This window comes from Paramormyrops kingsleyae, chromosome 14 (assembly GCF_048594095.1).
Source record: "Paramormyrops kingsleyae isolate MSU_618 chromosome 14, PKINGS_0.4, whole genome shotgun sequence".
NCBI classification, from domain to species: Eukaryota; Metazoa; Chordata; class Actinopteri; order Osteoglossiformes; family Mormyridae; genus Paramormyrops; species Paramormyrops kingsleyae.
Window position 1 is genome coordinate 16109316 of NC_132810.1, and position 142118 is coordinate 16251433.

The 142118-nt window shown below is 51.2% G+C and overlaps 6 protein-coding genes across 12 annotated transcripts; 3 read left to right on the forward strand and 3 right to left on the reverse strand.

Moving 5' to 3' along the window:
• Positions 1 to 226: 226 nt before the first annotated feature.
• Positions 227 to 51350, reverse strand: babam2 (BRISC and BRCA1 A complex member 2). The gene is made up of 12 exons (XM_023793070.2): positions 51248 to 51350; positions 50181 to 50334; positions 48982 to 49058; positions 45925 to 46019; positions 31747 to 31941; positions 30708 to 30782; positions 14536 to 14645; positions 6441 to 6540; positions 3952 to 4022; positions 3642 to 3724; positions 2589 to 2742; positions 227 to 1946 (listed from the first exon to the last, which is right to left on the reverse strand). The coding sequence occupies exons 2-12, from the start codon at positions 50315 to 50317 to the stop codon at positions 1883 to 1885; spliced, it is 1161 nt and encodes a 386-aa protein (XP_023648838.1). The 5' UTR covers positions 50318 to 50334; positions 51248 to 51350; the 3' UTR covers positions 227 to 1882.
• Positions 51351 to 51580: 230 nt separating this feature from the next.
• rbks (ribokinase) lies at positions 51581 to 67041 on the forward strand. 3 transcript variants are annotated; one of them, XM_072699420.1, is made up of 9 exons: positions 51581 to 51673; positions 53666 to 53727; positions 57522 to 57654; positions 58454 to 58517; positions 58630 to 58692; positions 59505 to 59669; positions 61831 to 61922; positions 62535 to 62723; positions 66738 to 67041. In XM_072699420.1, the coding sequence occupies exons 2-9, from the start codon at positions 53669 to 53671 to the stop codon at positions 66909 to 66911; spliced, it is 939 nt and encodes a 312-aa protein (XP_072555521.1). In that variant the 5' UTR covers positions 51581 to 51673; positions 53666 to 53668; the 3' UTR covers positions 66912 to 67041. The 3 variants fall into 3 exon arrangements, with proteins under 3 accessions (XP_072555521.1, XP_072555523.1, XP_072555522.1); XM_072699422.1 differs by having other exon boundaries at positions 57522 to 57645; XM_072699421.1 differs by lacking the exon at positions 51581 to 51673 and adding an exon at positions 52526 to 52992.
• A 375-nt stretch (positions 67042 to 67416) lies between these two features.
• mrpl33 (mitochondrial ribosomal protein L33) lies at positions 67417 to 69495 on the reverse strand. The gene is made up of 4 exons (XM_023793426.2): positions 69389 to 69495; positions 68922 to 68940; positions 68466 to 68572; positions 67417 to 67928 (listed from the first exon to the last, which is right to left on the reverse strand). The coding sequence occupies exons 1-4, from the start codon at positions 69408 to 69410 to the stop codon at positions 67879 to 67881; spliced, it is 198 nt and encodes a 65-aa protein (XP_023649194.1). The 5' UTR covers positions 69411 to 69495; the 3' UTR covers positions 67417 to 67878.
• A 12721-nt stretch (positions 69496 to 82216) lies between these two features.
• Positions 82217 to 97681, forward strand: LOC111834283 (uncharacterized). 2 transcript variants are annotated; one of them, XR_002835977.2, is made up of 6 exons: positions 82217 to 82880; positions 90951 to 91032; positions 91214 to 91689; positions 93274 to 93327; positions 93509 to 93633; positions 96560 to 96697. XR_002835977.2 is itself a non-coding variant. In XM_023793396.2 (5 exons), the coding sequence occupies exons 1-5, from the start codon at positions 82812 to 82814 to the stop codon at positions 96683 to 96685; spliced, it is 807 nt and encodes a 268-aa protein (XP_023649164.1). In that variant the 5' UTR covers positions 82217 to 82811; the 3' UTR covers positions 96686 to 97681. The 2 variants fall into 2 exon arrangements, 1 of the variants encoding a protein (XP_023649164.1); XM_023793396.2 differs by lacking the exon at positions 93509 to 93633 and having other exon boundaries at positions 96560 to 97681.
• Positions 97682 to 99907: 2226 nt separating this feature from the next.
• On the reverse strand, positions 99908 to 108817 carry slc4a1ap (solute carrier family 4 member 1 adaptor protein). 3 transcript variants are annotated; one of them, XM_023793085.2, is made up of 14 exons: positions 107958 to 108817; positions 107137 to 107356; positions 106732 to 106860; positions 106562 to 106622; positions 106333 to 106472; positions 105100 to 105260; positions 104930 to 104999; positions 103233 to 103422; positions 102853 to 102961; positions 102541 to 102760; positions 102273 to 102368; positions 101873 to 101943; positions 101657 to 101726; positions 99908 to 100617 (listed from the first exon to the last, which is right to left on the reverse strand). In XM_023793085.2, exons 1-14 carry the CDS (start codon positions 108780 to 108782, stop codon positions 100568 to 100570), a joined length of 2412 nt encoding a protein of 803 aa, XP_023648853.2. In that variant the 5' UTR covers positions 108783 to 108817; the 3' UTR covers positions 99908 to 100567. The 3 variants fall into 3 exon arrangements, with proteins under 3 accessions (XP_023648853.2, XP_023648850.2, XP_023648859.2); XM_023793082.2 differs by having other exon boundaries at positions 102853 to 102973; XM_023793091.2 differs by lacking the exon at positions 107958 to 108817 and adding an exon at positions 107506 to 107907 and having other exon boundaries at positions 102853 to 102973.
• Positions 108818 to 108841: 24 nt separating this feature from the next.
• On the forward strand, positions 108842 to 113050 carry supt7l (SPT7 like, STAGA complex subunit gamma). 2 transcript variants are annotated; one of them, XM_023793104.2, is made up of 5 exons: positions 108842 to 109114; positions 109362 to 109804; positions 109946 to 110270; positions 110901 to 111126; positions 111246 to 113050. In XM_023793104.2, exons 2-5 carry the CDS (start codon positions 109395 to 109397, stop codon positions 111572 to 111574), a joined length of 1290 nt encoding a protein of 429 aa, XP_023648872.1. In that variant the 5' UTR covers positions 108842 to 109114; positions 109362 to 109394; the 3' UTR covers positions 111575 to 113050. The 2 variants fall into 2 exon arrangements, with proteins under 2 accessions (XP_023648872.1, XP_023648882.1); XM_023793114.2 differs by having other exon boundaries at positions 109099 to 109239.
• Positions 113051 to 142118: the final 29068 nt, after the last annotated feature.

The following is a 142118-nucleotide window of genomic DNA, read 5'->3' on the forward strand; positions in this document are numbered from 1 at the left end:
CTTTATGCACATCGTCACATTAAACCATCATTCAGAGGTAAACATCATGTTAAGCCACAAAATACAATGGCGAATTGCATCAGGCACTCAAGGAAACCGTTGACTTGTTCCTCGAAAATGTACGGATATGGCAACTGCGTGTAAACATAACATAACATAGCTGGGCTCAGTATGTTAAACTCAAGAAGCAAAGAAGAGAAAAAGGAGGCTAAAAAGACAAAAAGAGTCGTGCTTTTAATCATTTTATTAAAAGACTTGATGCTTTTAAATGGCCTAAATACATTCGCCCTATAGTTCCCAATTAAACATGACAGCTCCAGCATTACAAACAATAAATATAGCAGAGGACAGGCCCTTGGGCTGTGACAGACCCCTGACAATGACCCTTATGTTTAATAACGAAAACAAGCGTACACACATGCATGCACCCTTTCCCCCTCTGCCCCACACACTCGCGCTTTCTCTCTCTCTCTCTCTCTCTCTCTCCCTCCCTCCCCCGCTCTGCACTACATACACGCTGTCACTGACGAACACGCAATCCGCCTGTAATCTCCATTCGGAGCACACCTGTGGGTGTGTATCTGTATTTATATTTACAAACACACACACATGTATAAATAGAGCGACGCCATCAAGGCCTGACGTAAACAACAATAGCTTCCCTACACATGAAGCCACAGGGCAACGCGTTAATCCTCCCGGCAGCAAAGCCGCCACAGCACGTTCTGACACTCTGACTGTTCCCCTCACGCTGTGACAGGACCGGCTGTGCGGAGGAGTAGCTAAGGTCCCGGGTGTACCCTGCCCCCCCCCTTCCCGCAAGGCCGGTTCTGTCCTGACGGCAGCACTCTGCTCCTAATTCACCTTGAAGTACATCTGGAGGGAAGCAAACAAGCTCATTTTCTAACGGTGAGCCTGACACCCAATGGCTTCACACGGTCCGATTCGAATTTTATGAAGTAACTGCAGAGAAACCCACCCCCCCACCCCGGCTCAGGCCGGGCGATCGGGCAGGTGGGAACTTGAAGGTGCTTTTAAAGCAGAGGGCCGTGGTTCCTTTGTTTTGCTCAGACGAAATGTCGTTTGCTTGCAAGCCGGGTGGGTGGGTGGGGGGCGGCGGCGTGAGTTTGGCTGTGAACGAGGAGAACGGGGAAGCTCCCGGTTTGGCAGGCGCCCCGAAACTGCAAGACCTGGCGGACAGCCTCTGAAGTCACCGCAGACGTCTGGATCTGTGACGGGGACCCAACAGGGATTCACTGTGTTGACCAGTGACTCAGCGATGACACCTAATCTAACTGCGGCATCTCCGAGCGATGACTGGCATCGGGCGCTCAAAGTCCTCCGATTGGTTGGGAGTGCGCCGTAGCCATAGGAACCCCGAGACATCCAGGGGGAGAGTGAGTGAAGATAGCTCAGGGCACCAATGGCGCACGTCCCACGTTCTTCCATAGCGCCGGAGTTTTCCGGAAGCTTCGGGCCCCACGCCACGGTTTGACAATGTTGCAACGAAACCCTCCAGTGAAGCCAATGAAAACATGGCCCGCTGTGGAACCACCCCGTCCTGCCCCACCCCACGACATACTCTGGGGTACAAAGGATCAGACTCTTTTATTGGGAAGGATTGTACAGATTCACTTGGTTGAGATGGTGGCGTGACCATACAGGCCTTTTAGCGATGAGCAGGACGACTTGAGACCATTTACACAAAAAAAGCTGAAGACAAACAAAAGATAACCCTTGAGCTCAACACAGTCGCAATAACCATCAGTGATAAACAGACACTTGCACATGCACACAGACACACGCAGAAAGGGCCTCTCCCTAACGCACTGTCTGGACGGTGTTCATCAAACAGATTCTAGCTCACACTGACTGCTGCATCCTACAGCTTCCCATTGGCAAAGGCGCCCTCCTGGAACTGTGGAATAAAGCTCTTGAAGTAGGCTCTATAGAGAGAGAGAAAGGGAGAGGGAGGGAGCGAGTGAGCGAGATAGAGGGTTCAGTATGTACCCTCCTGTCCTGCACACGAAAAACAAAAAATTATAGTAAGACAACGTAAGATCTTGGGAAACAAAGGGGACCAGGGCGTTTTGCAAACAAGGCTTAGGACTGGCTGTTCTGTTCTTACACCATGGGCAGTCTGACCTGACAACATCTGGGCGGGGCCGTGACCCTTCAGGGCATTTTTATGGGCCAATACCCAGAGCAACACATTGTGGGAAAGGTGCAGAATAGATACGTCCGTTCCATGATGGAGTGTGAACAGAAAAGCAGACATATTTCCTGTTATAGCTAAGAGTTGATGCCAAGGACGTCCCCATCACTGTGTAGCCCATGTAGCAGGAAAGCGATCGAGACTCAAAACTCAGCTTGGTTCTGGAATATGGGCTCTGGAAGGACTGGGATTTGAATGAGGAAGGGCAGTCTAGGCTGGTGATCTGTGAGGAGGTAGCTGGATCTCAGGTCTAGATGGGAGCATACTGGGTAGACTTACTTGGATGAAAATAGGGAGCCTTAGTTGATGGACCAATGATCCTTACGGAAGTCAAGAGTCTCAGGTCTGAGTAGCGGCGATGAGGTGGACTTACTTGGCTCTCTTGGCCATCTCATTGCCATCCCAGCGAGGGCTGTAGGGGTACGACTTCTGCACCTGGGAGTAGAGCTGTCCGCTGCTGGTGAAGTGGTACACCGACTGGAAGGTGAGCGTGGGCTGGTCACATGGGAAGTACAGGGGCAAGTCCACTGCAGGGGCGGGGCCAGGAAGGAGGCAGGACACAGAGAGGGGTCAGCGGTCCCAACACAGCCACACCGCGCTGAAAGAACCCTGGATGGCAGCTGCCATGGTAATAGGACCTGGGTGAGGATGACCCTGGTCCTAAGGTCCTGTGCTGGTTTTCATAAACTCTCACAACTTTACAGAATTCATCATTTGGACAGAGGGTTTCCTCAGCTGGTGATTTAGTTAGTAATCGGGGGTTTATTTAACTGTGCTCCCCCAAAACTTGCGGGAGCAAGGCGGGTCTGGCATGCCCGCTGGACTGCGGGAGCAGCAAACAGCAGCCACCTGCGAGCAGCCTGACTTTCAGCAGCAGCACTGTGCCATCAAGAGAAAGAAAAAAAAAACGGGCATTTGGAGGGCAGACAGCTGTGCCAGGCAAGGGCCCGCTTTACTGCCGCGGACTTGGCCGCCTCACCCTCACCGCTCACCATGGCAACGAGTGAGTCCCAGCGTGGGCCTCGTAAACAGCAATCAGCTTGATGGTGGGATCTGGGGCAAAGGCAAACAGCTGGAGGCTCTGGCATGTTTACCCTGCGGGTTATGGAGTGTGCAAACACACACACACACGCGCACGCGCACACACACACACGCGCGCACGCGCACACACACACACGCGCGCACACACACACACACACCTGCACACACACACACACATACCCGCGCACACACAGACACCCACGCACACACACACACACACAAACACACCCGCACACACACACCCGCTGGGGGATGAGGACTGTAAAAGCGTTCGAGGGAAACAGGAGGGGTCGAGACCCTCGCTGGCTGTTTGCACAGCGTGGGAGGGTGTCTGAGGAATGCGCGGGTGGGACTGCATGTGTGCTTGCTTGCGCTTGCAACTCACCGTGCACCAGGAAGCAGAACTCCTTCCACATCAGCAGGAGCGTGAGTTTGGTGAAGCCCTCAGCATCATACTCTACGACGCCCCTGGAAGCACAAGCATACACACACACACACACACACACACACACACACACACGTAACCGGTGAAGAGTGGAGCACGCTTGGGACACGCGACCTCGCTGAAGCACACCATTATTAACGGTCACCTGACGACCCCCATGGATGTACAGCACGCAAAGCCACGCATTGGGCTGAACCAGTCGTTACCAGCCACTTGACACACACACCCACACATGCTGCGGCGGACTCACATGCCAAAGTGGCTAAGGAATGCAGCTATGTATTCCCTCCTCTTGTGGTAGCCCTGGATAACATACTGCACCTGCAGGGGAGGGGGGGCATCAAAGATCAGGCTCCACCCACAACCTCCCAACGACAGGAGAAGGTGGTCTAACCGAGCACAATTGCCATTCCTGCGATGAGAACATGCAAGGAACAGAGAGGTCTAACATAATACAGCTGTTTGAAAGAATACAGGGACTGTCAGTGATCTAGAGGACATGTGACTCTGGGGGCCCCCACCTACTGACGCTACAGGGGGCAGCCAGACTCATTCAAAGCTCCTCCCAGGGGCAGTAATGGGGCCCTCTGAGGTTGGCGCTGATTCTTACACAAGGTCAAACTGCAGCATTAGGGTCGCTTCTGGTCACCTCTTTGGTGAAAGACAAGAATGCAGTCTGTTTTGTTTATGCGGCTGTTCAGGTCATCGGGCGCGCCCCCCACGGGTAACCTGCTCATAACGCCGCCCCCCAAGAGGCAAGGGGGAGAGACTGAGTGAATGACGAACGGGACATGAGAGTCGTGCCGAGAACCGCTGTGGGAAACCTGACAAAAATAAGCAGAAAGGTGGAGAAGGTGGCGGGGTAAGGTGTGAGAGTCAGCCGCACTCTGCGTGTGTCCTGGCCGGAGCGGAGTGCGGCGGGGCGGGGCGGGGGGGCGGCACTCAGAGCACAAGCTCCCCTCGCAAGCCGGCGGGGTCTCTATCCAGCTGGCTCCTGGGGAATGAGGGCCCCCCCAGAGTGGGACACGGGGCCCGCCGACAGGGCCCCCCCAGAGTGGGACACGGGGCCCGCTGACAGCCGCCCGGGGGGCAGGTTTACCTCCGCCAGCCTCCTCGTTATCCCGCCTGATAGATACCAGGCACTGACATAAAGCAACATCAGCCAGGTCTACAAAGAGTCTGACACTTGTGGGGTCACATGACTACTGATCACATGACCCCTGACCCCATATCACGAGGCAAAATAGGGGAAAGATTGCAGATTCTGTCACATTCAAGGCCTCCGAACCACAGGGCGTGTGACTGACTTGCGGTGCTTTACTCTCGCCTTTATTGACGCGAGTTATCGCGAAACGACACCCCCATCGCCTGGGAGAATCAAATCCATTACTCAGTCGCACTTGTGTTTTTCTGCTGTGGGTAGGAGCGTAATCCCGTATAATTCACACAGGGCAACTAAAGGGTAGGAGTGTAAGCCAGTTACCCAGGGCAACACACAGCTTTATGGGCTGACTGACACTGGAGTCAGCCACATGCGTGCCAGATCAACCAATCCGGTGGCTCTGATTGGTCAGGCCGTTGGCACCCCCCACCCCCATGACTAAGAAGCAAACGGCTGCTTTAATATTTATTTTTCTGAAGGCCTGTGGGTGACTTGCTTATGCTGCCTGGAGATAGGCAGTGGGGGGTGTGACATAGTTACACAGAACTTGGTATTTAGTCACCAAGGGTGGGAGCGGCTAACTGGAAAGCAGCACGCTGGCCAGGAAGGGGGGGGGGTGAAGTAGGGGTGACTGGGCTGGACCGGGAATGCTGGCCCCAGTGGGATTCCTGTGTGAATGCTTTATAGTCCCACTGATGACATCAGGACAGGAGATGCTCCATACTGGTGTTGCTGGGGTTGCGGGAGTGCTGGTGAGGAACGCTAGCAGGGAGGGGTCCAGGAGACTTGCCAGCCCCCCCCCCCCCCCAACACACACACACACACACACACAAAAACAGACACAAACACACACACATATTTTGGCGTACCAATCTAAATGGGGACCTTCCTTCATTTCTATAGGAAAACCCCTAATCCCAGTGATGACATACTTAACCCCACCTAAACCAAAAGTAACCAAACTAAACACAAGGCTTTTGCCAATTTTACTTTTTTGCACTCACAGATTATTATTAAATTGAGCTTATCAGAAGGGGGGGCAAAAATGTCCCCAAAAGTAAGGAAGTTTCAGGTTTTACCACACTTTGGGGACATTTTGGTCCCCAAATATGATTGATGCAAACACACACACACATACACAGGCACAATACAGACATACAAACAAACACACACACTCCTCTTGCAGGTTTTACTGTATGTTATTATAAGGATGTGTGAGTAGTCACAGTCACTAAGACCTGCAGAGGCCCTGGGTCCGTCTCTGACTGACAGGGGTCCTTAATCTGAAGGTTCCCAGTTCAGTCCCCGGAGGAGGTGTGAAACACTGAGCAAAGTACCCAGCCAAGTCTAAATCATCGTGCTGAAAAACAATCATTAAGCGCAGTAATTATAACCATTTGCCAATTAGCCAACAAGCCTGGGATCTCAGCTACTATGGTACCTGCTTCCCTCGAAATTAGTCCAGCTATTAGCATTTGATACTACAGTCATCGGCGACTCATAATCTGTGTCACAAAGTCCATGGGGCGGTGTGACGAACACGCCGTCGGGGGTGCTAATTACACCGTCGACCTTACCTTGCTCGTGAGCAGCTGGCACACTTGTGGTACATAGTCGATGAGGCAGCCGCCGCTGGGGAATGCTGGGATATGTAGTGCGGAGGACCCTCCCAGGGCACTGAAGCAGAAGAGGATAATAAATGATAGGTGATGCAATGTGGGAAAAACTCAAGGCTCAGCTTTTGAATTGTGAAAGAAATAAAAACAAAAAAACTGGATGTCTAATGATCCCCCTACACATTTGCTGCTACAACCATGACAATCCAGTCCCTGTACGTCACCAAGGTGAAATAAATTCTTTGTGCTTTTTTTTTTTCCAACAGGCAGCGACAGAGGCAGCTCAAGGTAGGTGGGGGCGAGAACGAATCTGGCATGCAGTGTCTCAAACACGGCCTGGGGGGCAGAGAGAGGCTATTTGCATGGTGTAGGTGAATGTCTTTGGTGGGGAGGGAGGGAGGGAGGGAGGCAGCCCGGGGGCATGCTGGCAAGAGGGTGGGGGCACTAAGGCAGGGCAGGTCACCTTTGCCCCGGGGGGAGGACGCGGCGAACCAAACCATACTGCTGTCACGCAACATGCAGCACACATGCTCATCAGTCGTGCGCGCGCACACACACACACACACACACACACGCACGCACACACACACACACAAACAAACAAACACACACACACACAGGCATGAAAACACCGGGTACGAGGCTGAAGCCGGCTGCTGTGCTCTGCTACATGCCGTGCGAAAGCCTGGCACACCCCGCTCTGCCCCACCCTGCCCCGAGCACAGCAGTTCCCGCCGGACCCGAGCACCAGTGGGACAGGTGGGGGGTGTCCAGGGAACTGACATTAGGCCAGCTGACATCAGGCTACACACCGCGTGGAAACCTCCAGCGACCGCAAGGTGCGGTTCTCAGGGTGGGGAAGACTTTGATCTTGGCACGGTTCACACACCTCGAGGGAGCTGCAGCCTGCGGGGGCATGTGCACGCACACACACACACACACGCACACACACACACACACACAGAAATACAGAGAGAGAGAGAGACAGACAGACAGACATACACAAACATCAAGAGGCCTAAGGCCAGAGATCAGGAAGACTGGCTCACTAAGATGACACATAAACACACAGACATTAGCAGACAGACACAAAGACACACACTCACAGACAGACAGACAGACACACACTCACAGACAGACACACACACACTCACACTCACAGACAGACAGACACACACACACACACACAGACACACACACTCACAGACAGACAGACACACACTCACAGACAGACAGACACACACACTCACAGACAGACAGACACACACTCACAGACACACACACACTCACAGACAGACACACACTCACAGACAGACACAAAGACACACACTCACAGACAGACAGACAGACACACACACAGGCAAACAAGCTGAGGCATACAGTAGAGCAGATTACAGGGCTGAGGTGTGTAATTAGAATACCTTCACCGCTGCGTCAGGGCACTTGGAGTCCGCCTCACTAAACGGACCCATCGAGAATCCTGTTAACCTCAGAACCTTCCACACAGGCCTTTAAGGGACAGAACAGAAGCATTTGGGACCCTGAAAACACTCTGGTCAATCCGTGGCTGACTTTGGTGCCGGAGGTGAGGCTGGGGGCCTCTGACCGGGAGAACATTCTGGAGCCACGGTGGCAGTGGAAAGGCCCGCCTGTGGCACGGGGGAGCCGGCACAGTGAATCACTCTGCATTCACACAGCTTGTACTTCCGCTCTGAGTGCTATACAGCTTGACGAGAGACAGCCAACCACCAATGTGCCTGCCGTCCTTTTCCCTGAGATCCCAGCAATGCATGAAGTTCAAGCCGCTGTAGAGTAAAATTTGAAAAATAAATCCTGAGATATCCCCTCTTCGGGGTTCCAGCATTTCTCTTGGCTCTGTTGCTGCTCTAACTGGTGCCCTCAAAAGGCTCCCTTCACAGGCACGGCTATGAGGGTAATCAAAGACCTCACATAGACAAGGCCTGCGATCTCAGCCAGCGCAAAAGTGAAAGCGTAATGAAGCAGCAGAGCTGACGCAATGAGCGTGATACGACGGACAGACGGCAGGAAATGAAAGCAGACTGGCACCGGGAAAGCAAACAGCGGGTGTGGGGGGGTGCCGAGGCAGGATTCTTCTGAGCTTTCGGACAGATGCTAGTCAAAGGGTGCTTTATGACACCCCCAGAGGATTGGAACCAAGTCTCAGGGTGTGGCGTGTTCCCGTAAGGTTAGGAGACTGTCCGGGCATGACGGCACATGCCGGAGCCCTCCGTGGGAATTTTCTGGAAGCCCGTGATGTTCTCCTGGGCAGGGGGCTGAGCCCAGTGTCCCTCTGCCAGAGATTCCTTCTTGAGACACCCTTTACCTGCCTTCACCCAGCCTGACGAGCTGCACGCCAAGGCCCATCCATGATTTGAGGGAAAAAAATCCAGAACCAGGATCTAAACGGTGAGGCTCGGAAGTGGCTGGAATGTGACCCAGAAGACGGCTAGTTAACAGCAACTTGTGGGTTATTGTGCTTAATGTACTGGGTATGCTTACATGCCATCTCCGTATATAAACAGCGTGAGCTTCGCCAGGGAAGAGAGGCGGCCCGTGTCCCCAAGTCGGCTAATTATTCCAGGTTTTCCTACAGCCCGTGTCCCCAAGCTGGGAAATTATTCCAGGTTTTCCTACAGCCCGTGTCCCCAAGCTGGGAAATTATTCCGGGTTTTTCCTACGACCTGTGGCCCCAAGCCGGCGAATTATTCCAGGTTTTCCTACGGCCCGTGTCCCCAAGCCGGCTAATTATTCCAGGTTTTCCTACGGCCCGTGTCCCGAAGCCGGGAAATTTTTCCGGGTATTCCTACGGCCTGTGCTCCCAAGCCGCTAATTATTTTGGGTTTTCCTATGGACCGTTGTGTGCCAGAGGCTCTGGTGGGAGTGCGGTCTGGCCCACTAACGGCTGCAGGACAGGAGACTGCGACTGGCTGAGATTCCGGAGGACGCTGGCTGGGGACGGCTGTGCCTCCGCATGGTGGCAACGTGTCGCCTAAACGGGCTTCTCTGGGCTGGGGGCCCCCGAAGACACGGCTAATTGTGGCAGGGCCGCCAGGGGTGTTGCTATGGGGCTTTCATGGCCGCTGAACCGGTTCGCAATTCCCGGGAAGGCAAATCTGGTCTTGCCGGGTTTGGACGCGGCCTCTTTCCACTTCACACAGCCCGGTTTGGCACACTCGCCCCGATTCCTGGTCTAGTCACCCACGGTGATGCGTCCGGATCAGACTCTTTTCCAAGGTACCGAACGGGCCGTGGGCGTGACAGAACCCAACAAGGAAAGGATCGGTCCCGACTGGCTGCGATGGCACCTTCAGGAACAGCCTCCTTCTCACTGACAGTCCTGCTTATAATTGTGCAATCCAATCAGAAGTGTGTAGGAAATATCTGAAACATTTCTGAAGCCTCACAGGCGTTCATTGGTCCGTTGGGCTTGTTGTTATGTCATGTGACAAGATGTCATGGCACTGGGCAGAGCCACATCCCCAGGCCGATGTGTACATACACCCGCGGGAAACAGAAACAAACAAACACACAGCAGCATGTAAGCAGCGACCAGGGAACAGCTCTCTCACCACAGTGGGCAAGCTATGTCGCCATGTGACCCTGATCAGGTGATTCTGTGTGGCCAATCACTACAGCTTTACCATTTTTCAAAGGATGTTTTAACATAATGTCACCCAGATATTTTCCTTTAAAAAAAGTAGCAGAAAGTAGATAAACCAGTCACTGGCTAAACTGGAAAACCTCCCTAATCCCTTCCCTGATCCACATGAAATCCAGCCCACGTCATGGTCTTACTCTGAGAGATTTTCGTCCCTCTGAATGCAGCTGCAGTTTCGTCCTGCACCTTTGAAAAAGCAGAATCCCTCTCGATTTCCTCGGATATCTTGCAGGTGTGGTGGCTCAGGCACAGAGAAAGCTGTGCATTGTGGGTAACCCCCTCCCCAACCCTTGGCTGTGCCAGACATCGCACTGGATTATGGTGCACTTACAGTGATTCCATAAATGAGGACCAATCACAAAAAAAAACATATTTCTTCAGCAAACCCAAGAGTCGTCTCCTTCGTAGTGTTCCGATATTGCCCGACCTGCCGGATCCCTGTGGTGCAGCATTCCAGCCATGCTGCTGAGAACTTTCATAGCCTTAAAGGAACCTTCAAGCGAGGGGACACCAGCTGCCCAACAGCACCCACCCCCCACCCCACAGAATAACAAATTCCACATAGATGGGGGTTCAGTATAAAACAATAACCTGAAAATAACTCTGCCCCCCCACACCACCAAACATGAGGTTCTTTTCTGTATTGCATCCTGAATGGAACAGCTGTTAGACCCTTGAGTGAGGTTCTCTTACAGCTACGGCTCTGGTGAAATCTCAACTGCCCCAGCAGGGGGGGGGGGGGGGGGGGGGGCAGCTTTCCTGTGGGTTGTCAGTCAGCAGAGAAGCAACAGAAGTGAATAGGATGGTGTTGGCTGCCCAATTAGGCTTCCTTGTAATTAAGAACTATTCCCGTCGTTATTAACGGTTCTGCCACTGAAATAAAACCTTTCAAATGAGACATGACCTACTGACGATCGGCATTTCTAATGCCGCAAACGCCCAGGATGAGCAAAGCTGCCCACTCACAAGGACCCCAAGGCTACTAAAGCTGAGCGAAAATCATAAAGAAACACTGCACTCCTGCAAAGCCTCCCCGACTCCGCATTCCCCCGGGCTGAGCGCGAGACGCGGTCCAACCCGACCGGTATAGCAGGTTCCGAGGGGCATTTCTTTCATTATGAATCGGGGGGGGGGAGGGGGGGGTAGAGAGACTGGGACCGGTGACAACAAGTGGGCAGGAGCACGACAGAAAGGTCACTGGGGGCCTGGGCAGACAGCAGCTCATTAGAGCATCGGCGAAAAGGTCGAGGGTGCATTTCGGAGTTAAGGGCGCTGGATGCCGACCCGCCTGGGCACCCCCCGGCCCCCGGGCCCCAGCGGGGCGCCCTTGTGGGGCATGCATTCCTTAGAAAAGGGAATAACGATAAATAGTGGAGGGGTGGCAGACTAAAGAAAACTAGAAAATACGGGGCAAATGAAGGACCGCCGTGCCGGGCCACAGAAACCCCCAGGACTCCTCGAGGGCCTGGAGATGGGGGGGGGGTCTCCTCCCCCTCGTCGGTGGCCCATCTCCAGGGGCATCTTCTGTGCGCCACTGCAGCACAGCAACATAAAAGGACCAAGACCCAAACCGCTTTTTATACTCTCATCTCTCTCTGCCTTGGGGCCTAACTGTGCCCACGCACCTTATATAACCCTCTGTCTCTCTCTCTCTCTCCCTCTCCCTCTCCCTCGCTTCGCGGGCGCAGGAGCGGGGAGCCGGGCCGGGAGCCGCCTGCGACGTAGACGGGCACCCAGCGCGGAAACGTGTGGAAATGGGGGAGAGGGATCTGATGGAGAAGAGGGATAAAGAAAAATGAGGGAGGGGGGGCAGCAGAGGGAGGGGTGGGGGGCTCAGGGAGGTGCTCCAGCGAAGGAATCAGAGAGAGATGTAGCTGCGTAGACAAGAGTCAAAAGTCACTAAAAATGAAGAAGAAAAAATGACAGAGCAGCTGTGAGCAGCTGAGAGAGAGAGAGGTGCACACTTGGGGGGGGGGGGGGGCACCTTTCAATGGGGCCGCTAACGTCTCTCAGAAAGGGACAGCAGGCATGAGCCGCGCCAGTTCACTGCTCAACGGCTCCAATTGCGTTTCCACAAAACAGAAAACCGGCCTGTTTTCTTCACCCCTCTGCGGTGCTTTCCCTATCGATCGCGTGCCTCTCCTGTGTGTGTGTGTGTGTGTGTGTTTGTGTGTGTGTGTAAGTGCGTGCGTTTGTGTGCACGTGTGAGCCAGTTCAACGAGCGACGAGTACAGAAATGAAGACAGAGCACAAATAAAGACACACACACACACACACACACACACACACACACAGTCACGTTTGTTTTCATATCTTTGTATCATATTCCCATTCATTTCGGTGGGCATACTCCTAATCCCAGCAATGACACCCTTAACCCCCACCCAGCCCTAACCTTAACCATAAGCAACCAAACTAAATACAAGATTTTTTGTTTTTTGATTGCAGTCATATATTTTTATAAAAATGGGTTTCCCCTTATGTCCTTACAAGGTAACAAGTTACAGGTTTTCGTCACATTGTGGGAAAATCTGGTCCCCACAATATTATTTCCTGCAAGGTGTGGAATGGAAGAGAGTCGCAAACATGCAGCAGAGCCGATTTCAGACCAGGCTTCCCCCTCAGAGGGCTGAGGTGCTGTCAGCCCCCCCCTCCTCTGTAAGCCTTGCCCGCAGCTGTGTACTGCCCCCCTTTCCTCACCCACACCGCCGTGGGACCTCGAACGACACCAGGGCACCAAGGTCAGGACTGGTCACCATGCTCGGTCATGGGAGTAACGTTCAGCTCAACCTGCTCCACTCCAGCTGTCCTAGCCCCCCCAGCTCCGTCAGCCCCCCGTGCCTCAAACTGTGACATGCAGAATCTGAAGGGGCTGTCATGGGCCAGCGGCTATGCCTCCGCCCCAAAGTCGGGCCATGGAAGAAAAACAATAAACCAAAACAAAGAGCAGAAGGCACACGTGGGTAGACCTGCCTCCACCCCGCCCCCCATCCCCGGACTATCTCCCTCCCCAGGGAGAAAGCGTCAAACGCCGCCTCGGATGCAGCGACGTCAGTCCTATTCAGCGTTGCCCTGCTGCAGCTAACAGCTCAAACAGAAACCCTCAATGCATAAGAGTCAGCTGGTAAGTGGCAGGGGAAGATAAGCCGAGGAGCCCAGTGACGCAAGCGGGGGGACGCTTTACCCCCAGAACAGGGTCAAAATCCACCACAGCATCTCCAACTCACGATGAGCCCAGATTTAATTAAGCCGGCATTTAAGTTCTAAAGCCGCTACATTAACACAGGAAACGTGGTATTTGGGGGGGGGAAAGCAGGTCGCAGGAGACACATGTGTAGCGGTCAGCAACGATTCGGAGAAAGCGGCACTTAACCGCTGTCATATGACAGCCAAAAGCTAAAGGATCCTTCTTCCTACTGGGGTGTGTTGGTCATGTCGTGGTGGTATTTTTAGTTGTGCTTGCGGTGGGGGGTGGGGGAGTGGGTCTCGTAACCTGTCTCTGAAAATCTGACCACATCTGTGCACAGCAGGAGGACCAGGTATAGAGAGGAGTTTCAGCCTCCTAACCTGGCGTGGGGGCCTCGGAAATAAAAATCACCCCGGATCGTTCCGGATCAGGACGGCGGAGACGAGTAAGGGAGTTAGGGATGGTGGCCACACCTTGCTGGCACGACTACCTGTTGGCACAGGTGCCTTTGTGTAACACGCGACACACCTACCGGCGAGGAATCAAGGATTCCCTAAACAAGTGCTTCGGAGAGAACTACGGACACCGTGAACGAATCCCATCGTCAAGATGGAAGGACAAGCCGCTCTCGTGACCCCCATGGCTCCATCGCTGCTCACCATCAGCGCTGCATAGCTAACTAAAAATACCCTCATCAGGCCAATGTACATTGTTAGATTACCAACTGGAAATTGACTGGTGTCCCTTCTGCTGGTGATTAAGTGCCGAGGAACAGCTTCTCATCTATTTTTACCCAAAAAACCTATTCTTTTGTGGCAAGATTTAGCACTTCAGAGTGGCAGACCTTACCCAGACATGCTCTGTGTCATAAACAAAGCTAGTTCTCGGCTTCCTCAGTATTTTAGAGAAGTAGACAGCAGAGAGAGGAAGTCCGCTCTTTCCAAGCCCCTCACAGCTGCCAGGGTGTGCTTGTCCGCTCCAGTCTTTATTTTTAAATGTATTTTTGTAAACCACTCACATCTGGCGCATGCTATAAACAGGTCCCACTGCAATGATTTAGAAAACTGGATTTTTGCAGACTCATTCCGGCAGAGGGAAGAGTCAGTTCCAATCAGGAAAGAGAGGTAGGGTGGAGGGAGCAGTGGTGTGGACCATCAGGGTCGGAGGCCCAGAACGACGGCCCCACTTACTGCTCGATGCTTGGGGACAGGTAGAGCTTTGGGAACACCTGGGTGGCTTCAGCGTCTTCGAAGCTGACGGACAGAAGGGCGACGTCTTCTCCTGGGTCCAAGGCTGTGTCCTGCCGGGGAGAGAGATGAGATGGAGGTGGTCACTAACCACAGAGAGCGACGAACCATGGCCATGATACCTTCCCATGGAAACCGGACCGGCCTGACATACAGTGCATACACCACAGTGAGAACAGGGACCGGGTTAGGATTACTCTCTTGGAGGTGGCCTCCAAAGGTGCCTCAGATGACCCACTTAACGCCCGCACATGTGTAATGCCGACAGCTCACCTTTCGGCTGCTCTGAACGGCCGCCCACTGTGAAGATGTTCCACGAGAACATCACTGGTTCACTCGGATGACTAGCAGAGTACCAGATGTTACAGAGGGCCACTTACTGGCCGAGCTCATCCCGACGAGCCATCAGCCGCTCAACTGGAATGTGCCGTTTCCGTCTCATTCACAGGCACAGAATCCCAGAAGACAAAACGCTCTTCGCCAAGCTGGCCAAAAGTTAGCTCAACCCCAAGATCTGGCCAAACAGCTACAAGTGACACAGCACAACTGAAACGAAATTCCTCATAAATGTACAAAAGCAGACTGGAAAAAAGCACCTAATTAGGCTAAATAATACAGGCAATGGATGGTCACTGTGGCCTACAAATGTGGTGACCTATCACACGTGAACGAAACCAGCAACGACGGAAAGCTTGCACTCCCTGTGGGGTGGGGGGGTCAGCTGGGGGTTCAGCTCGACTGAATCAGTCCACATAAATGTGGTTCCGTCCGCGGTTCTCATGTTCTCAGAGACGTGCGCTTCTCCGTATTTCTGTTTGGACTCGTCGCAGCCCCGGACGCTCCGGTCACCCCTGTCACCCCTGGTTTCGTTTCCCTGGAGCAGCGTTGGGCTAATCTAATGGGTGCCCTGCTCAGGCCAGACGGGAAGCCCTTCCGGCCCAATGACGCGTATGGAACCTTCTGTCCTTCACAAGGCTTCACTTGGAAGTGCCTTTTTAACTGTCCCCATACGGCTGCTGCCATAGGTCCTTCCCCCCAAGGTCACGGAAATAGCAAGATCAGTCTCAATTCAAATAAAAGTAGACTATTAACAAAAAATAAGCACAGTAAGCTATACAGGTCATGTCTCATCCATCTGGTTGATCATTGTGCTGAGTATGTAAGTCCTCTCATTTCAAAACTCTAAGTATTTAATACAGGAATGAAAACCAGAGCCAGCATGACAGCAAAAACAAATATATTCCAGTGTGAGTTTAGGATACAGTGCATGTCTGCGCTGGGAAATCCAGGCCACTAAGACAGACTAAAAAGACAGACTAAAGCCCCACGCTGCCTCCAGTGTGTCCTGTGAAGGTCAAACCCCACAGGCTCCCATTAGAGCGGGATACGGAAGCTGTCCTTTCCAACATGCTTCCAGAAATCTGAGTCATGCCACAGCCTCTCAAATCCCACGGCTGGGTGAACGGGAAGGACTGAGATCCTAAAAGACTGCTGCAGCCCTCTGATAATTATGAGCCGGACTTGGCTGTAAATGGTAGCGTACGCTACAGGATGTTGGACAGGCAAACGACATGGACGGCTAATCGATTGTTCCCTAATGAATTACTGAGAGGTGCAGAGTACAGGTGTAGAGGGCAATCCCTTACGGTAAGTATGACACACTGAGGATAAGTGTAAGAGTAACCCTCAGTGACGCATACAGCACACGGTAACCTTGCACTCGGTAATAAGAACCTATGACGAGTAACTTAACAAGAGCTCTGCAGAATAACTGCCACTTTCCTCAGTGTGTTAGCAAGTTCAGGGCCCAAGGAGACGGCCTCACTGTTCCCGGATCAGTTGGCCATCCAAAGTAATGTGCAACTCAGAAAGCAGTGTCAGCTGGCTCCAGAAGCAGCTGGGGATTAGTTGGGTCTTGCTCAAGAGCCCAGCAGTGAAGTCACTCTGCCGACCCTGGGATTTGATCCTGTGACATTAAGAGGGACCTTCTGATCACTAGTGTAATGCCCCGACTCACTGAGGCACATAATGCCTTGAAAGTTTTAACTAAAAGCAACCTTGATGATTCTCAGCCTAGATGGCTCTCCTTGAGGAACTCAAAACCGCACGCTTTTAAAGCAAAGAAGCGGCATGAATATGTCCCTCCAGACACTCAGAAACTACCCAATGTAAAGCAAATGTAGCATCTCCATGATCCTAGTCCATGGGTGATGGTGAAGGCGGAAGGAGACCAAAGCCATTCTGTAGGCAGAAGAACACCTAAAGGTTGCAGTTGATGTGAGACTGGCTCGAGTATGGTTCATGTCCTCCACGTCCACCATGGCAGTGACAAGACAGCTCGGGGAAGTGACAGGCCCCCCCTGAGCAAGGCCTACTGGACCCGACACACTGACCGCTCAAAACACAAGCCTAGCGCATAGGTCCAGCATGTTGGACTCAGCTCCAAACCCCAGCATTTCTGAACCAGACAGAAGGATCTGCAGCAGTAGGTAGAGGGAAGATGGTCGCTCTTAAAACGTGGCTGTACTAAAACAGTGTCCATCTTATCCCTCAAGTCGCTTGCGATATTACAGACTATAACCTTAACCTGATGCCCTCATCCTTCAACAGCCAAGTGCATGTTTGATACATCGCAGGTGACTGTGTCCCATCAGCCATAGTAACTCAAAGCAAGAGTTAGTGGGCTTGGGTGGGTTATTCCAGCCAGTTCTCTGAGAAGACCACCAGCTCTGGGACCTCTGCCTTGACCAGGGTGGTATGGGGCATACAGAACACTAAGGGTGGGCCCCTGCTCGCACATGGCAAATGGCTGTGCAAACCCCCACCCCCACTACAAATCCGTAGAAGTCAGGGAACTTCTCAGAACGGGTTGCGGAGGAGGCAGCGATGAAGAGGCACCACGCCCTTCCCGCCGCGTAGGAGAACACAGCGCCCGCTGCCCCTCCCCCAGGACCTTGGTGGAACTCCTGGGCCGATTCCAAGAGTACACACCCACAATTTGCGGAGCAGCTGGTGATGCAACTGGCTTCCCAAGGAATATGAATCACCACACCTGGCTTGACATCAGCATGGAAGTTCATCCTGTCCCATCAGGCAAACGGGGCTGAAAAAAGTCCGACTGACATCAGGCCCATAAATCAAGGCCTAACCTGAACAAGCAGCCCGCACCATAACTTTCAAAAGTACATAGTGCAAGTATCCTTCCCTCCATCACGGCGGAGGAGAACCTCACAGGATGGTGGAGATAATAGGGCCTCCCCCTTTATAAGGAAAGACTGTAGGTGCTTCGGAAGCGCCAGGCACATGCCGTACCTTTAGCAGCAAAGCCCCCCAGGCTGGACTTCGGCAGGATGTGAAAATTGCAGCTGCGGAGGTCAACAGGAAATGATTAAATGTGGGACACGGCTTGCCGGGAACGTGGGATAAAGCGCGGCTGGAAATTACTGCCGCTAACATTCTGTAATGGTGGCGTGTGTATGTGTGTGTGTGCTTGGGTGTGCGAACAGAAAAACATCAGAAACAATGGTACAGACGGCTGTATAAGTTTTGTCAACAAAAAGTATTTAAGATAATTTATCTAACAAAAAATATACTAGGACATCTCTGGGCCTAACCAAAAAAAGAAAATTATTATGCTAAAATTAATGAACATACAAAAATTAGCTCGTTCTCCAAATCGCTGTCATCCGCATCGCAGATGGCTTTTGTGCAGGGTGTGGGGGGACTACCCAACCAAAAACACCCTCCGGCTTGTGGTCATCCCTGGCCACGGAGCGCACGGAGACCTTCGTCTGTTCTTCCCACCGGGGGGGACTTGGGGAGGGGGCGGGACTCCGACCCATTATTACTGGAAGCCAGAGGGCTGGCCTGTGAGTCAGCGCTGCACGGTGACGACATGCGTTTGCCGCGAAGGAGTTAACGCGGCCAGTGACACTACTTGGCTGCTGTGCTCACCGCTTCCTGCGTGCCTTGGCTGCTCGCCAAATGCTTGGATATGTTGGCGCCGGAGCACTGGGCCAAATCCCGAGCTGACGAGCCAAAAGGGGTGGGATCCCCCCCCCGGGCATATAGGACCTAACGGGGCCCGGTACACAAAAGGGGCTCCTGCCTACTCATGGTGCTGGCTGAGCTCACACCGCTAAACCCAGGAAAATGTGGCCCATCAGAAAACTCAGGCAGGAAAGGAACAGATACGGATTTCTGAGGAATCCCAGTGGGGGGGTGTGATCCCAGATTTGGCACTGCAGTTGTACCTCGATCGAGCACTTTGCCTGAAGTGCTGACGCGATCCGATCTTATCAACACAAATTGAAAAAAATGAAGCCAGCAAATAAACAAAGTAGGGAAGAGAAAAGGCCTGTTAATTACACAGAGCCTGTGTGTGTAACGGCACGGCGGCCTGCTGACGTGAACCAGCTACTCATACACCCCCCAACTACAGAGATGCCTCACGCGGCTGGTCCTCTGGTATGGAGCAAAATAGCTCTGTGACTCTCATCCAGAAAAGTCACAATGATTCCTGTCCCACCCCCCACATAATTTGCATTTCTCAGTATCTCTGTGCACCCCCGTTACCAAAAGCGAGAGGGGTCACCAACGTCATCCCGATGCCTCGGGCCAGACGCCGTCTGCGGTGGCGAAGGGTGATTACCACTAGGGGGGTAATATGGCCTCCCGGGGGGGTGGGGGGGGGTGCTCATTGGACAGAGGACATCAAAAGAATGTCGCCGGAGGTGATGACTCACAGACAGGAAGTGCATCTCTGAACGACGCTGAAGAAGATCATTGTTTCTGAGACTCAAGCAACGAGCCGCGAAGCTGAATGAAGCTGAATTGGACAGAAAGCACCTTAAACAAAAACATACATTCTTTCACACCCGTGCAGCACAATGGTCGGGCGAAAAAAACGGAGAGATGGGGAGAGAGAGAGAGAGAGAGAGAGAGAGAGAGAGAGCACTTCATGACTCCATCATCTCTGACTGGAAGTTTAAAAAAAAAACCCACGCGTGACTCACGGTCACAGACACATGCCGTCCTGAGCGGGGCACAGCGATGGCAGGTAATAATGACAAAGGGGGTGCTGTTTATTAGCAGGATGCAGGGGTGGGAAGAGAAGCCGTGCTCTGACCACCAGGGCAGGGGGGGCATGCCAAGTTTGACACAGACCAACGTAAAGCGGCCCTCCACTCTGCGAACGGGACACGATGGCAGAGGGGGGCAGGCAGATGCGCACCAAGACTGGGGGCACAATGTGGTGATACTGCCTCTCCCTTCACTTCGCGAGTGGGACGCAGTCTGTATCAGAGAGATGGGGGGGGCATTTCCAACCCTTTCAGCTGGCAAACTGCCAAATCAAGTTTACATTACACGCACGCTGGCACACATGGCCACACGCACACGCGCACACGCACACACGCACACACACACACACGGGCCCTGGTCCTAAGCCTGATCGCTCCCTTGGAAAGGTGAGAAGCCTGTTTGTCTGCAGGCAGCGGTGCTGCACTCCGGTTTCCCAGCATTCCTGTCTTGGTAAAGCCCGCTTAATTACGAGTCAGCGCACCTGAACAACAGCACCCACACCCCACACCCCGCGGGCCGCCGTGGGCCACACATGCCCCGCCCACCCCCCGAAAGCACAGCTACGTACAAACCAGCCAGCTATTGCATTCCGAAAACGCCAATGACCACCAGAGGTATCGTGGTGTTTTGACACCCTCTGTCTCCATGCAGGGGGGAAAAAAGCCCTTATTTGAGGGGGGGTGGGAGGTTCAGGGTGACCCTGTTCAGGGCTTCACCGCCCCTACCAGGAACTCGCTCGATTACCTTCACTACAGTAATAAAGAAACAGAAAAAAACATGAATAATGGCTTTATCACTGTCGGGGGAGATGTTTTTGCCATTTCCTGTGTGGCATGCTGTCACAGAACCCATGCTGGGCTGTCCCTCCTCCAGTTAACGCCGCCATGTCCCCCCCCCCAATGCCTATAAGATCAATCTCTTTGTTTATCAAATGTCCTGCTCTGAACAATATGGAAATTTGACAGCGGCGCCGGGCCCACGGGTGAGAAAGGCCGATCGCGGCCGGCAGGGCTCTGCACGGAGCAACACGGAGGTGTCCGTGAGGGCCAAGCCAAGCGCGTGTGACCGGTATTAACCCAGGAGAAGGAAGAGAGGGAGGGAGGGAGGGACGGAAAGAGAGGGAGGGAGGGGGAGGGTGTGTTCCAACACTTTGCCCACACATGTCCTAGGAGACACGCCCTCATCTCAGCCTTTTCACATCAACACGCGATGTGGCCAAACACACCCTAGTCAACAAACAGGCAGCGGTGCAGATGGATGCTGGAGGTGGGCCGCTAAGGGCCCGGGGCCCCTAAGGGCCCGGGGCCGACCGTAGCCGGCATGAGGAGCCTGCGAGCGCCCAGGGGAAGGCGCCACCCCTCAGATGCACAGCTCTGCCAACACTTGGTTTGGTGGCGGATGGGGGTGCTGGTAGTTCTGCTTGGCTGATCTTTCCATGAAACTATTTGGCGATGTTGAGAGCCCAGTGCCAGATACAGGTCGTGGGGGCCTTTCCGTAGCAAGACGGGGAGATGTCCTGCACAATCAGCTGAAACAAAACTCGCACGGACAGACACATGCGCGTGTGCAAATGCCAGCCCATTCGCTGTTAGGGAAACACGTGTAGGGATGACACAGATCAGACCCCCCCCACCCCAGACACAGCAAACACGTGGTAACGGGGAACACAACCACGGGCAACAGGATGAAAATGAACACAGGCACATGAGCCTCACCATGCCACTGAGACGGGCCTGCCGGTGTCACGCGGCCGCGTCCACGGGGGGCGGGACGTGCTGTCCGTACCGGCACACGGCGCTGACAAACCGCCGCATCCGCGCCCACACTCCAACAGACGGCGGCGGGGGGGGTACAAGATTCGTCGGGCCCATGGCTTGTGGAGAGGAGCGGGGGTGTCGTAACCGCAGCACAGGCCGGAGCCACAAAGGAGGAGGTGAAGCAGGACCTGCTGATTCCTCCACCTCTGCAGGCGGACGGGGGGAATGTGGGGACGGAAGGGCGGCTGTCGCCATGGCACCAGCGGCACTCTGGGAAACGGCGGACGGGGGGAATGTGGGGACGGAAGGGCGGCTGTCGCCATGGCACCAGTGGCACTCTGGGAAACGGCGGACGGGGGGAATGTGGGGACGGAAGGGCGGCTGTCGCCATGGCACCAGCGGCACTCTGGGAAACGGCGGACGGGGGGAATGTGGGGACGGAAGGGCGGCTGTCGCCATGGCACCAGCGGCACTCTGGGAAACGGCGGACGGGGGGAATGTGGGGACGGAAGGGCGGCTGTCGCCATGGCACCAGCGGCACTCTGGGAAACGGCGGACGGGGGGAATGTGGGGACGGAAGGGCGGCTGTCGCCATGGCACCAGCGGCACTCTGGGAAACGGCGGACGGGGGGAATGTGGGGACGGAAGGGCGGCTGTCGCCATGGCACCAGCGGCACTCTGGGAAACGGCGGATGGGGGGAATGTGGGGACGGAAGGGCGGCTGTCGCCATGGCACCAGCGGCACTGCGGGAAACGGCGGATGTGCTGTGAGAGTACTACTGAGAAGGGATGGTCTGGAGAGGGCAAGACACTTCGGGAAAAGAAATGAAAATGAAAGTGTCTGCCACTCTCCTTGATATTTCCGCCGACCGCACAGAGCAGGTGTCTGAAACGTCGGCCCACAGAACAAAAATCTGCGCAAGTAAACTCGGGGGTAATCTTCCCCCCTCCATCTGTGTCAGAGACTGAAATAGACGCGGGACGGATGCGAGGACAGGGGCGCCTGCCAATAATCTGCCAGCCATTATGCAGCGTTATCTCATTAGCATTTCGGGCTGCGATCGGGCCAGAGATGGACGCCACAGAGCGCCGTCTCCAGCAGAATCTGAGTGAGCGCGGCGCTGACGTCTCAAGGATCCGGCGATATCTGATAGAGCGCCGTAAATCGGCAAGGGTGTCGCCATGGCGATCACCACTGGCTCCGTGATCCCAACGAGCCCTTCAGACGCACAGCCGGCTCCCCCCCCCCCCCCCAACATCCGAGACCATGCGCTGGGAGTGAAACTGGGAACATTAGACACCAATTGGGAAGTCCGGTTTGTTTATGGAGCATTTTGTAACGAGACTATTATATGTACAGAGGTGTTCTTCAACCTTGGTAAAGATATTAATAATTACAGAGATTTCCTATGAATCCACATCGTGTGCAAACATGTGAAGTGCCACACTATTGGAGGAACCACTGTCCTGTCAGTGAGCTGAGCTCCCAACTCAAAACACGGCAGAGAAAAACAAACAAAAACCACAGCAATAACACAAACTAGCCCCACCTTGGTACCTAGAGGCTCAGTGACAGGCAGAGATGGCCGTACCCTGAGAAAAACAGGAAGTGACCCAGGAAACACTGAGCGAGAGAGTCAGGGAGCGCTGGCTCTGTAGTCTTAATAGCAGGGAGACCTCACTGAAGGTCAACAGCCTAAATGGCGCTAACCTCCCCGACAGCTCTAGTGGAGCCCCAGGCTGGCTCGAGACCCCCCCTCCCAAAACGGGCCAGGCCATGGGCATCTGCTTTGACCCATCCCACACCAGCTCTGCTGGTTTTTGTTCTGTGTTGGTGGAGGGTTAGTCACCACGCTCGGCACCGTCATTAGAAGCTTCCGGGTCCTGCCGACATGGCCACTTCACGCTGGGAGGTGAGGTCACATGGCCCTGCACGGAACTGTGCGTTTTTTATAGGGCTTTATGTAGCCAAGTTCACATCGCAGACTTTGTTTAACTATTGTGGACCTGACTTCACTTCTCATGCAGCCTGATAAGGCAACTAACGATCATCTGGATAAAGCCCTCGCTAAAATCTGAAAGTGTACCTTACCAGAGCCACTAAAACTTTGCGTGCTGTTTATTTTAATTCTATTGTGACTTTAAAGGAGGTAAGCACCTTCGCAATGAAAACAGCACACGCCCGCGGTCAGGCCTGTCCCGGCCCGGCCCGCCCCCCCCTCCCAGTGGTCGCGCCCTCCTCTGGCCCTCTTGTACACTCCCTGCCTAACTGTCCTGCCCTCGTTCGCTCGCCGCAGAGGCCGTGGTCCATTTACATAAGCCAAAGAAACTCATCTGTCTGACAAAACGCCATCGGCTTTCCTCGAAAAGCCTGTATTACTTCCTGCTTCACCCCCAGCATAGATGACTATTAGAGAGTAACATTTCTCGCTTGCGTTTTTTTTTTTTTAGTTTTAAGTCAGGCATGCATGCGGCCACCCCCGTACGCAGCCGCTACATCTATGCACACATGACTGAAATGGAGAGCCGCGGCTTGGCCTTGACTCTCCTTGACTTGACAGGTAACAGTAACATCTTCAGCAGCCTTTCGCGGGGGCGAGCGTAACCTCAAACGGGAACGGATGCATTCGCGGCCTGGGGTGCCCCATCAACAAGGGGCCATCACCTGATCCGTGGTATGGGATTCATGGGCTGGGGTGCAAGGCGGCATGAGCAGTGTTATGAAAATCTCCGCCCCTCCCCCTGGGGAATGTACTGCGTTCTGAACCACGGGGGGGGCCACCCGCAAAGTGAGACAAGATTAATTAACCATGACTAATTAACCTTAATCTAATTAGTTAACATGTTAGTCACATGGGATCTGAATGGATGTTACAAGCCCTAACGATCCAAACAGCCCTGACATAAAGCCCCCCCCCCCCCCCACCCCATCCGGCTGGGGGTGTGCAGTAATCACCGTTGATAATGGCAGCTTTGAAGGTCAGTCTTCAGCTTCTGCAGCAGAAATGTCAGAAAGGCAGGAAAGCGGCTGGTGGAGGGAGGGAGGGAGGGGGGGGGGGGGTTGCCGCTACCGTCCCCTCAAGCCCCCCCCCTCCCCGAGACACCATCCCACGGCTCTCTTGGACGAAAAACGACGTTATGAAGAAGGTGAGTGAGAAAATGGAGGAGGAAGAGGCTCCGTGGGGATGAGAGGTCCATGGTGAGGGATGATGTACCAGAGGCATGCTGGGAAAGCACCCCCCCCACCCCCACCCACCGTTACTCTCTATTCCTTCCCTAGTAAATCTTGCAGGTGTGTTTCTGCTCTGAGATGGCAGAGCCACCCCAACCCCAGGGGCTCTATGGTGATGGGGGGGGGGGGCTGTCTGCACGCTCCATGGCGTGAGCGGAGCAGGTGAGCTGCCTTTATTGCCAATGCAGTCTACAGGGTTGTTCGTGGCCAACGCCGTTTCCTGCCAACTGTGGCCCCCGAACCCCCCCCAAAAAACCACAATATTTCAGATTGCTCCCACCTGCATCCACCCCCACGGCAGACGGAGCCGCTTGGAGCAGGTGCGTGGGATAATCAGCGGACCGGCCGTGTCTTTTGGGGGGGGCCAGTCTGATGCCTCAGGCTTGGCGCGGGGGGGGGGGGGTCACACCACAGTCGGCATCCCTTTCATGTCCCCTTTGCAGCTGTGTGGTTACGGTTACAGCACCCTCTCTCTGCGATGCAGTCTGACCGCGGTGCCATTCAAAGGCGGACGGGCAAAGCAGCCATTGTCCCGGGGAAGAATGTCGCCTTATTCGACACGTCACCCCTATTGGAGGGTCACGGAGTCAAAGGTGAACGGTTCTTTTTCAGCTTTAGACTCGTGACAGACCAAGTACACTGCAGCCGACACGGAAGCATTTCGGCAGCTGGACCCTCCACACGAGGCCCAATTCCCACCCCCACTGGACCACCAGACCCATATTGGGAAATTGGAGCTCCTCCCTGCCTGTGGCTGGTACCGCGCCATGTGCACCCAGGAAGCAGAGACCGCAGAGGGGCCTCCTCCCCCGGACCCTCCCGGCGTTATGCAACTGCCTCTCGCAACGCATTCCATAGAAGCCATTCCACTGCCGGAGTCGGCAAACCGCCCCCCCCAAAACCCTGAACCTTCCTGTCTGACCGCTGGAGCTGTGGGACCGGGGACAGACGCGTAACCCACGGGGCATCCGAAACGCACCTCCCAGGCTACTCCTTACCGTCGGCTCACGCGACTGAGAAAACGCAGGATGCGGCAGCTATTAACGGTACCACCTGTAGTCTAAGGGAGGCCGCTTTGCAGTAGCTGTACTTGGGTGACAAACTAGGCCAACACAACATCTCCACTTTCGCCGGCATTACCACCTGGACCCCCCCCCCCCCCCAATCTGTTTCCATCCCACGGGGCCATTTTCGCTCAAGCTTGCAAGCTTTTGTTTCTGAACTTTTATTTTGACATTTATCCTGACCTCCATGTCCCACCCAGCCTATAATTTAGCCCCCTCCCGAACGGCAACTTAATTGTTTATCTGCTAGACGGGCACCGCTGATCTTTCCAGGTCCTCATTTGCTCTGCATTAGCGAGCGCTACCCACCAATTATCCGGCATTTCCCCAGCCCAAGCGTTAATAAACACGATGCAGCGCAATGGAACGTCTACCCCCCGACGCAGAGAAGTCACTTCAGAGACAAGAGAAGCCTTTTAAAAACATTTACAGTAAGGGGGTGATTAAAAACCAACCCCCCCCCCCCCCAGACAAAACCCGCTCCTGAAAGTCTTCCAAAAAGGGAGATGAGACGAAGGGGCCGCTTTATGCAAGCTGATATGTTCTCTTAGATCGCCTACCTACCATTACCACCGGGGGAGGCTTCCAGCTGCCACTGGGGGGGGGGGGGACGCAGCCGGGATTAGTTTACACCTTTTTAATGTTGAAGGATTCAGCGGAGCACCGCAGGAGCAAACGCAAACGAAGCCCGACATTAGCAGCGGCGAGAGCAGAGAGGCCAGCTTCCATGGAGAGAAGGACCCGAGAAAGAGTGCTGGGTCACGCGACAGTCACTTCGGGATGGGGGGGGGCACAAACCGGGGGCGTTTTCTGATGGAAGGTCACCCACTGGCGGGAAAAAGGTGTCAACAACACCTCGAAGAGACAGGAGATATGAGGAGGGCCATCGTGGTCTGAGAGTGATGGGAAGAAGGGAAGGGGGATGGAGAACCCCCCCCCCCCCCCATATGCATGATACAGCGAAGGCGGGTACATGCGGAGGAGAGCGTCCAAAGCCGCATGGCTGGCCGCACGCCCGGCTGCGGCGACCGCGGCCTTCACCTGCCCCTCCCCCGTCACTGTCACCCGCTGGGCGGCCAGTGAAAACGCACCCTGCCCGCGCGGAGGACTTCACACATCTGTCCACCCAAACGCTATCGGGGGGGGTGGGCAGAGGGCCGGGCCCAGATCCAGACTCTCCCTGGCAAAGGCCCCTGAAACCAAGCACCCCCACCCTCGCAGAGAAAATGCTGGAGCGCCGCGCTCCCCCTACTTTCGAGGCACTGCCTGACCTTGGCATGACCTTGCACTGCGAGAGGGGGGAGCTCTCCACCTGGCCCCACCCTCCTCCTTACTTTGGGATGCTAACTGGTGTGGCAGAACTTCTTTAAACCCCCCCCCCCCCCGACCACCACCACAGCTCTTCTACAAGCTTCCGCATGAATAGCGAGGCCCTGCCATGACAGCAAGGGTGAACGAGGGCAACGGAAAAGCTGGACGGCCCGAGGAGGAACCTGCAATTACCTTACGGCTCGGAAGGATTCCTGAGCTCTTGCTCAATGTTTACACTGCGAGGGCATGGCCGGCCCGCAGATCAGAGCCACTCGCCCTGCTGCCTTGTCACGCACATGTCCCCCTGCAGGCCAGGCATGGCGTCACCCCACTAACCGCCGGGAAAGGAGAGCGGTGGAGCCGCAGGAAGGTGCGATGCGAAGTCACGCGCGGCCCAGGGAGGCGCACAGAGCAAAGCACCATGGGAAGGAGGAGGGCCATGACACACATGTGATCAACAGCAGCCACAAATACGAACCCGAAGGTCCAAAGCGATGCTCCTCAAAAGACTGCTGGTCCTTCCTGAACAGTCCTTCAGACATGTGACTGCCGCGGAGAGCGGTAATGACACAGGAATGCTTGCGGATGCCATTGGGGTGACTGTGAATGGATGGCACGCGTCGAGCACAGGCTGGCCTCTGTGCCGCAAGCCATCGCGGCGAAGCTGTCGCCCTCGGGTCAGAACAGGCTCTGTGAGCATGCAGTGCTATGGGGGGGGGGGGTGACAGGACGCACAATAAACCAGTGTGTCAAAGTGCGGCAGCCGTGGGGAGACGAGGGGAGGATCTGGGAAGTGTGTGATCGGCGGCCGGAGAGGTTATCTTGTGCTGGTGATGTCACGACCACGCTGCCCCCGTTGGCACCCCCCGCGGGCCGTGTGGCGGGGCCATGCGGGGGGGGGGAGGGCTGTTTGCTTGCGAGGACGTGTGCAGTCATCATGTGACTCAGTGCGCTATCTTTAGCCACTTCCCTAAAGTGTGGCCGTTATCTCAACGGCAACGGGGCGGGGCTTTCAGCGCCAGAGGCCACTGCACTGGGGGGGGGCGGCGAAAGGTGTCAGCGAGTGAGCAAGACGAGGGTGTCGCAGGAGCTCTCGCATGCTGCTCCTCTTGTGAAATGTGTCACATCTTTTCCGCTAACGTCTTTGTGTTTTGGGAGCCGACTTTCTGTTCCGGTGTATTCTGTGCTGGTGTCAGGGTAAAGAGGGAAGGCAGGGAATGAGGAGGCAGAAGCATGGATGGGCAGGAAGACAGACAGTCAGACATGAAGAGACAAGATAACAGACAGAGAGACAGACAGACAGAGATGCTGCTGTGCCAGGTGACCAGAGCCGAAGTGAAGCCGGTATGTCTGCGCCATGACCCTGAAGTTGGGTGAAGCGCGTCCGGTCATGTCAGCCACCCACATAATAACTGGGGCTTTGTCTCGCGGAACCCAGACCCGGTTAGTGAGCAGGGAGGCCAGCTGGGCTCAGCCATCTGACCATCCCGTCGGATGCTGCAGGATCGGCTTCCACAGCACGTCCATCTCGGCTCAACGCCCATGTCAACACCAACCAGCACCCCTCTCCAGCACTGCTGGTATCTCCCCGGGGCCTCACTATCTCAGGGGGTGATATGTACCCAGCATGCACCAGGACAGGGCACATCGCAGCGAGAATGCAGACAGACATGAATGACTCTGATTAGCCGGCGTCCTCACAGAAACTGCTAGCGTGGCAGCAGTACGAATACTTCAGGCTGGGGGCTCCATCTCATCCTCTTCTTTTTATAAATATGTATATAAAAAAACACTGTCCCCCCCCCCCCACCCTTGCAACCCCCCCACCCGGCCCTGGCAGAGCGCCGCTAGCCTTAGCACACACTCTGTGCTACTTAAACTAACCCCAGGGCTCGCTGTGTCTCCAGCTCGTTAAAAACATAAAAACAACTCTGTCAGCCCCCCCTCCCAAGCATAATAAGGACGGAGCCGCCTCACATTCCCCAACAAGGCATGCAGACAGGCTCCTTCTCGGACCTGCGGCCATCCTTCCGGGAGCAGAAGGGGCAAGGGTCCCAACGCGGGGTAAGTACAGAGGAGAGGGAGGACAGAATAAAGATGGAAATGAGTGCATCTCCCGAATAAATGAAGCAGACAAAGGAGGGCAGTCTAGCCAGGGGCCTCAACCCCCCCACGCGCCCGCTGCTGTTCATCCAGCGTTACACTCTGGTGCTGTCACTCATGAAGGGGTGCCAGTGGAACCTCGGCACGCCCCAGCCTGGTCCGACTCACAGAATTGATCAAAAACCAAAATCTGAATTCTCAGATTTATCAGGTGCTCAAAATAAGCTTTTATATCCTCGTGGTTCTAATGAAAGGGACAGTTCACCTCAAAGCTGAAAAAAGATGTTTCAGAAAGTCTTCAGTGCTATCTATCTGTCCATGCTGTTCTGCGGGGAGGTATGTTCTGCCGGTTTGCTCGTGCTTGAATCTTCTGCGCAGTGATATGATTGGTGTGTGGAGTTTGGTAGAAGAAAATAGTTGCTACGTTAAACTGCTCCCTACAAAGTCTGCGGATTATCTCGACTGACCGGGTCATGATTTCATTGCTGCTGAATTTTCGCCACAGAAAGAATGTCATTCAGTCCCATTATATTGAAGAAAAGCCAGATATTTCTATGGCCAAGATCTCCAAAGCAGAGCAACCTAGATGGATAGAAAGAGATAAATCTTTGGGGTTAACTTCCCCTTTAAGGGGGTTGTTTGCTGCTGGCGTGTTGTTCTGGAGCTGCTTGCAGTGCTGCGTGCCGCGTATACACTGTTCATTTTGTTCCGACACAACCATGGTGTTGCGCACATCTTTGTGATGTGTACGCACCGCTGCCTCTCAGCCGGCTGACGGCACGCCTGACGTCAGGACCCAGCCGACCTGGCCGAGACTCTGGGCCTGGGGTTACGGCCGGAAACAGACGGGAGATGCGGCGGCTCGGCGGAATCCGCGGCATCCGAGCACGACGTCAAACGTGGCAACGGCATCGGGGTGAAAAGCGCAGCAGCCAGTAGTGAAGCTTTGAAGTCTGCCTATGGGACAGGAAGTGGGGAAGTGGGGGACTTCCTGTCCCACATCTGACATTAGATGTGGCCGGGAGGCCTGGCTTCCTGGACACACAGTGACAGGGTGCTAACGCTGCCGAAATCTTGCAGACGCCTTCTGGTTGACTTTTCTGCCTGGCATGGCTCTTTGACCCTCTCTGCTCACGTCAGTCACAGTATAACACCGTCACTAGCATAACTCTCTGCCTTTCAAGTGGTCCCTCCTGGGGACCAGATGACATCACGTTTCTCTCGGACGTCTTGTGCATGTATCTCTGTGCCAGAATACCCAGAATTCCTCACAACAAAGGAGGGCATCGTGACTGCTGAGTTCACAGTTACTGCCTTCATCCCTGAACGCGGGCGGGGGTGGGGGGCATGGGGGTCTGTGTAGCCAGGAGACACTGAGCAGAGAGGGCCTGATGTGGAGTGACAGGTCTCTGATTAGGCAGCTCACAGCCCTGTCACCCAGCAGAGAGACACAGGGGCACATCTACATGTGGAGACTGACAAGGAGGCGGGACGAAGGGGACGGTCTCTCTCTCACTCACACACACACACACACACACACACACACACACACCTTGGGAGGCCTACCTTCAGCAGATAGACTGGGATGTTGCTAAAGTCCACCGGCAGTTTGAGCAGGAAGCGAGCAGAGAATTCACCAGTCTGTAATACACAAAGGGGGGGGGGGGCAATTAGTCTGCTTCCATGAGGGGAGGAATCCCAGCGAACATAATATTTTATTGTTTTATTTATTGTACAGCACCAAAAAAATAGTTTGGCAGGTTAATGAAACCAGCAGCAGGAATGCTAAGGAATAAGGCTGAAGTGGCTAGGGATTCTGGGGGCTGACTGACCCCCACCTGCAGCCGGGCCTCCGCCAGCTTCCCTGGATCACCGGGCGGTGCCTGCCATGAGCTCCCGTGTCACCCAGCCCTTACGTAAGCGGGTGTTTGGGCGGGGCGGCACACAAACCTCCCGCCGTAAATCCTCTTTATTAAAAACGCCCAGCAGACAATAGGGTCGCGGACGAGGCGTGTGACGCCGCGCCGTGCTCATTACTGCTGCACCTGCGGCGCGGTTATTACCCTGCCAAACGGCAACGCACGCACATGCACGCAATACCCTGAGCGGCCAGAGAGGCGGCGACGTGGACAACGCTCCCGGGGCAAATGCTGACCCTCACAGACAGCTCCCGAGTTGCAGGAATGACAACTTCCAGGCCTCCGTACTGAGACCTCCGTACCCCCCCTCCACATTCTCCCGACTCCGACACCCCCACGCAGAAGATTCCAGGTTAACGTGGCGCTTCATTCCACTGCAATGCGCCCCACTCACACCTGCGCACCCACCCCCACAATGCGCCTAGAGCTGCAAATCCTCATCTACCCCCCGCCACCCACTTGCTTCACCCACCATGCCCCGGGGGGAGGGTGGTGCCCCACACAGACGGGCCGTTTTAGCCCTACAGAGACACGCTAATCAATATAGCCCCAAGGGATCATGGGAACTTCCAGGGCAATTACAGAGGCAGACTTTATAATGACTGTGTTCATGTGCACGCATTACTGATGACGGACTGTGACGGCACTGGGGCAGAGGCGGCTCAGGCAGGAGGGCAGGGTCGTACCCAGCTGTTCTTGCGGCCGGCATAGATCTCCATGCCGCGCCCATAGCTGGGGTCCTCCAGCAGGCTGTCGTACTCGAAGAGCAGTCGTGAACTCTCACGCAGCCGCTGGCACTGGTACTGGTGGTACTGTTGCACAAGCTCCTTCACCAGCAGCAGCAGGCACTCAGGGTCTCTGGCATCCCAGCTCACCAGGTGCTGTGGGGGGGGAGGGGGGCAGAGGTCAAAGGTCAGAGGCTGCAGAACACACAGAAGCAGCCAGAGCAGTGGGCGGGGCTTATGGTGCCCGCCACCACTCGAGGTGACCAATAATGTGGTTGAAGGGCACAACCAATCAGTGTGTGAGTGAGCAGGCACCCTGAGGTTATTATGTAATTTAAAACACACACTAAAACATACCGGAGAACTTGCAGAACACGGAGAGGCCATGAGGCACAACAAGGGGCAAAGGAAACATAAGCAGGAAGACGACTGCTATGTGGGGCTGGGATGAGCCGGGCTGGGATGAGCCGGGCTGGGCCAGGCCACAGGGGGCCCCGCCACCCCCAGCTCACACGCAGTGGTGCGCCCACTCTGTGCCCATCCAAAGGCACCCCGCTCTTCCGTATAACAAGTCCCCTCCCACCGCCGGTGCCGCTCCAGCAAACCCCCGCCTACCAGCCCAGCTCGTTAACGGCAAAAACAGGCCCTGGAGTCACCTCCAACGGCATAGACGGGACTCAAGCCTCGCCTGGGGAGGTGGCAAGCCGGGGGGGGAGCCAATGGGGTGCGCGGCGGAAGCCCCAAAAGGGAATGCCCCCCCCCCACCACGCTGGGTCACCTGACACTGGGGCTGGGACCGGGAAATGAGAATTAAGGAAAATAAAGCACACATACACACACACACACACACATACAGACACACACACACATACACACACATACAGACAAACATATACACATACAGACACACACACACACATACAGACACACACATACACATACAGACACACACACACACATAGACACACACACACACACATACAGACACACACACACACATACAGACACACATATACACACACAGACACACACACACACACACATACAGACACACACACACACACATACAGACACACACACACACATACAGACACACATATACACACACGAACACAAATACACACGCGCTCGCACGCACACACACACACAAATACACACACACACAAATACACACGCGCACACTCGCACATACACACACACATACATACACACACACACGCGCACACTCGCACATACACACACACATACATACACACACACATACATACACACCTGCACACAGACACACATAAACAGTTCAGAATGAACTAGAAAAGCAGCCTAATGAGTTTATCACACGGACTGAAGTTTAAAATGATTATGCTGTGATTTCTGCAGGCTTTTTACTGCTCTGATGACTCACACACTCTGCTTACACATGGGGGGGGGGGACCGACAGCATTCACAGCTGTTACATAAAACACACCCGTTACAAATAAGACTCCCCACACACTTACAGCAAGCTGCGTGTGCACATCAATCAGCCCAAAGTGTTATGATCATCGGGGGGGGGGGGGGGGGCTCGGGAAAATTCTGGTAAACAAATATATTGCCCCGTGGTGTTTGTGCTGGGAGCTGAAAGCAGCGGAATTTGGGTGCAGGGGCGGGCTGTAGGTTCAGCATGACGGAAACAGAGGCTGCATGATCAAGTTTAGAAATACACTCTACCCATAATGCACTTTGCCGGTACCGGGCCAGTGCCCCCTTCGCTATGGTGTGCCAGGTAGACCGGTGCCTCTTACAACTCGAAATTTCAGGGCTGCAGCAAGTGAATAAGTGCACGTGGGCACACGTGCATGTATATGCACGCGCACACGCGCACACACACGCACACAAGGAGACCCAGAGTGCAGGCTGGGAACAGCCTCTACAGGCCTGGCAGCTGGCAGCTGGCAGCAGCGCGGGCGGGCGGGGCCTCGCCCACTGCCCGAGGTGACTCACTTCCTCCCAGCTCCCGCTGTTCTGATGCTCCATCGCTGCCCACCTTGACGGACGGCAGCTCAGTCAGGTGCGGCCGGTACCACACTGAGCCTTTCCCCGTTCTGTCCATCTATCTTTCGTCAGTCTCCTGTCCATCCTCTTGTCCTTTATCTGTCCTCTTATCTGCTCGCCTGTCTACTTTCCAGTCAGTTCATTTGTCCACCTGTCTGTCCACCTGTCCTCAGGTCTCAGGATGCGTTTGCCTGCCTGACTGTATGCCTGTCTGTGCTCCTGTCAGTCCCTCTGTCCAAGCAGAGCTGAGGTTCGGCGCTGTAGCTGCTGACCTCGTCATCTGTTAGCTGAGCCGTCCTTACTGGCAAGGCCGGGATTCCCAGAACGAAGAGGAAACGTGAAGAACGGGAGCCCTTGTGAGATGGGGGCGGGGAGCGGGACAGTGTCCAGTCCGGGGAGTGACTGGGCTTCAGTGACTGGGCTTCAGTGACTGGGCTTCAGTGACTGGACCGGGGCTGACCCGGGAGACAAATGAAACCAAGCGAAGACACAGACACACGCTCAAACACACACACCTACACACACATACAGACAAACGGTCAACCTTTGGTACCCACATCTCCATGGGGGGTGGACATGTCTGGAATTTATAACACAGAAACACACACCGTTTACATTCCTGGCAGGACTCTTGCTTAAGCTGTTTAGACAACTCAGGGTTCCGATTGGAGATCTTGGCCGGCCTGTACCCCCCAGGACAGTCTCCGGATGCGGCCGCTCCTCCGCTGCACAGAACGCCAAGCCACAGCAGCAGCGCGCCCGCGCAGGGAGACTGCACTGGTCACATGACCCCGGCCGTTGCACCACAGGCCGCCGGTGGCATGCCGCAGAGGTGAATGCGGTGGGGTGTTATGAAATGCCTTCCCTCTCGGGGTGTGGTTGGTGCTGGACGTTATGATGTAACAGCAATTTTAATGAAAACAAAACTGCCTTTGTTCCGGTCCGACTCGCAAGCTCAGGCACGGTATTAGCATGGAGCTAACAGGGTCTTGTAGCAGTACAGCGGACAGTGGGCTGTGCGGGAACGACCCATTGCCTTGCGTTTCGGAATCGTACTCCCCGCTCGCTTCGCACAAACAGATACAGAACAGACGAGAATGTCGACCCAGGACGAGGAAACAGGCCGACGCGTCAATGAACGCCACAATCCGGACCTCCGATTACGCGCCGGACCGGTGACCCGCTTGGAGAGGCCCTGATCAGCAAGCTCTGGCCGTACATCCCCTTCTTTCCTTCATTTACAACTTTAATCGAATGCTCGTTTACCGATGCCATGACAACAGCTGGCATCTGACATTTCAAGATAATTATGTAGGCCAAAAATAAAAATATTTTTGCTGCATTAAACATGATTTTTCTTACAGATGCTGGAGGGGCAATAAATCGCATCCGAGTTGAAAGTCGTGCGTTTAACCTGAGTATTAAACTAATCTGAGCGAGACGGGCACTGAGGAGGGAAGCCAGGCGACATGCCACCCCTACAGCGGGCAGAGCCGCTCCCCGTGAGGTTTATGCTCATTCTGTGTCTTTGCCCCTATTTTAATACTTTATTCTGTTCAAACATGCAAGGATGGAGTGGATTTCGTGCTCCTGAACACGCAGCGTTAGCAGGGAATTCAATATCTCACAAGTATGCTGCTCCTTGAGCATAACATGCATGTTTCTCATGAGTCCAACATCTGGGTGTGTGCATCTCAAGAGTAACATCTGGGTGTGTGCATCTCAAGAGTAACATCTGGGTGTGTGCCTCTGAGCAGTCTCTAACATCTGTGTGCCTGTTCTTCAAGAGTATAACATCTGTATGCATGTTTCTCAAGAGTCTAACATCTGTATGCATGTTTCTCAAGAGTAACATCTGTATGCATGTTTCTCAAGAGTCTAACATCTGTATGCGTGCTTTGTAAGTCAAACATCTGTATGTATGTTTCTCTAGTCTAACATCTGTTTGCATGTATCTCAAGAGTTTAACATCTGGAGGTGTGCTTCCCAAGAGTCAAAAATCTGGCCCATTCCAAAGTAGATCCACCTGAAAGAACAGAGCACGAGCAAAGAGGAATGATCAATACAGGCTACAACTCAAGTTAGGCTGGGTCACCCAAAAGTAAACAAGCTGTCCTCTAGGAACCATTGCTAGAAAGCCTTCCCGGGCCTTCTCCAAGTGCCGGCTTAGCAGTTCTGGCCCACATCCACCTGGGCCTGCTGTCTGATCCCAAGCAAGCTTTGTGATGGGCCGCATGACGCAACGGATCGTACCCTGAGGTCCGTCGGGCCGGGTGAGAAGCCTAGCAGGTCGGGCGCCGGGTGTGGTCAACCCCCCCGTGCATTTGGCAGCTCCGTCAGAGACACGGCGCCAGCCAAACATCAGGGCGCTGTTGTCAGGCGGGAGTCACGGGACACCTTATCAACGTGGGCCTAGGGCCTCATTTGTCAAGAGGCGGGGAGGGGTAGACCGTCAAGGACAAGCGGCTTAAAGAAGGATGATAAGAGACAAACAGGAAGGTGAACCCCCCTCAAAAGCCAATCCCAGGAGAATAAACCTTTCACACACCATCTCCTGACCTCCGTCAAAGGAGCTGCCAGTTTTAACACACAGCAAACAAACGGTTAAATGAGCCTATTTCCGGATTAGTTTGCCAGCACGGGTAAGAGGCGAAGGCCAAGCAGAGAGGAGACTGGCGTCCCAGGAGATGCAAACTGGGTCCAACCGGCCGTGTTCTGTGAAAGACGAGCCGGGCTGAAGGTCAAGGCGGCATCGGTGTTCCCGCCCAGGTCACGCACTCCGCGAGACTCCCCCACCCCCGCGGCCTGCTCCACTCCCCGCCTGCCCCCCGGGGGCCTAGCCCGCACTGCTGTCATGCCGCTGTCATTCCGCAGGGACCACGCCCTGGGGCGGGGGTGCGACACGTCCGGGCGTGGGCTTACGGGGCTCCGCTAGCGATGCTCCAGGGACCCGCGACGACGCTTTACTGAGCGCCCCCCAGAAGTGAAACGGGAGAAGTACAGCGGGATAACACAACTACCAGCAAGACCCACGGCCAGCAGCGCTGCGGTTCTTCTGCCACTCAAACCCGAAATTTGCAAAGCCCCCCCCTGTTGGTCACAACCTGTCACTACACTACAGGGGGACAAGTAATATTTTGAGAGGGGTCCTCAGAAACAACAAGACAGCCCCTGCCTTGTAGGGAGGTGACTAACCAGAATGACTCCAAAATAAGCATCAAAATTAAATGGGGGTAACAGCATCTTGCTCAGACCTCACAGTGCCAGTCCTCTGGCTCAGGATACCCCCCAGCAGAGTCCTCCGGGCACCTTCCCATCAGCCCCTCCCACATCCCACCCATTAGCTGAAGTGTGCCCCCCCCCATCCATTGTATGAAGCCCTTCCTCTTTCCACAAAAGAACACATCAGATACAATACAGGACTCCAACTAGCCACCATATAACACCGCCCCTCGCCCCCCCTACCCTCCCGAAAGGTGTGGGGGTGCTGGAGCTGCCTGGCACCAGTGGCGAGGCCGCACCGGATGCCGAATGCCGGCCGTTAATGACGGGAAGCTGGAGGAACTGCTATGCCGACGGGAACATTTAAAATACCTTTACGGGATTTGCAAAAAAAAAAAAACAAAAAAAAAAGAAGAAAAAAGAAGAAAATAAACAAGGGAACGAAATGTTCTAATAAAAGGAAGGAGAGCCAGTGAGGGTTTTATGCCGTGCCTCACATTACACAAACCAGAGCAAAACTCTCCGAGACGACTAATTAACATTCTGACCTTCAAAGGGCCGTTTTCTGCCAACAAAACAGCGCTAACCATTAACCCATCGTTATAAATCCCACCCCCCCATTTGGAGCCCAGGACCATTCCCACGGAAACGGGAAAGGGAAGGATTTCCATGGATGTGGCACCTGAGGGTGTAGCAGGCGCAGAGAAGGTAGCCTGGTATCTATTCTGTCTTCGGGGGGGCTGTCCGTGACGTGACCTTTTCTGCAAGGAACGGGCTAGATGCCCCCCCCCCCCCAACGAAAGGGCTTTAATGAGAGGTGGCTGAGCCGTGGGGCCTTTATGAACAGGCAGCCCGCTGGACGAACCCACTAATGGGCACCGGGATATGCGGAGGTGGGGGAGATGAACCAAGGCGGGGCTGGTGTCTCAGAGAGCGAGCCTTTCGGGTAGCTGGCGATTCGGGCGAAGCTGCTTGTACCTAAACAGATAAATGAACAAAGCAGCGACAGGACCCCCGACGTCCCAACTGTCCACTGGAAAGATATGTCTAGACGTGTGTCCCCCCCGCACCCCCGCACGCCACATGTAAACACAGCAGCCTTTAGTCACGCTGCCATCTTTCCTGCTTCTATATTTACTTTAATCTACCTCAAGTCGGCAGAACTTTGCATCACATGTTCCACGGTTCCCCCACCCTGCCGCAGTCTGGGAATGTCCCAGCCCCCCCCCCCCCCCCCCACGCTCTCCCACAGTAATTAAACAGCCTTTGTTCAGCTGGAATAAAACGCCTCATTTCAGAAAATAATTATGTCATAGGGTTATGTTGTGGCTATAAGTCAGCCCGCGTAAGTATAAAACAAACAGAGAGCCCTCCCCAGGGCGGCTTTGTCCCCCCACCCACCCATTTACCCATCGGCTCTCCACCATTTGCCACAGCTGTTGCGGCTGGGGGGGGGTTGAATTTCGATTAGTGGCCGGTGGGGTGATACAACAAGCACAGGTGAGGAATGTGAGGATGCTGTGAAACAGACAGAGAGCAGCGTGGATGTAACACAGTGCAGGGCGAGAGTCTCAGGCAGGCAAAGAAAACGTTCAGATTATCTTCCTGCTTGTGTTCTGTCAAAGTGCCATTTCAGAATCTCTGAATCTACTTGCCGATGTCCTTTTTGACTGACCACCACCTCACCTCATTTGGCTAATCAGTACCTCACTGACTTATTCTAATTAAGATAATTAATTGAGCTGGTGCTGAAATGTAACAAATACATGGAATGGCTGAGGTGCCCCAAAGGAGAGGGGTTTGGGAAGCGGTGTCCATCAATGCTTTGAGGACAGGAAAGCATTTTTTTTTTTAATTTTTACTGTGAATTTGAGTAATTCTGTTTTTAGTCTTGAAATATACATATACATATTAAATACACAGCTACTGCCCAAATAAATGGCCTCAAACGTTTTGATTACCTAAGTCTGTGCTGTGCCCACGTGTGACACAGAGAGACAGAGAGAGAAAGCGAAACATAGAGAGACGTAGAGAGAGACACAGAGACAGAGATACAGAGAGAGACAGACAGAGAGACAGAAAGTGAGAGACAGACAGAGACACAGAAAGTGAGACAGAGAGAGAGAGAGAGACAGAAAGTGAGAGACAGAGAGAGAGACAGAAAGTTGAGAGACAGAGAGAGAGAGAGAGAGAGAGAGAGAGAGATAGACAGAAAGTGAGAGACAGAGAGAGAGACAGAGAGAGACAGAGAGAGACAGAGAGAGCCGGGCAGGCAGACGCCAACCTGTTAGCTGCAGACAAAGTGAACAGGCTGGTCTTTTAGAGCGTCTCCCACATCCATACTGCTGGTCCCAACCTGAGGGTGCATCCTCACACACACACACACACACACAAACGCCCTCATACACAAACACACACACACACACGCATGCACGCACGCACACACGCACGCACCACCACCACCCTGCAGGCCCAGATCCAAGCATCCTGCACATCTCTGAGGTTCTGATCCAGTCCAGAACTTTTAGATTATTAAGGTGCATTATTTGTTGCACTCAGATTCGCACAAGAACTGTGGTAATATGCAAATAAAAAATGCGCTTTTGCACATGGCTTTGCGTTCTTCATTCCAAGAACTGAAATACTTATTTTCTGCATTGAAATGAGTGGAGCTGTTGACATGCGGATTTCGACGAACAGCTAGTCCCATCCCAAATGAACCTAGCCTGGAAATAACAATGTAAAAATCACCTCTGCGGGGCCCTATGGTCACGTTTCAGGCCCAAACTTCTCCAAGTCTTAAACTGGGATAAAAAGAGGATGAGGAAGTAGCCCTAAGCCTTTTTCCACTCGGGGAAAACACAGCTCTGCTGATGAGTGTGAAGGGCAGGTGCGGCCCGGCTTCTCATGGGGTCTGCTTTCCAAACGGACGCCACGCCACCACACATCAAGGCCAGGAGCGCTGCGGCCCCCTTCCCGAGTTGCAAGGGACTGGAATAGCCTCCCCCCCACCCCCAGCAAACATCGCTCCCAACCTTAGAGCCACTTGTAGAACTGCATCACAGGAAAAATGGTTTCCATTGTCAAAAAACAATGAGACAAACGCCTGATTTTGCCCAGATGACAAACAAGGTGGGCGAATTTAGCGCCCGGACCAGGAGAGAGCTGGGAGGCGCGGGCAGGACGGTGGCCCGTGGACCCAGAGCACAGCACGGCCCTGACTCACCGCCCAGTCACTCGCATGCATTTCAAATGCTAATTGACTAAGTGTCTGCAACATGACATTTTGGATTTTTCTTTTTTGCCCGTTTTCGTTTGAAGATAAAGGTTACAACGAATTCCGGCAGATGGATCTTCCCCCCGCACTCTTCTGCAAAGTCCCCGTCCACTTTTAGGAGGGGTGGGGGGTCCTGATGTTGCTCCAAATTGCTTGTCTGTTTTTTTTTTTTTTGGGGGGGGGGGGGGGGGGCAGTTATGGATGCAGAATGAGCCATTGTCTGTGTCAACGAGGGCATAACTGAAATAGCTCGGCAGATGCCCGGAGACATGTGACTGAGGGGGTATTTTTAGAAACATCACTCAGTCACCCCCCCCCCCCCCCCCCCCACCATGGTGGTCCTTGTGGTCCATCTGTAAACCGCTGATGAGTGAACTCAGGCCCCTCTCATGTCTGGGATGAATGGTTTTGTCAAAGGTCTGAGGTGATATCAGGTCACGCTGTCCACAGGACTACATCACTCAGCTGGTCATGACCCGCGACCTGACATTTATAGCGAAATGACCGGCGCACTCCCTGGCGCCACCTGCAGGTCAACACCCACAGATTACCAACTGGGCTTTCAGGGCTCCAAACCTTGCACAAACGTTTTTACCCATGAATAAAAAGAAGCCTGACTAATGGCATTACGCAGGACTGAGAGAGTATACTGCGCTCCCCCCCAGCCAAACCAAGGCCAATGAAACGTGCCTAAAGTTTGCTGGAATGTTCCTTCATCACCTTTTCCTGGCCATCTGGTGGGAGGCAGCGGCGGAGCGGAGAGCCAGACAGCGACCCGCCGGGAAGCGGAAAGGGAGGAGCTCTGGCTGGCCGCAAAACAACAGGAATACAGAGCACCCCCTAGAGGGCAGCCCAATGGAGCGGATGCATTTCCAGTGCAGAAAATGGCGGCTCGGTGTGGCCCATCCGGGACGCTTGGGACGCCCCACAACTGAGCACGTGTGAACCTGACACACCCCTGCGGCTCCTTCTGGCTGCTGCAGTCACGTTCTAAATTAAGGCTTATTTGGGCTATTTCCCGTGTTTTGTTTTGTGCATGGCTACACACCAATGAAAGCTGTCGGCTGCGAATCTCTGTCTGAGATCTGGAGCGTGAGGATGAGGGTGGCAGGCGGCGGGGTTCCCAGGGATCAAAGCGGCACTGGACTCCTCAGCCCTCTGTAATTATGGGCACCAGAGAACCTCCACATGCTGTTCCCGTCTCAGAGGACCCCCCCACCAACCCATGTGACTTGCTGCCCCACTGTCTAAGACGGCGGGGTGCTGAGGCTAGTCACCCCCCCCCCCCTAATGCACCCCTCCGACTATGTTCAAAGCCTGCTATTCTGTCAGGTCTATAACACCATCAAATCAACACTGTGCAGGATATGAGATTAGGCACAAAGTGGGGAGTCTTATCCAGTGTATCGACAGAAAGCAGGAGGGGGGGTTACAAACTACAAAACAACCAAGGCTGGGAATGAAAAGAGGTTTGTAAAAAAAATGCAGCCGAGGCCATAAAAAGGCCTGGCTGCTGGCTGAAGGACAGCAGGGGGTTCTGCCCTTCCCTCTGCAAGTGGATGGCACTAACTCACAGACTGACTCTGAGAGGATCGCATTGACTGAAAGACTGAGTGAGTGGCACTAACTCACAGACTGACTCTGAGAGGATCGCATTGACTGAAAGACTGAGTGAGTGGCACTAACTCACAGACTGACTCTGAGAGGATCGCATTGACTGAAAGACTGAGTGAGTGGCACTAACTCACAGACTGACTCTGAGAGGATCGCATTGACTGAAAGACTGAGTGAGTGGCACTGACTCACAGACTGACTCTGAGAGGATCGCATTGACTGAAAGACTGAGTGAGTGGCACTAACTCACAGACTGACTCAGAGGATCGCATTGACTGAAAGACTGAGTGAGTGGCACTAACTCACAGACTGACTCTGAGAGGATCGCATTGACTGAAAGACTGAGTGAGTGGCACTGACTCACAGACTGACTCTGAGAGGATCGCATTGACTGAAAGACTAAGTGAGTGGCACTGACTCACAGACTGACTCTGAGAGGATCGCATTGACTGAAAGACTGAGTGAGTGGCACTGACTCACAGACTGACTCTGAGAGGATCGCATTGACTGAAAGACTGAGTGAGTGGCACTGACTCACAGACTGACTCAGAGGATCGCATTGACTGAAAGACTGAGTGAGTGGCACTGACTCACAGACTGACTCTGAGAGGATCGCATTGACTGAAAGACTGAGTGAGTGGCACTGACTCACAGACTGACTCTGAGAGGATCGCATTGACTGAAAGACTGAGTGAGTGGCACTGACTCACAGACTGACTCTGAGAGGATCGCATTGACTGAAAGACTGAGTGAGTGGCACTGACTCACAGACTGACTCTGAGAGGATCGCATTGACTGAAAGACTGAGTGAGTGGCACTGACTCACAGACTGACTCTGAGAGGATCGCATTGACTGAAAGACTGAGTGAGTGGCACTGACTCACAGACTGACTCTGAGAGGATCGCATTGACTGAAAGACTGAGTGGCACTGACTCACAGACTGACTCTGAGAGGATCGCATTGACTGAAAGACTGAGTGAGTGGCACTGACTCACAGACTGACTCTGAGAGGATCGCATTGACTGAAAGACTGAGTGAGTGGCACTGACTCACAGACTGACTCTGAGAGGATCGCATTGACTGAAAGACTGAGTGAGTGGCACTGACTCACAGACTGACTCTGAGAGGATCGCATTGACTGAAAGACTGAGTGAGTGGCACTGACTCACAGACTGACTCTGAGAGGATCGCATTGACTGAAAGACTGAGTGAGTGGCACTAACTCACAGACTGACTCAGAGGATCGCATTGACTGAAAGACTGAGTGAGTGGCACTGACTCACAGACTGACTCTGAGAGGATCGCATTGACTGAAAGACTGAGTGAGTGGCACTGACTCACAGACTGACTCTGAGAGGATCGCATTGACTGAAAGACTGAGTGAGTGGCACTGACTCACAGACTGACTCTGAGAGGATCGCATTGACTGAAAGACTGAGTGAGTGGCACTGACTCACAGACTGACTCTGAGAGGATCGCATTGACTGAAAGACTGAGTGAGTGGCACTGACTCACAGACTGACTCTGAGAGGATCGCATTGACTGAAAGACTGAGTGAGTGGCACTGACTCACAGACTGACTCTGAGAGGATCGCATTGACTGAAAGACTGAGTGAGTGGCACTGACTCACAGACTGACTCTGAGAGGATCGCATTGACTGAAAGACTGAGTGAGTGGCACTTACTCACAGACTGACTCTGAGAGGATCGCATTGACTGGAAGACGGAGTGAGTGGCACTGACTCACAGACTGACTCTGAGAGGATCGCATTGACTGAAAGACTGAGTGAGTGGCACTGACTCACAGACTGACTCTGAGAGGATCGCATTGACTGAAAGACGGAGTGAGTGGCACTAACTCACAGACTGATTCTGAGAGGATCGCATTGACTGAAAGACTGAGTGAGTGGCACTAACTCACAGACTGACTCTGAGAGAGGATCACACTGGTTTTTAGAGGATGGCACTGATTTACAAACTGACTGCAAGAGGATCGCGCTGACAGAACGACTGAGTGGATGGCAGTGATTCACAGACTGACTCTGAGAGGAGCACACTGACTCGTAGAAGATGGCACTGATTTACAGACTTTGTGAGAGGACTACACTGACTCATAGACTGACTGTGAGAGGATCGCACTGACCTTTAGAGGATGGCACTGATTCACAAGCTCACTGCAAGAGGATCGCACTGACAGAAAGACTATGAGTGGATGGCACTGTTTCACAGACTGACTCTGCGAGAGGAACACACTGACAGAAAGATTGACTGTGATTGGATGGCAGTGAGTCACAGACTGATTCTTTGAAAGGATCACACTGACTCGTAGAGGATGGCACTGATTCACAGAGTGACTGTGTGAGGATGGCACTGACTTGTAGACTGACTCTGAGAGGATCACACGGGCCGCTAGAGGATGGCACTGTTTCACAGACTGACTATGCCAGAGGGTCACTCTGACTCGTAGACTGACTCTGTGAGAGGATCACACTGACTTGCAGACTGACACAGAGGAATTTTTCAGCTCTGCTGCCTTTAAAATAGTCCTGGACACAGCTTTTGGCAAAAATACTAATAAACAACGTGGCAAATAACCAGCTGGCCTGCCTACCCCGGAGAGGTCACTCTGGGGCAGCTCTCTGTGCTCTCCACCAAAGTGCGTTATCCACAAGGGCAGTGACACCGTGGCCCGCAGCTCAAACCATGCCGCTTGTGGTCAAGAGACGCCAGACGGCTCACGTCATTTGAGTTTCTGCGGTGGCTCCTAAGGGCCCTGGGGCCCATCTTTTCTCTGCGTTTTTTTTTGCTGGGCGACCCGTCCCTGTCGCTGCCGAGTGCCCCACAGCCTTGCCGCTGCCGCCACCCGCAACCCACACCCGGCTGCTGACAGAAGTCGCATGCAACTGCCAAGGATTCTGTAACCAAAGGGACAGAGAAACACGTCTGGGAGACATGGGAGGGAAAACAAACTACAGCCCCCCCCCCCCCCACCATCACATCATATCACCCGTTATTTTAGATGTGACATGGGTAACCGTGTACATTTCCAGTCGACAAAGACACACTGAGAAACATCCCAGATGGTATACCCAAAAAATAAAGACACAGTTTTGGGGGGGGGGGCACTTCCCTCCTCCTGAAAGCAGCCCAGTACTGCAAATGCGACATGCCATTGTGGGGGCCATTCACTGGGTGCTCAAATCACCATCCATCTCATGGGCGATAATCTTAACGCCGAATAAATAATCAGTTTTCCCAAGTCCTATCAGGGGAAAAACATGTACGTTTCCGTGAGAGCCTCTTGGAAGTCTGGCATCTGCTCCCACATCCAAGACGTCCAGGCAGGGAGGCAGACGACAAAAAAAAAAAAAAAAAACTCGGGTTATGCAATTGGCCACGTCTGATTAGGGGTGTGACTCACCCCTGCGTTTCAATACCGCTTTATCTCATGCAGCTATCAAGTCAAAGACGAGTCAAAACAACGTGAGGGTCTGTTGGCTTGGGCTGTGGTTAAGGGTAAACAGCCACCAGTGGAAAGGCCCAACCCTACTTGAGAGAGCCGGGCTGGGACTCGGGCCAGGAACAGCTCGAACCCAAGCCCCTACGGTTTAAGCCCTCATCCAGGAACACATCTGCATGCTTACTCATGCAGTCCATCCTACAAGCCCTCACGTCAAGGGTATAGGGTAGGAGAGGCATTGTGCTGAAAGCACTGTGTGATGTCTTAATGACCCGGCTGTGGAAATTAGATATGGCCGCACAGCAGCCAAAGCATACCCTGCACACCGGTCGGGGTCCACCCCCATAACACCTACACCGGGATTTCCATTGCTGGTCACTGCCCCCCACCTGTGGCCGCTATTACCTAGTGACTGCATGGCGTTACCACACGCCTCCACCTTCCAGGATGAAGCCCTCAGCTCCCCATCCAAGGGGGTTTTACACCGGACCGCCTGCAGGTGCCAAACAAAACAGCAGGGGGGGGGCTACTCACTGGCAGCTCGGAAGCTTCAGGGAGGAACTCAACATCCTCCCCAAAAATAAAATCAGGAGGCAGCTCCGGGTCTCTGGCGTTGAAGATGATGTCCCCTGGGGGGTGGGAGGAGAGACGGCGATGGTAAAAGTCACAGATTCAATTTACACTCCAGTCAATCAATCAATTAATCAATCAATCAAGCAAGCAAGCAAGCAAGGAAGTAGTGTTCAGAGGTATTCCAGAAGAGCTTTGGAAGAAAGACGGGGTATTAAACTGAAGGTGAGCAAATGGCTACGGCTCACAAGACAGAGTACAATATAGACTATTCGTGAGAGGCAGTTTCCCAACACATGGTGACGGTGGAGAAGTGAGAGACAGCAGTGTGTGAGGGTTAAAGAGGGCCACACAGAGCTGCGGTAAACGGCCGGTAAACAGGGGGTAAATGGGAAGTAAGCAAGGGATAAAATGGGGGTAAATAGGCAGTAGAGCAAGGGGTAAAAGGGGAATAAATGGGGGCTAAATGGGGGGTAAATGTACTGTAAAAGGGGGGTTAAACGGGCTGAAAGCTAGGCTGGTATGAGGGCGCTACATGGGTGAAATGCTGTGGCGTGAGGGGTATGGCTCTGTGGCGGAGGCCTCCTGCCCGCCATTTCAGGCAGTCCTTCTCTCACTCACCCGCCCGCCATTTCAGGCACTCCTTCACCCACTCGCCCGCCCGCCGTTTTAGACACTCCTTCGCCCACTCACCGTTTCAGACTCTCTTTCGCCGACTCCCCCGCCCGCCGTTTCAGGCACTCCTTCTCTCACTCACCCGCCCGCCATTTCAGGCACTCCTTCGCCCACTCGCCCGCCCGCTGTTTCAGACTCTCTTTCGCCGACTCGCCCGCCCGCCGTTTCAGACTCTCTTTCGCCCACTTGCCGTTTCAGACTCTCTTTCGCCCACTCGCCCGCCCGCCGTTTCAGACTGTCTTTCGCCCACTCGCCCGCCCGCCATTTCAGACACTCCTTTACCCACTCGCCCGCCCGCCATTTCAGACACTCCTTTACCCACTCGCCCGCCCGTCGTTTCAGGCACTCCTTTACCCTCTCGCCCGCCCGCCGTTTCAGGCACTCCTTCTCTCACTCACCCGCCCGCCATTTCAGGCACTCCTTCGCTCACTCGCCCTCCTCCTGCCGTTTCAGGCACTCCTTCGCTCACTCGTCTTCTTGCCATTTCAGGCACCCCTTTGTCCACTCGCCCGCATGTCATTTCAGGCAGTCCTTTGCCCACTCGCCCACCGTTTCAGGCACCGATCAGCCTCTGACGCACTCACACCCCCCACATCCTGCAGGGCAGAGAAGCAAAGGTGGGAGCAGGACTGACCGCCTCTCTGAAAATCCTTTGTCCCACAGCATGCCTCTCTCTGCATCCCCTGGCCTACGCCACGGTGCAGGGGGGGGGGAGGGGGGGGTGATATCAGTGGCCGCACCAAGCCTTCGTCACGGGGGGTGAGGGTAGGGGGTATTAACTCGAGGGCCCTCCACTGTTCTGATCTCGCACTGATCATCTATTTTTGTCATCCCCAGTATGTTTTCTGAGAGGGAATTAAGAGAAGAAAAACGGGGCAGGGGGGGCAGTACTTTTCCACACAGTGAAGGTGGAAACTCTCCAACTCCCACCGAACCATCCCCACCCCCACCCAGCAACCGAAGCACAGTGAGGGACACTATAGGTACCTGGGAGGTGGTCCCACACCAAACATTAACTGGGACCCTCACCCCCTTTGGCTTAACAGTAACAGCGCCTCACTCACCGGTCCCCCGCAGCCCTGAGCATCCGGCAGCAAGCGCTCACCTCGCTGAGTCACGCACATCACAGAAACAGCCAATTAAAAGCAGGCAGGCCCATGCTTTCGGATACTTAAAAACACATTTGCCTTAGCAAAACTTTCCCGCTTTGTGGTATGCGGACGTGCTTCCAGGAAGAGCTTCAAAGGGCTTGCATCATAACGCAATCCTAAGGCGAGCGTAAATTAAATGTGAGCGGTTTGTTTATTGGGAAGCCAGAGTACGCAGCCTTTCCACAGGTCGGGAACCACGAGGGGGGCAGATTATCAGAAACTTCTGCGTGGCCCGTAACAAAAATCCTTGGCACTGAGTGAGGCTCAGAAAGTCCCGCGAGCCACGATGCTGGTAATTTAAACCAGGCCGTACTCCAAGTCCGCCGGCTTCAAACAGCACATAAAAAAAACTCCCAGACCTAAACATGGTTTTGACATAGCAATCACATGACCGCATGCTAAACGGTTAACAAGCACATAATGCAAGCAATACAGACTGTAACATTAATACTGGTGTCCCACCCAGATGTAGGCCTCCAAACCGAGTAAGACTCTATTGTAGATATTTATGCCAGTGTAACACTGGCACATTCGTACGACGGCCGTAAGACGTGCATTTTTGCAAGATCAAGAGCCACACTTGAATGTTTATAGAAAGACAGACGAACAGACAGATATGACAGACACAGTAATAATTATTTAGCAGAGTGACACACAAGGACACCTGTCACCTGCATTTGGTTTTGCACGATTTACACGATTCGGCCTCTCCAAGGTATCACCACAGGCAGCTGACTTGAGTTAATTTAAACCAGCCTGTTGTGCGAGTGTGTCGGCTGACGCAACTACCGCAAACTGTGGGGGTGTGGCTTAAAATTCCAAGCGAAATGTGGTGAAGAAACACGGCGAGCAATGGAAAAAGCCACCTCGTGCTTGAGTCTGGATGACATCAGCCAACATCTGTGACAGGAGCTCAAATGTCCAGTGCGGGGGGCGGGTGGGGGTCATACGAATAAGCAGCTATGTGACCGCATATGGGAATCGGTGAAGGCCATTAAAGAATAATGGAAATGGCGCTTATTAGTCAGAGAAGGTCTGTAAGGTGAGCCTGGCATTTGGGTGGGACCACCCACCCAGAAGGTCATGAAGAACTGACAGCGAGGAACTCCAGGGCAAGGAGACATCCTATGAAAGCTGGGCGAGGACAGACACGGGGACCCAGGGACTAGCAGGAGTCAAACGGCAGGGGGCTTACATTTGAGGGTCTCTCCGGCATAGGGGATATGCAGCTTGAATCGGTCACAGCAAGGGCCCGGGGTCAGCGATGTGCATCTGGGATGGGAGGAGGGGAGAGATGAGAGAGACGTCAAGCGAGGAAGACGAGGCGGGAGACACCGCGGTAACGGTGGGCGTGACAGGGAAGGGCCAGCGGTGTGGCCCCGGGGCGAGTATCTGACTGCGTGCATCGCCGGCCTCTCTCGTCATGTCATTCAACACCTGACGAGAGCATGTGGCGCGGTGTGGCGAGGTGGGGTGCGTTCGTACCACTTCTCAAAAGCAGGCTTGCCAGGCCAGTTGATTGCACAACACTCCTGTACTGTTACCCTGGGCGGGGGGGGACTCACGTGTCCCCGAGGGGCCCAAGGAAAACAGAGTCTGCATGCTGACACCCCCCCCCCCCCCCCCCCATCAAATCAGCCTGGGCTCCTCCTGATTTATTATCTTGTTAGTCATCAGAAAAAATGCATCAGATCACTTGCCAGTCTCGTGAAATCTCTCAAAGCTGGCTCTCTCTGAGCAGATAAGCCACCTGCCGTTAGCAGTATACATACATTTTATTTAGCAGACATACACTTCTGAAAATGCAAGAGCCAAAGGTCTTGCTCAGGGACCCAACATCACCCAGCCGACCATGGGATTTGAACTGGTGACATTCTGATCACAGGCACAGTGTCCAAACCAGCCGAGGCACACATCTCCCCCTGCGTGTAACCATCTCCAGCAGAGTCTGTAAAAACTTTATCTACCCTACCAGTGTTAAACAATTCTGTAAACTTCTGTAGCAGACTGTGTCTTATTAGGTTTAATATTTTGGAATTTTGAGTTAAATCTCAAATTACAAGGCCACCGCTGCAAGCAAAATGATGATGATTCTCCCGATAGTTTCCTTGAATTATGATAACAAGATGCCGTGTTTTTCATCAGCCGGAAACACTGATGCATAGCGTGAGCCAAGACAAAAATTAATCATTAGTTAATCTCTAATCACAGCATTAGCTAAGCAGCTTCGTATGAACTCTGCAATGTGCACAAGGTATAGGTACACAAGTGGCAGGGTGTGCCAGTTTAAAGCTGTTGTTCATGCAACGCCTGCAGGAAAGGGACCTGTGGTTCAGCTTAGGCTTGGAACTGACCTGGGCCCCTGTGGGGGGGCAGGCTGGGGTCTCAACTCACCCTGACTTGAGGTCAGTGATACGCAGGCAGTTGGTGGAGTCCAGGCCCACGCGACCGTTGCGTACCACACTGGACAGCAGGGGGCGTAGCTCTGGGGAGATGCGGTTCAGTGCCACTTCAGGGGACAAGCTGTTCATTTTCCGATTGTGGATCTCTGTCGGCAGCCCCACAAAGATAAAAAGAGAATGATTAGATCTTCAGGAGATCTGCACTGATACCCACTGAGGCTGACTACAGAAAGCCCACGGGGACTTTCTGGGTGCAGGTAACGTCTTTTTACAAGGTCAAAGCATTTCCATCACCCTGAAACTACTGCAGTGAGTCACCGACACCACACATAACACAGGTGTTGTGCATTTGCCAAACACAGATTTTAATTACTAGATGAAAAAGAAAGACAAACAATCTCTCAGACCTGAACACGATTTTGACATAATCACATGACCACATGATGAATACATAACCAGCACGTAATGCGTTACTCTCAGTAATATTAACACTGGTGTCCCAGATATGAACCCACAACAGAAGAGCGCCTCCGAATCAAACGAGACTATATTTTCATATCTAGATGTTTATGTAGCTGTGACACTTCCGCGTTAAATTAATACAATGACTGTAAGGCGAGCACTTCTGCGAGATAAAGAGCCGTACGTGAATGTTGACAGACAGATAGATAGATAGATAGATAGATAGATAGATAGATAGATAATGCTGAGTTTATGACGCATTTGTGTTCTGAATTTGAATTGAAAACGCAAATTCATAATATCAAATATAGCAACACACATGGACACCTGTGACATATATTCCAATGGGGGTGGGCAGGACTGCTTGCAGCTACATGTTTTAGCCAACTTCGAGGTATCATTAGATAAGCTGTCCAGTCATCGATAACAAGAGAAGGTAAACTACCAAGACTTATTTAGCTACTTGCTTTGAATAGGAAAAAGAAACGGTCCCGTGAGTGTTTTTGCGAACACGGTGAACAGAGATATATTAGCCTTCGAGTACATGTGGGAGGGGAAAGACGAACATTTCGTATAAAACGAGACGATTATCAGTACCTGCTTTTCAAACGAAATCCCGACAATATTTACGTGAGATAAAAACACATCCCGCTCCAATCGCTTCCAACTAATCTGGTAAATGTGTTCCGGGGTCCTTCGGCCTCCGAAAAATAGGACTGTCCATATTTTTGCCTGTTTAAAGGAATTTAACAGAATTTTTATAGCAATATATAATATGTATATTTTGGAAAAATAGTAACACTGATAAATAATGTTTCATAATTTCCCCAGTATTCTTAAGTAAATATTTTATTTATATTTTAATTTGCACTTTTATCCGTAAAGGCAAAAACGCGTATTGATTAGAGGTCCTTCGTTGCTGATATGTTACTGTAATACAATGTGAAGGCATTGAAATGCACTTTGGTCAGTGGGAGAATCGTGAGATAACCATACAACAACCAGCCAAAAGTTGGAAAATCGGTAATATTTTAAATATTTAATTTCAGTAACAAGTTCTACAGCATTACATTATTCACTGAAATGAATAATGTTGTTGATGTTATTATTATTTACGCACATCTTCTGCAGTGAAAACTGAAAGCGTGTGTCCAGGTCAGGATGCTTCGCTCTCCGGTGCTCGTCAGGCTCTCAGCTGACTCGTACGAGCAAATACACTCGCCTGAAACTAAAGTTTGTTTCTATTCTCATGTCCATTAAATTGTATTTGCTAGATAAATACAATGATTAATAAATGTGTAGTAAGAGTATTTAGTGAATCAAGATGAAGACTTTCTTGGGGAGGGTCTCCTTGTTAGTTCTTGGCCCATTATTAATAGTATCCACGTTAATTTTAAAACTGCTGTTATGACCTTTGGGAAAACTACACAATGTTAAACTACCGAAATAAATATAAATATATTAATAAAGGCATCTAAATAATGATGTTGTTAAATTGCACTGCAAAAGGGATCATGTATTCTGAAATAAAGTGACATGAAATTGGCACAAGAATTTCTTCAAGCTGGGTAGAATAGTTTACAATATGATCACCCCAATGACCCCTCACATTACATGGGATCAAGTTGGTTACATATCATTAAATAACCTGCATCCATGGAAATGGCGACAATGCTGTCATTGTATGGCACCACAGACAGTCTGTCTCTCCCGAGGCTGTGTGAGAGGTACCACTGCTCCAAACGGAGTCGACGCCTTCTGAAAAGAGGAGTTTCCTCCGCCGTCTGCCGCAGTTATGCAGCCCGTCAGCTTTCGAGTGGAACAATGGAGGGCTGTTGTGAGCAGCGGTGCAACAAAGCAACCGTTTAAAAAAAAACCGCAGCCTTTTGTCTGGCAAACATTTCAGCCACATCCAGAATTAACGAATCACGCGGCAATGATGCCGGTGCGCGCGTGGCTCCTCGCCGCGGACGAGGCGTTCTTGTAACATTACCATGTCCCTCAAATGCCGTGAATGGCAATCCGGTTGGTTAGACCACCCCCTCGGCTTCCTCTCCTTATTGTGAAAAGTACCTGACACCACCTGAGGGCGAATTCGTTTTTTTTCCCCTACTTTCCACCCTACCTGAAGGAGGGCAGCTTCACGGCAGGGTTAAACATGTCAGATCGGTCCCCAATCTTCGGGCCGTAACGTAATGAAATGCGAGCTGGGGATTTAATAACCGCGTGGAGGAGCAGCCTGTGAACGCGGGACCCAGGCTTTGAAACTGAGCTGCCCCTTAGCCAGCGGGGCCGGCCCTCCGAGACGAGATCTGAAGAGATTAGTCGGCTGGCAGTTGTCGGTGAGCGCGCACGGGGAGATCGCATTAAAGACTCGCCGTGCTGCAGCGCTGGGGCTTCTTCAAAACTCAAGTAATGGCCTGGGTATTGCTGGCAAAGGGCCAGCTTTGTGTAACATAAAGCGCTCTATTTTTGTGCTGAGCAGATCCACTTAGCCTAGATGGGTATGGAGTAGGGTGGGGGTGTGTTGCAAGGGACAGAGGACAGTCTGTGGTTAATGATCATGTGTAATCACCAGAAGATCATGGGCTCGCATCCCAGGAAAGGCTGTCATTTTCCTCCTGCCTGATTTCCAAATACACGTTCAGCCTTAATAATATATATGGAAGAGGATGTCATTGAGCAGCACTTGAGATGCTTTTATCCAAAGCAACATGTAGTTGAGAAAGCAGGTCAGACAGTTCCTGCAACAACTGGGGGTCACGGGCCCAATGCTGAAATCACACTGCCAGCCCTGGGATTTGAACCTACAACGGTCACAGGCACAATGTTTTAACACACTGAGCTCCCCAGCACCATGGTGAAGGATGCTGAAGGTGTCCAGTCCAGGCAGGGGGGGGGTCTTGCTATACCCTCATTTAATAAGGAACTTAACCTGAACTGCTCAGGGTCAGGTAGCAAGTAGGGTTAGTGTTAGCTAAGTGCCAAAATTTCTCTCATGTTTTCCTCCTTCAGGTCATGACGGACGGGACCTACGAGGTGGTGGTAGTGGGGTCTTGTATGACGGACCTGGTGAGGTAAGACACCCCACCCCACTTCTGGTCTAGTTTCAGTCCCTCAAGGCGGCGCTGTGAACACATGCTCCTCCTGGGGGTTCCGGGTTTGAGCTAGGGCCGTTCAAGGATCAAGGACATCCTCATATTCCTCATTCCTTCGGAAGCTGACGGGTTTAGCATGGTCAGAATCAGAACCTAAGGATGCTGGAGGAACAGCTAGTCGTGGTGGCGCCGCCCTTGGGTGGGTGCAGATATGTTCATGCGTCGACCTCATCAACATCTGATATCTATAACTAACAATAAAACACGATCGCATGTTGCTTTGTTTACGTGTTTTTGTATCAACATTCTAATACAGATGATGTGTATTTTTGGATGGGGGGTGCATGCCAATCACAGGACCTGTATTATCCGTCACTCACACTGGTCACATTTCTAAAATAACGACAGGGCCTTTCCAGTCTGGAGGAGCGCAGCAGGGGGAACCGGTCCAGTGATCTGCCCAGAATTCGGGGGCGGTGTTGTTACGCTTGTCCGCCCCCGTGGCCGCCTGTAACCCAACACAGTAGGACCCCCCCCCCCTCGCTTTCTCAACACGGTCCAGAACCAAAATAACGGACCTTGGAGCCGTCCGGCAGGAAACCACCGGCAGTGGTGGTAGAGACAGCTTCCTGCTCATCCCACGGCCTCGTCCCCAGCAGCATGGCAGCTGAGCCGACGGGAGAGGGGCGAGGGCACGGCGTGGGGAATCGGAATGTTCCGGAGCCGACTCGGCGGGGAGCGGCAGAAAGCCGTCCCCGCGGCAGGCCAGCGTTCCGAGGCAACGGCGCTCCCGGTCGGCATGCGACATTGAATGCACCATGTGATACAACTCTGAAATGTCGCAATCCCGAAAGCGCCCTCCGGGACTGCAGCACGGTCCTGCCTGCAGGCCTGACGTCGCCCCAGGCCCTTAATGTTCTGTCGTCTTTTTCTAATCCGATTTAATTTATGGCAAACAGCATCATCCTGCCGCCTTTCCAGTTTCCTTCCAGAGCAGCTGTGACTCTCCCTGCGAGTGTGGCTGGCACTCAAACTTATCAGATTTTTCTCCCTCCCTCCCCCAACTTGCTCCCTTTCGGGTGGGCACGCTATCAATTATGGGAAGAGCGAGAAAAGCCGATTGTGTTTTTTTTTCTTTTTTTCAAGAAATGAAAGACTTTTTTTTTTAATCCATCAAAGTGATGTGCTCGACTTTGATGTCTGCAATCCAGTTGTCTCTGCGGCGGATGTTTCTGTGCTTGTGACAGATGGAGTGACAAGTCCCAGCCCCCCCCCCCCCCAGCAGACACCCCCACGCAAACTGTATGCTGCTTGGCCACCTCCTGCCAAAGCCACACAGCGCCACCTGGTGCCCAGAGCCGGCTCTGTGCCACCGTCGCCGCCGACAACACTGATGTGCGGAGCTTCTGTTACCGGCTGACTGCCAGGTGGGGGAGGGGAACTTTCCAGGGAAGTGAGCTACATGTCCCAGCTTACGGTCCCCTCGTCACAGGGGTGTGGGGTCTGGGAGCGTGTGCCCGGGCTGGCCCGGCCTTTCCCGTCTGACACGCCGCACGACACCTGCTTTTGCTAAGAATAGACGAGGGGGGCACAGGATTCTGCAGAGCCAAGATGCTCTTGCCACTCACACCGGTAATTGCCACGGTGGTGGGATTTATGGGGGCAGCAGAGCTCACGGGGTGCCGAAGACACCACTGTCGGGTCGAATTAGGCGGGATTACCTGACATTATTCGCTCCCTTAGCGCTTTTATCCGGAGCAAATTGCATAGCTTACGAGTTACACGTAACCCCCTCTTACTGCCGAACGGTTAATGCTGAACCAGTCGAGTTAAGCCCTGTGCTCCAGGGCACAGAGGGGACTCTCTCCCGGGATGAAGGCATACCTCTATACCTGTTTCATCATTTCCTTAATCCACCTTATGTGTGTTACACATCTGCAACTTGGCTGTGTTCCTGAATAGAGCATGTATACTAACCCCCACGGACTCCCCCCCCCCCCCCCCACATACACGCAAACCTACAAATGGGACCATACAAGAATATTTGAGCGTAAGGGTGTTGTTAATTAGAAAGGGCGTGAACTGAGCTGACACTATATGCAAAGACAGTGAGGAATGTAATCATACACTAAACTGAACATGTTCTGTCTCCTTAAATACCGTTTTCTGACCATGTGCTGCCTTTCAGTGAAAGACCTGTGGGTGTGAGTTCAACGATTTCAAAAAAGTCAAAAGATGACGTTCTCTAGAGACTGAACCACATGCTCTCTCTTTCTCTTTTTCTCTCTCTGTCTCTCCCTCCTTCATTTTCTCTCCTTCTGTGTGAAGGCATCTCTTGACCTTCATCTTTACCATGTCGTGACGCCCCAGTGTACGCACAGGGGCGAGGCCGGGGCGTTTCGTGTGCACAGGAGGGCGGGTGCCCTGGGATGGAGCGAGCTCGGGTGTGTCCTGGGCGATAAGGAAGGGCCACATTCCACGCTCATGGCTTAACAAAGAGGGTTCTGCCCAGCATGGCATTGCCTCTGCTGGCCAGGGGTGGATAGTGAGGCTTTCAGAGCAGCCTGTATGACACCAAACTGTCACTGAATGGCCCTCTTTTGACTCAGTGCTGAGGCATGTTTACCAGGGTCTCACTTGCCACTATCCTCTACATGTTTACCAAATCATAAATAGAAGCAGCTTAGGAACAGTGCCACAGCACAGCTGAAAAGTAATAAAAATATCCCAGATTGTTTATTATTTTCATTTAACGCTCTGAATCCTAAAAAATGTTTTGTGGTTGTGAACTCGCATGGAAAGATTTCGGGAGGTCTCTTTTTTTCAAAGAGCAGATGCGGGATCATGTCAAAAACAAGCTGAAATCCCCTGAATCCATTCTTACCAAATAATGGGGGGGGGGGGGGGTGTTTTTAGCAGACTTACCGTAAAGGCTCCGCCCCCTGCCACATGCATGCCGATCGCACACAGATGCAGATAGCGAGTGGATTAAAACATGTTTATCGCCACCAGCTTCTGAAGAAATCCGCTGACCAGGGAGTTCTGGAGCCGGGCCAAACCAAACTGACTAACAAAAATCTGCGTTTCCTTGTTTCCTTTTGAAGGACGTGATAATGGATGATTTGTCGGATTTGGAGAAAAGCATGAAAAAACCGACAAAGGGCCATTTTCTGTTTAGCTACATGTCAGCCAAGCATTGTGCTACTATGTGTTGAGTTTGAGAAACTTCCTCGACTTCCATGTTGAGTTTGAGAACCTTTCTTGATCTCCTAGTTGAGTTTAAGAACCTTCCAGAGAACCTTTTTCAACCTCAACTTTCACCATCCAGGTGAAGCAATCTCTGACCATCACTAATTGTCAAGAATCCATACATACAGCACACAAAGCGAGTAATTAGCACTGAGGATGTTATCTGGTTTAGGTTCTGTGGTTCTTTGCTCAAGTTTCCCCTGGGATCTGAACCTTTAGGTTATACCTCTAAGTAGCATGCTAGCATGTTTATGTTATGGGAACTTGTGCACTTAACTGCTAGCCTGCCTGAATATGCATAAGGCTCATGTAACATTGCCATTCTAGCCTCAGTCGTGAGGGAGACACAATTCCCTTCGTACTGGTAAAGCTCTAGTCGTTCCGTTTTCATCGTTCCAACCCCGAGACCTTGAATCCAACACTCACAAATGTGTGACATCATCGCCGAGTGGCGGTGGGGGTTTAGGATGTGGGATGTCAGTCTGTGGCCCTCCTCCCCATCCGAGTGACGTGTCTCTCTGCAGCCAGGCCCCCCGTCTGCCCAAAGCCGGAGAGACCATCCACGGTCATGGGTTCTTCATCGGATTTGGTGGGAAGGGTGCCAACCAGTGTGTCCAGGCAGCACGCCTAGGGACCAAGACGGCCATGGTGTGTAAGGTACAGAGCACCGCACAGAACCTCGCACCGGACCTCTGAGTCGTGTTTATTTAGCAAATGTATGCCACATTTCAACCTGTCTGCGCGACTTCAGTATTTACTGCTGTGAAACTCGGAGCTGCAATCAGCACACTGGGGTCCTGAGGCACAGGAAGTGGGGCTGTCCGGTCCTTGCCCGAATTCTCCATGAAACATGCGTCCCACACCCGACCACAAGTACCCCGAACCTCGTGTTGGCTGACAGCGAGTGTCAGCACAGCGCCTTGGCAAGACGTTCGTCCGCTTGGTGGGGAACAATGGAGGGAGATGGGAGAAGATAAAAGCATGGTGCAGGTTCCTGGGAGCGAAGAGAGCGATCGATAAGGGAAGTAGAGACGGCGAGGGCTGCCGGGGAGCCGCCGTGAGGCCGCGCTTCAAAGACGCTAGGCGGGGGGAGGACGGTCCTCTCGCCTGGCCCTCCGGAAAGCCCGGCTTTGGCACGGAGAGCGCATCCTTTGATCACGCGATCCGGGTCCGTGTTGAGAAGCGAGGGATGAAAGCGGACCCCGGGGGCGGAGGACGTCGCAGGGAGGGGGCGGACCGGGAGATGGGGGTCACTGCTTCCTGGAGGCATTGCTCGACTTGTGCCGCACTGGCACGGGAGGGAACGTGACCCCACAGAGTGCCGAGTTGACGGCAGTGCGCTTAGTTCAGCATGACCCCGCTGGAGCTAGCGTTTCGCTGTTTGCGGGGCCCACATGCCCACTTTCCCGCGACCTCTCCCCCTCCCCCAACATTTATTCCTGTTTCACTCTCCCAGGTTGGGAAGGACTTCTTTGGAGATAACTACATCCAGAATTTCAAGAATAACGGCATCTCCACAGGTATGGCCTGACTTATGAGGAGCACACAGATCCCACACCGCTCCAGAACAGTCTGCCCACTCTCGTATCATGACGTCTGACCCCTTTCTCTGCCCCCCCCACCACCCCACAGAATTTGTCAGGCAAACAGAGCAGGCAGCCACAGGTGCTGCCACCATTATTGTGAACGATGAAGGTAAGGCCTCGGCGTTGTCCGAAAGGCAACGTACGCGAATGTGTTCTCCTACGTTTCGGGGACCAGATTTCCCCACTGTGTGATAAAAGCCTGTACCTTTTTACCGTGTGGGGACATCCCCCAAGGATACCCTCAACTTTATAAAAATCTGTGACTGCAATCAAAAAACTAAAAAGTCTTGTATTTTGTTTGGTTATCTTTGGTCTGGGTATTTATGGACTGGGTAGGGGTTAAAGTCATCATGTTGGGATTAGGGTTTGAAATGATTGGAGAGTCCCCACAAAGATATGAATACAATCAGATGTTTGTGTGTGTGTGTGTTCAACCTTGCTTTTCGGTTGTGCCTACTGGCCCGATGACATCACCTCCCCGTGCCTTTTTGGATCAGGCTAATTAAGACACAGCCCACGCCCAGGTTTTCCCACAGTGCCTTTCGGCTGGGCGCCAGTCCAAAAGGAGAAGCCTTTCTGGCTGCCGTTGAATGGGTACCCAATCAGGAAGGGTCCCCCAAAATGGTGGAAGGTTCTGGAGCCCTAAGCAAGAGTACGCTGTGCTCCCCCGCCCCCATTTCCTCTTTGTGAGTGACCTGAGTGGGTGGCAGCGGGTGACGTACGAGCTGCCTGTTAGTGAGAGAATGAGGAAGCAACAGCAGGGACAAGATGTGCGAACATCGAAGCAGGCAGCCAATCAGTGCGGAGATCGATTGGCAAAAGCTGACGCGTGTCCTGAGCTGGTGCTGTGTGTGTGTGTGTGTGTACGCTTGGGCAGTGAGGACTCACCAGTGTGTTTGTGACCACAACCCACGTCTGCAGGTGAGAACGCCATTGTTATCGTCGCTGGGGCCAACCTGCTGCTGGGAGAGGAGGAGCTGCAGTGGGTGGAGCCGGCACTGGGTGGGGCAAAGGTCCTGGTTTGCCAGCTGGAAATCGAGCCGGACGTCACTCTCCTGGCACTCCGCATGGCACGGGACAGGGGGGGTGAGTCTGCTTCTGTTGCCCAGCAATCTCCACCGGGTGACCCACTGCACAGCTGCAGGAGCCTGGCTTAGGTTGCCTCTGATTGGCTGGCTCGGTGCTCAATCACTTGCTGGGTAGGTGTTGCTGAAGCAAGCCCCTCCCTTTCATTCCTCATTCATTATATGAAGCCTGGTTAAATAAATGCACATGCATCAGCAGAGCGAATCCTTAAAGCAGTTTTTGATTAAAATGAATGAATATTAAACAGCACAAACAGATTAGAGAAGATGCCTGTCGACGCGGCGCATGACGCACTAGGGAAGCGGGGGCTGTGCTGGTCGCTCTCCTCCGCGAATCCCTCCGTCACTGTGATCACCGGATCGCCAGTGACGTGGATGGGGGCCGTCCACAGATGGCCCCTTCAGATGGTGTGCATCCCCCCATGCGAGATGGAGGGGCGGGGGGGGGGCACCTGGAGTTACGCATGTGGAGCTTGCTACTCAGTGAGGAAGGGGGGGGCCGGACTAAAGAACCAAAACAGCAGGACAAATGGGGGAGTGACACTTTTACCAGGAATAGAGAACTGGCCTGGTGCCCATTCTGAGGACCCCCCCCGGTTACAGGTTAACCCCCTCCTCCCTACACAGCTCCCTCTCATACCACACATTAGCACCCCCATGGCCCCTCCTTCTGCCGAGCCGGGGGGGGGGGAGGGTGCGGCAGTGACAGCTCTCGTGACTCCCAGCCCTCCGTAGGTGACTCAGCGGTGACAGACTGAGCCAGCAGGCCCATGGCAGGCTCTCATGCACCCCCCCCTGCCCCCCCGGGGTTGGGTTCTGTCTGGGATGTGGAGACGCGACGTCATGCCTGGCCAGACGTGACTCAGCCCTGTACGGAGGCCTCCGGGTTTGAGGTCAGCCAGATGTTTCTGTGGGAACAAAACACCTGGACTAGTAACAGTCACACTCAAGGGTCCAACAGCTATTTCCTCCGGGACTGCTAGCTGAGACTTCGCCGAGATGCACCGGGCCGTGACCTCAGCTGTGTTTTTTGTGAAGTCGCGGCTTTTCGGTCCAGTCAGCAGCACGTCAGACACGTGGCCGAGTACACGCATGTACACACACATCAACATGTGGACTCCCAGGAAAGGTCTTCGAGCACCACGGACGGCTGAGATATGAATCACTCCAGCCCATGTGAATTATAATGTGTGCATATGTGTGTGGCCACAGGGCTGCGTGGGGGGATGGAGCTGGGGGGCCAGGGAACGGCTGCAGGTCCGAGAACTTGGGGTTGGAGCAGGGGGCATGACGAGGTGCTGGCCGCGCTTTAGGGAGGCACCCACAGAGGGCGCTCTCTGTCCTGTTCTAAACTCCTCTGATTGACAGTTTGGTAAGATAAGTAAGGAGTAGGCAGAAGATGAGGAAGACCCAAGGGCCCAGATAGAGAGGGGCTCGATTGGGTTTTTTGCATCTCCCCCGTGAGGGGGTTTGAGCCGTACTCCTCAGCCCACAAAGCGTTATGCGCTCTCTCTGCCCTGACCCCAAGGAGTGACGCAGCCAGTGGGTGTATGTGCTCACACAAATAAACACACTGTAAGAACAGACACACAGCACAGAGGTAAACACACTGTAAGAACAGACACACAGCACAGAGTTAAACACACTGTAAGAACAGACACACAGCACAGAGTTAAACACACTGTAAGAACAGACACACAGCACAGAGTTAAACACACTGTAAGAACAGACACACAGCACAGAAGTAAACACACTGTTTCTGTCCGTGCTGTGTGTCTGTTCTTACAATCTATAAAAAGAGAGATGCTCACACACACACACACACACACACACACACACACACACACGCATATGCTGACAGGCCCTGAAAATCTCTCTCCTACAAGCTGAGGGGAACATAGACACACACACATAGACACAGACTTGCAGAGAGCTGAGTGGGGTCGGCCTCCGGCAGGCCATGCCTTTGGGTGCCGTTTCCTGGTCAGGGGGGAGGCCTTTTTCTGGTCACTTCCTGTCATGCCCTCAGGTAGGATGGTGGGAAATCCAAAGCCTTTCTTCTGGGCCGTAACCCTAACCCTGTGTAAGTCACATAGGTTGTTGGTTCCAGGCCCGATGGTGAAAGGTCACTCCTGGGTGACACTCTGCTCCCTTTCCAACAGTGAAGACCATCTTCAACCCTGCCCCCGCCATCGCCGGCCTGCATGCTGACTTCTACAGGACCTCAGACATCTTCTGCTGCAATGAGTCTGAGGTAGGAGCCACAAGCACGTGATAAGTGTCAGAGGGCTGATTGAACCCTGGCTCCCCTGCGAAGCTGGGCAGTGTCTCTGCCTGTTGGAACGCGATCCCCCCCCCCCCTCTCCATTGGGGGTGCCACTCCTAGGCGAGCGCAGCATGGAGACGACTGCCTGCGGGCTTTCCAACACGTCTGAGCCACTGGGGCTGACAGGCGGCCGTTGTGATTGCCGGGAACCCATCCGTGGTGCAGATGTGCCGGGGCTGACTCAGCTCTGCTGGAGGGCTTGCTCACCCCCCCTAAAAAGCAGCATGCTTTCATGCTCACGTGCCCTATTCCCATATCTGTCATAAGTCTGTCTTTAGGAACGCCTTTGAGGGCTGATGGGCATGCTGGTGGATCATTCTAGAAAGTCTTTCATGTGGGAGCTGTGGACCGGCTTCCCTGCCTGGGGCGTCCGCGGCTCCGGAGTGCAGCGCTGACACTGCCTGGTCACTGAGGTGCTAAAGGGATTGTTTGGGTTCACAGCCCAGGCCTCTGTTACACTGCCCCCCCCCCCCCCGAGTAAAGCGGCCCGCTGGGATTTGAACCCGCGACCACCCTACTCGCTTAACCTTAACCCCACAGGCGGAGCTGTTGACGGGGGTGGTGGTCCGCAGCGTGGAGGATGCCGCCAGGGCGGGGGAGGAGTTTCTGCAGCGGGGGTGTGGCTCCGTGATCGTCACACTGGGTCCCCAGGGCTGCGTGGTGCTGACGGCGCAGGACCCCACCCCCCGGCACATCCCTGCCAAGCCCGTCACGCCGCTGGACACCACGGTACGGTCTGCACACCCTGCCCCCTTGTAGGCGGAGTCTCATTTCTAACCAATCACAAATCGCACTTTAATGAATACACTGAGTTAGCGATATTATTGTTCCAACAGCCCTTGGAGACTCGTAAACTTATTTAAACGGTGAAAATCACCACTCCACCGTTATTTCTCTTCCGTCACTCCGCTTTCTCTCTCGTCGTTTACGGGTTGACTCATCCCGGCCGCTGCTGCATCTTTTGTCCTTGCCGGAGTATGAACGCGTGCATTTCCTGTCCGCGGTCACCGGCCTCCCAGTGCTCCCAGCGCCTCCACTTACCACCAGCAGGACTTCCCTCCAGCCCTTCATCCCTCGCCGCTGACCCACCGCCCCCACGCTTTCGTTTATTTCAGTTTTTTTTTTCCCTCTTTTCAGCGCTGAATATTAATCAGCACGGACGTGTGGCGGCAGAATTGCACTGAATAATTTTACACGGACAGAGATGCGATCGATTGACTTTTGACTGCGACCGAGCTGGACGTCATTTGGAGAGTCTGTCCGTGCCGTGGGCGGGGATTTTCTTAACTCCAAGCCCTCAAGCTTCGGAGACGGGAAACTTAATCTATCTGTATCCGTCCCACTCATTGGGATAGTACCTTTTCCACCCCGCCCCTCTTCAGGCATGCCAGGCTCAGCAGGAACATCACGTCTTGGACCTCCGTGGCCCGCACTTCCCTGATTCATCCTGGTGATGGCGCCCTGAGTCCCGCTTCATAACGGACAGATCTGTCCAGGCCGTGTCAGCTGACCTGTGCTTTAGATGAAAACCAGGTGTTTCTGAGCAGACCTGTATCCTTGTGGGGGGGGCACTGTTTACAGCCCACACTTCCCCCCTACCCACAGGGATTTTAGAAGCAGCTGGAGCGTGTGTGGTGTGGGGGGGGGGGATATGCCCCGGCCTGTGAGTCACCCCACAGCCCCGCACAGTCAGCAGAAAGAGGGCAGCCTGCGGTGGAGCCGCCGTTACCGCTCTCCTGCCCTGCTTTGATGCGAGATACCGCCACTGCCGTAAATCTCGCCTTGTTTAACTTTTCTTTGGATGCCCCGATCCCTCTTCCAGTAATCCCCCTAATTACCCCCTCCCCCCTCTGTTTCCCGGACTTTCTCTCCCCCATTTCTCGTTGGTTCTGTTTGTTTGAAAGACGGTGAAATGTTTACGGCTGTTGTGAGCGGCACGGTCCTGTGGGCAGCCACACGGCGGCAGAAATGCGCATCCTCCCGGCCGCTCCGGCAGTGAGAGGCGGCGTGTGAAAGTGTGAGAGCTTCTTTTTTTTTTTTTGTTTTTTTTTCACGCATCGCAAAGCATTATGGGAGAGGACCGGAGGAGGAGGTCGAGCTGGAGGCCGCGCAGTGACTCACACAGAGAATTAGCGCCGGATTTGCCCGGCTGTGACTCTCATGGTCCCCTCAGGTTCTGTCCAATCCAATCCAGCTCACCACCATTGGGCCTGGGGGGACGGGAGGTTGTAGGCTATACCTCCCGGGTGCACCGGGGGGGGGGGGGGCAGAGAAAATGAATGGGTCCAGCTGTCACTTCTCCACTGGAATATGTGCCTCCCCCCTTTGTTGTGCTTCTAAACAGCATGCACCTCGCTGCATTTTCACTGCGAGCATTTCTCTTCGTCTTCCATCAGCAGGGGGGGGGGGGGCAGGGAGCTGCATTTTTTGGATGATTAAGAAAGCGAATGTGGAAACATCAGAGACAGCTCCTAATGGTGGCCAGCTTTGCCCCCCCCCCCACGCCTTGAGGGGCGGAGGCAGCCAGGGGACCAGCATCCTCCAGACGTCCAGGCCAAGGGCGACACTGGCCCATACGAGCTGTAGGGCTCAATGACGGGGGGGGGGGGGGTTCCAGAAATAGAACCGGAATGACGGAGAGTGACGGAACCAGGAAAACACCAGAGAATCCCAGCGGGGGCTTTTCTGGAAGTGACCGATAAACCTGTTGTGGGGTGAGAGACTACGGGCCTCGGCGTGCCTGCATCACCGGGTGATGTCGGCGGTGGGTGACGGGGCACGGATGGGGGGGGTGGAGGTACCGTCCAGCTTGCGCCTACTTGTGGCACTGGCCCGAAAAGCGAGGTCTCCTAGCAACGCTTCCCACGGCGATCGGTGATGGTCCATCCCTCTCCCTCCCTCCCTCCCTGGCTCTTTCTCCCTCCCCCTCTCTCTCTCTCCAGGCCGCCCTCACCACAGTGTGATTTACCATGCCCGTGTTGTCGCAGCCCAAGCGCTAAGTTGTGTCCACGGTGTTGCTTTGTAAACCAATGCGGTATCCCAGCATGCACAGCTGCACCGGGAAGGCCTGCCCTCGTCAGGTCACCCGGCCGGCACCCTTTCGGAGAAACTCTGACTCATGTGACCTCTGGCCTTCAGGTGGGGGGTCAGGAGTTAGTAATAGCCCCCTGGCAGGAATCAGCAGCATGACCCCCCCAGCACTATGCAGCGTGACACACTGTGGGGGGGTTCATGAGTGCGGGTGATGAGCTTTGATCAGGCCCGGACTGAAGGCAGCCGATTATAGAGATGATCGTAAGCCTACCTGGACCGCTCCACTCACCATCAGCCTGTCCAACAGCATCAGGCGTCCCAAGGTTGATCAGAGTAAGACCCCCACCACCCAGGGTGGGCCGTGATGGGTCGGCTGGCCAATCGGGGTGCAGGGGTGGGTGGTCATCAAGCAGAAGCGGCATCTCCCTCCCGGGGGTCTAGTACATGGGAGTCTCTCTTTACGGGGGGGGGGGGGGGCGACCTCGACTGGCTAGCGCTGTGGGGGGGGGGGGGCGAGAAGGTGTTGGAAGCAGCACAGACGAGCTGTAAAAACAGACCAGTGAGTAATCGGCCAGGCCTGTGTGAGCCGGCATCCTGGCCTCGTGCGGTTAAATCTGAGAGTTTCGCCACATTCCTCTGAGCTTTCCCATCAGTGATCACACCCCCAGCCACCCGCTCCTCAGGGGGAGGCACTGAACCTTTCCTTACGTTTCCTCTCTGCAGCCTGTCCCGCAGCGATTTTACAGATGTCTGAGAGAGAGAGAGATTTAACTCCCAAGGGCTGCTGGGAAATCACAGGCTTCGTGGCTGGGAGTGAGGAATGGCCAGGCCTGTAACACCCATAATGCCGTGCTTTCTCTGTCTCCCCACTCAAAACCAGCACCCACCCAAACACACACACACACACAGACGTGGTGGGGAATTCCGGACGGAAGCGGGACCCAGACACGACTGTGAGAGTTGCGGGTCAATGTTGTCTCACTTGTTACTCACAGTAATTTGATTTCTGGCCTGTAACCATGCAAAAATGGCCGATGTTTGGCGAGCAGCACATTGGCTTGGCTGAAGGTCCAACCTCAGGCTGTGGAGACCCAAAGAGGGGGGGCCCCGCCAGAGAGCAGCGTGACCAAGCCCAGGAAGCAGAGCCGTGTTCCCCCTGCCCAATGTCGACGTATCTGCACTCAGCGCTCTTCACATGGGATCGCTGGCCATGTACAAATCACACAGGGTGACGCATATTACCAGCCAATCTGTGAGCTGCGTTTTTATCCAATCAGTTTCATCTGAAGTGACTCACGGGATTGCCCAGTCGTACGTGTTGCTGGTGTAACCAAGCGGCTCCCATTTAGGGACAGCGTTCAGTCCTCAGTCGCTCCCTGCTGTGCCATCTGTGCCCGGAATGTCACAGTGAACATCGAAACTCAATGCGTCTGACATCAACTTAACATAAATATGGGAGAGTCAGGCAATGGGAGAATGCAGTCCGCGCTCTCAGCATGCTAACAGGAAGGCCGCTCACCTTTTGTTCCCGAGCAGGTTTGTCTGCACGGAAAAACACGTCCAGAAAAATTACTGTGCAATGTAAGAGCGCCCCCTACAGCTGGTTTGTGCAATTTTTAAGAAGTGTTTGCATTCAGTAGACTGATTCTGGAAACTTCTTTTGTCTATCCGGTGTGAGCAACGATGCTGTTCCTCTCTCTTCCCGGACAGGGGGCAGGAGACAGCTTCATCGGGGCTCTGGCTTTCTACACAGCACAATATCCCACAATGCCCCTGGAGGAGATGGCCAGGAGGGCCAATCAGGTGGCGGCCATCAGCGTGCAGGCGGCGGGGACACAGGCGTCCTACCCGTCTCGGGGGGGCCTGCCCCCGCATCTCTTTTAGCCAGGACGTGTCCGCCAGGCCTGGCGTCTGGAGGACTTCCAGCTCGCTAACGAGCCTGCTGCTCCGCTTTCTCTCAGCCTTCGCTGTATAAAATTAGCACAATAAAGGACGCAAGTGTGACGTGGGACAAGGAGTCTGTCCATTCACTGGGCCAGAAGCAATTCAGGTCAAATATGTTCATTTAAATAGTACAACAGCAAAATATTTCCAGCTTCCAAAAGAAAGTAAAACGCCTTTCAGGTTCCACAAGGCTTTTTACACGATGCACTCAGCATCAAAGCCCTGCTGCCCCCCCCAACCCCCAGCACACCTCTGAAAATGCACCAAATGTGGATTTGACATTAAAACAAAGCGGGTCTCTAGGGATGACTGTGATAAACGAGTACAGAAGTCCCTTAAAAGCTACAAAGCTGTCTGCAGTTACCGAGCACCGATTTCACGAGCCTTACATCACCCCGTACAGACACGGATCACTCAGGCAGCTTAAAGAACTCAGCAACATGGGGAGGTGTCACTGCTTTATTGCGTTAAGCATTTCCCATTAAATTATTACATTCCAAAGCCGACTTCTCAGCTAGGGACCGAATAAGGAAAAGATCTGACTGGGGAGGAACCCAGAGGCAGAAATGAGACATTTTTTGCAAACATAAACAGCTGGGTTCTTCTGATTGGGGAAAGTTTCAGAATAAATTCCAGGAGCCTGTTTTCCAACTGGGTTTTCTGTATCCTGCTGCAGTTCATTGTACAGGAAATGATTCGATGAATCAGGGAGGGACGTGGGACAAATACTCCCGGGGGGTGTGACGTGACTCCTCAGAGATGTCAGGCTGCTGGGAGTTTTTTGGACAAACCAGTCCCATAAGCACAGAAGTGTCCATCCCTAACAAGCTCATGATACAGTAGCATCTGGAAGTTTCCCCCAGGGCCGTTCACGCCACTCGCCACCGGAGGGGCGTCCTGTCTTCACTTAGAGGGTGCGGATCTTCCGCTTCTCAAAGAAGAGCACGTGCTGCTTTACTGCAAAGGGGGGAGAAAATGAAGGGATCACCGAGGGCGGGAGCAGCGACACCAACGCCAGCACGATCGCGCCGGGGGCGGTAATGAAGGTCTCTCGCTCTCCCAGCAAGTTGGACTGTAGTTTGTGAGGGGGCCCATGCTGACTGACAAAGATGAGCAGAAAGGATCTGACTGCCGGGCCACACACACAGCAGTTTCACACAGCAGTTTCCAGCGGCAGCAAAAGCATACAGGGAGGGAAGCTGAACTCCTTCTCTTGGGCGTGTGACCTCCGTAGGACAGTGTTACCCAACCTGGTCCTCGGGGACCCACAGACTCCGTGTTTTTGCTCCCTCCCGGCTCCTGTCTGCGGGACCCTGAGGACTGGATTGGGAAACACTGCCACAAGACATCACTAATCAATCACACACATCAAGCAAGACATCACTAATCAATCACACACATCAAGCACACAGTCAGACACTGCCAGCCTATCAGTCGATGTGGCTCCATGCAGCAAGTGGAAGTGTGAAGAGGCAGTTAGAGCCCAGTCCTCACCCAGGGGGTCCAGCTTGCGCATCACCAGCTTCTCCTTCAGGCGGTTCCGCTTGGCGGTGAAGGTGTAGCCTGTCCCAGCGGCGCTCACCATTTCCACCAGGATCCTCCTGTGGGACACGTGGCCGTGAAGGTGCGCATGCCACAGCCTCTCACATACACACGTCCCTGCTTACCCCATGTGTAAGGCTCTTCAAAGGCTCAGGCCCAAATTAACACACTAGTGATTTTTGCTGGAACATCAAGCCCTAGTGATATGGCGAGAGGTCAAGTTCCACCTCATTCAAGCGGCTCAGAAGCAGACACACAGAAACTTAGCATGAAGTACATTCCAGCTGAGCACTGGGCAGGGAACCAGAGACTGAAAACCAGAATATATGTGCTTCCGTGTGGATAAGAATAATAAAGACATAAGGCTCGGGATGGACGCACTGGACCATATTAAAATCACATACTCACTTGGATTTGGTCCTGGCGACTTTGTCCACGCACATAAAAAGAGAGAACAAGGCATTTTAGGCACATACCGACAAGACAGGCCCTCTTACCGGAACCACACAACTGTACCCAACGCCCCCACCCACCGAATCATTTATATTGCCGTCACAGTTTTAATATATAATATCTGCTGAAAAGGAAATAAGATCTCATACATTAATTAAAATAAGGCTATCAATCACTCTGGTGTTTGCTTTATAGATCACTATTTGTTGCACGTTGTGCATTTTTATTACACAACAAACAAACCTAAGTTTAATATTTGGTTTTGCACCACATTTTGCTTCCCTGGCGAAGCACATATTGCCGAAAATGTCACGCCACTTCGTTTTCATATACATTTGTTATAATTAATCATATGGTTTCTTAAATTAACCTATCCCTAACATGAGACGCTTTTATAAAACAGTTTGCATCCTTTCGCTTACGGTTGACCGCTGTCAGGAACATTTTTCAAAAGACGGTCGATTCACGTTGATAATAGCGAGCACTTCCGAGTGACATAGACAATGTCTTCCGGGTGACAGGGATAATATCCGGGGTATCGAGAGTTGTAGTTCTATTACTGCGCAATAGCGCTCTGATACTTATTGATGATAATAATAATAGTATAAACATATAGAACAATATATACATAATACTAATGAACATCTAGTTAACGTGAATTTATTTTTCATACGTGACATATTTGTATATATACATATAAAGTACATACCTATCAGACAGAACAGCTATATTAAAACAAGAAAACAATTAATATCTTAAAAGCATATTTTTCAGTTTACAGTCTGACTTTGAACTAAATAAGGATATTCCGAACCTGATTGATAACAGAGAGGGTTTAATATAGTTTATTAAATGTTCTCCATCTATGCAAAGCTTATATAATGTAAATTCCTTGATAACACTATCTGAAAAACAATGTGTATGTGACTTTTAAATACCTCCCCAGTCCCCGGGGCCACACCCAATCCATATACTAGGATATTAGATTATTTATACAGGGAACAGACACAATGTATACTGTATGCACTGTAATGACAGTAATTTCATTACTGAATGTCACTTTTAAATACCATATACGCTGTAATGACACACTGTCATTAAATGGCATAAAGGAAACCAAAGCAGGGATTTGTCATGCATAATAGAGCCAGTGTGAAAGGTTATCACTCTAGCTTGTCCTACACAAATCAAGGCTGCGGTTTTCAGTAGTGCGTCATTTTTAACGTAATAGGGGAAGTGAAAGACTGGAGACTTTGTAGAATTAGGTAAATGATCGTTAAGAGTGTGGCTGAAAGAGGAAGAGGAGAGGGAGAGCAGGGAGGAGGCGGCTGGGGAAGCGATACTTAAGAGAGGAAGACGATCTTTGTCCATCCAGGAAATGAGTAGTTGGGCAAACAGTTTGTCATAACCAGCCAGCTGTCAGGAAGTTTGTGGAAAAGCCTGCGTCATGCAGGATAATTTGGTAAATGGCAGGGACCAACACCCCATGCCTGAGCATTAAGCCTCCCTTTGATTAGCATAAAAGGGGCCTATTCTTTAGAATCGCCTGGGAGTGCTGGCTGTTACGCAATTGTGTGGGGGATAAAGGCACAGGACACTTCTTGACAAAGTGTTAATGTATGGCTGAATTGTGATTAAAATAAACCTTTCAGACCACCGACTGAGATCAAAGTATTACGGATGATTGTTCTCTAGATTCGGTCCAAGTCTCCAGATGCGTTTTGCTGTCAGTTGATTGGTTAGACTGGCTTCGAAATAATAATGAAGGAAAATAACAACAGGCAATGGAAAACATCTGCCTCTGAGCACCCTGGGAAATATGTACATCCACCCAATCATGTTCAATTATCCATAAATCCACCCAATCATATTCAATAATCCATAAGTCCACCCAATCATGTTCAATAATCCATAAGTCCACCCAATCATGTTCAATGATCCATGTTTGGTCCATCAGCAGGTACACAGATATGAAGAGAATACAAATAAGTACAGTAAGGAAAATATAAAAATATAGCAAATATATTGCCAGATATAAAAAAATATCTGGCAAGAATGAGACATTTCTCTTTCAAAACTGCAGCAACTGGTCCCCTCAGCTCCCAAACATCTACAGAGTGTCATTAAAAGAAGCGCTGATGCAACACTGAGGTAAACATGCCGCTGTCCCTACTTTTCTGAAACTTGTTGCTGGCAACAAATTCAAATTTAGCATATATTTGTCATAAAACAAGAACATTTCTCAGTCTCAACATTTCATATCTTGTCTTTGTCTTATTTTCCATTGAATATGGGTTTATTTGATTTGCAAATCATCGCATTCTGTCTTTATTCACGTTTCACACAGCATCCCAGAGTTGTACATACATTTACCCACGAGGTAAATTGTACAAATATACTCATCTACTCATTTTAAGTAACCTTTAAATAATCTTCTGCACATGGGCATTGAGCTCCAGCCTTCTGAATCACACACCAGCCCCCATATAATACTAGAGTGTGAGGTGAAATTTAATATCTAGCTCATTAGCATTTCTGCGCTGCCGATTTCTTTGGGCAGTCAAATAACTTGTAGCTGTATGTGGCTACCATCTGTGGTTGAAGGCGCACAGGCCAGGAGAGAAGGCAGAGTGACTGGCCTCAGGTCTGATGCCCACTCCTGTCACGCATTCAAAGTTGCTTGGGGGGGGGGGGGGGGGGATATAGGAGTGACTCACGGTGCCGGGACACACTCAGCACAATGCTGCACCAAGTTCAAAAACGCTACCCAGATAAACTACCCACCCGAACACAGCTAACACTGACCGACAAAAAAAAAGGGTGGTTGTTGGTTCAGATCCCATGGTCAGCAGAACGATTTCACTGCTGGGCCCTTGAGCAAGGGGCTCAACCCCAAGTCGCTCCAGATACCCTGCTTTCTCAAACAATATACATTACCAAGATTTATTTATTTATCGGTGAACATGCTAAGTAAATTAAATGTAAAAGCCACGACCGGCAAGTTCCTGCTGATAGTGGGGCTGCATCACGAGACAGAAATTCCCGGCGATCCAGTAACCTCTTTCTACTTCTGATCAGTGGTCTTTCACATTTATTTCACAAAGGAATGTTTAAAAATATGTATGGGTGCATGTGTCTCCGTATCATGACCCAGGAGGAGGGAAAACAATAGAATTTGGCTGAATCTCGGTGACGTCACACCGTCGTGGAACTGTGCCTGTTATGGTAAAACGGGGTCGGGTCGGGAAGGGAGTCTCTCCCATTGCTTACCTGTGCTGACTCGCTATTTTTTTGTTATTTGATATACCGCCAGCACAGACCTCTTAGATGCTGTCCACTTGTCCCGTCTGTTACCGTGGAGATTTCCAGGGCTAATATGCAATCCCCTTCAGACCTACGTACGGGGCAGGCGGATGATCCTTGGGACAGGGCAAACTCAAAGTCCTAACTAGAGAATCGCACACATGCCATATAAGACGCTGTGAGGCTCAGTGGGTTATGATGCTGTGTCTGTGGTCGGAAGGTTGCTGGTTCAAATCCCGGAGTTGGCAAAGTGATGTCAGCTTTGGGCCCGTGAGTGAGGTTCTCTAGCCCTGCTTCATCCTGCTTTCTCAAAAATATACATTGCTTTGGGTAAAAGTGTCTGCTACATAGACAGCAAAAAATATACACTCATCCATTATTTCTCTTCTGGCTGTTCCTTGTGTTGCTTGTCTATGTCTGTGGAAGCCACTCCTGAGTAGCGTGAATATACCACAGCCACAGGGGCGAGCAGCTATGGTGCGGAGTGTGTGGGCTGGGATCCTGTCAGGAATCTCTCCTAAATCCCACCACTAACTGGAGTGGAATGGAGGAGAGAGCTAGGCCACATACAGACTGATGTTTTCTGTGGCTCTGACCTGAAATAAAAGAGAAGAACAGGTGGCGTGTATCTCAGTGGGTTAGAGGTCTGTGCCAATGTCCGGAAGGTTGTGGGTTTTAATCCAGTGACCAGCAGAGTGATCGCATCACCATTGGGCCCTTGAGCAAGACTCTTAACCCCGGATGCTCCAGGAAGCCTGCGCTTGGACCCCATGTTCTCCTCACTTTGGACAAAGAGTGTCTGCTAAGCAGAGAACCTGAAACAGAACGGGAAACAGAACCTGAAACAGAACCAGCTCAATGTCAGAAAGATGAAGTACAACATGGGCGGCTTTTCTTGCTTATTTCATCCACACAGATCCTGCTGCTACCACTGAATTTTGGAGGGGGGGGGGGTCATCGAGGACCATTAGGGTGATGGGTAGGTCCATGATGATGAACCATAGTCTGTGAGATCAGTGTTTTCATCCACATTCCCCAAGAAGCTCTGGCTCGCTCGCTCGCACACGCTCGCACACGCACACACACACACACACATGCAGGCTCGCACACGCGCTCTGCGCCGCTCCATCTGTGCCTGTGCTCCGTGACGCAGGCAGTGGGTGTGGATCTGCCGTCTGCTCTCTGGTTGCAGAGCAGCCCCGGTGGCCTGCTGAGTGCCCGTATGGGGCTCTGGGGAGGCGTCGCGGGGACAGGAAGCTGCCATGGATGCACGGATGGGCGAGCGAATGGGCACACTCCAGTGACATCGACAGCCAAGTGGGGGGTATAGAGTCTTAAGTAAGCCTCGAAGGGTATCTGAGATGATGGGGCGGGACTGAAGCACAGCGCCCTGCTGACCGACCACCTCCACAACGCCCCCCCCCCCCAAAACGGCTCCTGACACGTTTCTCTCCCTTCCGCCGCTATATTTAGCTGGACCGAGTCGTTTCCTGACATGTTTATGGCTATTTTTACTAAATCCGGCTCTGAGGTAACAAGTGACACCTTCTGTTTCCATGCCGCTCGTTGCCTAGCGACCCACCGATGATGCACAGCACTGGGGGTTACGCAGGAAATCTCACCCCGAAACCCCCTGCCTCCATTGATCCCGGTGAGCATGAGTCAGTGGAGTGTGTCTGATCCTCTGTGCGCCCCCCCCCCACACACACTCACTCAGCATGCTCGCTGTCAGAGAAGAACAGCAGCTACCTATGTACAGTCCTCTCCTGAGGCAAAACCAGCTTCACCACCATATCGGACGTGGCAGCAGCGACAACGGCACCCTCCCCCCTAGGGGGGAGGGGGGCGGTGACGCCGTTGAAGTGATAATGACCGTAATCGTACAGGGAAAGTGTCAATAGCCCACAATCAGCCGTGAAAATGTCAGGATCGCAAGCAGAGGCACGAGATGGCGAGCGCGCGGCGGAGCGCCTTCCCGGACCGTCAAGATGTCAGCTCGCGAATCGCTCCTAATTACCACCAGTCGGTCCTCCTCACGGCGCTCTTAAAAGCTCGCTATCTATGCTTCTTTGCTAATTATTTGCCTATTTATTTATTTGAACGAATTCTTACAAGAGCAAAAAGGAATAGAAAAATAGAATAACACAATTTTGACAATGGGGGCGGGTGATAATATTACGTATAAAAAAGAAAAACATCACATGCATGGTCAAGTGATAAAAGGAAAAAAAATGCTACACAGAAATACTTATCCGTCAGCTGCGGCTGTTGCAATAGACCGATAACTGCCTTTATAATTAAATTATGAACAACGAAGAAATTAGCCAAATGATTTGGATCAATATGAAATGTGCGTCATTTTTTCCCTTTAAATCAAAAAGCCAAAAAAGTTTCCCTCTGTGCTTGATTTTCTTTTCACTCGGTTTTTAATCTTGATTTTTGAACAGTGACAATTAATTTTGACTGCTGCAAAAGCTTGCCGTTGCCGCCAACGTGAAGTGGGATTTGAAAGTGAAACTTTACTGCCACCTGCTGTCCTAAAATAGAATCGCAGGTTTGCGCCACAGGCTTAAACGGTCGTTGTTCCATTTGATTCCTGAGAGCTTTTAAAGGTGCGGATCTCCCATGATCCTCGGGATTTGGTGAAGGCGCACTGGCCCTTGCCAACATACCACTGACTGCTAACTGCACAATGCATGCCAGAGAGACAAGAGGGGCTGAGAATCATCTTGGAACCCAAAGGAACATGTGCATCTTCCAACCTGAAAGCGAGAAGGTTAGAGTGACATCCCGAGTCCTGCTGAGCATGGACTTAACTACTGATGGAGGCCATTCAGGACCTCGGTCAGGAAACTTCTGCAATATGGTGCTGCTACAAGTGACTGCAGATACCTGGACTTGCTCTGGAGGTCTAGTAGATGATGGTTAGAGGGACACTGGCTCCACCTACCGGGAGGACCTTTCCATCCTGTTTACCAGAATGTTCTAACAGCCACATCATCTTGTTTTCTTGTTTATTTGGTTTCTTTCTCCTACGCGGTGCGGGGCTGTTGCCGTGCCAGCCGGCCTGCTCGGCTCACAGCTCCACCATGTAATCTTTGGCATTTCGGGCAAAGACACTTCCCGTCTGTCCCATGGGTGGCAGGCGATGCCAGCTTGTGGTGTCCTGTCACCTATCCGATCTTCCCTATAAAAGCAAACGAGTCAAGTGCCATTCCGGAAGATAAGGTGAATATTTACACACATTTACATCATCCAGACAGCAGACACTGGAAGGGGGGTGGTCAGTTTGAAATCTGAGGAGGGATGCCAGTGTCCCCCTAGGTGACATGTGGTGGCTCACTAAAGGGGCAGCCACAGAGACGGAAAAGGCACAAACCCCACACTTATGACAGAACGCCCTCCAGCACCGCGATCACCAGATTTAGAGGGTCATGCGTCTGGCTCCAGGCTGCTGGACGGATCTTCCCCTTTTCTATTTCGGAGATTGATTTTTATTTTTGGCAAAGCAGGGATAAGGTGATACTGCTGACCGCTTTGGAGGAAATGAGCCACAGCAAACACTCCGTCAGCAACTTGGGGCTGATTGGGGGTGGGATGTTTAATGGGTGAAACGGTCACATGACAGTTCAGCCGCACATGATGAGTGTAACCATACACAGGGTTACGAACCTTTGCAGTATCTGCACATTTACAAAGTGGGTGTAGTGGACCAAAAATAAGTGAACCAGGGTCTCTGTGAGCCTGTGTGTGTCCCTCAGAGTATCTATCATAGTGTCCTCAGAGTGTCCCTCAGAGTATCTATCAGAGTTTCCATCAGAGTATCTATCATAGTGTCCTCAGAGTTTCCATCAGAGTATCTATCATAGTGTCCATCAGTGTCCCTCCTAGTATCTATCATAGTGCCCATCAGAGTGTCCCTCAGAGTGTCTATCATAGTGTCCTCAGAGTGTCTATCATACTGTCCCTCAGAGTATCTATCATAGTGTCCTCAGAGTGTCCCTCATAGTATCTATCATAGTGCCCAACAGAGTGTCCCTCAGAGTGTCTATCATAGTGCCCATCAGAGTGTCTATCATAGTGTCCTCAGAGTGTATATCATACTGTCCCTCAGAGTATCTATCATAGTGCCCATCAGAGTGTCCCTCATAGTATCTATCATAGTGCCCATCAGAGTGTCTATCATACTGTCCTCAGAGTGTCCCTCAGAGTGTCTATCATAGTGCCCATCAGAGTGTCCCTCAGAGTGTCTATCATAGTGCCCATCAGAGTGTCCCTCAGAGTATCTATCATAGTGCCCATCAGAGTGTCCCTCAGAGTATATATCATAGTGCCCATCAGAGTGTCCCTCAGAGTGTCTATCATACTGTCCTCAGAGTGTCCCTCAGAGTGTCTATCATAGTGCCCATCAGAGTGTCCCTCAGAGTGTCAGTCCAGACAAGTGCATGAGTAAAGGTTGCATTTATATCCAAGGGCACAAGGCTGGGTCACTCCCTGGCAGGGATGCCAGTCTATTATAGGTGTCCCACACGCAGCAAGATTAACTGGTGTTTCAAAGTTGAGATGGACTGCGCCAATACACCCTGCAAGCTGTTCTCTGAAGCCTGCTCGACTTGTGAATGAGGGAGGAACCGGATGTTGAACCCTAGGATCACGTCATAAAGGTGAATGTTCTTGGACTTTTCTACCTTAATAATATCTGTATAGTCACTGTGGCTGCAGGAGCTAGGAATGATCCAGCAGAGCATGGTGACGGTGTCCCAGTGCTCTCGAGCCCAGTAGGGCCCCGCTCACAGCCCTCCAGCACGTCAGCGGACAACGTAAACACTTCAGAGGTTCTCTCGAAGGCGGTGTTGCGTAAGCTGGCCTGTTCGCACAGAAAATAGCATCCAACCATTCTAAAAGCAGAATCCCAGGCGGAGCAGGACGCCCACGTCTTCCGCTGCAGGTCAGTGGGAGCTGGGGGGGGCGGGGGAGGGTGACGGCATCAGCTCCCGCATGCGGGGGAGGTGGTGGGCGCGCAGAAAGCCGGAGGCTTCCGGGGCGAGCGGCCCGGGCCGTATGAGGAAGTGCGCACTGTGGGGTGGGTGGGGGGGGGGGGGGGATGGGGGAGTGCTGGCCATGAGATCACTGTCGCTCTTACATCCTCATGCAGGAATAAGGAAAGTCACACCTTCACGAAAGGCTCATGACCAAAAGATGGCTTCATCTGCAAAGCTGCCATACAGGTGGTGGTGGTGGGCGGGGGGGGTCACAATCGCACACCTGTCCTCCATGACTGGGCAGGGTGGGCCTAAACTGGATTAACTGAAAATTTGTGTGTAATGTTAAAAAATGGCCAGCCCGGTTCCCGTCTAACACTAGCAGCCCGGTTCCGTCTAACACCAGCAGCCCGGTTCCCGTCTAACACCAGCAGCTCGGTTCCCGTCTAACACCAGCAGCCCGGTTCCCGTCTAACACCAGCAGCCCGGTTCCCGTCTAACACCAGCAGCTCGGTTCCCGTCTAACACCAGCAGCTCGGTTCCCGTCTAACACCAGCAGCCGTCTAACACCAGCAGCCGTCTAACACCAGCAGCCCGGTTCCCGTCTAACACCAGCAGCCCGGTTCCCGTCTAACACCAGCAGCCCGGTTCCCGTCTAACACCAGCAGCCCGGTTCCCGTCTAACACCAGCAGCCCGGTTCCGTCTAACACCAGCAGCCCGGTTCCCGTCTAACACCAGCAGCTCGGTTCCCGTCTAACACCAGCAGCCCGGTTCCGTCTAACACCAGCAGCCCGGTTCCATCTAACACCAGCAGCCTGTCTGTGCTTCTGAAAGCACCCTTATCTCCTGCGGTTTCCTAAAACAGAGGTCCCGGTTGCCAAACCACCAACTGATCCAGCCCAGTACCCACTGGTTCCTGCTATTCAGTTAAGCGGTCTGCCTAACTATAAAAGGCCTTGACTAGTTTTTTGGCAAGTCCACCAGCGAGGAAACCACATTGGTCACAGTTGCCATGGAGATATGCTCTATCGTGTAGAATAGGAACTGTAGAGAGGGACACTGTTAAGGACATTAGCTCATAACCCCGACATTGCTAGTTCAATGGTCAAGAGGAGTACTTCCATGGCACTCTTAAGTAACTTAACCAGAATCACCCAAAGAGCTATTAATCTTCAAAGTAAAACATATATTTGTAATTTGCTGATGTCCTGCAGTAACACAAATGAACAGCAGGGGGCAAAAGAAACTTTTCATATTTACATACACGATGTATACATTTACTGAAAAACAGAATGTTAAGTTTGGTAAAACTCCCAAACATAGTCGATCCGGTGCATGGGTACATGCTAAAATGCCTTTTAATGGTTGTTTAATTCTATAATTTCTTTTTTAGATGACGATGGCTATTTTTATAATTTCCTTTGGATAGATAGGCCTGTTCTCCCTAATTGTCTAGATTTCTTCTAAACACCGTGCGCAGTATATTCGTCGCCCGATAATGGATTTATCGTGTTCGAAGCAGCACAGGCGTCACTGCCCTTTTGGTTCTGCCGTTTACATTGTTTGGCTTATGCACGATCCCGGCTTCTCCGTGGTGCTGAGAGGGACAGGCAAGCCAGGTTCCGTGGGCTGAAAAGTTAGTGAGTACGCAATATTATATCCTTTCCTTCTTTAAGTCTAAGAACATCCAAAGGACATTAAACAGACTGAAATAAACCAAAGGGGGCAGCTGCTGAGAATGCAGTCAGACATTTACTGCTGTATCCATGAGATGACACCCATGAAATTTTTATCAACCTGTGAAAGTCGCTATGCTTTAGATCAGGGGCGAGGCTACCGGTGGACAAAGTTTACACAACTTTTAGTCAGCGTCTCCCACAGCTCGACCACTGGCCGCCAGAGGACCACCGATAGCATTCTGGTACCTACACTGCTACCAGTTATGACAACCTCATTTGGAACCATTTCTTCGAAAGGAAAAATACTATTTACATCCCTCCCCCACACACCTTAACTCCGGGAGGGTTTCCATGGAAAATACACCCTTATAGCGTGTTACACGTTTTCCACGATTTACCGCAAGGGATCAAACATTAAACAGCACGTATTGTACCAAAAAGGAAGGAAGGCGTTGTGTAACTTTTGGAATAAACAACCCGTATCTTCCAGTGAGGTCACTCAAAAACCCCAACCGGGAAAAACCGCATCTGCCGCACACAGTAAACACAATCGCACTGTTGTAAATCAGACCTCGAAAGCTTCGTCCTCTGGTCCCCTTTTTAAAATGAATAAACTTGCCACCTGAACAGAAATCACAACATAAACCTATTTTTTTTTCAATAATCAAATCGCCTCCCACTTGACCGCGTCTTATGGGAATAAATAAAGTAAGACTGTTGAAAATGTGAGGAAAATCAAAAATCAAATGAACAAATATTTGTTCCTAATGAAACCATGCGCCGTTATAATACGTTAGGTATTATTATAGTCGACTACATTACTTACTGAATCCGGTGATACTGTTATTGGCGGTGTATTATCTCCTCCTAGTGGCCCGTCCGGAAAACGCACTCACCCCGATAAACGCGCACTAACGCAGAAAAAAACTCTTGACTAACTGTTAACTCACTCCGATGACGTTAATTCACAATGAGTGTAGCTGTAAAAAAATTCGAATAGCGTCAAACTTGCAAAAAAAAAAAAATCCCCACCTCGTAAAAATCACTTTATCAGTAATGAGCTGATATTAAAACGTCCAATGTCTGCCATATAAATGAGTGTCTATAAATGTCAATGACTTCCTGTGACATGCCAAATTCACTGACAACACAGCCAAAAACTCAGTGTCTCACAGGGTTCAGCGTGTCACTGACCAGATATTTCTATGTAGTGTCTTCATATCAGCCAGTAACCAACGGGCAGTCTGAGGACTTTGTCACGGTGGGCCAGCCGTTTCATTGCTGCCCCCAGTTGCAGCTGGAATCCCCTGAAAACATGTCACTTATGCATGACTGACAGTGTCCCAGTCCAGTGATTTATGGATAAGGTGAATGGCAGGCATTCCGGAGAAATTCAGCTGCTCGTTCTGTTTAGAAACGGAATTGTGCAATTAAGTGTGAAACAGCGCAGAGTCAGAAGTGTTAACCATGGGGAGGAAGAGAAGGAGGAGGATAAGCATGCCCCCCCCCCGGCGATGTGACATTAACACCCAGAGCCCTTTTCCCCGCAGAGAGAGGAAGAAGAAACAGGAACGGCTTCCAGGTAATGTGCCGAGTTCATCCCCTGCCTCGCCCTTCATCACTCCTAATCCCGCGCACACTCCTCCTCACCGCTTCAAGGTGGACCTTAAATAGGCCACTCGATCCCGATTTGCCGACATCCCAAAGGCCCGACTCGGACCACAACGTCCCAGTGGAACCTGCACGCTGACTTCTGGGTTGGAGACACCAAGAACAATATCTGTAACATAATCGCTGTTATAATACCTGCATTTAAAGTGCAGTGAGTTTGCCCTCATTGTGACTTTCTGTGGCAGGAGCGGTGGAAAAATACCAAAGGTGTGAAATGATTGTTTTCCTAGAAAACGTTATTTAATTGCAGGTGATTAATTATGACTACCTGGATTGTGCCACGCCGCAAATGAGCTGGAAAACTGATCCCTTCATTTATTAGTGGGACAGCTGTATGTTACACCCAGTGATTAGCCCCCAGCGACACGGTAGCGGCGGCGTTACCCCAGACTCCGGGCGTGCTCACCTGCGGCGGCAGGCCTCCGAGAAGCACACAGGCCCAACCCTGGAAATCTGAGCATCTCTCCTAACTTGTCCGCTGACGTCATGGTAATAGGATTGCCGAGCTTGTGCCGATTAACCCTGCTACTCTCTCTCGCCCGCTGAGGCTTTGCTGTTAACCTTTCCGTTTGTCTCCGCTCGCGGTGGGGAAGGTGGAGCTCAGGCTTTTCCCAGCAGGACTTGGGGCTGGCTTCCCACCTGAAACCTGGAAGCACAGGCCACCAGAAGCCGTGCTGCCGTTATAAAAGAGGGGGAGCAGCTGCACCCTTGGGCTCATCGGCTCTTTGGTTGATTAAAAGGCCTGGCTTATTAAGCCCAAAAGAGCCGAACTATAAAGAGCAGTTTGGCTGGCTACTTGGGGATTAGGCAGACAATTATAAGGCCGGCATGAAAGATTAGATGCTTGAGCAGAAGAGCCAAGGAGGACTCAGATTACCAAAACTTACCTGGGGTATTTACACACGCGTGCAGAAGAAAACCATGCACACGCAGAAAGCCCCGCATGGCTGACTGTACATGCACAGGCTCTCCCACGCACGTATGCTGCTGACAGACACACACCCCACACACACACCATCTGTTTTAGCCAGTTTTTAGAACATGTTTCTTCTGCCCCGAAAGCCGGCTTCACACCTGATGCTGTGACAGTGAGGGCCATGTTCCTGTCGGACCTTCACTTCGTTGCATGTGATCTGATAGTCTGAGGCCCCTTTCTGGTGCTGGATGACTGCACTGCCAGAGTTGGGTTTTCCTGCATAACCCCATTCTAAAGAAATATTTTAGTCATGCTAATGCATTAGCTTAGGCCACCCCGAACACACACACACACACACACACACAAGCTTAAAAATTATGCCTTACAATACTTCTTTGGATAGCTGTGTAGAGTTCAAAAATATTTCTGAAATGTTTTCTACCAAATAAAAATCTAATTTTATTTTCTACAATAAATATTATTATATACTAGTTTAAAATACGTGCATAACGGACACACATATACTAACAGAAGACTGTATTATTAACTGTATGATTAAACAATCAGTTAGATGTAAACAGTATATTTACATACGCATAGAAATACCCCCCGGAAATATACCTTTAAGACGATCACCCCGCCCCCTTGAGGGAACGCATGACATCACTCAGCAGATCAGCCAATGAGAGCAGCGGATGGATCAGTATGAGGAATAGTGTGTGTGTTTGTCATGTAAGCGTGCGCGCAGGGCTGCGTGTGAGTGAGTGTGTGTGTGAGTGTGTGCTGTGCTGTGTGCGTGTTTGTGTGCCGACCCAATTCCGACCGAAACGATACGAGCCGCGGGACAGGCAAAGTGAGACCGATCAACTTCGCCCTAGTAATCGCGCATACGTTTGCAGAAGACTCGCCTGGAAAATCATCATCGTCATCATCCTCACAATAATGTTTATTTTTTATCCGGTGCGGATTCTGCTCTCCCTCAACTGAAATATATATATATTTATATATATGTATAATTATATATACAGACATCTATCAAGCTACTTGGCGGAGGAGAGTTGTTGCAGCAGTTTAGTAGTAGTTAGCGAGGGGCCGTTTCGATTCTCCAGCAGAAGTTCATAAGTGTCCTCTTTGTGCGTGCGTCTTTCACCAAGTGTGCAAAACCGAGCAAGCGCACCATCTCAAATGTAACCACTTAAGTACTTATTCATAACCAGTTAGCCGCATTTACGAGATAGCTCGAGAAAAAAGTTAATCAGCTCGGTCCCGCGAGCTAATGAAATATAAATCAAGATGTTGAAGACTTTAACGAAAAAGCTAAGGCGGCAGTCCCTTAATGAGATGCACCCCTTTCAGCTCAAGGTAAGTTCATAAACTGCATTATTTAAAATGAAAAAGGGGAACAGCGTGAATGAAGGATGGAAACGTGATATGCCTGAATGTAAACACTGTGCGAAAGTTTGACTTGGGCTACAAGGGCGCAGCGTAAAAGGCGTAATGCAAAGCAGCCGCCAGCGCAGGATGAAATGCGGATGCTGGTGTAATGTTGCAGGGTTGTCATGACACAATGTGCGCATTGTGAGTTGCTGGTGATGTTTTTTACCTGTCCCCCCCTCCTTCCCTCAGATCCTGTGGGGCTCTCCACCAGGCTGCGGGGGTGGGTTTCACGTTCATGTTTTGGAATGTCATTCAGCCCAGGAGAGGAGAGCTCGCTGCCGTTAACCCCCCTGGCCTCTCGCGGCTCTGGCTCTGCACTTTCTCGCTGCCCCGCTCATGCCTGTGACTTTCTCAGTCGCATACTTTCGGTTTTATGCTGTGGCTGGGCTGGGTGTGAAGTGGGCTCGAGGGTCGGGTCACTGCCTTAGTGGGGTTATTTGGACTGTGCGGGGGCTCCGTCTAAGTCGCACACAGACACACGCACAGGTCCGCTCTATTTCGATAAGTGCACAGGTGGGTCGTTAAACACGAGGTCCTCCTTTCTTAGTAAGACGATGAATTTTCTTAGTTTACTGACAAATCCAGACCCATGTTCCGAAGGATTGGTCTCACTTATTTGGCCGTGCATGGGACCAGGCAGGTAACAGGTAATCCCTAAACTGCTTCTGTAGCCCTAAGCCTCTCACCCAGCTAGGTTTCCTTGCCACATTTGCCCCCTGGGCCCTCGAAGATATCCTTGCTTACCCCCCCAAACTCCCCGAGTCAGTCACAGGCTGTGGTGCCCCTGGGGGATCTCTGGAACCATGGAAGGCCATTGGCCTTAGCTGTCGTCGGTCACAGGACCCCAGAACCTGACGTTTGGCAGTCGTGCTAATTGCAAAGCTTTGAGATGCAAAGGGAGAACGGTGCTGTAATATCTTGGGGGCCAATGGCTTCCCTGATTTTAGGGTTTTCTACACACTGGGTTGCTGATCCATTCTGGGTAAAGTGGAAATGCCGATGGTGAAGGATGGGCGGGAGAAGAACTCTACGTGTGCTGATTGACACTTGAAGAGCCAATCCCTACCGCGGCATATCCGCGGGGCCCCGGTTCGGCCCTACCGCGGCACATCCGTGGGGCCCCGGCTCGGCCCTACCGCGGCACATCCGCGGGTCCCCGGCTCGGCCCTACCGCGGCACATCCGCGGGGCCCCGGCTCGGCCCTACCACGGCACATCCGCGGGGCCCCGGGAGCTTTGGCTGCATCCCCCTCGTTCAGTTTAAATAGTCAGTTCCTCATTTTAAAATCAGACTCAGAGCTGGACTGTCAGAGATCTTGCACCATCGTTGTCCTGGGACTTGCCACATGTGGCCGTAAAAATGATGATGCATGGATTTAGGACGTTAGTCACCTGTTGTTTTGAGCAAAATAAAAATATTTGCAATTAGGACAGCCTGCCTCTTTTACACCGTTCATGAGACACAGAGGGTTTCGTTGACCCTATACTGCCTCCGGCCTCCTCTGTCTACGGAAGATTATTAAACATGGTAAAATTTTACAAGCAGAGCAGTGTGTGAAACAGCTGTAGATTAGTGCTGCTGTAACAGGCAGTGTTTGCAGGTGCAGGTTGTGTTATGCTGACATTTAACACACTGCAAGCAAACAGGGCCGTAGTTATGGCGAGAGCATATGGGTATTAACCAAATAGGTAAATACTTCAGTAACTGTAAAATGATAATACATTACAAAGTATATAAAACAGTTATGAAGATGAATTACTGCATACATTTTAAAATGTAGTTTCATGTGCTCAAACATATTCAAGTAAAGAGCAAAGGAGTTACCAGGGGGTGTCTGTACTGTTTGAAACGGTTGCTATGTCACTTGTAAGTGTGCTAAAGAAATTAGCATGATGTGGATTGAGCCTTACGGATCTGAAAGGTGGTTCGGCAGGGCCCAAGTGGGTCCATTCTGTGTCGATCGCTTGGGGCTGAAGGTTCTCCAGAAGATGCCTGCTTTGATCTGGGTTTAGGGAATCCGGAGGTCCTTAAAGATACTTTACCCAGCTCAGGTCAAGTTGCTAATTTGTTCGCAGGCTACTGGGCTGACAGCGGCGATGCTAACACTGCTACAGATTTCTTACCCAAGGCTGCATGTTATGAAACGGACAAGGCTGGATTCTAAAAGCAGCATTTGGGCAAATCTCCCAGGAGCAGCTGTGGTTTTCCGAGTCGGATTTCGAACTGGAGGCGAGGCAGGACGTTACATTTCCGCCATACCTTGTGCTTGGCGGTAGTGGGCCAGGCCCAGCTGCTGCCAAGTCGTGTAGTTTTTTTTATCATCAAGTTCTATAAGGCTGTAGCAAATCATTTGGAGGATGTGACACATTTGTGGCACCAGCTTTTCGTAGTACATCTCTTTTTAAATCAGCAGAAGTGACGGTTTGGTGATACGGGATTTTATTATGGCTGTGGGAATGTCCAGTCCCTGGATCTTGCGTCAGTGACGTGTTCACGCCTCCTCACACACCGCTGCCATTTCTGAGGGCCTGCGCCTTTCCCGCCTTTCCCGCCTCGCCCATTCTGCCTCTAATCCAGCTCCATGGCTCATGGCCGTAATCCTCTATGTCCTTTGATGTGCAAGTAGTAATTTTCCAGGTCAGGCGTTCACTAGTCCGTCCCCATCGTAGGTCTGTGAGGGGGCCACGTAATGTTTAACACGCCTTGGCCTCTGAGCACAATAGGGCAACTCTAGAGGGAGGAAATTGGTATTATGCTGGATTCGGGCGTGAAAAACAGGTAAACAAGGCAAAGTTTTTGCTCGAAATGTTGAAACACACCTCATGCTGAGGTACGGATAGATGTACAAACATGGCCCACTGGCAGAACAGCAGAACACTGTTTAAAGAAACGGTTCAAATGAGTGTTTTTAGTGTGGTTTGGGAACCTGGTTTCAATATTCATTCTGGCTGTAGACATCCTGTGGTGTTGGTGACATGAAAACCTGGCTGGCCGCCAAGCCGTGGATGGAAACCCCGGCACATGATAGGGGGGGGGCTGCCCCGCTTGCTCTCGTGCACGGCTGGGACCGGTAACACCAACCTGCGGCTGTGCTTCCTTTGCAGAGAGCCCGGTGATCCAAACACGGATGGGGGACCGGGGATGCTCTGCATGATGCTCTGCATGATGTTCTGCAGAGGTGTGACACTTTCTGGCCCAGATTGTAGTAAATGCGTGCTTGATGCTTCTCATCTCCCCGATGAAGCGCGTTCAAATTTCCGTCCTTGCATCTTCAGCTCTGTGCATCCTAGTCTCCACCAGTGACTCTGTTTCACTGTGGTGTGTGCAGCAGGTCAGACAGTCCAAAGAAATGACAATGAAGTCGTGTTTCGATGCTAAAGAGGAAGTGGAGAGAAGGAAACGACTGGCTCGGATGCTTTTTGTTTTCTTTTTTGGTCCTACTACATCGGAGAACTGACAAACTATCTGCTGCTTGCAGTTCTTGAGTTCTTTATGTGCAGTGTTACACGCCGGTCCTGCAAGCAGAACAGTGCAGAAGCTGGCCATACAGACTCACAGTTGACCCCATTTGTCAGCTGCAGAAAGTGCAGATAGTGAAAACCAAGCTCCCCATATGTGGTACTTGCAGGGTGTATGTCAGCGTACGCAATTTGCATGCATGGCTCTGTATGCTCCTGTGGTTTCGTATTGCCATTGCACAGAAGGCTGAAAAGGGACACAGTCGTAAAGGGACACAGTCATTCTGCAGTAAATAAAACAAGCCCTTGCAGTGGAAACAAGTGCAGACCGAGTCTGTGTTGCACCCGTGGATGAGAGTAGGCATGATCCAAATAACATCAACTTGGCAAACTCAGCAGTTTGCCCTCTGAGATTGTCGTAGGATTCCCATGAAAATAAGGGTCACCTGGGCAGATTTCACCTTGAAGGTCTGAGAAGAGTCACGACCAAGACCAGGTTCACACACATCTTTGCTCATTCTGAGTCATACTGCCTGAGCATCGTAAGACACCTGAGCAGGACTGCGACCGCCCCCCCATGCAGAATCCTTGCAGGACTTTGTCCCAGATCTGGTTTTATATCCTGGTCCCCTTTAAAGTGGATCCTGCACACTAGTTGCTGGGCCAGCTGTGAGTTTAGCCTCTACGAGAGAGAGGGGTTCCTGGGTGGATGTGGCATTGGCCTTCGATGGAGGGCGGCAGTGGGCCAGGCCCAGCTCTGGGCCTACTCCATGCTGTTGTGCTCTGCCCCATTTTCACTATTCATCCACAGGTTACACTTATTCTTGGAATTAAGGCGATCTACCAGGAGATTACCAGATGTGATGTCAAAGACGTTTCTTTTGTGCAGCTGGTCCAAGTGTATTTTAGCTTGGAGTATCAGCTGTCGGTTGGTGCCGTCCATGAATGACAGGGCTTTCATCTTTAATTAGCTTTTTGTTCTGGTGTCTGCTCATCCTAATAATACTTGTACTTAAGTTTGAAAATGAGAAATATACAGTAACATGTCATAACACCCGGTGCCGCTTCCCTCAGGGTTCATACGGTCAAGAAAATCCTGGGAAAATCATGGAATTAAGAAACATTTTCCAGGGAAAGTTATAGAAAATAAAAAAAATGAGGTTTTTTTTCCCCATTCACAGTATAACCCGTCTTTCTCTCGAGCAGTACCTTGATTATGCTTTACGCGTTCGAGCAGGTCGTGAGTATGGAAGGTCGTCGGGGCAGAAAACAAGAGAAAATGTCCCGGCACTGCATGTTTCCCCTCTGTATGTGGCTACACTGCACCTCTCTCCCGGAGCACTGGCATTAAAACACACAGTTAAAAACCAGTGGTGACATGCATTTTTATACCGTGTCAACATGATACAAATGTACGTGTTAAAAAGGTGTTTCAGTCTGTATGTAATGCATTATTATTTGTTGCTGTATCGTGTCTCGTGTTGTATTCTTATTACCATATGATATTATTGTGACTTTTAATCATAACCACTAATACTCAAAATTAGTAAAAATTTCAAGGAAGAGATTCGTTGTTTTGTCCCATATGCTAAATAATATGTCTGATTTGGAACAAGTGAAGTAACAGGTAACAATCTGTGTAAAATTTCTCATGAAGTTGTAAAAGTTTGCGCCAAGACTAATTATTTATGCTGACGTGAGATGAGCGATATATGCACTATGAATGTCTCAAAAGAATTAAATAAAATGTTACCTTGAACTGTACCCAGCATATTATAGAATGTGTAAAGTTGAACTGTTAGATGCAATAAACAAAAAAGGTGCGTGTTTGTGTGTGTGTGGTCTTGTGGACAATGCTAAAAGAAATATTTTATACAATAGATATTGTTATCTTGAAGAGTAGAATGTGTAAAGACCATATGAGGTCCAAATATCAGATGGTACTAAAGAAAGACGTGAGCGTGTGTGTGTGTGTGTGTTGGTGTGTGGAGACGCCTCAGTGCACTTCGCGTATAAACACTTAATGTGCTACCTGTGAAAAAGATACAAGCTAGCAGAGAAATTTAGATACAGTGTGTGTAAAGTGCAATTTAGAGTATCAGACAGTGTGAAAATAGAGATGTGTGTGTGTGTGTGAGTGAGTGAGTGTGTGTCTGTGAGCGAGAGACAGTCTATGCCATTCAAGTGCTTACTGGAAGGAACACATTTAACACATAAAGACTTTCACAAAAGCTATAAAGTCATTTCTAGCTTATAATTCCACACAGGTGCTAACAGCTACCACACATAGCTAAGGGCCTTCCTGCAGATTTACATGCATAGTGCACTGTGGCAGTATGCTTATGCTTTATTATTATTATTATTATTATTATTTTATTGTCTGACATTTCAACTTTACACCTATAACATGCTGGGTATACTTCAAGTTCACATTTCATTCTTACATTTGCACCACATACATCTTGCTTATGTCACATTAGTGTAACTATAATGACACAGAAATACAGACGCTCCTCTACTTGCGAATGAGATACGTTCAGAACGACCGTTCGTAACTTGAAATGTTCCCAAGTCGTTATTCAACATCATTTTAAGGGTATACGCAAGTACAAAGCACCTGGATGCTGGGAGTACGCACGCTACGCTGCCGCACGGTCAGAAGTAATATTTTAGTGTTAATATTTTTAAACTAGTAAATACAAACGAAAAAATGTACGCCAAAAAATCTAATTGGGCTGATAGGAACATGCATAACATACTGTTTTTGAGGCATTTTGCAGTTTGAGTATCTTCCATACGAGGATACGCAAGCGGCGGAAGCTTGAAATGCCACACAGTTTTTCTCCCATTGGCAACAGTGTCACTTACACTTCACTGCAATAGTTCCCCTCGTACCACAAGCTGCAGAAAGTGCGCAAAACAACCCAAGCTAGCACCTCCCAACTCACATTCTCACACAATTGCTTTGTTTAGTGGGATTTTCTACTAAACGCTACTCCCACCTCTCAGAACTTTCACAAAGCTTTTACGAAGACTGCAAATATCTGTGCTGCTAGGCTGCTAGCTGCTGTTAAAAGTGTAAAACACTCCCAGACCATCACCCTCTTATCTGATGTTCTTACCCTCCTCCTGCTGCTGCACAGGGTATGCGCCTGACGTCACAGCAGGTGGAAGTCACTGCGCTCACACCCACTGAGTGGCAGCCTTAGCGTTCAGCTTGAAGGCCGCCAAACACGCATCTGAAATGGGAATGAGCTGTCATGTGATTGATTGTACAAATGGATTTGACGCAAAATAAGAGCCATCTTTTTAGAGACTGCCAAAACCTAAAGAAGTAACTAACAAATGTGGCCGACACCATCCATCGAATAGGTCTGGATCAGCACCTATACTGATCTGGATATCAGATCGGTGCATCTCTAATCATAACACCTGGTTCTTCTACACAAAGTACATGTTCGTAATGGTGTCATGCGATGATGATCACGCGACAACCTAGAATGTTTCTTTGAAATTTAGCTTGAAGTCCAGGAAAAGTCATGGAAAAGTCATGGAAATTTGTTGATCAAAAAGTGTACGAACCCTTATATTCTGCTACAAAACTGGGGGGATTGTGTTCAGATACTTCAGCAAATGGGGGGTCCCAGACGCTGTGTTGAAGAGACTTCCCCCGTAGGTCTGCCTAACTCTTGGTCTGTGAGGAGAATATGAACATTTGCTGGTTGTTTGGTTTTGTCGGTCTTTCTTGTTCCTGGGAGGGAGGAAGAGGATACCTGTATGTCTCAGGCTTGAGGCTCACAGACTGACTTATGTTCATCTGACATGGCGAAAACTGAGACTTTTTCCTGCTGTGCAACTCCTCCTATGCTGAGAGGGACACCACAGCCGGCCGGGGAGTCTAACCTCTAGGGTGCTGGCAGTAGGCTCCGCCGTGAGAAGATGGCATGGGCTTCTTGTGGCATTTTGCAGCAACTTTCAGAGCACAGTGGATGTGTGAGAGACAGGCAGGGCATGGTGAGCCCCCTCCCCCAAAGACAGGAAGGGGGTGCTACTTCTGCATTTGCGGGTCAAATGCAGAGCCCGTCGCATGTGGCTGTCCTGTGGAGACGGATGATGGGGCTGCTCTCCCTCGCAGATACCAGCTGTCTGGCTTGCCACACCATGGTAATTACGGCACATTACTTAACTCTTATCGTGGCTGTCAGTTTCGGCCGGCTGCTCTGTTTAAATGGCCGTCACATGCACACCGGATGATGCGACAGGCGACTCCCCTCTCAGGCAGCTCGCATTGTAACTGCAGTGATCTAAAAAAACAAGAATGAAGCTCCAGAGACAGACTGAAGGAGAGAGGATGTTGTCTTGTAAGAGCGGCGCGTGGGTCTCTATCGATTATTGTTGCGTTCCTCCATTTGCAGATATGTATGTAGGGTATATTCAGGAGTGCATCGCCTCTTTAATTGTTACTTTCCATCGTGGGCGGACTCAAGCTCACAAAGGCTTATAGACCTTCAGGCATCCATGATGGTTCCTTTCGCAGATCTCCTACCACGGCAGCGAAGAGGGCTGGGAGAGCGAGGACTCGGAGGGGGAGAACCAGGAGCTGGCCCAGATCGACAGGGGTGCGTCTTCTCCAGCTACAGCACCGAGTGCAGCAGAGAGTGTTTGCGGAGATGTTTACAGAGTATTACAGCGCATAAAAGAGATCTATGAATGATGAATCCTTACGAGAACATTGTGTGCCTCCTGATTCTGGAGAGGAGACTGATGTTTGGACCCCCCTGGTTCTCCTGTCCTCCTCAGAGCGACGGCGAAACTGCGGACTGACCCCGCTGGCCACCAGCCAGCAGCACAATCAGGGGGCGCTCTCCCCTGCCCAGCTACGCAGGCTCCGGTTGCTATTGGACCCCACACTGGACCGGCACAGCTCCGAGGAGGAGCTGGAGCGCATTAGCAGAGACTTCCTGCAAGGTGGTGCCGGCGAGGGTGTGAGATGGGCCCTGCACCCTTGCCACGCCGACCTCAGCAGCAACTCCAGCGACGAGGAGGTGAAGGACCTGTGTGGGCCCATGGAGCCCAGCTCCTGCGTGGCCGCCTCCCCCAGCCCCGTGCTCTTCAGCGCCTCCCCGCCACGCAACCTTCGGCCCCTCAGCCGGGGCCAGGCCCGGCCCATCATCTTGACTCACTTCGAGCAGCCGGCAGCGCCATACCGGCGCCACAGACCAGGCTATGGCGGGGAATCGGGGAGACCAAGCCTGGATCTAGAGAAGATGCAACAGGTTGGCCCCTGGCTGCCATATGCGTCCTCACAGCTTTTTTCTTTTTTACCCTCCCTCCCCCTTCATTTCACCATGACGTCATCCTGTTTCCACGGTGACACTGAAATGTCAAGCCAGCAACCTACATGGTGCTACACCTGTCAGTTGCAGCAGGAAGTCTTTTGCACGGCGGTGTATTTGAAGCTTAAAATGCAGTTGTGGGAAAGGTCTCTGTAACCCCCCCCCCCTCCCCACCTTTTCCACTACCCCCATGCACCTGTGGCGACCACTGCCGATCTGGCTCTCTTGGTCCTACTTCCCCCGCCTGCTCTTATGCATTGTCGGATGAGGTCATGGGACAGCCCATCCGTCCAAACAGAGAGGCCCCACTGACCCTAGGAGGTACAGGATGAGAGCAGGACGAAAGGAGAAAGAGCGCCAGCGATGAGTCAGAGAGAAGCAGGGACTGGCGATCGTTAAACCCGAGAGCCGCCAGGGCCCAGACTGTGGCTGGAGTGGGGGGGGGGGGCTTCCATATGTCTCTGGGAGTTTGTATGGAGGAACAGCAGATGATTAGGTGCAGGGGGCAGGCGGCCGGGGGGGGGGGGATGTGGGTGCACTCAGTTGAGTAGAGCAGGAGGGATCTGACGGGGCATTCTGGGTAGGGAGCATAATAATAGGCCACCGAAAGGGGGCGAATGAGACCCCCTCCCTCCTGTTAAGTGCAAGCTAGGGGCAGGTTCACAGAGATGTCCTTTCATCGGGGAGCACGTCCCGCTTAATCAGTCAGCAGAGCGGGTTAACCATCCCGCCAGCCAGGAAATTAGCTCCGTGTCAGAAGAAAGCCAACTCCTGCCCTACCGTAGCCCTCACTGCTGACTGATCAGTACTCTTTTAGTCCAGCTTCAGAACTTTCTGGCCGCTTCCTCGCTTACCAAGAACCGCAAACGGCGGCTTCTCTGCAGCATATAGCGGCCTATTCAGAGCGTGGTTCACTTATTTGCCATTATTCATCGTTAGCAAGCTTGCCTGGCAGATGTCCTCATCCAGAGCTCCCGGCAAGTCACTCACCCCGATGTGACAAATGGCCTCTTGTTCAGGCCAGGGCCCAGCCGCCTGTCACCCATCATGCTTTGCGGGCACAATAGTTTGCTCTTCAGTTTCTCATTTCCACCACCCTCCCATCGAGAAGCACTTGGTCCATAATAATCTCCAGACAATCCCCCAATTGTGGACAATCCCTCGCACACGAGAAACTTCCCTCAAGTAGCCGCATTGGGGGAGGGGGGCATTTTCTGCAATGTGAAAGCAGATTTGGCCCCAACAATAGGGATATAATAGAGGGTACCGCTCCATTGTCTTCTAGTACTAAACATACACATTTATAGACCAACTTGAACAACATCGGACTCTGTTACACGGTCGCCCTCCCCTAATTCCCTCTCCCACTGATGAGACAGTACCAAGAGAGGAAGAAAATGCACCACTACGCGCACGAAGTAGCTTATGTAGATGCGTGGGTCAGACACAGTGTGTAAAGGCCATGATAAGCCCCCTGTGTGCACCATGATACATAGCTAAAATTAGCCTGCCTCTTTTTTCCAGAAAATGCTCCTAAAGAAGAACTGCGGAGGGAAAGCAAGGACTATAAAGATCCGGGTAAGTTTGCCGAAATGCTGCAGCCTGGTACCATAGGGCAGGGTTTCTCACCCCGGTCCTTAGGGACCGGCAGATAGTCCACGTTTTTGCTCCCTCCCAGACAGTCCACGTTTTTGCTCCCTCCCAGACAGTCCACGTTTTTGCTCCCTCCCAGACAGTCCACGTTTTTGCTCCCTCCCAGTTCCCTACCGGGAGTGTCTGGGGTCCCCGAGGACCGGGTTGAGTTCTGGCCTCCTGTGCCACTGTGCTGTCACTTCCCCTGGTGCATGCTGGGAAGATCCCTGGCACCAGTACCAACGTGGTACGGTAAGGCGACACTCCAGTCTGTCCCGATGGGGAACCTTTCTTTGCTGAAGTTTGAGCTGAAGGACAGAGGATGTATGTGTCATGGAATTGGATTTTCCTAAAGTCAGACGGGGACTCATTGCAAGCTCCGGCCCTGGCACGCTGAAGCCGGCTCGGAGACAGGTACAGGTAGGGTCCCATCTGCCCCGGGTTCATAGCGCCATCTGGAGAGGCGTGAGGCCTCTGCGGCCTCACAGGGAGCAGCTTGAATCCGCTCTGAAAGGCCTGGGATCTTGGCACAGAGAGCGCAGCTCCAGAAGGATTAACAGGATGAGGTGACATGCCGGCGAAACGTTACGTCACCGTCAGCTCAGATTGCTGCTTGGAGTGCCGCAGACTCACAGATGCGCAGAAGCCCTGTCCGGGCAGGTCGGTTCTGCTGCTGACCCGGACCGGTTTACACTCCTGATAGTGTTACTGCCTATCAACTCTCCCCGACGGGGCGGCGAGCTTCAACCTCGCCAACAAAACGGCAAAATCGCAGCAAGTCGAGTTTTCGGAAAGCAGGCTTCTGAGCGACTTTCTAGCCGTATGGATTTAGTGGGGACGCTCTCTTGAAACATACTAGGCACCCAGTCACAGTAAACACCCCCCCCCCCCCCAGTGTGACGCACAGTCACGCTCTGAGTGTGCCGGCCCGCACGTGCCATCCCCATGACAGCAGGCGTACACGTACAAACCCAAATCCACGAATTGGCAAAGTGATTGGCTGCCGCCGCTCACACTGGGAAACCTGAATCCGATGCCTGAACACAACGCATTTCCTGCATGAACATGATGCCCATTCAAACCCCCATGTTTTTAATGCAAAGTGCGACCTGGAACACAGCAGCGCCTGAAGGCTGTTTTCTCCTCCCCCTGCTTGCTCCTGCCTGGTCATGGTTGAAGTCATTTTCCTTATATAGATGCCAGCCAGCTGGTATCTGTGATCTTCCGGCAGGGGAATGAAGGAGGAGGGGGAAAAAAAAGAAAGCGTAGGTAATTATCTGATCCTGTTGTCGTCTTCTGGTCCGCATGGAGTCTTTCCCAGCACGCTGGAGATGCTGGAGGTGGGGGCTGTGGGGGCCTCTCATTTTTTCCTGGCTGGACTCCAGGTGGTTCAGGGTGTGGGATCCCCTAGGGAGGGCAGAGCATTGCTAGGGGAGCTGCAGGATAGATGTGTGGAGAAGCCTGAGCCCAGACAGAAGCTGCCGGAAATACAGCGTAGCCAGATAAGCTGATGGGGAGGAAGGAGGATGCGCTGGTTTTCCCCATGGAACAAATAAATGAAGACTGGTACTGGTAACATTTAGTTACCAGCCAATGGGAGGATCCATTGGATTAAAAGAAAGGCATGACTGACAGGTCTAACCCTTCTTCTTGTGGGTTTGCATTCGGCTTCATCCGAAACAGGATGACCTGATGTAAAGGAAGTGTTACCATGTGCACGGTGGCTGTAGGAGTCCTCGTGCCAAACACATGCCAAAACCCAAAACCCAGCGACCAGTCCGCTGGGCGCAGCCTAGCTCCGGCTCCTGGAGGTCTTGCTTCATGCCACAAAGGCGCGTATCGTGCAGTTACCACGGTGATGTGCACGTGGCGGGGAAGAGCGCGGCAGTCTGGGAATTTGGCGAGCGTCAAATATGGAGGCATTACCATCCCACCGTCCTACTCTGCCTTCAGGTCTGTGGGTCACCGCCGGGTTGAAGCACACCAAGCAGATGTAGGGCTCTGTGGACTGGAGAAAGTGCGGCCTGCCTGCCAATTCACACAATCCCATTTCCTGTTGAGGATTGGGGGGGGGGGGATGACTAGGGCTGACTAATTTTAGAAGCGTTTTGAGACAGGCACCCATAAAAGCTCTGATTCTCCAAGGCTTTCATGCCTAACGCAGCTCCAGCAACGGCCTTCCTGAAGGAGAACTGAAGAGACGTTAATGCACTCAGAAACTCCTTCCCATACACTGAGGAACTCGAGACCCCATTGGCTAAACCATGCAGTTTTAGATTATTTACACCTCCTAAGAGGAAAGAGAGTTTTCCCATGTTCAAGGGCCTGAGATCTTAGGGTTGGCACTGGAAAAGGGGAACAAGCATATTACCAAAATAAGGACTAGTCCTTTAAAACCAGGCCTGAATCTTCGAAGAACATCCTGAACCTGAGAAATTTAGGTTAGCATCTGCCTTGCGGTCACATCAGCCCTGCCGGTCCAAAGAGCAAGAGAGTCAAGGAAGCTAATTAAACAGTAGGCTAATGGATTTAGGGTGTTTTTGCTTGCTAAGCCCATAAACTGGGGCAGCAAGGAGTTACACACCTGTTGATTATTTGGTCTGGACCCTGATGCCCCAACATCTCCCCTAGTGTATTTTCCAAGGAGTCGGAAAGGTCGAGAATAGCGAACGTGGGAACGCATGTCACCAACTTGACAAAACTTGAATGTCAGAGCTAATACTGTTTATAATCAAGAGGCCCCATCTACTAACAAGGACACACACAAGTTAGGAGTTACACAGGAGTTAGCGGAGGCATGTGTGAGAACTGAGTCTGTGCAAGGGGACCTCGGTTAATCGGGGATCTGCATCGCTTATCCTCATCTCCATGGCAGCAGATTCAGCGCGTCTTCTGCCCAGCTTGGTGGCACACGTGCGGCACACAGACACTCCGCAACACTGGTTATGCAGTGCCTGTGGATCTCCAGCTGGTGCAAGTAGAGGTGGAGGAACTGTCGGGTTTTACACTCGATTCCTGGAGTAAGTCTGATGTTCGGTGTGCTGTAGGAAAGGCTGATAGAGTTCACCTCTAAACGAGCAGGGAGGGGAAGAGATTAAAATCAAAGCTAAGGCGGGGGCAGGTTATTTGAAAGACACTTCATAACTGCTGTTAATTCCCGGTTTTTGTGTCTCCACAGAATCTGACTGGCAGCCGGCCACCCCCACGCTTCGCCTATGACCCGTCGGTCTTCGCCTTCCGGTCCCTGAGCACAATCCCGCCCAGGAGCCCCCTAACTCCACCCGAGGAACCGCCCTGTACCTGAGATCCCGTCATCATGCCCCTCAAAACACACTACTCTTGGACTCAGAGAGAGACCGGATAAAATGAAGAACTACACAAATAGATATATATGGAGATACAGTATATACATATATATACCCACATAAGCATATTTTTTTGTAGGAACTTTAAGAATGACATACTGCCATAATAATTCGACAGAATTGCCTGACGAAGCGGATTCACAAAAACACTGTCCCACTGACCTTCGTCAAGATCACTCTCAGGAATCCCAATGGAAACAAAGCATCACAGTACTTACCCCTGAAGACCCAGGAGCCCAGTCAGAAGACTTGAAAGGGGAGAAGCCTGTGTACAGGGAATAGCCAATTGCCCCCCCCAAAGCACACTAAGAAACAGTCCGCTGAGGAAAACAAACAAAGGAACCCCCCTTTGGGGTTATCGGCCAACTCTGTCCAAACACCCAAAGCCCAACTTCATGTTAGGCCTCAAGAAGCGACAGGCTATGTGATACGGTAGAGAGGCTGCACAGGTACACATTCACCCCCTGGAGAATTCTGCAGATCTGATGTAGAATCCTCCCACACAAAATGACGTCCTTGGGGAGCGAGTTCCAAACCCAAGAGCTCACACCCAAATGGCCACGAAGCCGCCACCGACCTACTGTCATCCACCAACAACCTATATACCCTGGAAGCATCTGGAAAGCAAGCAGAGCACCAATCGGGTATGAGTGAGTGGAGTCATATCAAAACAGAGCAGGGCGTGCAATGCCTGCCGTCACCCTGGAGGAAAGACAGCCAGCCCGACACCTTGAATGCCTTCCTCACGCCGCCGAGTCTCCGGCAATGAATGTACAACCATGGGCTCGTCAACAGGTCAATGTGTTAACCAGGACAGATCAGAAAGTTATTTTTTAATGTTACTTTGTTACGATAATAAAGACTTTATTTATGCACACAAATGTACCTATGTACCAGTCAGGCATGTGCACTGAAATAAAATTACCAAAATGCCACTGCAGTAGCTATAGATTTGCAGGAACGACTGTAACCCAGGATTCCCTTTAGCCATCTGTCGCTTGCACGTCGTCAGAATAAATGCCTCGTTGCCTCATGCTCCTCTGGATTCCCGATAAGCTGCATACGTTTGCGTGTTCCAGCATTATGCAACATTGGACCAGCATCCCAGAAAGCACATTCCCCCACTGAAAGGCAAGGCCACCATCGGCTAATGAACAGGAAGTCACCTCTAATTGGTGAGCCTGTGGATGAAGTTGCCATGTGTTGTTTTTTGGCAACGTGGGGGGGTGGGGGTGGGCGACCAGTTTTCTAGCAAATGCCCCAGGGTGATAAGGACAGACAATACATATTTTTATGGGTGGCACTGATTATTCATTTTCCATTCTCAGGGTTAAAGGATGAGTTTTCTAATTACACAGCATCTGCAAATGACTGCAGTCCAGACTTCCCACTATTTCGACAACTGGATTCGTCCCTTGCTGCCGCCCCCCCCCCCCATTTCCCCATACAGTGGTACCTCAGTTCTCGAACTCATCAGAACTCGAATTTCTTAAAAGTTGAACCAACGAGTTCGAAAAAAAAATTACCTAGAGCTCGATCTGAATCTCAGAAGTCAAACTGTGAACGCCGACCTAAGATAACTTGTACGTGAGGGGAAATGAGTCACGCGGCACATCTCTCAGCGGAAACAAAGGGTAAAGCTTCAGTCTCAGCCTCCCATTTGCTGTGAGAGCATCCTGCATGTTTACACTAGCTGAATACATATAATTAGACAGCAAAAATACATTTAGAGAATGATAGACAGTAACAGTAATTATTATATAATAAAATACATTTAAAAATAAAGATTTCTTAATCATTATTTTAATATTAATAAGACATTAATACATTTATTTATAATAATATTGTCGTGCCGAGCGGGGACGGAACGGAGACAAAGGCGCAGACGTCAGGGTATCAGGGAATACGGGGTTTAATTACAGGTAAGACAGGCAAAACGCAGACGGACAATACAGTGACCGGACTGGGGAAAAACTGAAACGCGGATGAAATACAGAGGACTAATGAAAACAACCAGAAACAACTGATTACACGGGGATTGCACATGGGGTTAACAAGGGGGCGTGGCACACAGAAGGAGCGGACGATCGGGGCAGGTCTTTTTTTAAAAAACTTTACGCATTGTTTGGATACATTTATTTTCTTACTTTACAAATTACTGTTTTGATAAATGTGCTTAGTACAGTATATGGTCTTGTTTTATCCAGTTCATTTTGTGTTTAAATGCTAAAAAAAAAAAAAAAAACATATTTAGGTGTAATTTTTTGGGGCCAGGAACAAATTAATTGGTTTTCCATTATTTCTTATGGGGAAAATTCGATCAGAACTTTTTAGGATTCGATCTGAAGTTCTGAACGGATTAAGTTCGAGTTTCGAGGTACCACTGTACTTCATAGATATTGGAGCAGGTCAGAAGTCAGGTCATTATACACCATGAAGTGCATTAACATCTAATATAATTTAATGGTCATTTTAAGTCTAAAGTCTTTACTGCACAGTTAGTGTGTAATGAGGCAAAAAAAGGATCCATGTAGAACCATAGGAACCAGCCGCTTTAGGATGGAGGTGGTACCTGATGGGACTGGGGCTGGACCCAGAAGCAGGATGTCAAAGGGCCTGAGAGTGGTGGACAATGTGAGCTAGCGTGTGTGCATGTGAACACGTGTGTGTGTGTGTGTGTGTGTGTGTGTGTGTGCGAACGCGCGCGCGTGCGTGAACGCATGTGTGTGTGCGTGAACGCATGTGTGTGTGTGTGTGAACGCATGTGTGTGTGTGTGTGAACGCATGTGTGTGTGCGCTCACAAGCGTCTCACAGAAGCACGGCCCTTCTCCGCAGCAGCGAGGGTGATCCTGCCAAGGCTGCAGAACATCACACCCGCGCGCTACTGCGTGGGCTGATTTAACGGGGCCTCGAAGCGCCAGATCCGACACAAGGATGGGGGGGGGGGGGGGGACAACAAGCAGGTGACGTCAGCTGGGCCGGGCAGTGGGCTGAGCAGGGACAGGGAGAGATGCAATTAGGGGGGTGTGAGATCTCTGCGGTTTTGGGAGAGACCAAGCAGTCAGGGATTCTGCCCCCCCCCGCCGCACTCTCCCATTTACACCCCCCTGCCCTTCCTCCAGAACCCTGGCCCAACACTCTTCATGCCATGTTCCACCAATTGGTACACAAAGTCTTGTTTTTATTTTACTTTACAAACATTAACATTAAAAAAATAATAATACACAGATGACTCGGGGGGGGGGGTTCATCCATGCTATAGAAGGGGGCAGGTATTAAAGCCCTACACCAAGCATCCTAATCCTCCCCCAGACAGGCTGCCACCCACGTTGCTCTGCTGAGTCACTGGTAAACGAGCCCCCCCGAGGTGGTGTGGGGGGGCTGTGTATCTCTGTCACTCAGTTCATTATCAGCTCGCTTGCATCCCATGATGTGACATTGGCTGCCAGATGGCCTGCAAAGCCACAGCCACGATGCTTGGAGCCCAGGGCTCAAACACGTGTCTGAGGGACCATGTGATGTTTGAAAGAGATTACAGGAGAGGGGTCAGAAGAAGTGTCCTTACGGGTGACGTCCACCTCCAGGTCTGGGGACCCTGCCCGGGATGGATCCCTTACACGAAGTGCCCTTTTCCCACACACAGGTAGGCCAGGAGTACACAGGATGGGACAAGCAAAGTCCAGAAGTCACACGGCACATGCTGACCTCTGCACAGGGTCCGTTCTGAGGCCAGGGGTGGAGCAAATGAGTTGGGGGTGTGTCCTCTATCTGGCCGGGCTGTAGGTGACAGACGTCTCCTGCTACGCCCAATCCTCCTCGTTCAGTAGCCGTACTTGTCGTTCAGGTGGGTGCGGCCATCTCCAGACTGACCTGTCAGTGTGTGAGGGGGTGGGGCATCGTTACAGGTCATGGATGTGGCCGAAGTGGGCACAGTCCCATTCGCGTCACGGCCCTCCTAACTGGCAAACGGACTCTCGCTCGGTCACTGACACCCGTGGGCCAAAGGTCCAATTGCACCGAAACAAAATGGCTGTAGAGGGTCAGAGTGACGTGTATGCTGTAACCAAGGGCCCGGAAACATCCGGGCCTCGGCTCGCCTCAGGAAAAGGGAACAGCCCCTGACTCACCATACGATCGCACCCTAGGCCCCCAGATTGGTTAATGCACCGCAGATGCAGCACTATGAAATTCATGAGAGGACTATGGCTAAACACCGATTCATACCCTGACAACCCCCCATCAGGACACTAATGTATGAAATTACAGAAAGCACCCCCCCTGAGCAGGGCAAGTCTCCGGCCCTCCAAAATGCTGCTTTATCTTATCACAGCAGGATGACCCCCACTGGCACTCCCCAGGTCTGATTAAGGAATCCTGTCGGGTCCCGGCCTTGATGGACACGGTGACCATGCGGCCCTCTTCCTCCCCACCCCCTACTCACTGCCCCCCCCCCCCCCCCCCACTTTGCTGTGAAGGTCAGACTGTGGTGCTTCTGATCTTCATATTCCACCAGCACATTAAAAGACTTTGATGTGAAATCCCCGCCCCCGCCCCCCCGCGCATGGTCCCCCCCACATAGAGGGTCCCCGCTTGATTTAATCTCTTCAAAACACTTTCTCCCCCAGGAGGTGTAAGTATAGCCTCCCATTCAACAGTAACACACACACACACGCACACACACACACACATTACCATAGTGTCCAAGAGTATCACCAGGCACCAGACCTGGTCACATGACGGCATCTCAACAAATCAGCAGTAACCTGCTCTCTCTCTCACACACGTCACCTCAAGGTCATGTGACTTGCACTAAAAGAAAAAAAAGTGTAGACAGTCCTCGCTGGAAGGCTGCCACGTTGAATATGACAGACACTTTTAGCTTTATACTCTCATGTTTACCATGTCTTACCAGCAGGGGGCATCCACACGCAGTAGTCTGGGTCATCCTTGGGGTACTGGGCAGACAAGGTGACCGAAGACTAGGAAGAAAGTGGTGTACAAACAGGGGGTGTTAAACAGCCCGGCTAGCCCAAACAGCAACCCCCCCCACCCTTTGGCCCAAACACATTTACTTTATCCAGAAGGAGTTCAGGTCCTAGCCCAGGCAGTGTAATCAGGTACTCACCTTACTGGGCCCATACACCTTCCTCTTCCTCTTCACTTCCTCCTTCTTATCAGAGCCACTGTCACCGCACTCTGAGACAGCAGACGGAGTGAGGAGTTCAGTTTGGTGAATCTCTGCCACGACGGCCAGACAGCGCTCACGACACCCCTAACCTCTACCCATCCCTAACCTTAACCATAAGTAACCAACTTATGGCATTTTGGCATTTTACTTTTTTGATTGCATTCACAGATTTTTATAAAACTGGTGATCCAAATGGGGACCTCAAAAGATGTCCCCAAAAATAGGGAAATTTCAGGTTTTATTACACATTGGGGACAATTTGGTCCTCAAATGTGATCTATGCAAACCCCCCCCCACACACACACACGCACACGCACACACACACACACACACACACCTGGTGAACGCGTGTTTGATGGCTGCCCGCCCTCCTCTTCTCCCCGGTCTGGTGTTGGCTCCTCCACCGGTTTTGGCCTCTTGGGACCGCTCTTCCCTAAACACACCAGTTACACTCGCATCACAACAAGGTGGCCATTCCGTTTCTGGATCCTCGGATCCTGCCCAAAGTGATGTGCTTCTGCCATCTACTGGTCCGCAGCGGAACTACACTCACTAAAGGACCTATAAGAGCTACTGAAATATGCCGATATGGCATTGTTGCTCACCTGTGCCAATGTGAGTCTGGGGCTCAGGTGCCACCAATGAGCTGTTCTCTATTTCCGTGTCTGCTCCATGCTGCTGAGTCTCCTGCCCACTGGAAGGGTCTGCCTGCGCTTTCCCCGCTTCCTCCTCTTCTTCCTCCTCTTCCTCCTCCTCTCCACCAGGGGGCAGCTCCTTGGTGACGAAGAGCTCCGCAGGCAGGGTGGGTCGCTTTGGCGGCATTTTCTATGATAAAGGAAAAATGGGGGAGGAATTTTAGCAGCATTTGACTTGGGGGGGGGGGGGGTTTCTATTCCGGAGGCAGGAACAGAACTCACTCCGATGGTGCCCGTCCTCAGCTTGAACTTGCTGCCACCTTTCATGGCACCGAACATGGGCAGGGCAGGTTTCTTGCCCTCTGCCTGCATGGTGCCGTGCCCTCCTAGACTGCAAGAGGAGCTTCAGTAGAAAACGATCACTCACTTCTTAAAGCTCTCAGGACAATTACAAGCTAACGGACAGCCAGCCATCAACTACAGAACATACAAGTAAACAAGTGTTACAAACTGATTTGAACATAACTAACGTTTTTAAATCGTTCATTATAAAAAAAAAACAAGCAGTATTAGCTATGGGGGGAAAAAAATCTGAGTAAGCTAAGAGTGCAGGCAGATCTGAATGACCCCCATCATATCCTGCTCTCAGCACGCTACCCTACCCGGCCTGTAGGGGGGGCAGCTGCGCTGGCCTGGTGAGCTCCTGGAGCCGCCGGAGGCGTTGGGCCTCCCGCCGCAGCTCCGCCACCCGCACGTGCATCTTCCTGCGCTCAATGCTGTCCAGTGGGCTGGGGGCATTCACAGCACTCATGAAGGCGTCCAGGGGGTCCTCAGCCGACCGCTGCGCTCCACCTGCACCGACAGGACGGCGGTCAAACCGGGTCCGAATGTGGAGCCGACCGCGGTTGGAACGCGGGTCAAACCGGGTCTGAATGTGGAGCCGACTGCGGTTGGAACGCGGGTCAAACCGGGTCCGAATGTGGAGCCGACCGCGGTAGGTACGCGGGTCAAACCGGGTCTGAATGTGGAGCCGACCGCGGTTGGAACGCGGGTCAAACCGGGTCTGAATGTGGAGCCGACCGCGGTTGGAACGCGGGTCAAACCGGGTCTGAATGTGGAGCCGACCGCGGTTGGAACGCGGGTCAAACCGGGTCTGAATGTGGAGCCGACCGCGGTTGGAACGCGGGTCAAACCGGGTCTGAATGTGGAGCCGACCGTGGATCAGACACGAGTCAAAGCACGGGTTAGACCAGGGGTGGGCAAACTACGGCCCGCCGGCCACATCTGGCCCGTTAGTGTTTTTAATCCGGCCTGCCGAAGATTGGTACAGAATTGCCCAAATCAAATCATATAATTATGACTGCATTCATTTGACCTTGTTCTGTAATGCCTGGCGTTCCACCAGGTGGCGCATTAGGCACAATGATACATTGACTTGATTCTGCGGAGCCCGGCCTACTCTGTTACTACTCTGCGACTGCTCTGAACCCATCTGCAACGATGAGTGAGCCAAAGAAAAGAAAAGTCGACAGTGAGCGTCGAGTGTTTAATAAGGAATGGACAACTAAACACTTTTCACTGAAGTCCGGTCAGAGGCCGTATGTCTTATTTGCCAAGAAACCGTCACGGTTTCAGAGGAATACAACATCAGCCGTCACTTTCCACCAAGCATGCTAATTACGCTAATGCTAATCACGCTAAGAACCAGTCAATGCAAGAACGGACGGCTACTGGTCAGAGGTCGGCAGCTAGTTTGCAGGCTCAGCAAAACACCTTCATCCGACAAACTGCCATCCAAGAATCAAGTTGTGTGCTGGCATTCAAATTAGCAAAGACCAACAAGCCTTCCTCCGAAGGGGGAGTTTCTCAAAGAGTGCATGGTAGAGACAGCAGGTATCTTGTGTCCTGAGAGCAAGAACAAATTTGAAGAAAAAAAATAGCTTATTACGCAGTGACTCGCCGTGTGGAGCTAACTGACGAAGACTTAGCTAGCAAGCTAAACAAAAAAGCGGAGTCGTTGACATTATATTCCTTGGCACTGGACGATTTTTTTAATTTTTGAGGGATTAATGACAGTTTATTACGTTTCTTGAAGAAATTGACGCTGATCACTATGTGGACAATGCACACCATTAAAAATACCAGATTAAGTATGTTTATATGTATTTATTCAGAACTGTCTTCATTTTTCCTCACCATGACAGTTACATTAAAAGTACACATATGTTGGAAATGAAATGTGTTAGGCTGTCTGTAATGGAAGTGGGCCACCTTATAACTGAAAAATTTTATGTGGCCCTTGGGCCAAAAAGTTTGCACACCCCTGGGTTAGACCCATTGTGAATGACTGAACACTCACCCTTGGCTGAGCTGCTCAGCTTCTTCTCTGTCTCAGCCAGCTCCTTCTCCACCTCGGCCAGCTTCTCCACCTATGGGCAATGGGTTCCGTGAATTAGCTCAATACCAGGAATGCCCCCCCTCTAAGGAAGGGGGCGGGGCTACAAACATGCAGGGAATCCAGGGCCTTACCAGCGAGTCATAGGTGTCGGGCCTCTCCTCGATCTTCCCCGCCTTCTTCATTCGCTCCTTCCTCTTCCTCTCCACCATCCCGGTGCGGTCCAGGAAGGTGTCATCATCACTGTCATAGAAATCCTCCTCCTCCCAGTTCTTCTTCTTGCGTTTGCGGGACACTGAGTGACCGGGACAAAAAGGCATCATAGAGGAATTCCACTTAGGTATTTTTAGCTTAAGTGAAACTAACTTTACTTGGGTCATTCCCAGATGGCATCATGAGGAAAGCACCTTGGATTTAGGTCTGCAAAAACTCAAAGACTACCATTATTTACTATAGACTCGTATTATTAACCAGTCTAAAAGAGGAAAAGTAACTGCGTAATTTTACTAGTTTTCCCCTTAACCCTCTGGAGTCTAGGGGTAGGGAAGACACTTTTTCACTGACTGGGGCATGATCACACATTTCATTCAATATCATAAATTTAATTCATGGCAAACAAGTTATTTCTTACATATTTGTTTTGGCATAAAACTCATCTTAATCTTAGTGTATTTTGTAAATATGTCAGATTTATGTGAAGTTTGGAATTTGACATCAAAGTATAGACATTGCAAAATGCAGTTTGGAACACTTGCAGAAACATTATAAGTACATAGTAAGCAATGGTGCCAGTTTGTTTTGATCCCAGATATCTGATCACCAAAGTCTTGGCTACATGAAGGTAACTAAATGGTGTAGTTACAACGTTCAGTTGGATAAATAAATAAGAAAAACCGAACTCATGTCACTCTTTCTGGCTACTTTCATTGAATATGTAGCAACTGTCATGTGTATGAATGAGCCATTGACACCTGGCCACGTTTCCCCCCCCCTTTTATGGCGCTGACGGGGATGTATCTGGATCGCGTTTCACCGCTGCGTTGTTCATCTGATTACCGTGCGAATGCGATTTGAATACGCGCTAATGCGGCTATTTAGAATGTGAATAGTGATCTTCGGGTGACAGCGGTACTACACGCCCCCGATGCAGGTAAAACAATGTAAGGAAGCATTAATACTTCCTACAATGGGTGTTTTAAAAAGAAGACAGATTACGGATTTAGTCAGTGTTTTTTTCATGTTTCTATAATAAGATTTCAGTGAGTTATGAACTGAAATACACGAGAAAGATGCGCCGGAGGATTAATCTACACTACCACGGTACAAAATAGGTTTCCCTGTTCAGGCCCCTGCACCTCCCTGCGCACCTGCCTCCTGCCTCAGCAGGCCGCGAGCCTCCAGCATGCGGCAGGCCTCCAGAGAGCACTGCACGGCTGCCTCCTTCTTCTTCCCAGAGTGGGTCACCTCAGCCACCAGCTGCCGGCCCAGAGCGTCATCCACAGGCAACCTGGGGGCACCGGGACGCACCGTAAACCCAACACCGGCCAGAAAGGGACGTCGGCCATCAGAACCAACAAGAGTAGGTGCTGGACTCACTTGATCCTGCAGGTCCAGGTTCCGTGGCCCTTGTCTTCATACTCATATTCCAGCTCCTCCCCTGCAATCAGAGGGTGGTTACTGAGCCTGACCGCGATCACTGAGCTGTAAATGATCAGCCGATCTTTGGGAGTACAGGCCTGGCCTCGCGGCAGCAGACCACATTTCACCTTCTCTGTCGAAGAAGCCCTGCAGAGCTTTCTTGGGGTCCTTCAGATACGCTGCTTCCTGGTCCTCCTGAAACTCCATGGCAAAGGGGTTCTCCTCATTCTCATCCTCCTCAGGCAACGCTTCCTCTTCTGGGGATAGAGGAGCAGGGGCAGAGACCAACAGTGAGCACCTGCAACTCCTCACGACAATCCTCATTCTCTGACAGGTCTAGTTCTTTTATATTAGTGTCAAGTAAATGAGATTCATATAAACCAGAAGAGAAATAAACAGAGAAGCCACAACATACTTACAGTGCTTACTGTGGGGTGGGGATAGAAATTATAAGTACAGGACCAACCCACTCCGCTCGCCCAGGGCTACCAACCCCCGCCACTCGCCCAGGGCTAGCAACCCACGCCGCTCACCCATGCCCCAGGAACATCCCGAGTCCTCTTTGGAACTCTTGGTCCTGGTGCTGGATTCTCTCTCCCCTTCCTCCTTCTTCTCCTCCTCCTCCTCCTCCTCGTCATCATCAGAGCCATCTCCCATCATCCTCTTCTCCAGTTCTGCCCTTTGCTTCCGTGCTCGCTCCCTCAGCTCGGTAACTGTCAGCTCAGACTCCGCCTCCTCATCAGAGTCTGGACCCTGCAAGCAGACGATAGTCTGGTCAGCTCCCAAATGTTCATAGTACTCTACATATTTGATTTCATTTTGTGCTGAATCTGGTATCTTCTACTTTTAATCATTGTCTTTGGATCAGTGCAGTTTACAGGTAACTTTCAAAGTCCATCTACCCAGCCTTTCCTCAAGTCATCCATCGCGGAGCCATGGCAGGGTTGAAACTCATCTCAGGCAGCATAAGGCAGGGGTACACCATGCATTGGATGCCAGTCCATCACAGAGTGTGTGTGCACGTGCACACACACACACACACACACACAAAAACACACATACACACACACAAAAACACACATACAACTTGTTCAACACAGATCAACATTCTAATACCACAAAACAGGGACAGGATTCAAACCCCCAACACTGACAGTATCGAGGTGAGACTGCCATCCACTGACCAGGTACACCACTTCAAATAAAATAAACGCACCAAAGAATTATGCTGCCCAGTCGCCACGTTTTTTTTTTTTTTTTTTAAATCCTTAAGCTGCAGCTAAAATCGCAATCTTTTGTATGAGACATACATAAACGCCTTTAGGATTTACGCCACGGAAACAGAATTACTCACCTGCAGGATGAACAGGCGACTGCTCCCCCCGAATTTGAGTACATGTCCGACCCGCAGCCTGATGTAGGTCTTCGGCGGGATCTTGTTCTTGTTGATGAAAGTGCCATGCGTGCTGCCCAGGTCAAAGGCGTAGAAGCCGGCCTCTTCCCCGACAACACCCGGCTCCCCTGGGCGCCCGCGGTACTGAACCACCGCGTGATACCTTGAGATGGAGGGATGCTCCAAAGACACGTCGCAAACGGGCAGGCGCCCGAACACGAAGAAACTCCTCTCGGCGAGCGGGACCGTGTCCAAAATGGTGCCGTTCTTCAGGATCTCGAACGAGTAGGTAGATTCGGCTAAGCCGCCCCAAGGAGGCTCGGTGTACGGCAAAGGGGGAGCGTCATTTAACTTCCCATCCGGCGGAGGTTTAGCGGGAAACCTCGGTTTGATTTTCTGTGGGGCTTTGGTGGGGGTACCATTCTCGTCCGTTTTGGTTACCTTCGACGTGACGCCCAAATTTTGAATCGTCGACGGGGCGCTGCTGCCGGCTTCCTTATTATCCGCCGACTCGCCTTTGAGGTGACATACCTCTTTAGACGCCTCTGTCACTCTGCTGCAGCCCGCTACCGCAGCGACTCCCTTCCGACTGAGAACACTTGGGGCAACGAAAATAGCGGGTTTCTTGAATGTATCGCCTGTTTCTTCTGTAACATCATTCACGACGCATTTCGTCTCACTGTCCCGTTCACTCTCAACAACACCTACCACAACTGGTTCGCTACTGACTTCAGATTTTACGTCTGCTCGTTCTTCCATTTTCAGAACGTGCGTAGAGTCCGCCATGTTGGTTTTGGTACGGTCTCTTTATACTTCCGTTCCGGCTTCATGATAAAGGTTCCGAGTAAGCTAGTCCATTTTAGCAAGACATTTTCAAATAACAACAACAACATTGTTGTTATTGACATAAAATATACTAACATATTTCTGTATCGAAACTATTACGGGATCTTCATTATACAGCTTTATTGAAAATAATTGCGTTTAAATCAGGAACTATTTCAATTAGCATTTGCTTCCACACGAAGCAAAATATGCGCCGGCACGTCGAGTTTTATTCGGAAAGCCTTCAACTACTGTCATTAGTCGTTGCTCCACGTATCGAATCTGCATTTTAAGTGAGTGTCCTTCTATGTAATAATTTAGCTGGTGCAAAAATGACTACAAATAGAAAATTCAATGTAGGAGTAACATGTAATCTACACCGACGGCCTCTTATGATGAGCTATTCGCATCTCCACTGGTAAACTAACGAGTCTTGGTTTGGTGGTTTTGGGAAACTCCCGCATGTCGTGTCCAGTGATGCATCTGAGTGATGTTCCCGTTATTTCTAACTGAGATGTGTGTGTACACGCTGTTTTACAGAGCGCCCTGACCTGATTCAAAGCTACAGGCTGGATGATGCCGTACTGGGGCGAAATCCCGGTCCCGGCGGCGCCGCCCAGCCGCAGCTCCTTCGACCTGCTCCAGCGGGAGTTCCGCTCGGTGGAGATGCAGGATCCGCCCCTGCATCAGCCTTCTGCTCAGCGCCCGCGGCCGACCACTATGCTGGACATCCCGTCCGAGCCCTGCAGTCTAACCATACACACCGTACAGCTATGCCAGCACGCCCGCCGCCTCCGCGCTCTTCTGGCCGCTGCCCAGGGCCAGCCAGTGGCAGAGGGCGCTGCGAAACTCGAAGAAGGGGAAGCACTCCCCCCACGGCCTTTAACGCCGGCTGTCCCTGATGACCTGCTGCCCCTGGACAGCAAGGCGCCCCGGCAGCCCTTCCAATTACGACACAGTGACCCGGAAAGTGACTTTTACAAGTAGGTCCCCCATTGGGTTTTACTTGTCCATCACGTGACTATAGTATTGGCCAGCAGGTGGCTTGTGGTCTTGTGAGCAGCGGGCTTTGGTTAGGGATGCCTGTCACCCACTTGCTGAGGGCACATCTCATCTCTCTCCAGGGGCAAGGGGGAGCCAGTGACGGAGCTGAGCTGGCCATCCTGCCGGCAGCTCCTGTACCAGTCTGTGGCCACGGTGCTGGCCCACGCCGGCTTCGAGTTGGCCCAGGAGAGCGTGCTGGAGACGCTGACGGACCTCGTGCACGAGCACTACTTGCGGCTCAGCCGGCTGCTCCGTGTGGCCGTGGACCGCGAGGCGTGCCTGGGGACCACGCCGTTCCCCGACGTGGTGGAGCAGGTCTTCCACGAGGTGGGCATCGGCAGCGTGCTGGCCCTGCAGAAGTTCTGGCAGGTCCGCATCAAGGATTACCATAGCAACATGCTCCAGGTGAGGCGATGCTCAAGGAAAGCAGTATCTGGGCCGCAGGCTGATCATCCCGCTTTGGGATTAGAGTGCAGCAGTGATAAGTGTAGCTTTTCAGGGTCCAAGTCAGACTGTCACTAAAATGTACTGAAGCCCTTCTATTAACGTTTTTCCACTGCATCGGGTACAGAACTTTTGGTACTAAAAAAGCAGTACTCTTCTGTTGATTTGCAGTGTAGTATCAAAGTGCAAAATGAGCTGCACATCGCCCAATCCTATAATATACTATACTAGCCGAATTCAGTACTGTTGTGATGATGTAATTTTGTGCCTGTATCTGTTTTTCATTCTGGTGGAAAATGAACACGAGGACCATTCATTCTGGTCCTGTTTTGAAGTACCTGTTACTGTGGAAAAGTGTCCTAAGACTTTTATACCTACAGATGTGGCATTGAAGTGCATATGGTCAGATTGGTTTGTGCTCTAGAACGTTCCGTTCAGCTCTGAGTTTGTCCAGGAAAGCTCAGCGTCATGAGATTCCCCGATAAGGGTTCCTTGTGCCTCATGACCTTTAACTGGACAGTGCGTGTTGATTGACAGTTGAGTGACCAGTAGGATGTGCCGCTGATGGTTGTGGCCGGGTCCCCGCCTCAGGTGTGTCGGGAGCTGTCGGAGGAGTATGATCGCCTGGTGAACCCGGACAGGGCGACCGAAGACGCCAAGCCCCTGAAGGTGAAGGATGAACCCCTTAGCGATAATATAGCGTTCCCTGTTAGCGAAGAGCCCGAGGCCGACCTGGCCTCTGGGGACCAAGCCCTGCCCACCCCCAGCGAGCGTGTGACAGGGGGCCTGGAAGGGGACAATTCACCGCACTCCTCAGGTACGTGCCTGGGCAGGCACCTGGCACACAGTGGCCTGTATGCAGCACTTAGGATGAACGCCTTCCTGCTATTGGTAGATGCTGTCTTCTGGTTACTGATCATTGGTTGTGTATTACAGGAGTGACGGGCACAGCAGTGGCAGCCGCGGCAGGAGTAGTAGGAACAGCGGCTGCAGCAGCGGCAGGGAACAGCTCCCCCTTGTGGCACCTGCCGCAGGTGAAAATGGAGCCCCAGGATGCTGAGGAAGGCCAGGTGTCAGGCCACGGGGTCCTGGGAGGCGACGTGTTCGAAGAAGAGCCTATGTCCACCATGAGCGAGACGGGAATCCCGCCCTCCCCAGGAGGCGTGGCCTCTGACGGCAGCTACCCCTCCCATTCGCCCGACTCACTCATGGGCTCCTCCCCCGTCTTCAACCAGCGGCCGCGCAAGCGAGCAAAGAAGATGTGAGGGCACAGTGCCACCACCCTGTCCGCACGGTGCAGGCCTGTCACCCCTTTCTTTGGACAGCTACTCATTTTCTGCCGCAGTTCCCCATGATCCATGTGCTGCGTCGCAGACGTGTTTCCCTGTGGCTTTTTGGACTTTTTATGCGTGCTTTTAAAATGTGTATATTTCCTAAGTAAACCTGCTCCCTCTCTCTCTGTCTCTTCTTCGCCAGACAGATTATGTTTGATACGACAGTAAAGCAGATCTAACTTTTTGGTGGCCATGTGTCTGCTGGTTTCACATTTTACGATCATGTTTGTTTAAACGTCTCCTGCCCAGAGTGATGTATGAATGAGGTAGACTGTGGCATCAGTGGCTGCAGAAATCTTGACGTTATTAAATGGGGAATTAGGGTTATTGTTTCGGGAAACTGGCTGCGTTGAAACAATTTGATGCAGTCACAGTTTATCATTGTTTGTAATGGCAGTTAAATGACATGTATGTTTATTATCCGAAGTCTGTAACATCCCAGAGAACTGCCCTCCCATCTTCAGTCTCCCAACTTTAAATGGATGCTGAAGTTTCCAATGCTAATGAGTGGAGCCTGCAGGCTGAGTTTTGCCTCTTGTTTAGCTTGATGAATCATAGGTGATAACCCACAGCCCCCACCGCCATTTGTGAGACCGTTGGACCGGGGTGGGATTTGCACAGAATAAAAATGAGCTCAGAAGATGGTAAGGTCCGAAGGTCTTCGTTAACCATTCGGTGCCAGTGCTTCCTGCGTGGCACATGAGCTTCACGCCATAGGAGTCTTCATGGGACACCCCTGACCGTCTGCTAATGCCACCCTCATTGTGCCCAGCAATTATTCGGCATGAACGGACGCAATGAAATTAGCATCTGTTTACCTTAATGGAACGGCGCGGAAAATATGACACATGGAGTAATTACACTCAGATGTCTGTGAAGAAAGCGAAAGGACATCGGTCTAGGATAATGGCAAATTAATTACAGCTTGCATAAATCTGCATATTAATTGAGAGAGCTCTGTGATTACCTGTTGTAGCCTTTTTTTATACACTCTTTTGTTTGAGGTAAAATATTAGCTCAAGAAAACAGTTCAGAAAGAGCCTTGGTGCAGGAGTGAAAAATGGGATTTTTGTTCCTGAATCTGCCTCTCAGAGCTGCTTGAAGCTTGTTGCTGTGGTGTTCTGTCACCTGGGTACAGATACCGCATCTTGCAGTGTGACCAGTCAGGTTGTTTGTGCCCGACTTGATTGATAAACTTTGCCGGTATGAAGCACGATCAATTTCAAACTGCTGTGCAGGCAGGGATGTACCGTACTCAGTGTGACAATGCAGGGGCTTTACCTGCAAGGCACTACTGTGCTCAAGCCGTGAGCACATTTATGTTTGTAAATGGGTATGGATGGATGTGTATGGATTCATCATGTAATGAAAGATGAAGCAACTTAATAAATTCTACATTGCAGGGAACTTTTTCCCCTCTGATTTCTGACAGGCAGTACAGGGACAGCCTCTGATTTCTGCCAGGCAGTACAGGGACAGCCTCTGATTTCTGCCAGGCAGTACAGGGACAGCCTCTGATTTCTGCCAGACAGTACAGGCAGTGGTGGAACAACTGCACACTGGGCCCTGGGGCAAAAATATACCATGCCACCCTCCCTTTCCAAATTCACAGCAAGGGCCTGCCCCCCCTTCCAAGTTCACACCTAGGGCCTGCCTATGCTAGTTGTAGCAGTTGCAGATGATGAATTTTAAGTAGCCTCCAAATATCATTACCCATCATGCACTGCAGTAGTCAGCAAATTCCATAAACTTGATTTTTTGTTAAATACACGCCTCAATAACATAGTTTGACTGCAAAACATTACAAACTATTTCAAAATTAAGTATTGTACCAAATTTTGCTATGACTCCCACCATAATGAGATTGTATACACAATCTCACAAGTACATACTATATTTTATGCATGACATCACCATCTTAATCCTCATAAATGTTTTGCATACATTTGTAGTCATAGAAAGGTCCACGCTGTCGCTGGGGGGTGCAGGCTCTGGGGCAGCTACCCTGGCTGCTCAACTACCAGTCCAACCCTGAGCATAAGGATGGCTGCTGATTTCATGCAGGCAACAGAGAGATGGTCTTTGATTTCAAGAGGGTCTCACAGGAGTGGCCTCTGATTTCAGGTGGGCAGCATGAGGACAGCCTCTGAATTCAGGGAGTCAGCCCAGAGATGGCCTTTGATTTCAGGCAGGCAGCACAAGGATGGTCTCTGATTTCAGGGAGACAGCCTAGGGACAGCCTCTGAATTCAGGGAGTCAGCCCAGGGATGGCCTCTGATTTCAGGGAGACAGCCTAGGGACAGCCTCTGAATTCAGGGAGTCAGCCCAGGGATGGCCTCTGATTTCAGGGAGACAGCCTAGGGACAGCCTCTGAATTCAGGGAGTCAGCCCAGGGATGGCCTCTGATTTCAGGGAGACAGCCTAGGGACAGCCTCTGAATTCAGGGAGACAGCCCAGGGATGGCCTCTGATTTCAGGCAGGCAGCACAAGGATGGCCTCAGATTGCACACGGGCAGCACAGAGATGGCCCTTGATTTCAAGTGGGTCTCACAGGGGCAGCTTCTGATTTCAGGTTGGCAGTATAGGGATGGGCTGTGAGTAAATGAGTAACAGTGTTAGTTGAAAAAAACACTATTCAGAGCTGAAAGGTTTCACTTGATAGCTGCATGTTAGATACTGGCTGTTAAAGATAAGTAACAGCAGGGTCTACTGCTTCATTCCTCCTCAAATGGGAAAATTCATTTTCTTGATGTTGTAGGGATAAGACTTTGGGCATTTATCTGTGTGTAATTTGGATTCACGGCCCTTTGGTTCCACGCCACATATCTCAGCTTTCAAATTTACACCTTTCTGGCTGCAAAACACACACCTGCTCCCAGAGCTGATTTGATCAAGATCAAAATGTTGTCTTATTTTCTTCCTAAATTTTCACGGTGCTACGACACATGGATGTTTTCATCAAAACACTGCCAATGCCTGGGGAGATTTTCACAGCAGAAAGAGAGGCCTGCAATGTTACAAACTTCATAAGGAAATTTTAGTATTATGATTATTAATGAAGTTGGAAATTAAATACACTTTTCCAGTGAATTGGTGCTACATGTTTTATGTGTGGTTTGAAACATATTCACAGTAATTTAAAACTTTTCTCTAGTTTTGTTTGGTGGTAAACAAACAAATCAACCAAAATAATAATTAACCACCTTACCCAGAACAAAGAACTTACAGGTTAATTACCTCAATGTGCAGTACTGCATCCTACCAGGGGGTGGTAGTGTTTACACACTCTTCAGCACAGTCTAGTGGGTTCTGAATTCTGTATTCTACTCTGCCTCAATATCGCTAAGCCCTTTGCCTCCTGGACAGGCAGCGATTTTATTTTCGCAGGCAATATAATCCATTGTAAATGTCTCCACTGGCATTTGTGTTTTCCAGACTATTGTATTGCCAAATGAAAACATGCTATGAACTCTGAAATATAATTATCCCCGAAAGCCTCTTTATTTGCGTGGCTATGTATCATTCCTGCGGTTCCAGCACAGAATAACTCCTACTTAAAAGGAAATAACCTGTGTCAGACTGATGATGTAAGGATGGGGAGGGGGGATACGAGTCCAAAGCTTTCCCATGTTTTCTCACGTCAAGTTAAAGCAGATTTCTTGCGCTGACACAGGAAAAATGCCGATATTTACAGCCCTGGTGATAAGGCTTTGGTTCCCCGGTCTCCCCTCTTTAACAGTGTCAGTATTTTACTTACTCAGTCATCCTGTCTGTAGGTGTATTTAACTGTCCCACGATGCACTACGACGCGCCACATGCTACAGCTACCGCTTACCACCTGGAGAATTAGATGCTAACGCAAGCTATTAGGCATAATTACAAATTAAAAGGGGGATTATAGCAGTGGAGCGTTACCCAATGGGAATGTAAATCCAATAGAAGAAAGTTATAGATTAAATGGTTTGTGAATCATTGTACCTGGAAATTCTATTTTGGTAGGGAATGGCGAGGGATTTGTTCGCTTATAAAAGCCCCGTTTTTCCGAGAAATTGAATTGCATCTATATATATATATGCATCTATATAGACGTTATATGAAAACTCAATGGATATGGTGGAAGAATGAGAGATGCACACAATGGGCTACATATTTGGACCTTGCCAGCACGAGATCCCGGAGCTGTCGGCAGTCATAGTTATTAAGCAGCCATGCAGCGGCCACTTCTGATGGGTCTCAGGGCCCCGTACATACTGTCTGATAGGCTGACAGGGCTCGGGAGCGGAGCGAGGCAGATCGCAGCCAGCGAACTAAACTCAACGTGCCCTGTGACACGTGAATGCGTGGCTCTCAGTGTGCTTAACGAGTCAGTAAATGTGAGTTATTCCCTCGGGGTATAGTTAAAACGAAAGCATAAGAATTGCAAGATGTCCAGGCTATTTTGATGCTGCGGGATGATAAATCGGCGAAGAAGTTTTTGAATCAGCTACTGGTTTGCTCGCAGCCGTGAGAATTTAAGGGGTAACATTAAACAGAAACCTGCATCAATTCCTCAGGATGTGAGGCGACAGGAACCTCGAGCAGGTGCTACTGCTGTGTGTGTGCAGGCACTCTGCTTTCAAATCCATCAAATCCTTACCGAAGAGAGAATATATCATAACTGCCTGTTACACAACTCATTCATTCATATTTCATAATAATGATCACTTAAGCACCATTAAAATACATTTAATCTAATATCACAATATTTGATAAGCACCATCATCAACTGAGTATGTTCTGCGCTACTGATGAAAGCGGACTTGCAGTTGTGTTTTTGTTTTCTCCACTAAACATCCAGGAGGCGCTGCTGTGCTCTTGAAGGAGGTGCATTATGCAAATCGTGAGCATGCTTATCTGGCTATACGAATGGCTGCATTTGTAAGATTTATGTTGGTCCTGATGAGCACCTGTCCTCTGAGTGTAATAACGATGTGATTATGTCTAATGTGGGATGCACTCCCCTCATTTAATGCTCCTCATTTATTTACGCATGTGTCTATTTACAGCAGGTGCTCAGGGGAAAACCAGCCACGATTCAGTCTTTTAAACCAGTGTTCCCCAACTCGGTCCTCAGGGATCCCCAGACACTTCACATTTTTGGCCCGTAAGCCTCCCCAGAGGATAATCCAGCCAGTGCCCCCCCCCTCCCCATCTGGTCTACACTACCTGCCCACACTGCTGTCCAATCTGGTTATCAGTCTAGCTGTCCGACTCCCATCTCCAACGCAAGGCCCCACTTTACCGCCCAACAGACTGTCCACCATCTCAACACAGATCTCCACCACTCCACTGGCAAAATTGCCCAAGACTCTTCCTAATTTTGTAGTGTGCCACTGAACTGAATATCTCCATCCTCCGCAGACTTTCAGCTCATGCCTTGCACACGTTGACGGTGAAGCGATATTCTCTGGTGCAGTGCGGTAAGACTGAAAATTGTAATGGAAGCCAGAGCTGAAGGGTGACTCTCCTCTGGACAAGACCATCATAGAAATGGCCAGGTCTAGGTGCGCAGTGTCTGTGCTCTCACACATCGTGGCTCATGAGAAACCCGCCTCTCTCCCGCTCTGCACACTGGGCCGAGCTCTGAAAGGTTAAGCAAACACTTTGCTCTTGATAAACGGACTGACATGGGGCTGTAGTGAGAGGGAGAGGTGGGTCTGCCGGGCCCTTTGATTTGGCTGTGATTTAAGCATTTGATGCAGAGCATATGACCTGGTTGTAATGCTGATCACATGACCTAGATGGGATGCTGATCACATGACCTAGATGGGATGACTTGCTTTTTCTACAGCTGGACCCACAATAATGGTGAGCCATGCACACACACACACATATACACACACTCACACACACACACACACACACACACACACTGTATATACTGTATATATTGCAACTCGTTTAATGAGAATCGGCGGCCGCAGTATGTGCTGCGGAGAGTGAGGGGTCCCGCAGCGTTGTCGAGTATGCGACGGTCGTTAGCATTAGCTAATATTTCACTGGGTACCGGGTTGCTGGCATTGCTATTTCGAAGAAGGTCCACCCAGGACAGGTGTCGTAGCCAAGTTTGTGTTTACGTGGGCAGGACCTGAAGCTTTGCTGTAATCTTCATTGTAACTTAGGATAATTTTACACTATTGTGAGGCTTTTTGACCTTAAAGGGTCAATAGCACATATTAAAAGGAGAGAAGGACTCTTAAAGAGGAGAGAAGTAATGGGTTGTGGGGGATATTTCATCCATTTTCCACTGAGACACACTGATGCCTCCAGGGCTGCAAAGCATCATGGGACACCGTGGGATGCCTGTTTCTGCTCTGACAGTCATGTGGACATCATGCATGGGTTAAAAATATACATTTAGGGCTGTTTAAAAAAACATTGAGATGAGACCTTTTACACACCAAGCAAAGATGAATAAATGGATGAATAAAACTAAAGAATTGTGGGGTGGGGGGTAAAAGAGGCAGAGGAGCCATCCATTACTGTCACTCTCATTCACTTTGGGATCTGGCACTCGGGATGTCACCATGGTGACCTGGAGTGGGAGGCGGAGCCCTGTAGGCCACACCCCCAAATTCATTATCATGTTTTTCCCAGGACACACGCTGGGACTTGAGCCCTGCCAGCTGTGCTCCGCTACCCATGAAGGCAGCTCCTTGTGCTCTAATGAGATCCGTCTGTAGCTTGATTTTAAACCACCCCCCCCTCCCAAAAGTGTTCCCCTTGTCATATTACTGTACCTGGAACAGGTTGTCTGGCCCCTTTGGGGGGACAGAGTTCATTACCTACAGCAGCCACGCACACACCCTCAGCTGTCCATATCGCCTCACGGTCCCCGGCAGGGCCGCCATACACGGCTTTAACCCCACAGTGTTTGCTAAGGATCCACCGCAGACATGCGTCACCTGCAGACCATGGGGAGGGGCAGTGTGCGGCATCTGCAGGTCACCATGGCGACATGCGCTCGCAATGTCCAGCAAGAGACACCGTTCATTTTCAGAATCCTTGATGAAATGGAGAGTTATTGTCGTCATGCCGACTACCCATGATTCCCAGGCCTGGGACAAACTTACTTCACCTGGGCCCCCATGACGTCCTCCTTTGCCTCCCCCAGTTGTTAGCATTATTAAACATTAAAGCATTATATTGTGATGTTGCTGGGTGTCGATGTCGAGTCTCATGCTCGGAACCGGCTATTGGATCACGCAATGAGTTGGCGCTGAGTGGGTCCAGACCAGCCCGCGAGATGAGTGCCGGCGACAGGCCGCCACAGTGGATTAACATCCACCCCTGTGAGGCTCTTTCAGAGATGGACAGATGTTCTTCATCCCCTTTGAGAGGCCTTCACCTTCAGCTGATTAATACGTCACACGGAGGCCTGAGCTCAAGTTCGGGGGGGCGGGGGTTCTGTACCGGCTGTGACCCAATGCCCAGATGTGGGTGCAGGTGCAGCCTGCTGCTCTGTGTTTGTCCTTGTGCCACATGTCTACTTTGAAAGGTTGCGCGTTCGGCTGCCAAGTCATCGCTACTCTGTGGGAGTCTGTGCTGTAAAAATGGTGCCGTGGGGTGAGACATCTTGCCTCTCTGAGGTCATAAAAGATCCCTGGATGTCTTTCGAAGGAATAGGGGTGATACCCTGATATCCTGGGTAAAATTGCCCTCTGTGGCCCTATCAGATCTGGCCTCCTAATCATCCCCTATATCTAACTGGTGAATTCTCTCCTGCCCGTTCACCACCTTAGCTACTGTGTGGTGAGCGTACTGGAGCAGAATGGCTGCCATCATCCAGGTGGGGGCTACACAGTGGTGGTGGTTGAAGTGGCTCCCCATTGGTTCCGTAAAGCGCTTTTGGGTATCTTGAAAAGCGCTATATAAATGTAATGGTCAATCATTATAGTAGACTCCAGTTCCCAGAATCCCTTGTGTCCACTTCCTCTTCTGGGTCACCTGTTTCTGTTACCTTGTTTACCTTGATTGTGCCCAGCTATATCTTGTTATCTTGTTGCTGTGAGATTATCAGTGTTCTGTATTGCATGCGAGCAGATGTTCCAGTCCTGCAGTGCTGTATTCTCACCTCTGCATTGCTCTCGTCTCTCACTCTGCCTAGGCTGATTGCTGCGCCCGCTCAGAGACACACATCAGCATCATCTTGTCAACCGTCGACCATCACTTTTATTTATTTATTTTTTTTGATGGGCGTTCCTTCTCGAGCCCCATGTCTGCTTCACCGGGTGTTGATGCTTTTTAACAAGATGAAACGGCGCTTTGAACATGAGGAGACATCAAAGTGTGTGAGGAAGATCCACCTTTCGCGTCCTTGGCTTATTGATGGAGTTGAAGGGGCCTTCAGAATGGTTACGAGATCTGCCTTCAAAATCTCCGGTCATGTGGTGTGTGGATGTCCTCCAACCTCTGGCGTCAGTGCTGCTCTGAAAGATTAGCCTCTTTCTGGGGAAAATGTCAGTATGGAGAATTCCGAGCAGCATTTTGAGCAGAGCTACCCTCGTCGGGCTTGAGGCTGAGGTCTCGGCATGTTTCCTTCATACGTGACATGTGGGGACTGTCTGTCCTGGGGGGCATGAGACATCTTGTACTGTGAGGATGGAGTGCATGAGCCGGACACATGCCATTATCCTCAGTATGATCACATGACACTCAGCTGGCTCTGTTCCGGCTGGTCCCGTGACCTTCAAGAGATGCTATGGAGTCAGTGAGCCAGTTTCTGAATCATGAGGAGTGACAGACGGCCCTGTGCTGACAGATAACACTGATCCCATTATGTCAGGATACGAGGCCTGTGTGCTTCTATGAGCCACGCGCAAGAGAATTCGCCTTGATTGAAACTGAAAGATAGAGCCGCTCTTGGTCAAAATAAAGAGGAATCCGTACCTGCTGTCTGCTCTCAGCAGTGTGTCGTGTCGAGTCATTTATTTCTATAGTGTGGGGAATACGATGCCGGTGAGATTCTGACAAATGTTATTATTATGTACAGTTTGGGGGCTTTAGGACCCTGATTCCCCAGGTTTCAGGTGACCAGGGGAATTTGGATATGTCCATTGGTTAATTACCCAGGGCCAATGGGAAGCTGAGGACAGTGGAGAAAAGAAACAGCTGCCTCAATAATCTAGATTGGTGGGGATGAATAGAAGTACAGCTTGGGGCGGCTTTGTGGATGTGGGAGACCAATAGTGAGACGCGGGGAGGGACGGGTGCTACCCCTCTCCAGAAAAATGTCACGTGACCCTCCCTCTTGTGGTAGACGGTAGTATCCTCACACAGCCGATAGAGGGAAAGTGAACCTAGCTTCCATAACTGCTGAAGGATGAGTTCTCAGAATGCACTGGGCACGCAATAGGATGGAATATCAGTCTAGATAGTAGTAAAAACAGAAAACAAGTGATTCACACAAATCTCTTCGCAGATTCTCTCGCCTTTAACCTGTTGTTTGTTAAGCTGAACAGCAGTCAGTTTGAATACTCAAAATAACATGTAAACTGTATATCTGCAAACACAAAGCATCCACCTTTACAGCTACGGGCTAAAATCCTGCAAAATCCTGTTTGACTATGTGTCAGGTTTCCTTGTCAAATACAAAACATCCTTTCATGACTTGTGAACTTCTCCAGCAAGACATTTTTCAGATCCCGTTCCTCATAGCATGAAGACGCTCGTGTTTTGCCCGGAGAAGCGAGCAATGTTTCGCTCGTCTACCCTGTGGCCCAGTTTGTGAACTCAGTGGTGACTTTTCAAACTGCATGACTGAAATGAAAATGCCTCTTCGTGACGAGGCACGGCGGCCAAGCGTGTCTCTGTGGCCGGCGAGAGAGCGCCGCGAGCGCAGCGCCTAGCGCGGTCGGCTGCGGCGGATTTGCAAGTGACTCCACCGTGTCGTCCCAACAGAATCTATGTCCTAGATAAATATTTGAAGAAGACTATAGTGAGCAGATAAACTTGACCAAAAAGTCTTTCTTACCACAGTTATCTGCAAAGAAGATGAACACAGGAAAATCCTGGAGGGGGTGTGAAAACAAAATGGATTTTTCTCTGCGGAACCGAGGCCGCTGCCCCCCCCCCCCCCCTTCATTCACACCATCCCCAGGACATCAATTATTCACGTCCATCTCTGAATGCTCCTGCCTGACTACTGCCTCTGGTTTATAGCTTTTCTCACCCGCAGGCCGAGCTTCAAAAAGCCCTTACTTTTCACCAAAAGAGCTGCAGAGTGAGAGAAGATTCCAGCTGCCTACGGAAGAAAAAACATTTTGTGGAGCGAAAGTACCCGCTCGGGGTGATGGGGGGGGGGGGGGGGGGTTCTGAATCCCGATCCACGGAGCGTGCCCAGTCTGCAGGTTTTGGAAACGCGAGGACAGATTTGTTCTTCAAAAAATGTCCCGGAATTTGCTGGCTGTCCGTGTAATGGCACGTTTGCAAGACAAACTGAATTTGTTAAGGCTGTTAAAACACTTTCAACCATGTTTTATTGGTTGAAACGGATGTTTAGATTTTCATAAATGCCTGAAGGTTAAACCTCAATGAGTGTGTAATGGGAGGGAGTCTGACGGCTGTTCAGATGGGCTGTTCATGCTACCTGATGGCTCTCTGTGTGGTCTGGGGGGATTTAGGCGCCCTGTGACCTGACTGGGTTATTCAAAACTGCTACATACCCCGACGCTGGGTTTCTTATGGCTGAAAGACGGCAGGGATGCTTGGAGCCTGCCAAGCTACACTCCGGTGAAAATGGCAGGTCTTAGAGGAGAACGCAGGGCCTGGCATTCAGGGCCGATTATCGAAGCTTTGCTCGTGAGGATTGTACAAGGACTAAATAATTGGGCCATTTCATTTGTAGTCTGTGGCTGGGAAGAGAAATGAAATGAAACAACGCTAAATAAACATTGACTCTCTGTTAGGCTATCAAAAGAGAAGGGAGATAAAGTAACAGGCTGACAGATGTTGGGCCCATTAAAAACGCTTCCTGCTGTGTAGGAAGTCATTATTAATGTGACATTGTGACCGTGCAGGAATGCCGTCACGTGACCCATGGTAAAATGTCCTGTTTTCGCTTATTCTGATTGTAGGTTTATAAATGAGGGGTTGATGCCCCTTAGGGTGGAGGCAGTAGGGGGTGTGGCTCTGAAATTCAGCCGCACTGGCATTCCAGGGACATGATTACAGACGTCGACATGACCCAGAAATGTGGTTTGATTAAGTCATGCTCACCTTCAGATAATGTACAGAGGCCCGGGGTGGGGGGGGGGGGGGGGGGGGGGGCTGGGAGCAGAATCAAAGAGCCCCCCATTATTTTTCCAAGTCACTTTCAGAGATATTGCCCTTCACCATGGGGGTGGGTCAGGGGACCCCGAGGAGGAATTTGTACTGCCCCCGTGTCTCAAATTATAACCGATGAACGCTGGGGGGTCACTCTGGGAGGTCGGGAAAGTTTGGACCGAGAATAAGCTGAAAGGAGGCTCGTCCTCTTTCCGGTAAAATCCGCTGCTAATGGAGCTACCCGCCGTGCCTCCTCCCCCCGCCAGGCCGGCCCTGATTGGCAGCTGAGTGTTGCTAACGGCAACGCCGGGGGGAATCCATTTTAAGGACGCTTCCCGCATTTTTGCCTGTGTGGTGGCGACATGACTGTGTTTGAATTTGCCTGCTTCAGCCAGCGGGGGGGTCAGTTTTCTGGCTGGGGTTTAAAAAGTTTTATTCCCAAATTTTATTAGAATAATAACAAGAAAAATAAGAATCCAAATAAAATGTGTCAGTAGGTGCAGCTTCCTGGGCTATATGGATATATTTGGCTCAATTCCTTTGTGTATCAGAGATATTATCCTGAAGGTTACTTCGCTTTCTTCAAAATGGGATATATTGGGGTTAATCGTCAGTCAGCAGAATTTCTGAGGGAAATCAACAGAGATGATGCTTATAGTGGATCATTTACATTTCTCAGCGATGTACGGTTTCGTTATTAGTGGAAATTAATGTTTTTTGTCTGAGTACCATTTCGATTCCTATCTGAGGCAGACAGCCCTTACCCCAGGAATGGCAATCTGGGCGGATTTGCTCTATCCGAGCGCGGAAATGAAGAGATGAGATGCGGGATGTCGTAGCAGCAAGAAGAGGGTCCGTTGATTGAAAAAGAGCCATAATCAGCTCCTCGAGGATAGCCAGCTGCTCATAGGCTGGCATATCCAAGGGGGTGGGGCTTCGTTGCCACAGTAACGGACAAGGTGGCATGAGCTGACATTTATCTTTGGAGAGGAATGGGCAGTTTTCCGCTTCCTCAGAGAGGGCGTGTGGGGAACAGTCCAGGCCGCACGAGCGACTATGCCGATAAAATGGCCATAATGTCAGAACTGTGAAGCACATTAGCTACTTGGCTAAGTGCAGGTGCCAGAAGAAATCAATCATATTTATTATTTAAATCTCCCCTTTGATGAGATGTTTTTTTAGCACAAGCCATACCCATTAACATGAATTCCCCGCGGAGTCGGCACCTCAGGGTCAGCTCAGGTCTCCCTGTCCTTCACCTGGTGCTGGTGACACGCTCAGGCTGAGCAAAGTGCTTTTGAAAAGCAAAATTTTGAAATGGACTGAGAGCTGTTCGAAATTTCAGGGGAAAAAATTCATTGTGAATCGAGTTCCGGTCAGTAGATGCGAATGCGAGGAGCAGCCTCTCATTTTATCCGCCATAAAGTAATTCGGCCTTCAGGTGTTCTGAGTGACGTGTTCTTCTATCTAAAAGCTTCCCCGATTACACCACCACCCTCCTGGGCAAAATGCAAAGACGTGACTTCCTCAAAAGGAAGGTGGCGCGATTGGATTTATCCGACCTGCTGCCGGGACACTTCGCTGGGATGAGATGACAGAGGTAGGCAGAGAGCGCGCACGAGAGATAATTAGCTCATTTCAGGAAGCCGCCACCTTGTCCAGCCGGCCGTGAATAGCAATTTGTGGGTGGATCGCCGGCGTTGATTAAAAAGATGGGAGAACCCTGAAAGAGGACGATGAGACCGGGGTCGCCGTGTGAGCGAGTGCGGAGAACGCCGGGCCCACGCATAATCACGGTATGCAAAACAACGACAGCCGAATGTCGCTATGCAGCGATTTTCATAAAAATGCACGAGGATGATTTTCTTTATTTTCACGGTTTTGCTGTAATAAAATATAAATGGGGTGCTAAAAACCTATTTTTTGGGATTCCAGTGTATTATTTAAATATTTGTCTTTGGGGAAAAGTTGGATGTCTTCAGCATATAGTTACTGGGTACTGACTGTTTTCAGCCTAGAATTATTATTTTACAGAGAACATTTTCTCTGAGTACAGAGAGCAAAAGAATTTCTGCAAATGAAATGTATCCCACAGGTTATATTCTCTGAAACGAGACTTCAAGACCTTCTCTGGCCCCAAATCCACCCAGGCATTACGCACTTATTTAATTTCCTACTGCTGAAATCTCCTTTGTTCCTTTCTATGTCAGTTGGTGTTGGCGGGGTTTCCGTTTGGGGGTACAGTTAGACTCTGCATCCTGGGCACACAGATTTCAATTTAGAAGAAAGGTTCTCCACGGTACATGTGGACGGCCCTGTCTACGGAAATGAAAGGAGCCCCAGAATCTGTCATATCAGCTCATCACCTCCCTGCCGATCCCAAATACCCTGTTATGCAGCCAGCAGTGCATGAATCCCTCTTATACATTCATGTATGATAAATATAGAATGCACTCCTGCGACTCTAATCTGTAGATGTTACGTGTTGAACTCGAGACGGCCGTGCGTGATGCTAGACTGTCATTCTTTTATCATCTCCGCTTGATACCGAGTTGCCAAGTTTGCCGTTCAATCGCTGACTTTTCACATCTAAGGACGGTTCCATCTGTGCCAGTAACTGAAATCCTAAGGGGAGTTTAGCTATTTTAGGCGGAATGAAATTACATTTTATTTTCCATTAGTGTGAGTGTGAGTGTGTAGGGGTTCTTTAGTTTTCGCATAACGCATCACCTACAGTCGGAGTGGAGCTTAAGGTCTGACCACAGGGACAGGCATCCATCCGGGGTCCCTGGAGTGTTTTTCACCCAACGGTGATGCCAAGCATGGGATTCCAACTGGCAGCCTTCAGATTAGAGGCCCCTGAGCCACACCAACCAGTCCACTAATTCTATTCCATTCTGTTCCATTCCATTCCAGGTTTGTCGCAGGTGATGATCTTATGTCGCCTCTCGCTAAGTCACTTGCCCGGCCTCGAGACTCTGCATGCACCAACGTCCCTCCCCTAATCATCCCGGCCTGACTTTCCTGACCTCTTCATCAGCTGCCAGCCCTTCATACATTCATTATATGAGCTTTCACTTACGGTAAATGACTTTTCTGAAGCAATTCGCCATTGTCCCAGCCTTTTCGCTGCCTGGTACTGACTGCTAGCTAATGCTACATGCTAACCATGGTGAAGTGAAAGACTCATCCGTCAACAGACGTTCATTCCCAGTGCCACGTCCCTCCATCAGCGAGGGAGCCCATCTCACTGGCCTTTTCACTCACATATTGACAACTTTTTGCTTTCCCCCTTGGTGACCAGGCTTGAAATATGACTGGTCACATTCTTCCTGACTCACAGTGGCCTATCATTCAGTGTACGGTGAACTGGTATTGCATTCATCTCACGACTCTCTGGGTATGAGCTGATTAGACTCACCCAGTCCATTAGTCTCCAATTAAAACAAGCCCAGCTTGTGTCCTGTTTGCCAAATCCATACATTCATGGACAGAGTTGGATTTTTTTTAAATCACATTGAGTCCTCACTGCACTATAAATAAGAATGACCCATTACAGTGTCTTTGTTGAGTGTGGTTCAGTCACTTGCCTGCAGATATACTCACACTTTCTTTGAACGTTGAATTTTAATGTCAAATGACCTCTTTCTGCCCCTAACAGGCTTTGCTGGGAGCAAACCCAGTGTCACAGGCTGGAAATCGCAGAGAGCAGCCGCTCTTATCCACTCTCCCCCTACAGGACCGCAATTTCATAGTCTGCTGAATGTCCGGCACACGACAAACAAAAGTCTGCCGTTATCTAATTAAATTGGCCAGTTAGACAGCTATGACAAAGGGCCCTTTGCTGTAACGACAATACTCCTTTTTAAGTTTTCGCACTTCTGAAATGTACTTAGGACACTTTTATTTGTCCCGCGGTTCCCTATTTGTTCCACATTTGAAGGACGGCCTGTGATTTTTCCCTCCCGAGTGAGGTAGGCCGGCAGGCCTGCTGTTCCCCCGAGAAATGAAGCTGTTTTCCGTCACTGCGGAGAGGGTTACTCCGCTTGCTGAGCGCTTCACACCCCGCCGTAGCTGCTCTTCTTTCCCTTCGTCCCTCCGACTGGCAGGATTTTCACACCTCTCCACCCGTCTCCAGAAGGCCTGTCACGCTCCTCCTTAATCGGTAGAGGACGCGCCTCCTCGTGGGTCTGGCCAGGAATCGCCTGATAGGAGGTGTATTGTCCTGTTAAGCCGTGGGAAAGTGCCATTTAATTGGTTGCAGGATATCTGGAGGAGGAACACAGTCACCTCGGTGCCCCCCAGAATGGTTCCTCTGGCCTCCCCCCCCCACCCGTCTATTCCCTGCAAGCCCACCCACCTGCGGGATACTTTAATATGACTCGCCCTTCATCCTTTCTCAAGGCCTGTTAAATCCAGTTTTGGTGATTAATGTCTGAGAAATGCCGGCTAGAAATGGCTGGGGTGCCTGAATAACGAGATACGAGTGACAGTAATGTGCTGACGTGGCTTTATTATGATTCATGAAACCGAATTCCTGCTCAAAACACAATAACAAGGAGATAATCTGAGTGCTGCTGAGATATCACGGTGCTGCCAGATCCTTCTGCCCTCAGTGCCTCCGGAAATCACAGCTCGGGAATTTTCTGCCAATCCACAGAAAAGTGCAGCTGTTTCCCTTCTCTTCCTCATGGGGGCGATCATTTAGTCCCTCTCACAAATGTCCTAACTGTGCTAACTGTCATTGTCATGATTCCACAGGGAGTCGGTTCTTCCTTCCACGGACGCTGCCCCAAACAGCCTTTGCTAAACTGTACAGGGAAATGCAGAGCTCCACCTGCTGGTGGGAATCGGCGATGCGCTGCCGTCTTGTTTGATTTCGCCGTGTCATTCGGGCTTTGAGTGTCCGTGACAGCAAAGGGACTTTCATCTAATGAAGCCAAAAGCCGTGACTGCAGCTTGAACTTTGTTAATAATGAATGCAGAGCCCATTATTTCTGGCTGCACTGTAACAGGTGGGTGTCGGAGATAACAGACAGGCTTCTGCTGGGTCTCTAAAAATGCCATATTGATTTTTACACACATTTACTGAATGCATTACTTCATAGCAGAAGGCAATTAAACATACCAGCACAAAGGAACCTAATTCAATTAGTATTTTATTTTTTATTGTTTTAATTTTTTTTGTAATGTGTGGTTCCTGGTTTTCGTATGATTTTAATTTTAATTGAGGTATAAATACATGCTGTGTTAGTTCTCATATCAGAACAAAAGCTCAGAAATGAATTCTTAAGTTCAGAAATAATTAAACGAAGTAAACAGTTGCAGCGTTCTGCGGTAAGTACACAGTTACATCTGCCTTATTGTTTGTCACTTTGATAACACTTGGATATTCCTGGTTATATGCATATATCAGGGCTGGGCTGGCCATCTGGCATACTGGGGGGGCATGTAGGCTGGCAGACTTTACCATAGGGGATACCCCCCCCCCACCCACTCGTTCAACAAAAGGTTTCTCTCAACTCCCACAAAGACTGTGGCTGAAGTTTAATCCCAGTCCAAGCCCAGCACATATGTTGCTTTTTTTTGTCCCCTGTAGGGGGCAGAATTAGCAGCGTGTTTTCCTCTGCCCCATAGGTCAGACCTACCTGCTTTCATTACAGTAACGGTGCTGCAGGACAGACCTTATATGTGCAGGGTGCGGCAGGTGCCGGGGCGAACAAGAACAAGGGTGGTTGTGAGTTCGAGTCCCAGGAGGCAGCATCCCCCAGCAAAACACTTAACATGAATTGGTCTCCGTGATGTAACCTACCCCCCACCCCCAAAACCGCTCTGCTCTCCGTGATGTAACCTACCCCCCAACCCCCAAAACTGCTCTTTTAACCCCTCATGAAACCACTCTGCTCTCCATGGTTTATCCACACCAAGGTGTGTCCCCCTCCCCCGAAAGAGCACCCCCCAGTCATATGCATATCAGAAAGCAGAAGGTCAGGCTCTGGCTAGTGGGGGCCGGGCCCCCCAAGGCAGACAGACCTGTGATGTTTCCATCTCGCTGAGGGCTATTTGTGTACAGTAGCTATTGATTCCAGGGACTGATCGATCTTCTGAGTGGTGACCCTATTAGGTCACGGTGCTTTTTACAGCTCCGGAGATAAGTGGTGCTTCCCATTGGCGGCTGAGTATCACCATAAATGTGAAAAACAGGAAAACCTGTGAGGTAACAGTCAATGGCATTTATTCATAATGGGAGCCGGGGGCAAAGGAGAATGGATTTGTAATCAACGGCATGACCGGGCACACGCATCACGCCTCCGTGGCTGGGGGGGGGTCATTTTCGGGATGTAAGCGTGCGGCTTGGGAAGCATGCTGTCAGCTCCCGAGTGACGAAGGTGTCGGCGGCCGGCTGGCTGAGATCCCTGAGGCCCCCATCTGCCACGCCCATCCATCCCCCCAAGCCCCCCCCCCCCCCCTGGCATGCCGCTCAAGTGAGCATGGGGGTCCCACCCTGGCTGGTAGATGGCGCTCCAGGGCCGGCATGGATCGCGTGGCTTCCCAGTGTGTTGGTGTTTCACAAGGGTCCGTCATGCTGTTCTGATAGCAAAACCCAGAGGCTCGGAAGACGATGGAGAGAACAACCAAGCACCCTGGTGTCTGTCAGATGAGGGCGGGAGACCTGCGTGCGCCGTTGGTGAACACATAGAAACCCATGGCTTGTAAAACACAGAATATTTTGGCCGCGGTATAATTATGAAGGGACAGATCATTATCATTAATAACTCTGACGCCACTGAGACTCTGTTAGTCAAGACGCAGCCGAATGGTGGGATTGGAGACGGGGATTATGGTGACAGAGGTGTGAACCAAACAAGGGATGCACAGTGTCAGGGAACCTTCCAGGGGACAACAGGCTCTCTCTAAGCTGTTACATGCTGTTCCCTTCTATGAGCAATGCTGGAGGGACTCAAAGAGGACATTAAGACCGGATAGGCTCAAAATGAAAGGTCTGGCTGTTTAGTAGGATTCATGGTAGACTGATGCAGACGGACAGGCAGATGGACAGGGGGACAGACAGACAGACAGGCAGATGGACAGGGGGACAGACAGACAGGGGGACAGACAGACAGACAGGCAGATGGACAGGGGGACAGACAGACAGGGGGACTGACAGACAGACAGGCAGATGGACAGGGGGACAGATAGACAGGCAGATGGACAGGGGGACAGATGGACAGGGGGACAGACAGACAGACAGGCAGACTTCTCCTTCACCACAACTCTGTGGCTGTGGGATTGTGGGTGAATTTGATGTTTTTGTGCCTCTGCTTAGGAGGGTAACTGAACGAAGGTGAGATGGGGGACATGATAGCAAAAATATCAGATAAGGCTGTGTGCTAGGAGGTAGCCCAGTTATAACATTACATTAGACTTGACTTTGTCATCGCGCAAAGTACAAGATCTCTGACATCAAAATGCGGCTTGACATCAAATGCCACTGGCAGAGGGGTGGTCTAGACAGTGGTCTAGATGTCTTGGTCCTGGCTGCTTTCGTCTGTGCAGGAGAGCGTCCTTCAGGTCCTACAGCTCTGACAGCAGCTTTTAAAATGTCATCCCTGACCCTCCGGCGAAAAGGCCGTTCTGAGACCACAGATCATCCATCTTTCTGTTAAACTGTCTGTCCTCATCTTTCGTGTATATATAAAGGGAGCTTCAATGATCATATAGCAACACAAAGCAGCTTTTTATGTAGCCAAGGCTGCCAGATAAAAGGGTTAAATATGCCAGAATTCCAGCTTCTTATTGGGTATGTAAATATAGCGCACAGTGCTAGAAATCCTGCACTGACTGATCGATGACTGATTACTTTGCTCCGGAGAGGATTGCCCAGATATTTTGAATAATCACTGGGTGTTTCTACTTGCTAAATATTCATCACAGTACCTTGTGCAATTGATGAAAGCAGGAAGATAGCGGTAATACAAATTCCCCCCCCGCCGACGGTGCCATTATTACCACGGCTGTTTCTCCAGCTTCCCCGTCACATATGTTATGAAAGTGATTATAAATAACACACCTGGGTGACAGGGGTGTCACAGCCACCCTGGGAGTGAGACCTTCCCTTATTGATGCGACGGGCGTGTCATGGTGAAGTTCAGTTGTGAGACAGCCATGAGTGCACCCCTCCCCCTCCCACCACCCCTCCCCCTTGGAAAAGCCTCCGCAGCCCCTCTCTGCATTACCAGCATTCAAACGCTTCATTGTGCTAGAGGAGTATATATCTCAGCGTCCCAGCGAGCTCAGACTGGCCTTATCTGACCCTGCACCCCCACCCGATGCGAAGACCAATTAAATAGGTGCTAATGAAAGTTAGAACAACCTTACGGCCCCCTCTCTTTTTTATGAGATGCCGTCTCCAGCAAAACAAAACAACACCTATAAACCTTGTTTTTTGCATGTCATCTTCGGGAGACCTGGCCTGTAAATCCGCATCTTCTGCTCTCGCAGAAACGCGGCGTGAACTGGCAGTAAGCTGAAGCCGAAGCTGATGCCCATATTCACCAAAGTGTCTATAAGTCTCATCACGCCATATTATGCAGCTGTAATTTGTAAACTGCTCATGATAATGTGTTACTGATAGCTGGACAGCGGCTCCCAGTCCCATTTGAGGGTGTTTTGGTGCAGATAGTAACGGTTTCGCTTACGCCGGTGTCTTATTAGCTGTGAGTCACCTCCCCGTGTCGCAGGAAATCAGCCGCATGGGTCAGGGGTGCTTGTCAGGGCAGCCATTTGCTGCACCGCACAATTTCGCAAGTTCATACAGAAATGGGTGGCGGTTCGGGGCCTTTCGGTATTACGCTAATGTGTCCGAAATCTGAGACACGTACACTCTGGCTTGGAGAGGCGGATGGAACTGGCGCCGAGTGGATGTTTGTCACGCTAATCATAGGAAATAATTCATAAAAGAGGCCGGTAAAGAAGAAGCCTGTTACTTTGGCTGACACATTTCGGAGCTCGTTGTGAGACGGGTGTTGGGAGGGCGACGATGCAGTTCGCACGAGAATATGTCGGTGTGTTTTTTTTGGCGTCTCTCACATCATCTCCCGCTGTTTCTGCTTGTCGAGCTAAAGCGTTCCGAAGTGAGTGGCCTAGGAGAACATGCAGATGTGGGCATGAAAAACACAGTTTTGTGAGGCTAAGGCCCCTCGTCGAAATGCAAGAGGCGAGCTGGATCAAGGTGAGACAAAATCGCTCACCACAGGGGGCTGCTTTAACAAATACAGTTTGGTGGATGGATACTACAGAACGCGGAAGGAATCGTCAAGATGGAGAAACACACAGATGAGGAAGAACTCAGACTGTCACACCAGATAAAAGGGACTCAAACATCTCACAGCTGCCGTCACTGCAAGATCTAGATGGGTTTATTTTTCTTGTGTCGGTATTGCTTGACAACTGCTTGGGTCACAGCATGCCACGTCTCAGTGGGTGTCACAGTTGCACGACAACTGTTTGGGACACAGAGCTCTGGGCTTTTGTGACTTTGGTACAATCTCAGTGCCCTCAAATTGACTCCTAAAGAAAGTCTCAGCTTGCTTTGTCTCATAACCTATTTGCATGCTTGATGGCTGCTATTCCTCTCCTGTGTCGATAAAGCCCCTTTATGTCCTAATTATTTCCCTCACGTTGAGCACTGTTCCCCAGGCTACAACAGCGGTTCCTTTTTGGAAGGTGATTGTGGCCCCTTGTGCCTGGAGGCCAACGTCATGCCGATCCAGCACCTGCTGTAACGTGCCGGATTTCACCAGCATAGCAGGCTGCCATTATTAAAGGCATATTCATGTTTCTCCCTGATTCAAGTAGGTGAACTTAGTAGAAAATGTCGGCAGCATTTCACACCGCAGAAAACATGATGCAGCAGCCATGGGGAATTTGGATAGATTTCTGACGCGACATGACGAGGTTGATTCCTGTCCTGCTGAAAAAAAACAGCATAGACCAGCATGATTTCCATACTGGTCCACCAACACCAAAATACAACATATGCTGGTATACCCAGCATGCATTATGCTGGTCATACTGGTAACCAGTTATGCTGGTCTATGCTTCAGCAGGATGCAGTTTTGATGGTAAATGCTGCCATGTCCTTTTTTCTCTGGGGCACACAGATACGAGGAACGCAGCCTCCAGGGGTCATGGCACCCGATGATCCTGCCACTATCGCAGCCCCGCTACCGGGCACAGGGTGACTCACTACGTTGTCGCGAGTCGAGCGCAGCCCCGCTACCCAGCACAGGGTGACTCACTACGTTGTCGCGAGTCGAGCGCAGCCCCGCAACCCGGCACAGGGTGACTCACTACGTTGTCGCGAGCCGAGCGCAGCCCCGCTACCCGGCACAGGGTGACTCACTACGTTGTCGCGAGTCGAGCGCAGCCCCGCAACCCGGCACAGGGTGACTCACTACGTTGTCGCGAGCCGAGCGCAGCCCCGCTACCCGGCACAGGGTGACTCACTACGTTGTCGCGAGTCGAGCGCAGCCACGCTACCCGGCACAGGGTGACTCACTACGTTGTCGCGAGTCGAGCGCAGCCCCGCTACCCGGCACAGGGTGACTCACTACGTTGTCGCGAGTCGAGCGCAGCCCCGCTACCCGGCACAGGGTGACTCACTACGTTGTCGCGAGTCGAGCGCAGCCCCGCTACCCGGCACAGGGTGACTCACTACGTTGTCGCGAGTCGAGCGCAGCCCCGCTACCCGGCACAGGGTGACTCACTACGTTGTCGCGAGTCGAGCGCAGCCCCGTTACCGGGCACAGGGTGACTCACTACATTGTCGCTAGTCGAGCGCAGCCCCGCTACCCGGCATAGGGTGACTCACTACGTTGTCGCTAGTCGAGCGCAGCCCCGCTACCCGGCACAGGGTGCCTCACTACGTTGTCGCGCTGAGTCGAGCGCAGCCCCGCTACCCGGCACAGGGTGACTCACTACGTTGTCGCTAGTCGAGCGCAGCCCCGCTACCCGGCACAGGGTGCCTCACTACGTTGTCGCGCTGAGTCGAGCGCAGCCCCGCTACCCGGCACAGGGTGACTCACTACGTTGTCGCTAGTCGAGCGCAGCCCCGCTACCCGGCACAGGGTGACTCACTACGTTGTCGCTAGTCGAGCGCAGCCCCGCTACCCGGCACAGGGTGACTCACTACGTTGTCGCTAGTCGAGCGCAGCCCCGCTACCCGGCACAGGGTGACTCACTACGTTGTCGCTAGTCGAGCGCAGCCCCGCTACCCGGCACAGGGTGCCTCACTACGTTGTCGCGCTGAGTCGAGCGCAGCCCCGCTACCCGGCACAGGGTGACTCACTACGTTGTCGCTAGTCGAGCGCAGCCCCGCTACCCGGCACAGGGTGACTCACTACGTTGTCGCTAGTCGAGCGCTGCCCCGCTACCAGGCACAGGGTGACTCACTACGTTGTCGCTAGTCGAGCGCTGCCCCGCTACCCGGCACAGGGTGACTCACTACGTTGTCGCGAGTCGAGCGCAGCCCCGCTACCCGGCACAGGGTGACTCACTACGTTGTCGCTAGTCGAGCGCAGCCCCGCTACCCGGCACAGGGTGACTCACTACGTTGTCGCTAGTCGAGCGCAGCCCCGCTACCCAGCACAGGTTAACTCACTACGTTGTAGTTGAGCGCCTGCCTTTGCGGGCTTCAGTTATTTATGCTGCTGAGGAAAAGGGTGAAAATAACCAAGGGGGAGAGTGATTCCGTAAATATCAACACAAAGAGTGCCGGTTGTTTCTTGTCGCAGTAATGAGCGTCGATCCCAAAACATGCTATCCCGTTTTCGGCTACAGAAGCACAATGCCGTGGGGATTGCGCTGGCACCATAGTGACAGGAAAGCAAAGACGAGAGCCCGCAAGGAACGGTGCGGGAGAGCATGGAGACTCTGCAGGCTTTGGGGTTTCTTGTGGGGGCACACGATACAAGGGGAAACTTGATGTTCTCCTTGCCTTTTTCCAGGCCTAGTGGCGCGATACAAACCGTCGACTTGTTTCACTAATGAGCAAACTGTTTACTAAAGAAACCTGGAGAAATGTCCTAACCCTTCCAGAACCTTCTCTTGGGGGAGAGGTTTGTTATGTAGGAGTGCGTGAGGTCATCAAAGTGGGACAACACTCGTGGGAATGCATGTCTGGGTGACTTTAAAGGGCCAGTAACCGCTGATGATAAAACTTCAGCAAAGCCTATTTGACCGGCTTGGCACAGTCATAGCCCTACACGTTGACACTGGTTCTTGTGTCTTCCTGCTGAGTATTACATACACATTTAACCCACAGTCAGGTGTTGGCCTATTTCTTTGAATTCTCTTGTACATAAAAGACGGTCTGCCTGAAAGTCTAAACCTAGTGCTTCCCACATAAAGTTTTACACATTTTTACACGTAACGTGCATTTAAGCTTTATGACTTTATCTGCCCGTTGAAGCCCGGGGTGATATTAAAAATTTACACCTTTTGAAGCTCATATTGTCGGTCATCTAATATGGTATTTTGTGTCACGCTCCTTTGCTCACGGGGAGCCCACAAAGTTACCTTGGATTTCAGAGAAAAATCAGAGACGTAAGATGTGGTCTCTGCTGTGAGTTTGTCCACATGGTGGCATTTGGGTTCCCAGAGAAGCCTCTGAGTCAAGGTTATACTCCCCGGACGATGGACAGATTGGTGGCCAGACATCACAATCTCCTCCAGCCCTCTATATCATCAGAAGAGGCATGACAGAAGCCCGTGTTGGCCTCTTTATCATTTGTCACGTCCTGTGAGGCTTGAACTTCCCAGCGGTTTAAATCTCTTTTCGACATTTTGTGAACTGCCAGCTGCTGCAGGGACTCTGGGCCCTGAAGGATGTATCTCAGATAAGGTCTGAGGACATCCCTGTACCGCGTCGCCCCTGCGGGACACCCAACCCGCCAAAGTAGCCCTGAGACATGTGAGCCACGTAATAATATGCTGATCACTTAGATAATGGTTTGCTCCAGGGTTACCATGGTGATATCCTCATCCTTTAATGGCTTCAAGCTCTGGTTGTTTATAGGGGGGTCAAAGTCCAACCTGCTTGTTGACTTTCAAGACACATGATTCATTTCTGCTTTGGCTGCAAACATAAAGGGGGGGGGGGGGTGGTCAGGCTGGTGCAGTAATAATTTGTCTGCGCACGACGCCAACTTGCCCTTAAACCTGAACGTCTGTGACGACCATTTATGACATATTTTTTTGTGCTCCCAGCGTCCTTTGCTGAAATAATAATTTATCAAGAAGAAACTGAGCTTTCTCAGCCACACTGTGCTGTTCTTTGCACACAGAGAAGTGTACCGCAAGGCCGACCGTGGTGTCCTGGTCATGTTGCGGAGGCTGCAAAGCCAATTGGCTACGGAGATTAAGATAACCACCAATAGGACGTTTACATCGCCTTCAGAGACTGCCCGGTACCTCAAGTAAGAGGCACGTCGGCTTAAGAATCGGATTTCGAATTTCACCGTTATCTGAAAGCATTTAATCTTCCCTGACAGTCTAGCTTTTACCGACGAGTGGGAATGATGGACCAGAACCATCTGGGTTTTGATGCCGCTAGAGTACCTGTGTGCAGCCCAGACAGCCCCACAGCTATCTTGAGGACACCTCGAGACTGCTTCAGGGTGATATTTATCAAAAGCACCTCTATCATGAAATGTCACAGTCTGTGATGCTAATTCTTTAAAATGTACACATCGTAGAACTGTTTACAGATGTATTTTATATGAATTAATTTAATAGAATTTAAAATTAGCCCATGTCCTTCTGGTGAAAATGTGAATCGTCTAGATGGGGTTGAGAGCTCAGAACTAGTGGATTCTGTTTGGAACGTGAGAACCTGCTGGGCTTCTCCAGGAATTTTCCTGGAGTGGGTGGATGTTTCCGGAGATATTACGGTCTGAATATATGCAGTGTGCAGAGAGCCATACCGTTCAGCATCACAGAGGAGTCAGCGGGCGACTCCGCAAACAGGCTCCTCTGCTCATATCCGGCCTCCCACCTCTTCCTCGTCGGGTGACCTCCTGCTGTTTCTCGAACAACATCGCACTGTGATCTTCACACTTGTTTGACAATGCCGGTGACCTTCGAGTCATCCTGCTCGACTTAATATACTGCTATGTGCTGACGTGTGCGAATGGAAGATGTATCATGCAGGCCGGGATTAGTGACCTCGGGTCCTGTCAGGTGATCTCGTTGAGGGTGCTGCCACACCTATTGAGCGTTACAACCTTGTTTGACCTTGGTCCTTAGGCAAGAAAAAGGTTCCAAATAAAAACAGCACAGCTGGTGAGAGTGTAGTTGGGCCATGGTTTGGCTGGGGTGTAGTATTCTTGCAGTGCACAAAGGGTGGTGCTGTGAAGATGGTGCTGGCCAGGTGGATGTGAGCGTGAGAGGTCTCTCTACGGCTGCAGCAGAAGCTGTTTTGCCTGGGGGCGTGCATCGCTTGGCCGTGGGATGAACTGAGCCCCCACGCTGAGCTGGAGGGAATAGTACTGGTGAGTTTGAAGTCAGTTACAGGTCAAGGGAGGGGGGTGGGGGTGGTGTTTGCATACCTAAAAGGCTTCCAACATAAAACATAACGGCTAATACCCCAGAGTGATTCCGCTCTGTTATCCTTATCATTAATTATTAATAATTCCAGTTCAGAGCCTGCAATTTAAGTGAAACAATTCAAGGCAAGCAACATCCTTTCCTTCTTCTCAAAACTAGACCTGCACCTTTTAGGTTACAAAGCCAGCTGCTCTGTTAAATAATTCCGGGGGGCCACCTTGGGGGTAGGGTGAGGGGAGTATATCCTGGGGCACAAAAGCTGCTTTGGTTCCGGTGTCCAGGTGGGAAAACAGCCAAGGGAATCAAAGCAGAGAGAAGCAGGAACACGAAGGACGCACAGATACATCCCCGGTTCTGAGGTACGCATTTGTCTGGGGCCCCAAGGTTTGGAGTCCCTCTCTTGGCCACAAACAGATACTACCCAAGCGGGAGCCCCCAACTGACCGTGAGAACACAGGACACCATTCAGACTCCATAAATCGAAACGGTGCTTATGTTTAACGACACTCAATTTTGCCCACAAGCAAAAAAAGGGTAAGGCTACAAACTTATCCACTGCTAATGTAACTCAGATAAGGCAGCTGTGTGCCAAAACAAACTGTTAGCACAGCTATAGCAGGAAGGGAGCGACAGCGGTATACAGGGAGAGCTCTGCTATGAGGGTTGGTTTTCTGCCTCTGATTAGTGCACAGGGAGAGTTTTTCTATGGACGTTTGTTTGCTGCCCATGACAGTTGGACAGGGAGAGTTTTCCATGGGCTTTTCTTTGCTGCCGATTGGAGCCCTTGTCATCAAGAGAGACTCAACAAAATGCCAGCGAGCTCCCAGCACTGACGAATGCTGATTTTATGGGCTGCCCATTTGCGGTGTTGGCTGTTGTGTTAGAAAACGCCAATGTGGAATGCGGTGGTCTCCAGAGGTGTACGGGGAGTTCGCAGCTCCCCCCTTTCGCCGAAAGCTGACTGATATCCAGCGAGGCGTCTCCCACTGCCACGCAGATTCAAAGCCATCATGGCCACCCTGCCGATGCTGCGTCCCCCCCGTGCCGTGATGCCTGTTTATGGAACAGACTCAAAAATTAGCTCTGTGGCTGGATGATGCTGGCAATGAAGTAACGGATGCTCACTCCAGTTACAAATCGCTGGCTCTTAATAACCGCTTCCTGGAGGCCTTGGAAACTGCTGCTGACTTTTAGGCTGCGTTTCATCTCACCGTACGGAGGAAATTTAACGTTCCTGTCAGAGTGAAAGGAGCAGTGAGATGGTGATGACGCAGGGCCGCCTGTGTCTTCCGCTCTGTGCCACCGGGGTGGGGGGGGGTTAGGGGGCTGCATGTGAGCCTGTCTTAACTCCTTTAACGGAGAGATGGCTCCCACATTGATGATTTCTGGCTCCCAGGGTGCCCCCCCCCAACATAGGAGTCCCAAACATCCAAGATAAACTGACTCCTTTGCAAAACAACTCGTATCAATGGCACATGCTGTCTGTCTGGATCTCGCGCATAGAACTGGCCAGTTATCTAGCTCTTTTTTTATGGTAGATACTCACCATGTTAGCTTTAAACTTGACTGGAAGCAGAGTCAAGTTTTCATGGCATATTGTGACTGACTCTTCACTGGAATCTGTTCTCCTGGTGGAACCCGTTGCGTTTCCTGCCACATCTGAGCGAGTCTGACACGTGTTCAGTCACTTGCATCGCAGAGGCCCCCAGGATTGGCTGAGCTCACACTAACAGCACGCATGCCCGGCTACAGCGTTACCCACTGCCCTAGGGGCACCTCTAAGGCAGCACACGCTGAGGGGGACTGAGCTGGAAGGATTTACCGAGGCAGGCAGACGTGGACCAACAGAGCTCAGTGGCTGGAGGCCCATCTCAGTTCAGTCACACTGCTGACCAGATAAGACATCCCTGCTAGGTGCAAGCTCATTGCACATTCCCATTGGCTGTCATTGTGCCAGGCATATCTGTCCATATGCTAATCACACATTCCTATTGGCTATCACTGTGTCAGGTGCAGCTGCCTTAAGGTGTGACCAATCACAATTCTCCCCTGCATATGGAAACAGGAGTAAATTCCTAGCAATTGACAAGGCGTGAGCCTCACTTAAGGCCTGGATTTGACAGTCTATGATGGGGCCTTGCTGGTAATGATGGTTATGAAATGGACTCCACCGTGACTTAACCAGTCAGTATCATTCAACAAGTGGTTTGGCCTCAGCATAATGCGTTATGTACTTGTGGTGTTGTTTATAGCCATCACACAAAAAACCCATCAGTGCTGTGCTTCCACTGTAGCTACATTAGTCATTTACACACTAAATGCTCTGATTTGGATGTGGTACCCTGGAATGAAGTTCCTGCCTTGGCCTCCAGATGGCACTAGCGGTACAGTTTGTGGCGTCTCTTTACGATCGCAGATAGCCAGATCAAACTGGATTATAGGGATAATCCTGCTTTTAATGGCCTTATTAAATTTTATTTATATGTATATTTTTTCATTTATTTGTTAGCAGTAAGAATGCAGTTGAATACAAAACCCCAATAAAATTAATCCATGATTATGAATGTTGTTACTCCGTGAGAATGCTCGCTAAGGAACGTTGTTACTCCGTGAGAATGCTCGCTAAGGTTCTCCTTCTTATCTTTTTTTTTGGAAACGGGCTAAAACTCAGCTAATTTCCTACGAGTGTTCTCCTACTGTGGGTCCCTGGAATTTATTCACAGCTATTATGAATAATACATAATTTGAAATTAAGTTACTTTGAATATATCTGTTTACCCTTCTGCACGATGTAAGAGATCTTGGTCTTCCCAAAGTTTTAACATCTTCATATAGAAATAATACACTTTTTCAGATGAATTCTGCCATGAATGTAAGACGTCTTATTTCCTCCAAAGACAAATAACCTACAATTGAAGGACACTTTTTTCCTTGGCTCTCAGGAGGATATATAATTATATATATATTTTTTTAAATATATATATATGTGTGTGTGTGTATCATCTGAGCTGTTTTGTCATGAGTCAGATGGACCTCCATCCATCTCCAGTCAAAGGGAGCATCCTAACCCTGCTGTCAGGGACCATCTCATGCAGTGAAGGAGAATGTTCACTGCCGTATATAATGAAGCTCCTCAAGTATATAATTTCATCAGGCTGCCTGGGATTTAGTCTAAAAACTGACACCCACAGAGCCGCCGACACTCGCGGAGGGGCCCAGTGCAGTCGCCCACGCCGCAGAGAGCCGGGAACGCCGTGCCGCTTCGGCGTGCTCTGCTGGAGGCCGCGTGTCGTGTTCCTGCACACGCGACGCGCACAGAGTGCCGGCCCTGATTGTACACGGGCTGTTCAGCAGAGTGGCTGCAGTCATGCTTTATTCTCAGTAGTTTGCAAAAGAGAAACAGCACCAAAAAAAAACAGCCAGCTGGACCGATTCGGACGACTTAATCGATCGGGCCGGTCGGGGGAAGAGGAGGAGAGTTAAGGATGATTGGGGGGGGGGTCAGGGGAGGTTGAGGGGGGTACAGAGGGGGTGTGGGGAGAGCAGGGAGGCTTAACTACGTCAGGATCATGCTCTCCCCTGATTTGTTGGTATATCAGCACCAAACGGGAGCCTCACATTTCTGCTGGATGTAAAGATTCACGTTACAAACTGCTGAGTTGAGTGCAGAGACCCGCAGCCGGCTCAGCAAACACGACCTCCCCTGTGTTTAAGGATCGCTTTACTCCCGCATGCCTCACACATCTTAGGTCGCCTTTACAGTAACATTGTTGATTACATTCCTAGAAAATTCCCCATATGTCATCCCACCCGCTGGGGTCACAGGGCGGAGGTGAAAGCCGATCGAGCGGCGGGACGCGCCGGAAGACCAGCCGCTCGATCCCGCAGCTGGGGAGGAGGGGAAGGGCCAAGTTGCTACAGATCCGAAGGGCGGAGGTGTGTCACGCAGGATGGGATGGACCCTCTAAGGTTCACCTGTAATTGGCTGCCACTGGTTTGCTCATGAGTTGACATCAGACATCAGTAAGCAGACCAGTGTGTATGTCAGGCCCGCTGTGAATGATACCTTCACTATAATGTGTTCTGAAATTTTAATATGCCATAAATGTTAGATTGTAAAATTATTTATTTATAACTTATTACTTACCAGCTACTTATCAGCGCACTTAGATTTCTTGTGTTATTATATATTACCCAGGTGGACTTAAGTTGCATGGAGGAATGACTTATATTGCCATTGTGGGCGTGGTTATTCTGTGCTGTCAGTCGTCTGGATTCCCCGATGTTGCATTGGTTCCCTTGACAGTGATTGACATGACACAGTCCCGCCCACTTCCACAGTCCACTTCCTGGTCATTATGCAGATATCCGTTTCTGTGCTCACACTTGGCATTGCAGAGCAGCACCGAACCCCAACCTTAAGTTTCACTTTCTCGCTCGTCTGGCTCCTGGCGGGACCCCACAATGGCCATCTCCATCCTCCCCGTCTCGGTAGATTTTCTGGCTCATGCTTGTTTTCAACAGAGGTGGGTTGTTCAGGTCCAGAGAGCAAAGGTTTAGACCA

Coding starts and splice junctions, on each gene's coding strand:
- babam2 (XM_023793070.2), bottom strand. CDS start 50,317: ATGAACAGCTTGTCCCCTGAAGTGGCACTGAACCGCATCTCCCCAGAG. Junction 6,541..14,535: donor CTGTCCCCAAGCATCGAGCA/GTAAGTGGGGCC, acceptor CTTCTGCTTCAG/TGCCCTGGGAGGGTCCTCCG. Junction 2,743..3,641: donor GTTCTGCTTCCTGGTGCACG/GTGAGTTGCAAG, acceptor CCGCCCCTGCAG/TGGACTTGCCCCTGTACTTC.
- slc4a1ap (XM_023793082.2), bottom strand. CDS start 108,782: ATGGCGGACTCTACGCACGTTCTGAAAATGGAAGAACGAGCAGACGTA. Junction 106,473..106,561: donor ACCTGGACCTGCAGGATCAA/GTGAGTCCAGCA, acceptor CGGTGCCCCCAG/GTTGCCTGTGGATGACGCTC. Junction 101,944..102,272: donor ATCAAACACGCGTTCACCAG/GTGTGTGTGTGT, acceptor CTGCTGTCTCAG/AGTGCGGTGACAGTGGCTCT.
- mrpl33 (XM_023793426.2), bottom strand. CDS start 69,410: ATGTTCCTGACAGCGGTCAACC. Junction 67,929..68,465: donor GCGCAAGCTGGACCCCCTGG/GTGAGGACTGGG, acceptor CCCCCTTTGCAG/TAAAGCAGCACGTGCTCTTC.
- supt7l (XM_023793104.2), top strand. CDS start 109,395: ATGATGCCGTACTGGGGCGAAATCCCGGTCCCGGCGGCGCCGCCCAGC. Junction 109,805..109,945: donor CCGGAAAGTGACTTTTACAA/GTAGGTCCCCCA, acceptor ATCTCTCTCCAG/GGGCAAGGGGGAGCCAGTGA. Junction 111,127..111,245: donor CAATTCACCGCACTCCTCAG/GTACGTGCCTGG, acceptor TGTGTATTACAG/GAGTGACGGGCACAGCAGTG.
- rbks (XM_072699420.1), top strand. CDS start 53,669: ATGACGGACGGGACCTACGAGGTGGTGGTAGTGGGGTCTTGTATGACG. Junction 57,655..58,453: donor AGACGGCCATGGTGTGTAAG/GTACAGAGCACC, acceptor TCACTCTCCCAG/GTTGGGAAGGACTTCTTTGG. Junction 58,518..58,629: donor GAATAACGGCATCTCCACAG/GTATGGCCTGAC, acceptor ACCACCCCACAG/AATTTGTCAGGCAAACAGAG.
- LOC111834283 (XM_023793396.2), top strand. CDS start 82,812: ATGTTGAAGACTTTAACGAAAAAGCTAAGGCGGCAGTCCCTTAATGAG. Junction 82,881..90,950: donor TGCACCCCTTTCAGCTCAAG/GTAAGTTCATAA, acceptor TTCCTTTCGCAG/ATCTCCTACCACGGCAGCGA. Junction 93,328..96,559: donor CAAGGACTATAAAGATCCGG/GTAAGTTTGCCG, acceptor GTGTCTCCACAG/AATCTGACTGGCAGCCGGCC.